General features: G+C 43.1%; 1 protein-coding gene and 2 pseudogenes across 2 annotated transcripts; all 3 read left to right on the top strand.

Moving 5' to 3' along the window:
• The first annotated feature begins 39,049 nt into the window (after nucleotides 1-39,049).
• LOC144616604 (disintegrin and metalloproteinase domain-containing protein 21-like) lies at nucleotides 39,050-41,245 on the top strand (annotated as a pseudogene).
• An 11,186-nt stretch (nucleotides 41,246-52,431) lies between these two features.
• LOC144616503 (immunoglobulin heavy variable 3-74 pseudogene) lies at nucleotides 52,432-132,448 on the top strand (annotated as a pseudogene). Its single transcript, XR_013555875.2, has 2 exons — nucleotides 52,432-52,525; nucleotides 132,060-132,448. The product of XR_013555875.2 is annotated as an immunoglobulin heavy variable 3-74 pseudogene (transcript).
• On the top strand, nucleotides 99,022-101,541 carry LOC144616605 (disintegrin and metalloproteinase domain-containing protein 21-like). Its single transcript, XM_078447740.2, has one exon. It carries the CDS (start codon nucleotides 99,116-99,118, stop codon nucleotides 101,339-101,341), a length of 2,226 nt encoding a protein of 741 aa, XP_078303866.1. The 5' UTR covers nucleotides 99,022-99,115; the 3' UTR covers nucleotides 101,342-101,541.
• Nucleotides 132,449-144,179: the final 11,731 nt, after the last annotated feature.

Below are 144,179 nucleotides of genomic sequence, written 5' to 3'. Positions count from 1 at the left end.
GGCATCACAATCCCAGACTTTAGCCTCTACTACAAAGCTGTCATCATCAAGACAGCATGGTATTGGCACAAAAACAGACACATAGACCAATGGAATAGAATAGAAACCCCAGAACTAGACCCACAAACGTATGGCCAACTCATCTTTGACAAAGCAGGAAAGAACATCCAATGGAAAAAAGACAGTCTCTTTAACAAATGGTGCTGGGAGAACTGGACAGCAACATGCAGAAGGTTGAAACTAGACCACTTTCTCACACCATTCACAAAAATAAACTCAAAATGGATAAAGGACCTGAATGTGAGACAGGAAACCATCAAAACCTTAGAGGAGAAAGCAGGAAAAGACCTCTCTGACCTCAGCCGTAGCAATCTCTTACTCGGCACATCCCCAAAGGCAAGGGAATTAAAAGCAAAAGTGAATTACTGGGACCTTATGAAGATAAAAAGCTTCTGCACAGCGAAGGAAACAACCAACAAAACTAAAAGGCAACCAATGGAATGGGAAAAGATATTTGCAAATGACACATCGGACAAAGGGCTAGTATCCAAAATCTATAAAGAGCTCATCAAACTCCACACCCGAAAAACAAATAACCCAGTGAAGAAATGGGCAGAAAACATGAATAGACACTTCTCTAAAGAAGACATCCGGATGGCCAACAGGCACATGAAAAGATGTTCAACGTCGCTCCTTATCAGGGAAATACAAATCAAAACCACACTCAGATACCACCTCACGCCAGTCAGAGTGGCCAAAATGAAGAAATCAGGAGACTATAGATGCTGGAGAGGATGTGGAGAAACAGGAACCCTCTTGCACTGTTGGTAAAATGCAAATTGGTGCAGCCGCTCTGGAAAGCAGTGTGGAGGTTCCTCAGAAAATTAAAAATAGACCTACCCTATGACCCAGCAATAGCACTGCTAGGAATTTATCCAAGGGATACAGGAGTACTGATGCATAGGGGCACCTGTACCCCAATGTTTATAGCGGCACTCTCAACAATAGCCAAATTATGGAAAGAGCCTAAATGTCCATCAACTGATGAATGGATAAAGAAATTGTGGTTTATATACACAATGGAATACTACGTGGCAATGAGAAAAAATGAAATATGGCCTTTTGTAGCAACATGGATGGAACTGGAGAGTGTGATGCTAAGTGAGATAAGCCATACAGAGAAAGACAGATACCATATGGTTTCACTCTTATGTGGATCCTGAGAAACATAACAGAAACCCATGGGGGAGGGGTAGGAAAAAAAAAAAAAAGAGGTTAGAGTGGGAGAGAGCCAAAGCATTAGAGACTGTTAAAAACTGAGAACAAACTGAGGGTTGATGGGGGGTGGGAGGGAGGGCAGGGTGGGTGATGGGTATTGAGGAGGGCACCTTTTGGGATGAGCACTGGGTGTTGTATGGAAACCAATTTGACAGTAAATTTCATATATTAAAAAAATAAATAAATAAAATTAAATTAAAAAAAAAAAAAAAAAAAAAAAAAGCCTGACCCTCTATCATTATGGAAACTACATAGTGGATCCAGGAAAGCAGTGTGACTGCGGCTCATTCAACCAGTGCTACAGCAATCTAGGCTGTATGCGTGATTGTATCTGAACCCCTGGGGGCAAATGTAATACAGGCAGATGCTATACAGACTGCACCAACTCCGCTGCTTGGACACTCTGCAGACCAATCCAAAATATACGTGATCTTCCAGAGTTCTGCCATGGGGTGACCTTGGCGTACCCTGATGACTTCCATATGCAAGATGGAACCGGGTGCACTGAAGAGGGCTGCTGCTATCATGGAAACTGCACTGACCACACTATTCACTGTCCAGAAATCTTTGGCAGAAATTCTGGGAAAGATAAAGATGTCTGCTATACCATAAATCACAAAGGCAGCCGACATGGACACCGCAGAACACCCCGGGGAATTCAACGCTGAACCTGTTCCCCTACAGGCGTGCCATGTGGAAGGCTGCAGTGTAGGAATGTCACACTTCTCCCTCAGCTGCAAGAACATGTTGGATTCCATCTGTCTGAGATCCAGGGTTCTGATGTTTGGGGCTGGATTCACAGCATAGCACAGGAACAACCCAGATTGGTCATGTGAGAACCAGTATTTCCTGTGCTTCTGGAAAGTTCTGTCGGGATACCTACTGCACTGGCAGTGGGGCTCAGCTGAATTATGACTGTATCCCAGAGAAATGCAGTCACAGACGGATGTGCAACCATAACAGGAACTGACACTGCCACACAGCCTGGGATCCTCCATGGTGCACGGACAAGGCACTGGTGGGAGCAGAGACTGTGGACCCCTCCAAGAAGAATTCAGTAAGTCAGGCAAAGTCATGAATCCATGGTATATCTCAGAGTGGGTTTTGGTCACATTTACGCCATAATAACTGCATTCCTCTTTGTTGTTTCTGGAAATGTCAGAACTATAGACACAGAGAAAGTTAAGGAAGAGATTTTTGGAGAAGACAATCCATAATTTAGCCTCCAGACCCCTGAACAACTATAGACAATGCATCTGGTGCATCTGTAAAAATACAGTATTGAGGCGGCACAGCTGACATCCACGTTTCCAAGGGTCTGCGGGAGACACAGGGGTCCTCAGGCACATCACAGCTCTGACACCAGGTCTCTCATGGGTCACCGACCAGCACTCTGAAATAAAACTTGAAAACTGCATGCTTGTGGCCTTTATGTAGTTTTTAAGCCTGTAAGAGCCCAAACTGAGCCTTAGTTTCTGGGAAGAGGAACAGAGTCAGAGCTGTGTCTTGAGCAGAAGTGTCTGGTTCCAGAATTAAGAGAAGTTGACACAAGCTCCTTTATTGGCAACTTCATGAGTTTTCTCCAAAACTACGCTGTTGTGGACTGAAAAGTTTCTCATTCTCCAGGTAATTTGTCTTCCCCCAGTCCCATGTGGGCTCAGGATAATGGAGGGCTACCACCCACCCATACTGCCTGTCCACACGGGCGTGTCTATGGGCTGTGAGAGAAGGGGACTGCCATTAGGTTCCACCTAGCGCAAGCTGTGCCTCTCTGGAGAGCAAATTTCCAAATGTGGGAGACTGAGACCATGAGGCTGAAAGGAGCACCCCATACATCAATCAGAAAGGTAGGCACAAGTGTCTATGGATGACTCTGGCATCCAGAGGGAGACCGGGAAAGGTGAATCCCTGCTCTCTTTCTCTTGCCTACTTTTCAGTGAGTTTAACCTTAGATAAGAATCTGCCTAGGGTTCCCACTTTGGTTTTCCAAGCACCTTCTAGAATAACACAGAGATGAGCCTGTGAAAGTTAGCGAATTCAGCCCCATCCACTCCCAAGAAATCCTGTACTTGTTACCCTGTTTTCTATGTCCTGATCATGGCGAATGTGGGATGGAGGCCTGCCCTTCCCTGGGTCCTTGTGCCCTCTTGTTCCGGGCTCTGTAAGTCATAAATCCTGTGCTTCCATTTCCTTTGTTGGGGGTGTACTGAAACTCCACCTTCAGTCACAAGGGGCCCGCACATCTCATGTACCCCAAAAGAGAGCTCAGATACCTAGGGAGCTGCCTGTCACCCACTGTGACTTGCTGTTGCCACTTCCTTCAGCAGGTCACAGTCTACATGTTCTTAATTCAGTCCAGAAGCTGAGGTCCCACAATACATTTATCCCCAAGGATTGGATTGGGAGCCTAGCTGATGCCCCCCTACAATGCCTTAGACCTAAGAATGGCTCACTCATTCCTCACCCTCACGTCTCAGCTGCTGTGGGAAGGAGCTGGTGCTTGCTGGTGGTCTGTAGCTTTGATTTGGGCTTATGCCAGGTGTTGCCAGAAACCCTCACCCTAAATTATCAGTGCCATAAAAGGTCAGACTCCCTGCAGAGACCAACAAGCAGGCACCAGTCTGGGGGTACAGGGGTGTGTATTTCCTATTCACCTCCAAAGGAGGTGGACACCGAGGACAGTGTTCCTAGATTAGTGTCGAAGAAGAGGCCTGCTGCTTGGTCCACTGTGTTGCGGCCAGCACCGTGGTGTTGTGCTTGATTAGCCAGGCCTAGCTAGTGATGGAGGCAAATCTACAAGGAGCATCATGGCACCCAGGGTGGAGGTCTTGGCCGAGGCAAGCTCCCCCTAGTGGCTGCAATCCTCGCTGCTGTCGCCAATGGCTCCCCACCTGTCAGGTATTGGGTGGGACACCTCAGTGTGGGAGGCCACAGAACACAACTCTGGGAAGAAATAACTTCTATCCCAGATTTTCCCTGTCACGATCCACTACACCTACATGTCCAAGGACCAGCGTGAGAGACAGAAATGGTGACAGGCACTATACCATCATGGAAATGCAAGGCTTCCTGGAATCATTTGTCCAAAGGGAGGGAGACAAGGACACTGATTGGCTTTTGTGGGTCTTCATCATTGCCTCCGAGCTGTTGCTTACAGCACTTGACATGCTGCAGGTGACTGGATTGGTCCAAGACCACCAAAGTCATCATTCACTGAAAAACTCAAAGTATCCACAGCCTGTTTACAGAGACACCCTAGAGGAGCCTCCAGACTTTTCACTCTATCAAAAGACCATGACAAGCACGCCAAGGCACAGGGCAGGAGACACAGACAAAAAAAAAGGGGGGGGGGGAAGGCTCTGAGGAAGACGCTCCCCAAGCCCCCAGAGCCCACAGAGGTAGGAAGAAAGAAGCTCTGATTCCTGGGACTTGGATTTTTATGGCATGGCAGCACAGGCCCACTGGGAGAGGTCAAGCCCAGGTGACGCCATCCACCTCTAAGATAGAATGGGGACAATTCAAGGAGTGTGGGGTTTTTGTTTTTTGTTTTTGCCTTGTGTCATGCGCCCAAGATCCTTGACCATTTCCAACCTGGAGGAGAGGCCCTTGACAACACCATCTAAGGAGCTCTTCATGAAGGACCACTCTGACCTTAAGTCTGTGCCATTACATGCACAGTGGGGGAACAGGACGACATAGGTTCCTGTCCACGTGACAAGAACCTGATCTCAGGACCCACTGTGGAGACTTCCGGCGGAGGAGGGCATGCATCCATGCTGATAAGAACCGGCTTCATCAGGACCCCATGTGGAGGATTCCAGAGGACCAGGGCCCAGGTCCACACCGAAAAGAACCCGGTTTCGTCAGAACCCGCTGTGGAGGATTCGGGAGGGCTAGGGCCCACGTCCACACCGACAAGAACCCGGTCTCCTCAGGACCTTCTGTGGAGACTTCGGGGAGACGAGGGCCCGTGTCCACACCGACAAGACCCGGTTTCGTCAGAACCCGCTGTGGAGGATTCGGGAGGACTTGGGCCTGCGTCCACACAGACAAGAACCCGGTCTCCTCAGGACCCGCAGTGGCGGATTCAGGGGGACGTGCCCCGCGTCCACACTGGGGGACGTGGCCCTGCGTCCACACAGACAAGAACCCGGTGTCCTCACGACCCGCTGTGGAGACTTCAGGTGGATGAGTGCCCGCGTCCACACTGACAAGAACCCGGTCCTCAGGACCCACTGTGGAGGATTCAGGGGGACGTGGCCCTGCGTCCACACTGGGGGACGTGGCCCTGCATCCACACTGACAAGAACCCGGTCTCCTCAGGACCCACTGTGGAGGATTCAGGGGGACGTGGCCCCGCGTCCACACTGACAACAACCCGGTCTCCTAGGGCCCACTGTGGAGGATTCAGGGGGACGTGGCCCTGCGTCCACACTGGGGGACGTGGCCCCGCATCCACACTGACAAGAACCCGGTCTCCTAGGGCCCCCTGTGGAGGATTCAGGGGGACGTGGCCCTGCGTCCACACTGGGGGACGTGGCCCCGCGTCCACACTGACAAGAACCCGGTCTCCTAGGGCCCCCTGTGGAGGATTCAGGGGGACGTGGCCCTGCGTCCACACTGGGGGACGTGGCCCCGCGTCCACACTGACAACAACCCGGTCTCCTAGGGCCCACTGTAGAGGATTCAGAGGGACGTGGCCCCGCGTCCACACTGACAACAACCCGGTCTCCTAGGGCCCACTGTGGAGGATTCAGGGGGACGTGGCCCTGCGTCCACACTGGGGGACGTGGCCCCGCATCCACACTGACAAGAACCCGGTCTCCTAGGGCCCCCTGTGGAGGATTCAGGGGGACGTGGCCCTGCGTCCACACTGGGGGACGTGGCCCCGCGTCCACACTGACAAGAACCCGGTCTCCTAGGGCCCACTGTGGAGGATTCAGGGGGACGTGGCCCCGCGTCCACACTGACAAGAACCCGGTCTCCTAGGGCCCACTGTGGAGGATTCAGGGGGACGTGGCCCGGCGTCCACTCTGACAAGAACCCGGTCTCCTAGGGCCCACTGTGGAGGATTCAGAGGGACGTGGCCCTGCGTCCACACTGGGGGACGTGGCCCCGCGTCCACACTGACAACAACCCGGTCTCCTCAGGACCCACTGTGGAGGATTCAGGGGGACGTGGCCCTGCGTCCACACTGACAACAACCCGGTCTCCTCAGGACCCACTGTGGAGGATTCAGGGGGACGTGGCCCCGCGTCCACACTGACAAGAACCCGGTCTCCTCAGGACCCACTGTGGAGGATTCAGGGGGACGTGGCCCCGCGTCCACACTGACAACAACCCGGTCTCCTAGGGCCCACTGTGGAGGATTCAGGGGGACGTGGCCCTGCGTCCACACTGACAACAACCCGGTCTCCTCAGCTCCCGCCAAGGGAGGAGCAGGCGAGGAGAAAGCCAGGCCCCGGGAAGAGGAGCTTCCGGAACCTGGAGGCTGAGGGGGGCGCTGTTCGCCAGACCCTGGGGGGAAAGGACCCCGCGCGGCTTCGTGCGCGGTGACACTGTGTCCCCCGCGGGGCTTACCTCACCGGCGCCGGGCGGCGGGGCCGCGCGGCCGTCTTCCTGCTCCGCGCCCACTCGGTTCCCGCCGCTGCCTCATGCGGTTCGCGGTCCAGGAGCGGGCTCCCCTGGCGGAGCTCGCACTCCCGCCGCTCTGGCCTCGCGGGTCCCTTCGGCCTCCGCGCGGGGCGGGGTGTCCCTCCCGAGTCTGCGAGTCTGCGACGGCGCCGTGGGGACTTCTGTGCGACACCCCGGAGCTGCAGATGGCTCCGGGCAGGACAGACGTGCTCACAGGGGCGGTTCCTCCGCGGCCAGGAGCACAGAGCAGCTCTCCGCCCCCGTGCGTCTTCCTGCGTTTCTGTCCCCAGGGCCCTGTCCTGGGACAGCAGGCCTGCCACCTCCTTGCTCAGATTTCCTCTGGGGCACGTCGTTCCTTCCGCCGCGGTTGCAAATGGCACCGTCTCTTCCTTTCTCTTTCCGACGGGTCGTCAGGAGCGTGCAGACGTGCACGTGGTGTGTGTGTGCTGCTCTCCTATCCTGCGAGTGTCCTCGTTGCTCCTTCCGTTGCCCTTGGAAATAACGCCGCCAGTTATGTTACCAGCCAAAGTGGGTTTCTTCAGGAGTAGCGGAGAATTGCCATCCGGGCCCAGCAAGCTGTGGCAAAACCGCAGCCGAGCGGGAGCACACGGAGAGGAACGCTGTTTCGCGGAGAAGAGGAAGTTGGGAGCCTGGTTTTGAGGCGAAGTCCGCAGGAGGAAAGCAGGGCTGCAGGGCGAGCAGGCGCCTCCCGGGCCCAGCTGCAGGGGCGGTGGGTTTCCTGTAGGGGCCGCAGGGCACGGCTTCCCCTGGTGGGGCCTGAGCCGGGGGCTTCTCTCCGCGGAGGGTTCTAATCTTGGGTCTGTAGCCGTGGGTTGTTCCCCAGCCTGACCCCGGGTGGTGGGCTCCGCCTTCCAGCCTCCCCTCCCCGCCTCCCGAGTCCTCTTCCGTGAAATGTCCCTTCATTGGTTTTCGCAGTTCTAACAGCTTCTTAGTGGCGTCTTGTGGAAAATCTGAATTCCAAATCCCACTGCTTCCGCTGCACCCAAGACACGTGGCCACCAATAGAACCCTCCCACGTGCCTCTGGCTCACGTGCTGCCTCCTGCAGGGCCCGTGGCCTCTCCGCCTGGGTGAGCTGGGTCTGGGCGTGGGCCTACGTCACAGTGTTTGACCCCTCTCTTGCTTCTATCATGTGGGGCTGACACTGTTGTTTGCAGGAGTACCTTACTCTGTGATTTCAGACGTGCAGTGAACGTGTCACGACAGCGCAAATACGCTTTACCTGGACGCTCGTTTCTTTACCGCGTTTGCCGCTTCACACGAGATACTTTGGTGCGTTTTACCCCAAACAGGGACACCCTCCCGAGAAACCACCACAGAACCCCAAATGAGGAAATCCCTGCGTTGCCACATTAGACCCCAGACCACAGGCCCACTTAAAGTGTCCCCACCTGCCCCACTGGGAAATGTCTTTTCCCAATCTGATCTGGCTTCTTTTGGGGAAGTGCTCCTGAGACTTTCCCCTATCTGTGTAACCTGGGGGGATTTAAAGAGCAAGGTGGTTCCTGGGGCTCCTGGGGTCTCAGTCTGCTAAAGGCTGAGTTCACATCAGGTCGTGATCTCGAAGTTGATGGGTTCGAGCACCTGCTTCTGGCTGTGTGCTAACACCTCAGAGCCTACAGATTGCTTGAGATTCTGTGTCTCCCTCTTGCTAACCCCTCCCCCTATCATGACCGGTCTCTGTCTCTCTTTTTCAACAATAAATAATAAATGTTAAAAAAAAAATAGCAAGATGGTTCCTGATTGGCCTTTTCTGGATGGCTTCTGTCACTGAGGATGTTTTCTGCATTCACCCATGTTGTGACGTGTATCAGTCCTTCCTTTTTAAATTCTGATTAAATGTATGTAACATAACACTTACCACGTAAGTCACTTTAAGCATACAGTTGTCTGGCATTAACTGCATTCACACTGTTGTACATCCATCTCCAGAACGTTGTCATGTTCCCCTAGGGAAACTCTGTATCTATTAAACCCTAAATCCCAATTCCCCTTTCGCCTCGGCCCCTACAGCCACATTCTACTTGGTGTCTCTGAGTATGACTTTTCTGGACACCTCACTTAAGTGGAACCATAGTGTATTTTCCTTCTGTCACTGGCTCATTTCACTCAGCATAATGACTGCCAAGTTCAGTCGGTGTGCAGGTGTGTGTCAGAACTCTCTTCCTTTTGAAGGCTGAATTATATTCCATTGTGTATATACTACATTTTGTTTATTTACTCACCTGTGAATAGTTACTTGGGTTGCTTCCATCTTTTGGCTGTTGTGAAGAAGCTGCTATGAATACGGGAACATGAATACCTGCTCAAGGCTTTGCTTTAAATTTCCAGATGTAAGTGCAGATGTGGAGTTCTGTGATAGCTTTCTGAGAAACCAGTATTCTCTACAGCCACGACATTTTACTTTATTTCTTTGTATGACAGAATAATATTCCTGTTTAAGGGTCTGCCCCAGGTTGTTTATCCATTCACACACCGATAGGCATTTGCATAGTTTCTATAATGTGGCTATTGTGAACAGTACTGCTATGTATGTGCACATGCACTTTGTTTAAACAACTGTTTTCAATTCTTCGAGATATACATCTAGGAGTTGTATTGTTGGGCCATATGGTAATTCTATGTTTTTATCTTTTTTTTGGGGGGGGGGAATTGCCAAACTCTTTTACACATAGTCTCCACCATTTTACATTTCGACAAGCAAGGTTGAAGGGTTCCAATTTCTCAACATCTTTACCAACATTTGTTATTTTATAGTTGTATTGATTAGAGCATTTTTAGTGCGTGTAAAAGGGTATCTCACTGTGGTTTAAATCTCCATTTCCATAAGGACTATTGATGTTTAATATCTTTTCAAGTGGTATTCACCATTTCTATGATTGCACTGGGGAAAGATATATCCAAATCCTTTGTCCATATTAAAAATTGGGTTGTGTTTTTGTTGATGAGTTGTAAAAACTCTTTATACATTCTGCATAACAGGCTCTTACCAGACAAATACTGTGCAAATATTGTCTTCCATTAGGCTTTGGCTTTTCACTTTGGGGATAGTATCTTCTGGTGTACAAAGGTTTCTAATGTTGAGAAAACTAAATTTATCTACTTTTCTTTCCTTGCTTGTGCTTTGGTGTCATCTCTAACAGCATTGCTAAACCCAATGGTCATGAAGATTTATCTCGATATATTGCTTCCAGAGGTCATAATTTTACATTTAAACTGTTGATCCATTTTGATTTGATGTTTGTATATGGTGTGAGATATGGACGCAATTTCATTCCTCTGCACATGGATAGCCAGCTGTCTAGCACCATTTATTAAAAAGACCATTTGCTCCCCAATGTCATGTTGTCTGCTCTTGTCAAAATTCAGTTGACTAAAGATGAAGGGGATTATTTCTGGGTTCCCATTAAATATCACTGACCTGTACGTATCTTTATTTTGTAATGTTTATTTATTTTTGAGACAGAGAACATGCAAGGCCCAGAGAGAAAGGGAGAGATAGGAAACTGATTGGTGTGCAAAGGAAAGGGTTTGGATAGACCTGAGAAGGATACATTTCTTTGACCTGTGGTTACTCGGTTGTCCTGTAACTTGATTATGTTCATCTAAACTCATAGAATCTTATAATAAACATGGTCATTTACCATATTTAAGTTACTTCTGTAAATATCTCATTACTTTGATTATTAGATAAAATTTTATAAAATTATTTCTTTTTTTTTTGTTTGTTATGTACACTTTTTTTTTTCTTTTATTTTTTAATATATGAAATTTACTGTCAAATTGGTTTCCATACAACACCCAGTGCTCATCCCAAAAGGTGCCCTCCTCAATACCCATCACCCACCCTGCCCTCCCTCCCACCCCCCATCAATCCTCAGTTTGTTCTCAGCGGCACTCTCAACAATAGCCAAATTATGGAAAGAGCCTAAATGTCCATCAACTGATGAATGGATAAAGAAATTGTGGTTTATATACACAATGGAATACTACGTGGCAATGAGAAAAAATGAAATATGGCCTTTGGTAGCAACATGGATGGAACTGGAGAGTGTGATGCTAAGTGAAATAAGCCATACAGAGAAAGACAGATACCATATGGTTTCACTCTTATGTGGATCCTGAGAAACATAACAGAAACCCATGGGGGAGGGGAAGGAAAAAAAAAAAAAAAAAAAGAGGTTAGAGTGGGAGAGAGCCAAAGCATTAGAGACTGTTAAAATTATTTCTATAAATACTTATGTCTTCACACTCCGTATTGTGTTCCTTCTTAGCTTGGTGGTTGTCTGATGACCATACAGAGTAGATAGATAGGACGGACCAGTTGTGTAGGGGGGACAGATTTAGTTCAGTTCATGAAGGTGACAGTTTCTAATGCAAGACTGTGGGGTCAAGGGGCTGAGATGGGGTGCAAAATAATAACATCATGGGAATGAACTCAAGGCTATTGTGGAGAGAGTCTGTCATGTTTTACCTATACAGTTCTTTCCTCAATGCGAATTATTATTAGGAGACCTGCCAACCTAACAAACTGTTGTTAAATCCACAGGAAATGAATGGAAGAGTCCAGAAGGAGGCTGGCAGGTGGTGGATGCAGGCATGGAGCCTGGTGGGCAGAAGCCTGGTGGTTGAGCAAGGGCCTGGAAGGAGCTGTAAATGTTAGGCCAGAGGGACGATGGTCCAGATCCAGGACAGAGCTCTTGTCCCTGCACATCCCAGAGCTCAGGACATCCTGGGAAGGGAGACCCTGGGAACAAATGGGAATGGAAGCCAAAGGCCCAGAGGGAGGAGGAATCTACAAGCAGGCATGTGCTACCCCATGTGGAAGCTGTATTCAGAAAAAATTGAAGTCATAATTATTTCTTTTGTATATCTCAAGTTGGTGTCAAATATTCTTTTCCATATGAAATTATGGTCTTCTAGAAAATATTGCCAATAGTGGATAATTTCATTATAATACATTCATAATGATGTGAATCCTCTATAATGACTTTAATATAACATAAAATTATCTATCTATCTATCCTCTATCTACCCTCTATCATCCATCACCTATCCTCTTATCTATTTACTATCCAGCATTCTGATCTCTATTTGAAGTGTATTCAGCTAACTCAGCATTTATCCTCTTGGCACATGCCTTCAGGACTATGAACACATTTTCTACAATTTCTTTAGGCTCCGGATATTTAGATTCCAATGATGTCCAGGTCAGCCAATCCATTTTCATTAATGTGGTTGTTTTAGTGCCATTAACTTCTTACCTCAGATACTGATGGTCTATGTCCATATCAGTGAAGAGTCCCCCACTTTTCTGTGACATCTGTGCCTCCTCCCTGAGTTAACAGCCCCTTGTGTTGGATGGGGATTTCTCAGGAGATGGAGACACCAGCCATGCATGGGAATCATATCTGCAGGTGACACAAAGGTGTCCATGTCTTGGTGTCTGTGCACTTAAAGATGTCGGCACTGCTTCCAAGCTTTGCAGATGACTGAGGAAGCAAACCCCATCAGCAGAGAACCATCAAGATCAGAAGTCTCCAGATGTGCCCATGCTTTGCAGGTGGTTGTCAGGTGAGGTTAATACATCAGTGTGGAAACTAAAAGAAATATGATCCTGGGAACAAGTGTCCTTTGCTTGTTATATTTACACCAGACTGGACATCAATATAGATTTTTCCTATGCAGTTATGTGTGGAATGACTGTTAAAATTGAATGTACTTAAAGACTTGATTTGGAAAGTTTTCTGGAGCAAATATGGATCCCTTCAAATATCTTTCGGACAGATAGAGTATAGTGAATTGTGATCCACTCATTTGTTCACTATCTGATCAGAAAGGTGAGGCCATCACTTGACCTGCCTCCAACACAATTCATAGACCAAGTGTTGTCTTGACCGAGGACCAACAAGCCTGCGGATCCACAAAGAGATGCCCACAGGTGGACCTGGAAGGACCAGGGGAGCCTGACTCAATTTTTGTCCACTTATCAGGACATGCTTCCTCCCACACACGCAAACTTCTCAAGATCTAGAGTAAACTTCATTCTCAGGTTGTGGGAGCCCACTGCTCACTCCTCAGACAGGGCTGAAGTCCCTGAGGAAGGCAGAACTGTATTCGAGAAACAGAAGAGACTGTAGGGCCTTCCTTGTGCCTGGTGAGAGGTCCCAAAGCTGAGGGTTTCAGATGTCAGATGTGGGATGATGGGAATGGTTGTGACTGCTGGTGACTGGCCCAGGCTGAGTCACCTTGTCCCCAGGGGTCCTGTCCCAGATGCAGCTGCAGGGGTTGTGCCCAACTGGTGAGTGCCTTGCACACTCTGCACCTCACTAGCAGCATCTTGGGGTTCTCCATCTCAACCAGTAATTTCTGGTGGAATTGGATCCACCGACCCCAGCAGAGTGGATGCAGTGGATGGTTCACATACTATCATATATTCTATTATCACATACTAGGGTCCAGACCACAAGAGCCACATGTCCAAGAGTTAGGCAGTTTGTTAGGCAAGAGGAAGAGGGATGAAGCAGGTGCTGGCCACCCCCTTGGAGGTTCCCCCAGGATTAACAGCCACACAATCAGAACCCCCTCTAAGGGTGAACAGGACAGAATAGGCCTAGCCACAGAGCTGGCTCAAACACCACAAAGGACTTCTGAGAGCTGAGCATCGTCCCAAAAATTGCGATTTGCCCTGAGGTTACCTAAAAGTTACGAGGGGGCATTCAGGACAACAGGGGTAAGTGAGATCTCCTGGGGTGCTCAGGTTACCAGGGGGAGCTGAGGACACCAGGGTTGCTCAGTTCTGCATGGAGCACTCAGACCTCCAGGGGGATGCTCAGGTCTCCATAGGGCATTCAGGTCACTAGCTGCCACTCAGTTCACCTGGGGGCACTCAGGTCATCAGGAACACACAGGACACCAGGAGCCATGTAGGGAACCTGGAGGTTCACAGGTCTCCAGGGGGCACCCAAGATCTCAGAATTCATATCCAGAACCAGTGTTACAGGGTCAGGTTTCCTGTGAAGCATCTTTCTCATCAGGCCCTGCAAACTTCAACCTGACCAGTAAACAGTACACACTGTTTCCTAAACCATTTACAAACACAGATGTCTTCTAACATTTAGAGTGAACAGTCATATAGTAGTGCCGACCTTGACAGAGACCAAGCTCGGGGATAAATTAACTCTCATATGATCAGACCTGTGCCTCACAAGTACACGGGCCACCATTTAAAATAGATGTAAGTGATTTTCAAACAGAGGAGACTGACTCATTCAAGTGATCTAAACTTAATATATTTGAGCAGCTCCTCTCTCCTTTTATTTTCCTTAAGGTTTTCTTTTGATGCCCATGAAGAGAGAGCATGAGTAAAGACCCTTGTAGTTGTCGCAACCCCACAGCTTCTTCATCAACTCCACGACTTTCTCTCAAGGATTCTCAGTATATACACGTTCCTGTGAGAGAAAAGAGTAGTTTCTACCCTTCACTCCTTTTGTTCTCCATCCAGTTCAGGAAGCCTGAGACAACCAGTGGGGAGGCACACTGAGTCAAGTCTTACAAAACCGTCAGCCAGGGGTCCATTCTACTGAAGTAGTTAAGGAATCATCCACTGGATCCACCTGTCTCTGCACCTGCCTCTCCACAGAACATGAGGCCCAGACCTTCCTCACACTCAGCTGGACATGAAGTCAACTGTATGGGAGCAGATTAGGAACTCAGTTTAGTGGGTTATTTCACCACAGTTTTCCATAGTAGCTACATTATGTTGCACTCCCATCAAGTGAATTCTAGGATTGCCTGTTCTCCACATCCTCAGCAACACTTGAGATGTTCTCGTTGTGTTTGCCTTATTTTATAATAGCCTTGCTATCAGTTGTGAGGTGATATCTCAGTGGATCGGGGGTGGAATTCTCTGATGATTAGTGATGATGAACAGCAAGTCATATGCTGGATGGACATTTTTTCAACCTTAATAGCAAAATGGATATTTACATGTTTGACACAAATTTTAATCAGGTGATGCGTTTATTATTATAATTGTGATTTTTGCTATTGACGTGAACGAGTCCCTCCTGTATTTTGGATATTGACTCCTTTTCAATATTTTTAATGTAATGTCTCCCATTTCATAGACTGCCTTCTCACCCTGCTACTATTTGATTTGCCCCCTTTCAAGTTTCATGCAGTCCCCCTTGTCTGCCATGGTTCTCTGTGATTTTGCTTTTGTATCAAATGAATCATTGTCAAGAGAATGTCATGATGGTTATCCTGTGTGTTTTCTTCGAAGCCATTTTGGGTCAGCTGTTCTGCTTAATCTTTAATCCATTTTGAGATTTTTTTTGTGTTGACGTATATGTATGATGCAAGAGTAAGGCCAAATGTCATTATTTTGCACGTGTATATCAACACCATTTTTTAATGTTTCTTTTATTTTTGAGGGAGAGAGACAGATCATGATCAGGGGAGGCACAGGGATAGAGGCAGACACAGAATCCAGGCTCTGAGCTGTCAGCACAGAGTCTGATGTGGGGCTCAAACCCACAAATCATGACAACAATACGTGACTGGAAGTTGGATGCTTAGCTGACTGAGCCACCCAGGCGCCCCTAGTCAACACCATGTTTAAGAGACACAATCCTTTCCCCACTGTGCATTGTTGGAAATCTCATGGAGGATTTGCTGACTGCATCTGCACAATTCTACATCTTGGCCCCGTAATGAGCTCCACTGGTCTATATGCCTCATTTCATGCCAGCAGTACACTGTTGGAGCTAATGTATCTCTGCAATATATTTAGAAGGAAGAAGTGTTCTCCTTCTTCCAGGTTCTCTCCTCTTCATGATTTTTTTTTACTTCCATGTGTTTTGTGGTTACATATGAATTAGTATATTTTTCACATTCCTTTAAAAAAAAGGCATTGGTATTTTCATTGAGATAAAAAGATAAATATAAAATTAACATAAAAAGATACAGCAGAGAAAAAAAGACTATCACAAATACAGAAAACAAATCAACTTCATTAAAATTTGAATTTGGAAAGATAAGTGAAATTTAAAAAACATAGGTAGCCTAGGGAAATAGGTAAGATTCAAACAAATGCGATCGGAACTGGAAAAGGAGACATAACTGAACTAAACACATGAAAAGGATCATAAAGGAAAAACTTAGATATTTATAGGTCAACAATTAGATCACCAAGAACAAATTTTACACATTTTCTAGCATTATATGATCCACCAATACTCTTTCATGCAAAATACAGAGGAACAAAACAAAAATTAGTAAGAAGATATCCTTAATATAAACCTTCACCCTCCAAAAAAAACCAAGGCTTTATTAAAATTCCACAATATTTAAAGAATAATTAATGCCAATACTTCTCAAACTATTACAAATTGCTGATGAAAAAGACCACTCCCAGATGCACTTTATGAGGACACTTTTACTCTCACAACAAAGCCAGAGAAACACACCACAAGAAGGGAAACTACAGGCCAGTGTCTCAGATACACATACATGCAAAATTCCTTGATTAAGTCCGAGCCTACTGAATTCAACAGCACACTGAAAGAATCACACATGATAATCCAGTGTGATGCATCCCTGAGATGCAAGTTTCCTTCAACATACACAAATGCAAAAATGTGATGTCCTCCATTAACAGAGGGAATGATTGAATCAAAGCCATCCTTAATTTATTCATAAAATCATTAGACACAGTTTTTTCATGAACAAAAAACACATGTTCATCATTTAAAAATAACTCAATTAAAAAGGAGAAGGAAATTGCCTCCACATGATCATGGCCACTATGAAAGCCCACACCTGACAGCATATTGAACATAAAATACTAAAACCATTTCTGCCATATCAGGAGCCAGGAAATGATGCTCATCCCCAACATAAGTATTCCACATGATAACGTGAAGAATAACTATGCTGCCTCAAACCATATCATCGTGTCACAGTCCTTATTTGGATGAAAGTCACGGGAGAAACAGCCAGTCCAAGGACTCTCAGACCCTCCTTTGTCCCTTGACAGCAGGATATAAATCTCCCTTGGGAAACTCCCCTTCCCTGTACCAGGAGGGGAGAACCATCCTTAGCACCAGAATAAGGAACTCAGGGACAAGAAGGTTGTGCAAACAAACCTAGTTATTTGTTGACAAATTAAATACCCGAAAACCACACCTTTGCCTTGACTCTTGCCAAATCCAATATTTCGCTGTCTGAAAGTCACAAGTGCCACCTGCTTTGTTCATTCTCTGGGTGTCATATTATTAGCAAGCCCAGGCACTTGCAAAATTAAATTTATTATTTGCTTTAGATCAGTCTTAGGTCAATTGAATCCTTACACCTGGTGAAAACCCAGAAGAAAAGAAGGGAAAGGCATTCTTCTCCTACAACTGGAAGAAGTACCCACAAACTTTGGCAATAAGAAGAAATAAAAGACATTTAACTCAGTAAGGAGGAAGGAAAATTATTTGTTTGCAGATGACATGATCTTAAACATAACAAAACCCTAGAGATACCAGAAAAAATATTAGAACCAGTTTTTTAAAATGAGGAAAAGTGCAGGATGCACAATGAGCACAATGAACAAAGAAAATGAATAAAAATAAACCACCTATGATTCTACACACCAGCATGGAAATATATGCAAAACAAATAACAAAATTATACAACTGAAAATGGCACAGAATAAAGTACTTGGGATTAAACTTCATAAATTATGTAAAATAATTGTAGAGCGAAAATGACCTTTGTTGATGAAAGACATGTAAAAATGCACGAGTTCCGCAAACATACCTGTGCTCACTGATTAGAATTATTCATATTGTCACAGCACCATCCACACAAACTAATGTAGAAGTGCATCCCTAAAGCTGCCATTCACTTTTAAAGAATCAAATCTAAGTCTGCAGTGTGATATATATGTGAGAGGACATGCAAATAGGGCCCTCTCTGTGCTGATAAAACCAGCCCAGCCCGACCGTGCAGCTCGGAGAGGAGCCCCAGCTCCAGGGGTCCCAGGTGTTCCCATTCTGTGATCAGGACAGAACACAGACACCTCACCATGGAGTATGTGCTTGGCTTGGTTTTCCTTGTTGCTTTTTTAAAAGGTAATTCATGGTGAACGAGAGACACTGAGTATGTGAGTGGATATGAGTGAGACCAGTAGATGTGTGACGGTTTCCTCACCAAGATGTCTTGCGTCTGCAGGTGGCCAGTGTGACGTGCAGCTGGTGGAGTCTGGGGGAGACCTGGTGCAGCCTGTGGGGTCCCTGAGACTCACCCTTGTAGCCTCTGGATTCACCTTCAGTAGTTCCAGCATGAACGGGGTCCGCCAGGCTCCAGGGAAGGGGCTGCAGTGGGTCTGATGGATTGATACTGATGGAAGTGGCACATACTACGCAGATTCCGTGAAGGGCCGATTCACCATCTCCAGAGACAACGCCAAGAACACCCTGTATCTGCAGATGAACCTGAGGGCCGAACATGGCCACATATTACTGTGCAAGAGACTGGGTGAGGGGACATCACTGGGAGCCCACACGCAAATCTCCCTGCAGGAGGGGATCAGCACCACCAGGGGGCACACACTATGCACAATTCTGCGTTGTGTTGCCAGGAGCAGGTGCAGATGGAGGTTACAGGCAGGTTTCCTGTCAGGGTCTGGGGCTTCCTGTCCACACAGCAGCTTCCCCAGGGAGCCTCTCTGGACACGGGATTCTGTGCGTACCTATTAACTCGCTGAATTAGATACCTGTTGTCATAGGAAAACTGCACTAACATGCACAAAAGACACAGATGTTTCCATTGCTTACTCCTGTCCCTCAACATGAGTGAATTACAGATTTCCTGAGGCACAACAGCTGAACCATTACAGGAGTCCCAAATGCACTCCCTGTGCAGCCAGGACCACAGGATCCCACAGCTCCCCATTAACTTCACCCAGCCCTTGTCCCAATCAAACAACGTGAGACTTCCCTCCTGGCACTTGCTACTCAGGACGTTAAATGAGCTACAGCTTTATTCAATTCCTCTAAACAAGAGATAAATCATCTCCATGTAGTAGTCTGGATTCTCCTGAGGAACAGAACCCAAAGCACATTGGTTTCCATGACTAAAGAGGTTGGGAAGTCCCATGATCTACTGTCACAAGCTGGAGACCCAGGAAAACCAGTGGTGTAATAGGTCTGATTCTGAACTAGGGTCTAGTCTCAGAACGTAGAGATCTGATGGTATAACTCTCATAACAAGGGCCAGAGGGGACCACTGTTCCAGTTCAAACAAGCACATGGGAAGTAAAAATGAGGGAATTCTTCCTCCCTCTGCATCAGATTCTATTCACAACCTTAATGGAATGGGTGATGCCCAGACAGAAACAATGGAAGGAAATGCCAGTCTCTTCTGGAAACACATCACAGACATCCACAGAAACAGTGGTGAATCTGGGCACCCATGACTCAGTCCAGATAACCCATAAAGTTAATCATGACAAGTCAACTTCCTGTAAACGTGGAGCTCAAAGACTGAAGACTTGAATTTAAATTAAAAATAAAACAAGAAAATTAAATACATAGATATATGAACTATTGGCACTACCTCAAAATAGCACGCTTCTGCACAGTGAGGGAAAAAATCAACAAAACTAAAAGGCAACCTATGGAATGGAAGAAGATATTTGTAAATGACATATCCTCAGGGTTAGTATTCAAACTATGCAAATGTTTTTAAATTATTTTCACATTATCAGTAGAGAGTGTGTCCATGCAGTTCAGCATACTGTCATGTGAGAAGCAAAATTCGTGTCTTCCACTTTTGTTTTGTGTTAGGATCTCACTGAACATGAGACCAACAGTCTTCACAAAATTTGAACCATACAGTACAGTACTGTTAATGACAGGGGTAATGTTGTGGAGACCCCTCTAGAACTTAATCATCTTGCATAACAGAAAATCATAGCCCTTGAGATCTACTCCTCATTGCCACATCCTGCCAGCCCCTGACAACTGCCATTCCACTCTCCATTTTATTGTTATCAAATCCCAAATTCAGCTGAGTATTTCTGGAAAGGTCAATGTTCAAAGTTTTAGTTTTGGTGGGAAAAGAAGTTGAGCTTTATTCAGGAGGCCAGCGACCTGGAGAAAAGGAAGACTCTTCTCCAAAAGCCAACTCTGAGGGTTTCTACTCAACTCAGGGGGTTTTAAAGGACTAGACGGTACTTAAACAAGGGAGTTCCATGGTGGATACCATTTTCGATCATGTGCAGCCTCCATGGTGCAAGCTGCCAAAGTAACCTCAACTCCCCTGCATCTATCTCCACCTGAGGAGAGAAACTCACAGGCATGGGAGAAGACTGCCAGAGGCCAGGAAAGAACCACAATAAGGGATTAGAGGGGAAATCCCCTGGGGCTCACACATGTACAGCAGTACTTTCTGTTCTCACGAGACGGCATAAGAAAAAACTAAAATACAACCTTGTACTTCACCAATCATGACACAGAATACTGGGAAATGTTTCCTCAGTAAACTCAGAGGAAGCTTCAAAGCAACAACCAAAAGGATCAAATGGCTTGCAAACTAATAGCCAACCAGAATAAGACATGTAAAATTACAAAGCGATGTTTTTCAGTAGGTACAAAGGTAAAATTGACAGTCTATCTCCATATCCCATGGAAGTAGGAAGCATCGGTCTCCATAATGAGGAAAAGCAGTCATCCAGAGAAAGTGAACCAGCAGTACCACAGGACATGGAATTGGTAGAGAAGTTCAGTGTGTTATAATTGCATATCCCGTATCCAAGTAGATGGAGAAAAGATGGAATGTGTTGAATAGAGCCATGTTTCTGGGTCCAAGTCCCTACCCATGTCCATGTGAGCACTGTTGACCATGGCCCACCTGACTCTCCCACATCCACCCCAGGTGAACTGATGAGCAGGGTCACCCAATGCCACACACTGTGACTGTTACCTAACCCCACAGGTGGCCCCAAGGTGTAGGGTGCTGGCCACCTGGTACATCCCTCTGTTCTGTCAGATGGTCTAGACCTGGTTTTGCTGAGGATCCTCCATTTATCCATTCTCACTGGCAGATGTCTCTGAGCAGGGGCATGAGGCTGGCAGAGGACCAGGTCACCCTGAGGGTGTCCCTCTTGCTTTTTGCACTCTGGGCAGTGCTGGCTCCTGTCCAAGGTTCTCAAAGTCATCCCTCATGTCGCTACATCTCCTCTGAGGTGGTATTTCCCAAGAAGGAGCTGAACCACAGCAAGGCGTTCAGATGCCTCTCTGGCTGTCTGATAGCCTGCGTTTGGGGCGCAAGAGACAAAACTTCATTTTTACTTTCAATTTCTATTAAAAATATTCCTATTTGGGGAGAGAGGGGAAGATGGAAGCTTAGGAGAACACCTTATCATGCTGATCGCTTAGATTCCACCCACATCTGCCTAAATAACCCAGAAAACTTCCAGAAGACTAGCAGAACGGACTCTCCAGAGCCAAGCACACACAAGAAGCCTACGGAAGCGGGTAGTAAGGGCAGAGAGGAGGTGCATGCTATACGGACGGGAGGGAGGGAGCCAGGGCAGTGGAGGGGGAGACTGCCTGGTAAGGCACAGCCCCCAAAGTCTGGCTTGAAAAAGCTGAGGGGCCGGACTCTGTGAGTTCTGACAGCCAGCAGGGCTTAACATCTGGGATGCTAAAAGTCAACAGCTCTGCTCTCAGACAGCGGGGAGAGTAAGAGGACACCTGGAGGCAGAGTTGATGAGTCCCAGGAGACAGAGCTCAGCTCAGCAGGAACAAAGGCAGAGGCCAGTGCCATCTCCCCCTCCCATCCCCCAACTGAAATCCCAAAGGGAACCAGTTCCTGTCACCAAACTTGCTTGCCTCAGGCAAACGCCCAACACTGTGCTTCTATGGATCCATCCCTCTGACGGGTCTGCCTCAATCCTGGTGCTTCAGGACCCCTACCACAGGGGACCACTGACTGCAAAGTGAGCTAAGCCTACCCCTCCCACGACTGTGCACCTTGTGGATCCACCCTGGCTAATATGCCAGATCCTATCGAAGCAGCACCCCAAGCCTGGAAGTGTGCAAGCAGCACAGTCAGGGGCCACACCACTCCACAGTGAATCTTGCCCCTGGGAAAGGGTAAGATAAGGTACACACCAGTGTGACTGTGGCCCCAGCGGTGGGCTGGCGGCAGACATTGGGTCTGACTACAGCCCCGCCCACCAACACAAGTGACACCAGACAGCACAGCGGAAGTGCCCTGCAGTTTGGAGCCACCACAGGGACTACCAAAAATGGTGAAACGGAAGAACTCGCCTCAAAAGAAACTCCAGGAAGTAGTGACACCTAACGAATTGATCAAAAACGATTTAAGCACTACAACACAACAAGAATTTAGAATAATAGTCATAAAAGTAATCACTGGGCTTGAAAAAAGCACAGAAGAAAGCAGAGAATCTATTACTACAGAGATCAAGGGACTAAGAAATAGTCATGAGGAGCTAAAAAATACTATAAATGAGGTGCAAAATAAAATGGAGGTGGCCGTAGCATGGACTGAAGAGGCAGGGGAGAGAATAGGTGAATTAGAGGATAAAATTATGGAAAAAGAGGAAGCTGAGAAAAAGAGAGAGAAAAAAATCCAGGAGTATGAGGGGAGAATTAGAGAACTAAGTGATGCAATCAAATGGAACAATATCTGTATCATAGGAATTCCAGAAGAGGAAGAGAGAGAGAAAGGGGCTGAAGGAGTACTTGAACAAATCATAGCTGAGAACTTCCCTGATCTGGGGAAGGAAAAAGGCATTGAAATCCAAGAGGCACAGAGAACTCCCTTCAGTTGTAACTTGAATCGATCTTCTGCACGATATATCATAATGAAACTGGCAAAATACAAGGATAAAGAGAATATTCTGAAAGCAGCTAGAGATAAACATGCTCTAACTTACAAAGGTAGATCCATGAGAGTAGTGGCAGACCTATCTACTGAAACTTGGCAGGCCAGAAAGGAATGGCACGAAATCTTCAATGTGAAGAACAGAAATGCAGCCAAGAATCCTTTATCCAGCAAGTCCGTCATTCAGAATAGGAAAGATAAAGGTCTTCCCAAACAAACAAAAATGGAAGGAATTCATCACCACTAAACCAGCCCTACAAGAGATCCTAAGGGGGATTCTGTAAGTGAAATGTTGCAAGGACCACAAAGAACCAGAGACATCACTACAAGCATGAAACCTACAGATATCACAATGACTCTAAACACATAACTTTCCATAATAAGACTGAATGAAAATGGACTAACTGCTCCAACCAAAAGACATAGGGTATCATAATGGATTAAAAAAAAAAAGAGCCATCTATTTGCTGTCTACAAGAGACTCATTTTAGACCTGAGGACACCTTCAGATTCAAAGTGAGGGGATGGATAGCTATCATGCTACTGGAAGTCAAAAGAAAGCTGGAGTAGCCATACGTATATCAGACAAGCTAGACTTTAAATTAAAGGCTGTAACAAGAGGTGAACAAGGGCATTATATAATAATTACAGGGTCTATCCATCAGAAAGAGCTAATAATTATAAATGTCTATGCACCGAATATGGAAGCACCCAAATATATAAAATAATTACAAACATAAGCAACCTTATTGATAAGAATGTGATCACTGCAGGGGACTTTAACACCCCACATACAACAACGGATAGATCATCTAGACACAGGATCAATAAAGAAACAAGGGCCCTGAATGATACATTGGATCAGATGGACTTAACAGATATACTTAGAACTCTGCATCCCAAGCAACAGAATATACTTTCTTCTCGAGTGCACATGGAACATTCTCCAAGATAGATCACATACTGGGTCATAAAACAGCCCTTCATAAGTACAAAAGAACTCAGATCATACCATGCACAGTTTCAGACCAAAATGCTATGAAACTTGAAATCAACCACAGGAAAAAGTCTGGAACACTTCCAAAAGCATGGAGGTTAAAGAACACCCTACTAAATAATGAATGGGCCACCTAGGAAATTAGAGAAGAAATTAAAAAATATATGGAAACAAATGAAAATGAAAATACAACACTCCAGGGGCACCTAGGTGGCTCACTCGGTTGAGATTCCAACTTCGGCTCAGGTCACAATTTCCCAGCTTGTGAGTCTGAGCCCCATGTCCGGGTCTGTGCTGACAGCTCAGAATCTGGAGCCTGCTTTAGATTGTGTGCCTCCCTCTCTCTCTGCCCCTAACCCACTCGCATTCTGTCTCTGTCTCTCTCAACAATAAATAAACATTAAAAGAAAAGAAAATACAACAATCCAAATGATTTGGGATGCAGCAAAGGCAGTCCTGAGAGGAAAATACATTGTAATCCAAGCCTATCTCAAGAAACAAGAAAAATCCCAAATACAAAATCTAACAGCACACATAAAGGAAATAGAAGCAGAATGGCAAAGACACCCTAAACCCAGCAGAAGAAGAGAAATAATAAAGACCAGAGCAGAAATAAACAATATAGAATCTAAAAAACTGAAGAGCAGATCAATGAAACCAAGAGTTGGTTTTTTGAAAAAATAAACAAAATTGATAAACCTCTAGCCAGCCCTCTCAAAAAGAAAAGGGAGATGACCCAAATAGATAAAATCATGAATGAAAATAGAATTATTACAACCAAACCCTTAGAAATACAAGCAATTATCAGGGAATACTATGAAAAATTATATGCCAACAAACTGGACAACCTGGAAGAAATGGACAAATTCCTAAGCACCCACACACGTCCAAAACTCAAACAGGAAGAAATACAAAATTTGAACAGACCCATAATCAGTGAAGAAATTGAATCAGTCATTAAAAATCTCCCAACAAACAAGAGTCCAGGACCAAATGGCTTCCCTGGGGAATTCTACCAGACATTTAAAGCAGAGATAATACCTATCCTTCTCAAGCTGTTCCAAAAAAATAGAAAGGGAAGGAAAACTTCCAGACTCATTCTATGAAGCCAGTATTACTTTGATTCCTAAACCAGACAAAGACCCTACAACAAAGACAACTACAGCCCAATATCCCTGATGAATATGGATGCAAATATTCTCAATAAGATACTAGCAAATCGAATTCAACAGCATATAAAAAGAATTATTCACCATGATCAACGGGTTCATTCCTGGGCTGCAGGCCTCGTTCAACATTCACAAATCAATCAGTGTGATACATCACATTAATAAAACAAAAGATAAGAACCATATGATCTTGTCAACTGATGCAGAGAAAGCATTTGACAAAATTCAGCATCCTTTCTTAATAAAAACCCTCAAGACACTCGGGATAGAAGGAACACAATTAAACATCATAAAAGCCATTTATGAAAACCCCACAGCTAATATCATCCTCAATGGGGAAAAATTGAGATATTTCCACCTGAGATCAGGAACACAACAGGGATGTTCACTCTGTCTGCTGTTGTTTAACATACTGTTGGAAGTTCTAGCATCAGCAATCAGACAACAAAAGGAAATCAAAGGTATCAAAATTGGCAAAGATGAAGTCAGGCTTTCACTTTTTGCAGATGACACGATACTACACATGGAAAACCCAATAGACTCCACCAAAAGTCTGCTAGAACTGATACATGAAATCAGAAAAGTCGCAAGATACAAAAGCAATGTACAGAAATCAGTTACATTCTTATACACTAACAGTGAAGCAACAGAAAGACCAATGGAGAAACTTATCCCATTCACAATTGCACCAAGATTCATAAAATACCTAAGAATAAACCTAACCAAAGATGTAAAAGATCTGTATGCTGAAAACTATAGAAAGCTTATGAATGAAACTGAAGAAGATGCAAAGAAATGAAGAAACATTCCATGCTCATGGATTGGAAGAATAAATATTGTTAAAATGTCAATACTACCCAAATCAATCTACACAATCGAAATTGCAATCCCAATCGAAATTGCACCAGCATTCTTCTCGAAGCTAGAGCAAGCAATCCTAAAACTTGTATGGAACCACAAAAGACCCAGAATAGCCAAATATTGAAGAAGAAGACCAAAGCGGGAGGCATCACAATCCCAGACTTTAGCCTCTACTACAAAGCTGTCATCGTCAAGACAGCATGGTATTGGCACAAAAACAGACACATAGACCAATGGAATAGAATAGAGACTCCAGAATTGGACCCACAAATGTATGGCCAACTAATCTTTGACAAAGCAGGAAAGAATATCCAATGGAAAAAAGACAGTCTCTTTAACAAATGGTGCTGGGAGAACTGGACAGCAACATGCAGAAGAATGAATCTAGACCACTTTCTTACACCATTCACAAAAATAAACTCAAAATGGATAAAGGACCTGAATGTGAGACAGGAAACCATCAAAACACTAGAGGAGAGAGCAGGAAAAAACCTCTCTGACTTCAGCCACAGCAAATTCTTACTTGACACATCTCCAGAGGCAAGGGAATTAAGAACAAAAATGAACTATTGGGACTTCATGAAGATAAAAAGCTGCACTGCAAAGGAAACAATCAGCCAAATTAAAAGGCAGCCAACGGAATGGGAAAAGATATTTGCAAATGACATAACAGACAAAGGGTTAGTATCCAAAATCTATAAAGAACTCATCAAATTCCACACCTGATAAACAAATAATCCAGTGACGAAATGGTCAGAAGACATGAATAGACACTTCTCTAAAGAAGACATCCAGACAGCCAACAGGCACATGAGAAGATACTCAATGTCGCTCCTCATCAGGGAAATACAAATGAAAACCACACTGAGATACCACCTCACGCCAGTCTGAGTGGCTAAAATGAACAAATCAGGAGACTATACATGCTGGAGAGGATGTGAAGAAACGGGAGCCCTCTTGCACTGTTGGTGGGAATGCAAACTGGTGCAGCCATTCTGGAAAACAGTGTGGATGTTCCTAAAAAATTAAAAATAGGTCTACCCTATGTCCCAGCAATAGCACTGTTAGGAATTCACCCAAAGGGTACAGGAGTGCTGACGCATAGGGGCACTTGTACCCCAATATTTATAGCACCACTTTGAACAATAGTCAAATTATGGAAAGGGTCTAAATGTCCATCAACTAATGAATGAATAAAGAAATTGTGGGATCTATTCACAATGGAATACTACCTGGCATTGAGAAAGAATGAAATGTGGCCTTAATAGCAACGTGGATGGATCTGGAGAGTGTTGTGCTGAGTGAAATTAGTCATATGGAGAAAGACAGATACCGTATGTTTTCACTCTTATTTGGATCCTGAGAAACTTGACAGAAGACCATGGGGACGGGGAAGAAAAAAAAAGTTAGAGAGGGAGGGAGTCAAACCGTAAAAGACTCTTAAAAACTGAATAAACTGAGGGTTGATGAGGGTTGGGAGGGAGGGGAGGGTGGGTGATGGGTATTGAGGAGGGCACCTGTTGGGATGAGCATTGGGTGTTGTATACAAACCTATTTGACCTTAAATTTCATATTTACAAAATAATCTTATTTAATTGTCATTACTATGTGTTTTTTTTAGTTTTATGTAAAATTTTTCAAATTCTATTTTATTTCCATCATTTTACTTTAGTCTACTATATTATATTCACTTTTTCAAATTATGAAATGATTTTTTTTCTTTTCGTTATCTTTATTCTCTTTTTCATTTCTTTACTTTTTTCTTAATTACAGAACAAAAAATTCATATTTATTTTTAATTTTTATTAAAAATATTTTCTTTAATCTTTTCTACTATATTCTTTACTTTTGTGTATATTATTTTCAAATTCTATTTTACTCCAATCTACCCATTTTACTCTACTTCAGTGTATTCATTTTTTCAAATTCTCAAATGATTTACTTTGCCCCCTGTTTTTCCCCTAATCTGTCAAACCACTTTCAACACCCAAACAAAACATACCTAGGATCTAGCATTAACTATTAGATTTGTGTGTGTGTGTGTTTAATTTTTAATTTTGATATTTTTGTAATTTTATTGTTTTATTTCAATATTTCTACTTCATTAATTCCTTTTGTCTCTTCAAAATGACAAAACGAAGGAATTCACCCCATAAAAAGACCATGAAGAAACGACAGCCAGGGATTTAACCACCACAGGTACAAGCAAGATGTCTGAACCAGAATTTAGAATCACGATAATAAGAATACTAGCTGGAGTCAAAAATAGATTAGAATCCCTTTCTGAAGAGATAAAAGAAGTAAAAAAATAGCCAGAATCAAATTAAAAATGCTATACCTGAACTGCAATCACAGATGAATGCAGCTGTGGTAAGGATGGATGAGGCAGAACAGAGAATCAGCGATATAGAGGAGAAACTTATAGAAAATAATGAAGCAGAAAAAAGAGGGAGATTAAGGCAAAAGAGCATGATTTAAGAATTTGAGAAATCAGTGACTCATTAAAAAGGAACATCAGAATCATAGGAGTCCCAGAAGAGGAAGAAAGAGAAATAGGGGTAGAAGGGTGATGTGAGCCAATCATAGCGGAAAACTTTCCTAATCTGGGGAAAGACACAGACATCAAAATCCAGGAAGCACAGAGGACCCCCATTAGATTCAACAAAAACTGGCCAGCAACAAGGCATATCATAGTCAAATTCACAAAATACTCAGGCAAGGAGAGAATCATGAAAGCAGCAAGGACAAAAAAGTCCCTAACATACAAGGGAAGACAGATCAAGTTTGCAGCAGACCTATCCACAGAATCTTGGCAGGCCAGAAAGGAGTGGCGGAGTCTATTCAGTGTGCTGAATCAGAAAAGTATGCAGACAAGAATTCTTTATCCAGGAAGGCTGTCATTCAAAATAGAAGGAGAGATAAAAGTTTCCCAGACAAACAAAAATTAAAAGTTTTTGACCACTAAACCAGCCCTGAAAAAAATTTTAAGGGGGACTCTCCCAGGGGACAAAAGATGGAAAAAAAAAATATATATATATATGTATGTATATCAAAAGCAAGAAAGATTAGAAAGGACCAGAGAACACCATCAGAAACTCCAGCTCTACACGCATCATCATAGCAATAAACTCATATCTTTCAACACTCACTCTAAACCTCGATGGACTCAATGCCCCAATCAAAAGACATAGGGTAACAGAATGGATAAGAAAACAAGATTCATCTACATGCTGTTCACAAGAGACCCACTTTAGACCTAAAGACACCTTCAGATTGAACATAAGGGGATGGAGAACCATCTATCATGCTAATGGTCAACAAAAGAAAGCCCGAGTAGCCATACTTATATCAGACAACCTAGACTTAAAAATACTGTATCAAGAGATGCAGAAGGGCATTATATCATGATCAAGGGGTCTATAGATGAAGAAGACCTAATAATTGTAAACATTTATGTGCCAAATGGGAGAGCACACAAATATATAAATCAATTAATCACAAACATAAAGAAACTCACCAATAGTAATACCATAATATTAGGAGACTTCAACACCCCACTCATGGCAATGGACAGATCATCTCAACAAAAAATCGACAAGGAAAGAATGGCTTTGAATGACACACTGGACCAGATGGACTTAACAGATATATTCAGAATATTTCATCCTAAAGCAGCAGAATATGCATTCTTCTCTAGCGCACATGGAAGGTTCTCCAGAATAGACCATATACTGGGACACATGCAAAATGAAATTTATTATCTTCTGTAGATCTGTCTTATGTCAATTGAATCCTTAGACCAGACAAAGAACACAGAAGCAAAGAAGGAAAAAGCTTTCTGCTCCTACAAGTTGCAGATGTACCCATAAAAATTAGGTAAGAAAATGAAATAAAGACATGTAAATCAGTAAGAAGAAAATTATTTGTTTGAGAATCACACGAACTTACATATAGTGAAACCTTAGAAACTCCACAAAAAAAGTATCAGAACTAATAAACTCAGGAAAAGTTCAGGATACAAATCAACAAACAAAAATATGTTGTATTTCCATACACCAAAAACATAGTATGTGAAAAAAAAAACAAAATCACACAATTGAAAATGGCACAAAATGGAGCACCTGTGTGGCTCAATCCGTTAAGGGCCTACTGTTGATTTTGGCTCAGGTCATGATCTCCTGGTTCCTGAGTTTAATTCTAAGGCAGGGTCTGCAATGATTGTGCAGAGCCTGCTTGGGATTCTCTGTCCCCTTCTCTCTCTCTGATCTCTCTCTCCTTCCCTCTATCTGTCACACAAAAATAAACACACATTAAAATTATATGGCACAAAATAAAGTATTTAGGATTAAATTTCACTAAAAAGTAAAATAGCATACCAAACATGACGTGCTGGGAGAAAGACATGTAAAATGGCAAACACAGATGAAAAGATCACTGTGTTCACAGATTAGAATTATTTATATTATCACCGCGCCTTCTGCAAGAAGTGATCTAGAAGTGCCTCTCAAACACTGGTTTTAAATTTGAAACAAATCTAAGTCTGGAGCCTGATATATAGTCAGAGGATATGCAAATAGGGCCTTCCCTGTGCTGATTAAACCAGTCCAGCTCCAACCCTGCAGCTGGGAGAGGAGCCCCAGCCCCGGGAGTCCCAGGTGTTCCCATTCTGTGATCAGCACAGAACACAGAAACCTCACCATGGAGTTTGTGCTGGGCTGGGTTTTCCTGGTTGCTCTTTTAAAAGGTAATTCACGGTGAATGGGAGACACTGAGTATGTGAGTGGACATGACTGAGAAAGAGTGGATGTGTGACAGTTTCCTGACCAAGATGTCTTGTGTCTGCAGGTGTCCAGTGTGACGTGCAGCTTGTGGAGTCGGGGGGAGACCTGGTGAAGCCTGGGGGGTCCCTGAGACTCACCTGTGTGGCCTCTGGATTCACCTTCAGTAGCTATAGAATGAACTGGGTCCGCCAGGCTCCAGGGAAGGGCCTGCAGTGGGTCGCATATATTTATACTGATGGAAGTAGCACATACTACGCAGACCCCGTGAAGGGCCGATTCACCATCTCCAGAGACAACGCCAAGAACACGCTGTATCTGCAGATGAATAGCCTCAAGACCGAGGACACGGCCACATATTACTGTGCAAGAGACACGGTGAGAGGACCTCACTGGGAGCCCACACGCAAACCTCCCTGCAGGAGGGGATCAGCACCACCAGGGGGCGCACACTATGCACAATTTTGCTTTGTGTTCCCAGGAGCAGGTGCAGATGGAGGTTACAGGAAGGTTTCCTGTCAGGGTCTGGGGCTTCCTCTCCACACAACAGTTTCTCTAGGGAGCCTCTCTGGTCACAGGATTCTGTGTTTATCTATTAACTCTCTGAATTAGCAACTGTGTTGTCATTGGAAAAGTACCCTAACATGCACAAAGACACAGTTGTTTGCATTGCTTACTCCTGTCACTCAGTATGAGTGAATTGCAGATTTCCTGATGCACAACGGCTGAACCTTTTTTTATAAAGTATTTTTAACGTTTATTTATTTTTGAGACAGAGAAACAGAGCGTGAACGGGGGAGTGTCGGATAGAGGGAGACACAGAATCTGAAACAGGGCTCCAGGCTCTGAGCTGTCAGCACGGAGCCTGATGCGGGGCTTGAACTCACGGACCGCGAGATCATGACCTGAGCCAAAGTCAGCTGCTTAACCGACTGAGCCACCCAGGAGCCCCAACAGGAGTCCCAGATGCACTCACTGTGCACCCAGGCCTACAGAATCCCCCAGACCCCCATTATCGTCACCCAGCACTTGTCCCAAACAACGTGACACTTCCCTCCTGGCACTTGCTACTCAGGGCTTTAAAAGAGCTACAGCTTTATTCAATTCCTCTAAACAAGAGATAATTCATCTCCATGTATTAGTCAGGATTCTCCCCAGGAACAGAAACCAAAGAACCTTGGTTTCCATGACTAAATACATTGATAAGCCCCACATTCCACTCTCACATGCTGGAGACCCAGGAAAACCAGTGGTGTAATTCTCATCTGATGCTGAACTAGTTTCTAGTCTCAGAACGTGAAGAGCTGATGATGTAACTCTCAGAACAAGGCCCAGAGGAGACCAATGTTCCAATTCAAACATGCACATGGGAAGTAAAACTGAGGGAATTCCTCCTCCCTCTGCATCAGTTGCTATACAGAACCTTAATGGAATGGGTGATGCCCAGGCAGACAGAAACCACGGATAGAAATGCCAGTCTCTTCTGGAACACATCACAGACATGCACAGAAACAGTGGGGAGTCTGGGCACCGATGATGCAGTCAAGATGACACATAAAGTAATCATGACAAGTCAACCTCCTGTAAATGTGCAGTTCAAAGACTGAAGATTTAGAAGTCCATGCCATGACTGGCATGGAGCCCGGTGGGCATAGCTGTGCTTCTGTGGAGAAGGAAGGCAGAGTTGCATAGGGGGCATTGTGGTCTGAAATCCCCTGGGGGACTTGGGGAGAGACAGTTCCCTTCTCAGGGTGCATTTCGTAAAAGGTGTATTGCCTCTCGTGGGGCAGGAGAGCTGACAGGCACCATTGCACTGCCATTGTCATTTCATAGGTGACTCTGTTGAGAGCAGCTAACTGAACGCTGCCTTCTTGTTGTTCTTCACCATGAACTCCAAGCCCCTAGTGTTCATGCAACTGCCCTTCTGGGATAACTAGCTCCAGGCACAGCACAGCAAGACCCTCTCACAGAGGATCAGTGGGGTCCCAGTCATATTGAGTTCATATAATTTGGAGTTTTGAAATCCAGCTAGAGCTCCTGAGATAAAACATAAGAGCCCTGTGCCACCAGGTGGGCCAATGGTTTGGACACAGACAGGGTGAAAGCAGGGTTCTGATGGAAGCCTGGGACCCACAGTTACAGATTGTTCTGTGTGAGGGCTTCCTGAACAGGGGAGGCTGGGAACTCCAACTCAAGGGACTAGACATGGAGCTGATGCCAATATTTCCTCCCACCAATCAGCATGGACAGAATTCAGTGAGCAGCACAGAACCTCCCAGTAGAAGCTGAGCCACTGACACCAAGCTATACCCCCCCTTGCCTTCCTCAGGTGCTTCCTTACTAGAGAAAGAGGGCCTGGAAACCAGATCAGCACTGCACCCCTCCTTCAAAAGATGGCATATACCCCAAAGGCACCAAGTCTACTGACCATATAGTGAGGCATAGCTTCACTTCTAGGGGAAATAGGAATTAGCCTCTTTTAACAGGCAGAACAAACTCACCTAGTTAAAACTCACAACAGTGTGGACAATGTCTAAACACTCATCACTGGAGACAAAGAGAAACTCTGCAGAGGACTTAGCTGAGGGACAGAGCAGCCAATACACGACAGTGCACACAGAATATGCAACAAATGCTTCCTAAAGTGTCAAGCCCTCAACAGCAATTGAACTTCTCAATAAAGACACTACTCTAGAAGCAGAAAACAAAACAGGATTTTCTAAAACACTTAAGAAAGCAGAGTCATAGACATACACCATGATGGTGGAATTCATCCCAAAAGAAAAAACGATAAAAGGTCATTGCCAGGGATATTATTAAAGCACGTATAACTAATATGCCTCAAACAGAATTTCTAAAAACTCTCACAAGGAAATAGAATTTTTAAAAACTATCATAAGGATACTTGCTGTGCTTTAGGAAAGCATAGGAGACATGAAAGTAACCCTTACTGCAGATAGAAATGACCTAAAACCTAGTCATGTTGAAATTTTAAATGTTGTAACCAAGATGTTTCAACTCTCCACAGACTAAACCCTACAAATTCGGACCCCTCTGAATGGAGAGTTGTTGAGGCCATAATCTCACATGTGTTCTGACAGGAGCTGTTCCCTCCACTGTCCCTGGCTCTGGCTCTCTCCTGCAGGTGAGGAGGAGTAGGTTAGGAATCCTCCGCTGAAACCATCTGTCTCCTGCACCTGACTCTCCCACAACATGAGGCCCAGACCTTCCCACACTCAGCAGGAAATGAAGTCAGTTGTGCCAGAACAGATCTGCACCTTGGTTTAGGGAATTGCTCCAGCTCCCCCCTGCCCTGGGCAAAACTCTGCAGCTGCAGGTGGGGACAAAATAAGGGCTCAGTTTAGGGGTGAGTGGCAGCTGCACTTCTTTGAGGCTTGCTTGTCCTGGTGGCATGAGACCCCTGCTGTACAAGTCAGGTCTGGGGCGACCAGGCTCCCAGCATCCCTAGTGGACTGTGCCCAGAGCAGAGCTTCCTTCCTGGGAGTGGGGCTGCAAACAATGAGTGAGTCCCACATCTCAGTGGCACCTGCTGGGGCTTGGCCTCAACAGCAAACAGCTTAGGGCCACTGACATCCTGTCCCTCTGGGAAAGAGTCCTCTGAACAGGAGCTGGTCACCAGGAACCCTGGTATTGGTTGCAACAGTCTGGAGGGGAGGTTGCAGCCAGGCTCAGTGGCACATGCCTATAGTCCCAGCTCCTTGCACTGGAGTTTCCATTTGCTGAGCTGGGGTGGGGAAGGAAAGGCACATACCTTAGCTCAAAATTCTAGCTTTGCCGTCTGTCAGTATTTTTTCTGGAATAAATGTTTCTTCATGGGCTGAATGCCAACAAGGCCATTTGCAGACACTGTAAATACATCATTTGAGATTTTATTCATATTCCACATAGTAAACATTCAATGTAGTATTATTTTCAGGTGTAAAATATAGTGATTCAACATTTCCATACAACACCCAGTGCTCATTATTAGTGCGGCCCTCCAACCCCATCACCTACTTCCCCAAACCTCCTCCCACTTTCTTCTGGTAACCATAAGTTTGTTTTGTATAGGTAAGAATCTGTTTTGTTGGGTTTATATGTTCCATGGGTTAAGCCTAAGACTCTTGATTTGGGTTCATGTCTTGATATCATGGATTCTGAAATCAAGCCCCATTTTGGTTTCTGCACTGACAGCAAAGAGACTGCTTGGGATTCTCCTTCCCGCTTCCTCTGCCCCTCCCCCCATTCTATCTCAACATAAATTTTAAAACATTGAAAAACGTTTATTTCTTGGTGTAGCTCTTCTCTCTTCTTTGTCCCATTTCCCATTTGAAGTTTCTTAAATTCTACATATGAATGAAAGCATATATTTGTCTTTCTCTCACTTGTTTCAGTTAGCATAATACTCTCTAACTCCATCCATATCATTGCAAATAGCAAATGTCATTCCTTTCAGGGCTGAGAAACATTCCAGTGTATGAGTATGAGTGTGTGTGTGTGTGTGTGTGTGTGTGTGTGTGTGTGTGTAGATATACCACATACACTTTACCCATTTATGAGTCAATGCTTACTTGGACTGTTTCCATAGCTGGGCTGTTTTTGATAGGGCTGCTACAAACATAGAGTTGCAATCCCCTTTAAATTAGTATTTTTGTATCCTTTGGGTAAATACCTAGCAGTTCAATTGATCAATCATAAGGTAGTTATATTTTTAGCATTTTGAGGAATGCCCATGCTGTTTTCCAGACAAGCTGCACCAGTTTCCATTCCCACAAGCAGTGCAAAAGTGTTCCTCTTTCTCTGTATCCTCACAAACACCTGTTGTTCCTTGTGTAGTTGAGTTTAGTCATTCTGACAGGAGTGAGTTGATATTTCATTGTAGTTTTGATTTATATTTCCCTGATGATGAGTGATGTTGAGCATCATTTCATGTGTTTATTGGCCATCTGTATGTTGCATTTTGGAAAGTCTATTCATGCCTTCTGCTCATTTTTTAATAGGATTATTCAGTTTTGGAGTTGGATTTTATACTATATATAGAAAACCTAAAAAACTCCACCAAAAAAAAAAAAAAACCCACTAGAACTGATACAATAAACCAGTAAAGCTGCAGCATACAAAATCAACATACAGAAATTTGTGCATTTCGATACAACAATAATGAAGCAGGAGAAAGAGAAATCAAGGAATTTATCCCATTTACAATTACACCAAAAACCATAAGATACCTAGAAATAACCCTCCCTAAAGAGTTACAAGAGCTTTACTCTGAAAAACCTGGGACATTTATGGTACCAATTGAAGAAGACACAAAGAAATGGAAAAATATTCCATGCACATGGATTAAAACAAAAAACATTGTTAAAATGTTGATACTACCCAAAGCAATCTAGACATTCAATGCAAATAATTCAATGCAAATATCCCTGTCAAATAATACAAGCATTCCTCACAGACCTAAAACAAATAATTCTAAAATTATCATGGAACCACAAAAGACCTTGAACACCCAAAGCGAGCCTAAAAAAGGAAAAAATGGAGGCATCACAATTCTGGATTTCAAGCTATGTTACAATGCTGTAGTCATCAAGACAGTATGCTCCTGGCACAAAAAGAGACACATAGATTAATGGAACAGAGTAGAAAACCCATAAATGGTCAACTAATCTTCAACAAAACAGGAAACAGTATCAAATGGAAAAATGACAGTCCCTTCAACAAATGGTGTTGGGAAAACTGGACAGTAACAGGAAACTCTAATGGAACCAGACCACTTTCTTACAATATACACAAAAACAAATTCAAAATGGATGAAAGACCTGAATGTGAGACAGGAAACCATCAAAATCCTAGAGGAAAACACAGGCACCAAACTCTTTGAGCACGGTCAGAACAACTTCTTACTGGACATGTCCCAGATGCAAGGGAAACAAAAGCAAAAATGAACTATTGGGACCTCAAGATAAACAGCTTCTGTACAGCAAAGACACAATCAACAAAACTAAAAGGCAACTGACAAAATAGAAGATATTTGCAAAAGGCATATCAGATAAAGGCTTAGTATCCAAAATCTATAAAGAACTTCTCAAACTCGACACTGAAAAAAACAAATAATCTGGTGAAGAAATGGTCAGAAGACATGAATAGACATTTTTCAAAGAAGACTTCCAGATGGCGAAAAGACACGTGTAATGAAGCTCATTGTCACTCCTCGGCAGGGACATACATCAAAACCACAATGAGATAGCACCTACACCTGTCAGGATGGCTAAAATTAACATGGTGGGAATGCAAACTGGTGCAGCAATTCTGGAAAATAGTGTGGAGATTCCAGAAAAAAATTAAAAATAGAACTATCCTGTGATCGAGCAATTGTTTTACTAGGATTTATCCAAAGGATACCAAAATGCTGATTCGAAGGGGCACATGGACCCCAATGTTTACAGCAGCCCTATCAACAATAAGCAAATTGTGGGAGAGCCCAAATATCCATCAGAAGATGAATGCATAAAGAAGAGGTGGTAAATATATACAATGGAATATTACTCAGCCATCAAAAAGAATGAAATCTTGTCATTTACAACAATGTGGGTGGAACAACAACGTATTAACCTAAGCGAAATAAGTCACTAAGAAAAAGTCAAATATCATATGATTTCATTCATATGTGGAATATAAGAAACACAACATAGGGGAAGGCAACATAAGATAAAAACAGAGAATAGGAAACTGGAAGAGACTCTTAAATACAGAGAACAAACCAAGGGGAGGGGGGTAAGGTGGGCTAAAAGGGAGGTGGGATTAAGAAGGGCACTTGTTGAAATGAGAACTGTGTGTTATATGTACGTGATGAATCACTAAATTCTACACCTGAAATCAATACTACACTGTAGGTTAACACACTTAAATTTAAATTAAAAATATTACAAGAAAATTAAATACATACATATATGAACTCTTGGGAGTACCTCAAAATAGCAAGCTTCTGCACAGTGAAGGAAACAATAAACAAAACTAAAAGGCAACCTATGGAATGGAAGAACATATTTATAAATGGCATATACTCAGGGTTAGGATCCAAAGTATGTAAATTTTTTAAAATTATTTTCACTTATCAGTAAAGAGTGTGTGTCCATGCATACTTTGTGTGAGAAGCAAAACTCGTGTATTGCGGTAAGATCTCACTGAAACTGAGATCCACCCTCTTCACTAAATTTTAACTGTACAGTACAATATTGTTAACTACACATGTAATGTTGTGGAGAAGACCTCTAGAAATTAGTCGTCTTGCATAACAGAAAATCACACCCCTTGATATCTAACCCTCATTGCGCCTCGCTGCCAGCCCCTGGCAACTGCCACTCCACTCTCTGTTTTATTGTTATCAAAACCCAAATTCAGCTGCCTGTTGCTGGAAAGGTCAACGTTCAAAGTTTTAGTTTTGGTAGGAAAGGAATTTGAGCCTTATGCACAAGGCCAGCCACTGGTGAGAATGCAGACTCCTGTCCAAAAGCCAACTCTGAGGTTTCTCCCTGACGCAGGGGGTTTTAAAGGAGGAGAGCATATTTAATCAAACAAGGGGGTTCCATGGTTGATAACGTGTTTTGATCATGTGCAGACTCCATGGTGCAAGCTGCCAAAGTTGCCTCCACTCCCTGGCATCTCCAGCTGAGGAGGGAACCACACATGCATGGGAGGAGACTGCCAGAGGCCAGGAAAGAACCCCAATAAGGGATTAGAGCGGAAAACCCCGGGGACTCACACATGGTCAGCAGTACTTTCTGTTCTCCCAAGCTGGCATAAAAAAATACTAAAATACAACCTTGTACTTCACCAATCATGACACAGAATACTGGGAAATGTTTCCTCAGTAAACTCAGAGGAAGCTTCAAACCAAAAACCAAAGGATCAAATGGCTTGAAAACTAAAGTCTAACCAGAATGAGACATGAAAAACGACAAAGCTATTTTTTTAGTCACCTATAAAGGTAAAATTGACAATGTCCACCTCCACATCCCAAGGAAGTAGGAAGCATTGGTCTCCATAATGAGGAAAAGCAGTCGTCCATAGAAAGTGACCCAGCAGTACCACAGGACATGGAATTGGTAGAGAAGTTCAGGGTGTTAAAATTTCATATCCCATATTCACTAGCTGGAGGAAAGATGGAATGTGTTGAATACAGCCATGTCTCTGGGTCCAAGTCCTTACTACGTCCATGTGAGCACGGCTTGAACTGGCTCACCTGCTTCTCCCACATCCACCCCAGCTGAACTGTTGTGCAGGGTCACACAATGCCACACCCTGGGACTGTTACCTAAACCCACAAGTGGATCCCAGGTGCAGGGGACTGGCCACCCGGTACAGCCCTCTGTTCTGTCAGATGGCCTAGACCTCACTTTGCTGAGGATCCTCCACTTATACACTCTCACTGGCAGATGTCCCTGAGCAGGGGCATGAGGGTGGCAGAGGGCCAGGTCACCTTGAGGGCATCCCTCTTGCAGTTTGCATTCTGGGCAGTGCTGGCTCCTGTCCAGGGTTCTCAAGGTCGTCCCTCATGGCGCTACATCTCCTTGAGGTGGTAATTACAAAGAAGGAGCTGCACAATGGCAAGGGCATTCAGATGACTGGTTGGCTGTCCTGTAGCCTGTGTTTTGGGACAAAAGACACGTTATCCACATGTGGCCAAGGAAACCCTTTAGGTCCAGACATCTGCTGATGATCACTCAGGATGATCAGGGAGACTTGCAAATGGACTACCCCTCCATGCCTCCAGACTGTTACTACCTTGGCTACCTGGAGGACATTCCTCTTTCCATGGTCACCATGGACACGTGCTATCAGGGCCTTGAAGGTATCATGAAGTTGGATGACCTTGCCTATGAAATCAGACACATCAGCGATTCCCAACATTTGAACACATTGTTTCTCAGAGAGTGGCAGACACCAATGCAATGGGACCTACTTATAACCTGGGATATAAGGAGCATAGGGACCCTTGTTCCTCAAGCAAATGTCAGTACAGTCCTCAGGATCTCTAGTAAGTTGTAGTCATCCCATCACGGAATTTTGCTCTCAGTTCCAAAACAATATATAGTGTGTTCAACCACGGGTCAAAAGGTGCCCAATTCCTAATAAGGCTAGTTAGCTTAATTGACTCATTGTTTCATGGGATTCATGTAAGTTACTATATTGGTTTCATGATAATTTATAATGAGAGAGATCCAGCTAACATGGGCAAATATGTGTTGCATCAGAGTCCTTTTTTTTCGATAGTATGAGTCCAAGGGTTTTCGAATTCTTAAACCACATTCATCCTTAGTTGCGATTCGAAATGGATCCCATGAAGTTAATTTCAATCCAGTTGTATGTAGTATATGCCATCCACAAAGCCCCATCGTGATGGGTTATTTAGGCAGATATTATTTACTCTTGTCTGTCATAGCAACACATCAGATTGCAAAAAATATTGGTTTGTGGGTTGACACTGATGAATATGCTTGCCAGAAAAGGTCCAACTGCATTAGGACCCAATTCCCTTGTATACCTGAAGCTTTCGGGAAGTGTTTCTTCATTCACATACAGCACAAAATGAGTGGCAGATTAGGCAAGTGCCTCTTCACATCTAAATGGTGCATTGAAATAAAAGTCTGACTCACAATCATTTCGGAAACTACTTAGCTGACCCAGGCAAGCATTGTGACTGCAGCTCCTTAGAGCAGTGCTATAGCAATCTATGCTGTATGAGTGATAGTATTTTAACCTCTGGGGACAAATGTAATACAGGCAGATGCTATACAAACTGCACCGATTTCGATGCTGGGACACTTGGCAGGCCAATCCAAAATATATGTGATCTTCCAGAGTCCTGCCGTGGGGTGTCCTTGTCGGGCCCTGATGACTTCCATATGCAAGATGGAACCCCGTGCACTGAAGAGGGCTGCTGCTATCATGGGAACTGCACTCACTGCATTATGCACTGTCAAGAAATCTTTGCAAAAATTCTGGAAAGGTGAAGATGTCTGCTAGACCATAAATCAAAAAAGCAGCCGACATGGACACTGCAGAAGACCCCGGGGAATTCAACACTGAACCCTGTTCCCACACAGACGTGCCGTGTGGAAGGCTGCAGTGTAGCAATATCACACATCTCCCTCAGCTGCAAGAGCATGTTGGATTCCATCCGTCCGAGATCTCAGGGTTCTGGTGTTTGCGGCTGGGTTCATTTCATAGCACAACTGATATTGGTCATGTGAGAACTGGTATCCCCTATGCTTCTGGAAAGCTCTGTCAGGACACCTACTGCACTGGCAGTGTGGCTCAGCTGAATTATGACTGTATCCCGGAGAAATGCAGTCACAGAAAGTCGTGTGACAATAACAGGAACTGCCATTGCCACATAAGCCGGGATCCTCCATGGTGCACTGGACGAGGCACTGGTGGGAGCACAGGCAGTGGACCCCTCCAACAAGAAGGCGGCCAGTGAGGAAAAGTCATGAATCCCTGTTATATCTCAGAGCGGTTTTTGGTCCCATTTAAGCCATAATAGCTGCATTCCTTGTGGTGTCGCCACAAATGTCAAATTATCAACCCCGAGAAAGTTAAGGGACTGATTGTTGCTGACGACAATCCATAATTAGCCTCCTGACTGCTGAACAACTATAGGCAATCCAACTGGCACATGTGTGAAAATACAGTAATGAGGCTGCAGAGCTGACATCCACGTTTCGGGGGTCTGCAGGAGACACAGGGGTCCACAGGCACATCACGGCTCTGACACACATCTCTCATGGCTCACTGACCAGAACGCTGAATTAAAACTTAAAAACTGCATGCTTGTGGCCTCTACGTACATATCTAAGCTTCCAAGAGCCCAAACTGAGCCCGAGATTATGTGCAGAGGATCTGAGTCAGCATCTGGGTCTTGAACTGAGGTATATGCTTCCAGAATTAAGAGACGTTCACACAAGCTCTTTCCGGGACAAATTAATTAGTTGTCTCCAAAACTGTGCTGTTGCAAACTGAACATTTTCTCATTCTCAGGTAATCTGTCTTCCCCCAGTCCCAATGTGGGTTCAGGATAATGGAGGGCTACCACCCACCCACACTGCCTGTTCCACACTGGGGTGTCTGTGGGCTGTGAGGGAATGGGACTGGCATTAGGTTCCACCTGGCACAACCTGTGCCTCCCTGGAGAGCAAATTTCCAAATGTGGGAGACTGAGACCATGAGATTTAAAGGAGCACCAAATGAAATGAATCAGAAAGGCAGGCACAAGTGCCTATGGATGACCTGGCATCCAGTTGGAGCCCGATAAATGTGAATCCCTGCTCTCTTTCTCTTGCCCACCTTTCAGTGAGTTTAAACTTAGATAAGGATCTGCCTAGGATTCCCACTGGTTTTCTGAGAGCCTTCTCGAATAACCACACAGAGGTGAGCCTGTGAAAAGTTAGGGACTTCAGCCCCATCCATTCTTAGGAAATCAGGTACTTGCTACCCTGTTTTCTGTGCCCTGATCACTGGGACTGTGGGAAGGAGGCCTGCCCTTCCCAAGGTCCTTGTGTACCCTTGCTTCTGGGCCCTGTGAGTCATAAATCCTGTGCCTCCATTTCCTTTGTTGGGGGTGCACTGAAATGCCACCTTGAGTCAGGAGGGCCCCATGCATCTCAGGTATCCAAAGCCAGAGCTCAGATGCCTAGGGAGCCACCTGTCCACCCCCTGAGCAATGGCTCTTGCCTAATCCTTCAGCAGGACACAGTCTACATGTTCTTAATTCTGTACAACAGCTGGGGTCCCCAACACATTTGTCCCCAGGGATGGGATTGGGGGCCTAGGTGGTGCCCTCCAACAATGTGTTAGCACTGAGAATGGCTCACTCGTTCCTCACCCCCACATCTCAGCTGCTCTGGGAAGGAGCTGGAGCTTGCTGGTGGTCTGTAGCTTTGCTTTGGGCTGATGCCACGTGTTGCCAGAAACCCCCACCCTAAGTTACCAGTGCCATAAAAGGTCAGACTCCCTGCAGAGACCAACAATCAGGCACCATCCTGGGGTTCTAGAGGTGTGTATTTCCTACTCATCTCCAAGTGAGATATTGCTGGACACCGAAGACCATATGCCTAGATTAGTGTCGAAGAAGACGCCAGCTGCTGGGTCCACTGTGTTGCAGCCAGTACCCTGGTGTTGTGTTTGCTTAGCCATGCCTACCTAGTGACAGAGGCAACTCGACCAGGAGCATCATGTCTCCCTGGGTGGAGGACATGGTCAAGGCAACCTCCCCCTACTGGCTGTATTCCTCACTGCTGTTGACAATCGCTCCCTATTTGACAGGTGTTGTGGGGGACACCTCAGTGTGGGGGGCCTCAGCACACGTGTCTGGGAAGAGCTAACTTCTATCCCAGGTCCTCCCTGTTAAGACCACTACACCAACATATCCTCGGACCAGTGTGAAAGAGAGAAATGGTGACAGGCACTACACCATCATGAAAATGCAAGGTCTCCTGGAATCATTTGTCCAAAGGGAGGGAGACAAGGATATTGATTGGCTCTACTGGGTCTTCACAATTGGCTCCAAGCTGTTGCTTGAAACACTTGACATACTACAGCTGTCTGGATTGGTCCTAGTGCCCCAGATTCATAAATCACTGAAAAGATCAAGGTATCAACGGACTGTTTACTTAGAGAAAAACTACGGACCCTCCAGTCTTTTCACTGTATCAAAAGGCTCTGACAATCACCCCAAGGCACATGGCAAGAGACACACACCAAGGAAAAAGGGGAGGGCTCTGAGGAAGAGGCTCCCTAGGGCCCCAGAGTCCACAGAGGTAGGAAGAAAGAAGCTCTGATTCTCCGGACTTGGATTTTTATGGCACGACAGCACAGGCCCACTGGGAGAGGTCAAGCCCAGGTGATGCAATCCAACTCTAAGATCGAATGGGGACAATTCAATGGGTGTGGGATTTGGGTTTTGTTTTGCTTTGTTTTGTTTTTGCCTTATGTCATGCGCCCATGAGCCCTTGTCCATTTCCACCTGGAGGAGAGGCACTTGACAACAGAATCTAAGGAGTTCTTCTTGAAGGACCACTCTGATCTTAAGCCTTGTGCCAATACAATTCATGGAAATACCAGCTTTAGTGTAGCAGGCATTAGCATGCATGCCATAGTCATATGTGAAAAGGAGAATTTTCAAGAAGCCCAAGACTTCTTTGCTGCAAATGCTGATGGGATCACCACCTCCATAGATAGGAGCCTACAGGAGGGTCCCAGCAGTGCCCCACCAAGGGGTGGAACTTCAACCCAGATCTCTTGCTCTAGAGATGATGCCCACACTTCTCTTTATGCACAGCTCTGAGAAGAGGGGTCCCTAGTGACTTAATCTCAGGACAGCCTGAACACAAGTCAGAAACTTTGATCAGACTCTTTGGGATCTTCGAGAGAATGCTGTTCCTACCCTTCGGGTGGGTGCCATCACTTCTCTGGACATGACAGCCCTGATAGTGGGGTGCTGGGATCCCAGTGGGTGGGGAGATGCCAAGGCCCCTGCCTAGGGACCCGGAGGTTTGTGGTGTATGTCCTTCCTCCTGGGACAATTGCCTATATACTTCTATAATTACCGTGTAGGACACAGACACAGACAACACTTTATTTCTCTCATTGACCCTGAAGCCAAGGTACAGTGCTTCCCAGGAACCCCTCCAAATATAAGTGTGGTGCCCTTTAGCTTACAAGTTATAAAGGGAGGGATAGTAGAAGGGTCTCAACATCCCTTTAATGTCACTATTGGAAGAATCTTTACTGAATCCCTTTTAGCAATGATGGCCCCTTTGACCCTGCATTGTCTTGTTAATGATGTGGATGCCCTCACATGCCATCAAGGCCAGTGGGAACAAACCCAGTGCCTGGCTTTCCTGGGGGGAACTACATATCAGGAGTCTGTAGGACTGCAAATTGCACCCCCCTACATCCAATTAAGACAGTATATGCACATCAATATTGTGCGCAATAGAGGACTGAGTAATTGCACCCCATAATTCAAGATTTGCTGAAGGAGGGGGGACATTAAACACACCATTTCTCCTTTCAGTCTGCCCACTTGACGGGCATTAAAGCCCCTCCTAACAGGTGGTGCTTTACAGTTGACCACTGAAATGTAAATGCCCAGCTGTCCATAAGATGCCTCACATTCCCAAGACTCTCTAGGCATTTGAGGGTATCTCAAGGGCCACAGGGGAGACTCTGTCATGACTGAGCTAGCCAGTATGTCCCATTCAGCATCGATGACCAAGGAGTCCCAGCCACAGTCTGCTCTCAACCTGTACATCTCTACCCTGCTGCCTTGGGAATTCCTAACAGGCCAAAGAGTGCCAAGATGTTAGCCTGACCAGCTCATGTAGAGCCTGTCATGAGTTCCCACTGGTCTGGGCAATTGATGGTCACTGTCACTGGTCAATTATCATACATTCCTGAAAGTTTGTGAGACATGGGAGGCCTGCAGTCCTTCAGCAGCTATAAGGTGGGTTTTGTCACCTGACTGAGCTACTCCAGATTTTCGGTCTACTTTCATATGACTTGTGCTGTTAGGCAGCCTTACCTGGAAATGGCTGAGCTATTCCACTTGATGCACAGGTAGTCTGAGTGCCAATGAAACATTTTGGGATCTGGAAAGTGTTTGTGCCATGGGGGTTATGCTGGAGTACCTAGTGACCATCTGGCACCAGATTGCCTTGCTATGTCACCGAGAGAGAGAACCCAGCACCATGACTGTCTTCATACAAAGGGAAATATTCTCTCCCAATACTTCACCTGAGCAAAGGACCATCCTGAAGCTTCCATCAAAGTTGTGGTCCCAATCAATGCAGTGGAAGGAAAGGCAGAGAGACATTGTCGTTCTGGTTGTGGATACCACACCCTTCCATTTGTCCATCCACATGGTGCATTCACCTGCTTGCATTGGCAGGAAATAACACTACTTTGGGTGCTTACTTGCTATCCCGATGACAAAACAATTGACAATCAGACTGATTACTTACTGTAGACGGGACTTGGAAAACTGGTGTAAGGGTCTGTGTCTGACCTGCTGAGATAACTACGCAGGTGAATGGGGCAGATGCAGTCTGAAGACAGACAGTCATAGAGGTTCAGAGGGAGAGCAGGAAATGTAGTCAGTCTTTTAATAGTGGGGGAAAGGGTAGGCTCCATTTTAAAAAGGTTTTTTTTTTTTTTTTCCTGACAGGAAAGAGCCAGAAAATAAAACTAGGTGGAAATGCAGTTTTTTGATCTGTGACCTACTATGTGATGCCATGTGCTTCTGAAGCCTGGGAATTGGCTCTGGGAATCCTTACCAATGGTCATCATGGGGATGGTCATCCACGGTCTTGACAATGGCGATCTGGAACTATTTTGTGCAGCTTGCGTGAATCCAGAAGAATCTTTCCCTAATTCTCATGGCAGTGTAGTCGGTTAGCAGTCCGTCATAAGGTCCTTCTCAGCAAGGTGGCACTGGGTGCTCTCTGAAGACCTGATGAGTGTCCCATATTCTGTAGAAAGGGTGGCAAGGCTAGTCAGTGGCAGAGGCCATGTTCTTATTGTCTGTGGATGATATGACCCAAGTGCGCCTGTTAGTTCTTGGACATGGCTATGCATGGCATCAACTTGGTCATATGAGTTATCATAAAGTTCACTCAATCAGTAGAGAAGGGGTTAAGGATTCCTTTCGAAAATACTGTTGCAAAGGGGGGTCAGTCCCTGCCTGCTATTTGGAGCATTCCAAATCTCATTAAGGGCCAAGGACAATGATTCTGGATGTTCCAGGCCAGTTTCCAGGCAGATTTTCCCTGAAGGAATTTTGTGTCTAGTTTTTCATGTTCCATATCTGTTCCCCTAATCCACATATCCTCATCGTCCTCTTCTGTGATGATTAAGGATGATGTGGGGTATGAAATTCTAATTATCACCCCCAAGTTTGCAAGTACGTAGTTTGTCTATGTGCTGAAGTGAGTTCCTTGGTCTGGCTAAATCCATAATGGAATGGCAAATGCAGGAAATGTTTCAGGCATTCCATTCTTTACCACAGTCGTGGCAATGGCATGTCCAGTCAGGCAGCATCAGTCCATCCACCAAACAAGCAGCCATTAACCAAAGAGGAAGCCAATTTCTCAAATCCATCTGGAGAGCCCCAGGGGGTAGGGAGGGGCTAGAGGGACTCCCTGGGGCCTGCTGATATTATCCAAAACTTGGAGAGATTTACAAGTAGTGCCCTGGGAAATAATTTAGTCAGAGGTTTAGTGGATGCCTGGGAAGAACCTGCTGTCTCTCAGTTTCTTAATTATCCCATCTGATGGGGTTGGTGCAAGACCAAAGGAGAGAAGAAAGGGGCCTCAGGAGGCCCACTCAACCCCGATGTACACCCCATCTGATCATTATCTGTCCACCTGTCTTTTCCCATTGTGAGGAACTTACATGATAAACAATAGTCCAAGTCAAGGAAAAAGGCAGGCTTCTAAAATGAAGGAAAGGACAGGGGCCTCTGATCTTGGCTGTGTATTTGACAGCCTTGTGAGCTCTGTCAGTCGCTGGAGAGATAGTGACAGTCTCCTCACGGTTTGGGAAGGAGAGTGACTGTTAGCAATTTTAGCAGAAAGATCAGTTGCGTATAATAGGGCAGCAATTATAGGCCTGCTGGCAAAATGTCCTCTGTCCTCTGGTACTCATGGCGGTTAGGACCTGTGGGATTTCCAGAGGGTGCCAACAGCCCTGAAGACTCCAGGGCATGTCTGGAATGGCTGTGAATAGTGGCGGTCTTTCCCTTTGCAGATGTGCAAGCTTGGGAAAACCTGGGAGTGCAGTGGCTTAGACTGATTTCACAGCAGGCAGAGAGGACGCCTGGAGTACTTCTAGTAGGGACACTGGCCTGAGTGGTTCCTATGTTTCCCCACATACAGAAGCTGTCACAAAATAGAAGTCAGGGAGGGGCACCTGGGTGGCCCAGTTGGTTAAGCTATGGACCTCAGCTCAGGTCATGATCTCGCAGTTTGTGAGCTCAAGCCCCACATCGGGCTCTGGACTGACAGCTCAGAGCCTGGAGCCTACTTCAGATTCTATGTCTCCCCCTCTCTCTACCCCTCCCCTGCTCACGCTCTGTGTCTCTCTGTCTCTCAATAAGAAATAAATGTTAACGAAAAAAAAATTTTTTTTAAATAGAACTCAGGGTTGACCACCAGATGTCCCGGAAACCATTCCTGTAGCTGAGGGCAATCGTGTGGAATGAAGTAGGGTCTCCCCTTTTAAATGTTTTTAATGTTTATTTATTTTTGAGAGAAAGAGTGTGAGTTGGGAGGAGCAGAGAGAGAGGGGGACACAGAATCTGAAGCAGGCTCCAGGCTCTCAGCTGACAGCACAGACCCGATGCAGGGCTCAAACTCACAAACCACGAAATCATGACCTGAGCTGATGTAGGATTCCCACCAACTGAGCCACCCAGGTGTCCTGGGTCTCCCTTTTTAGGGAGGGGAGAGGGATAGCCCAACTTAAACTGTTAACATGACACAAGATGATGGAGGGGTTGGTCAGTGGCCTGCTGGTAGGTAGGTGGTGGGCCTGGAAATTACAAACTTGTCGGAGAGGAATACAGAGGTGAGTGGGGATCCAAATGTATCCAGACCCCAAGCATGCAGTGGGGCCTGATGGCCCAAGGTCTAATTTTCATGGGAAGAAAGTTATAGGACATATCCGAGAGGCACAGGTTGTCACAGAATACCTGCAGCCACTCCATTTCCATGGAATGAAAGGTGAAACATGTTGTTGATATACAGTTGAGAGTTTGGGGTGTGCACAGAGCTAATATTAACACTTTAAAGTAGGTCAATGACTCTGAAAGCCACGAAAAGAAATCTGTGGCAGCATCAGGTAGGGGTGAGGGGCTCACAGAGACAAAGGCAGTGAAGTTAGGGGTCCTTGGGAAGCAGTAGCCAGGTTTCCTTAGAAGCTTATGCAACTGCATTTTTGTACCGGTGAGAGGGATGTGAAAAACTGACAAGACACTTTGTGGTGATTTTCGAAGCACTGTGACATAGTCCTTGTTGGCAGTAGCTGTTTGCAACCATGGACATTAAGAAGACAAGAGGGTGTATGGCCCTGACCGGCTGGTGCTTTAGGAGGGTGCGGGAGTCTGCAAGGGCTCTCTGACTCCTTTGGTAATAGAGTGACAAGTCACAGACATACGAAACAAGAGTGCAGCCTTGTGTGAAGGCACAGAATGTAAGTTGGCTTCAAGAACTTGGAGTACTATTGAGCCCAACTTAGTTGCCTTCCCCAAGCATACATGAAAAGAGAACTTGTGAATCAGAGTGCAATGGCATTGACAAGAAAGTTGAGCAGATGTTCATCCCAGGAATGCATCTTCATCACCAGGAATTGAGGCATGAGCGGCAGCCTGGTTAGGGACAAAAGATGGGGGGGGGGGGTAATAGATGACAAAAGACTTTATGGTTCCTACATTGTACAAATCAGTAGCTTTGATTTCCATCTGAATCAAATTCTGTTCTTTCTTTACTCACAAGATCGGGGTGTTACACGGTGAGGAGGTAAAGCAATAACATCCTGCGGTAACAGAGTCTATTACAGGGTCAGGTCCTCCCTCTGCTGCAAGACAGGGCATCTGGCTACTGATGGGTGGGGGCAGTTCCTTTCTCAGGCCCCCTGAGTACAGGCTCTGCACTGGGGGCAATCCATCCTCTTGTGCATGTGAGGCCCAGACACCAGTGGGCACATCTTTAAGACTCATCCTCTGAGGAGCACTTTGAATGGAGGTGGGTCTCCAATAGGGAAAGGGGGAAGCTTGAGGTATGGTCTGATGGCAGGGAAATGAGAACACCTTATTGTCCCTCCTGCATTTTGGATATTAACTCCTTTTCAACATTTTTTATTGTAATGTCTACCCTCCCATAGACTGCCTTCTAGCTCTGCAAATATTTGCTTGCCCCTTTTCTGGTATGATGTAGTCCCCCTTGCCTGCTTTGTTCTCTGTGACTTTGCTTTTATATCAAATCAACCATTCTCAAGTGAATGTGATATTTATCTTTCATGTTTTCTTTGAAGGCATTTAGGTTCAAGTGTTCTTCTTAATCCTTCATCCATTTTGAGATTTTTTTTGTGTCGACGTATATGTATGAAGCAAGATTATGGCCAAATGTTATTATTTTGCATGTATATATCAATACTATTTTTTAATTTTTACTTTGTTTTTGAGGGAGAGAGACAGATCATGAGTAGGGAGGCACAGAGATAGAGGCAGAAACAGAATCCAGGCCCCGAGCTGTCAGCAGGAGCCTGATGTGAGGCTCGAACCCACAAACCGTGAGATCATGACCTGAGTGGAAGTGGGACGCTTAACTTACGGAGCCACACAGGAGCCCCTAGTCAACACCATGTTGGGAGACACTATCCTCCCCCCACTGTGCATTGTTGGAAATCTCGTGCAGGATTTGCTCACTGCATCTGCAAACTTCTACTTCTGGGCTCCGTAACGAGCTCCACTGGTCTAAATGTCTCATTTGATGCCAGCAGCACACTGTTGTGGTTAATGTACCTCTGCAATATCTTTAGAAAGAGAGAAGTGTGATGTCTCCAGGTTCTCTCGACGTCATGATTGTTTTGTTGCTTCCATGTGTTGTGTGCTTTCATATGAATTGTATATTTTTCAGGTTCCTTAAAAAAGTCATTGGCATTTTTACTGACATAACAAGATAAACATAAAAATAACATAAAAATATAAAGCAGACAGAAAATAGAGACTATCACAAATACAGAAAACAAATCAATTACATAAAAATTTGTATTTGGAAAAGTATATAAAATTTGAAACAAATAAGTAGCCTGGGGAAATAGGGAAGACTCAAACAAATGCCATCAGAATTGAAAGAGGAGACATAACTGAACTAAAGACATGAAAAGGATCATTAAAGAAAAACTTAGGTATTTATAGGCCAACAATTAGATCACCAGGAACAAATTACACATTTTATGCCATAATGTAGTCCACCAACACTGTTCATGGAAAAATACAAAATGAACGAAAGAAAAATTAATAAGATTTCTCTATCTAAAGCCTCGCCCTCCAAGAAATCTGCATAGGAGTCCATGGCTTTATTAAAACTTCTACTAAGTATTTAAAGAGAAATTAATGCCAATATTTCTCAAACTATTACAAACCCCTGATAAAAAAACAGCACTCCAAATGAAATTTGTGAGGATAGCATTGTTTTCACACCAAAACCAAAGAAAGACACCACAAGAAGGGAAACTACAGGTCACTATCTCAAATGAACATACATGCAAAATTCCTTCACAAAATCTGAGCATACTGAATTCAACAGAACATTGAGAGGATCATACAACATAATCCAGTGTGATTCATCCAGGGATGCAAGGATCCTTTAACATACACAGATGCATAAATGTGATGTCCTCCATTACCAGAGGGAATGAGTGAATCAAAGCCATCATTAATTGATTCAAAAAAAACATTAGACAAAATTCAACACATGTTCATCATTTAAAAAGAACCCAATTAAAAAGGGACCGAAGGAAATTACCTCCACATGATCATGGCCACTATGAAAAGCCCACACCTGACAGCATATTGAACGGTAAAATGCTGAAGGCTTTCCTGTCAAATCAGGAGCCAGGTAATGATGGTCACCCCTAACATAAGTATTCCCCATGATAACGTGAAGAATACATATGCCACCTCAAACTATGTCATCTTGTCACACGGCTTATTTAGGTGAAAGTCACTTGAGAAAGAGTACAAGTACCCACAGACTCTCCATCGTCCCTTGACAGCAGGATATAAATCTCCCTCCCGTGTACCAAGAGGGAAGAACCATCGTTAGCACCAGAATAAGGAACACAGGGACAAGAAGGCTATGCAAACAAACCTACTTACTTGGTGACTAACATAATACCCCAAACTTAACTCTTGCCAAACCCAATGTTTTTTTTGTCTGAAAGACACAAGTGCCACCTGCTTTGTCCTTTCTCTGGGTGTCATATCATTAGGAAGGCCATGCACTTACAAAATGAAATTTATTCTCTCCTGTAGATAGGTCTTATGTAAATTGAATCCTTACACTGGCTAAATCCCAGAAGAAAAAAGGGAAAAGCTTTCTTCTCCTACCACTGGAAGACATAACCAGAAAAAAATAGGGAATAAAAAAAATAAAAGACATTTAAATCAGTAAGGAGGAAGGAAAATTACTTGTTTGCAGGTGACATTGATCTTAAACATAACAAAACCCTAGAGATACCACAAAAAAATATTAGAACCAGTTTTTTTAAATGAGGAAAAGAGCAGGATGCAAAATGAACAAAGAAAATAAATAAAAATAAACGACCTGTGATTCTACACACCAGCATGAAAATACATGCAAAATAAATAACAAAATTATACAAGTGAAAATGGCACAGAATAAAGTATTTTGGGTTAAACTTCAAAAAGTATGTAAAACACTTGTAGAGTGAAAATGAACTATGTTGATGAAAGACCTATAAAAATGCACACAGGACTGCAAATACACCTGTACTCACTGAATACAATTATTCAAATTGTCACAGCACCATCTACACAAACTAAACTACAAGTGCGTCCCTAACCCTGTAGTTCACTTTTAAAGAATCAAATCTAGGACTGGAGCTTGATATATATGTCAGAGCACATGCAAATGGGGTCCTCTCTGTGCTGATAAAACCAGCCCATCCCAGACTCTGCAGCTGGGAGAGGAGCCCCAGCCCCTGGAGTCCCAGGTGTTCCCATTCTCTGATCAGGACAGAACAGACACCTCACCATGGAGTTTGTGCTTGGCTGGGTGTTCCTGGTTGGTCTTTTAAAAGGTAATTCATGGTGAACGAGAGACACTGAGTATGTGAGTGGGTATGAGTGAGAACAGGTAAATGTGTGACAGTTTCCTGACCAAGATGTCTTGTGTCTGCAGGTGTCCAGTGTGACGTGCAGCTGGTGGAGTCTGGACGAGACCTGGTGCAACCTGGGGGGTCCCTGAGACTCACCTGTGTAGCCTCTGGATTCACCTGCAGTAGATATGCAATGAGCTGGGTTCGCCAGGCTCCAGGGAAGGGGTGTAGTGGCTCACATATATTTATGATGATGGAAGTAGCACGTACTACACAGACTCAGTAAAGGGCCGACTCCCCATCTCCAGAGACAACTCCAAGAACACGCTGTATCTGCAGATGAACAACCTGCAGGCCGAGGACACAAACCTCCCTGCAGGAGGGGATCACCACCACCAGGGGGCGCACACTATGCACAATTCTGCTTAGTGTTGCCAGGAGCAGGTGAAGATGGAGGTTACAGGCAGGTTTCTTGTCAGGGTCTGGGGCTTCCTCTCCACACAGCAGTTTCTCCAGGGAGCCTCTCTGGACACAGGATTCTGTGTTTACCTATTAACTGTGTGAATTAGATCATTGTTTTCATAGGAAAACTACCCTAACATGCACAAAGACACAGTTGTTTGCATTCCTTACTCCTGTCCTTCAACATGAGTGAACTACAGATTTCCTGAGGCACAATAGCTGAACATTTACATGAGTCCCAGATGCACTCCCTGTGCAGCCAGGACCACAAGCTCCCACAGCTCCCCATTATCTTCACCAGCCCGTGTCCCAATCCAACAACGTGACACTTCCTTCATGGCACTTTGCTACTCAGGACTTTAAATGAGCTACAACTTTATTCAATTCCTCTAAACAAGAGATAAATCATCTGCATGTATTAGGATTCCCTCGAGCAACAGAAGCCAAAGCACATTGGGTTCCATGACAAAATATGTTGAGAAGTACCATGATCTACTGTCACAAGTTGGGGAGCCAGGAAAACCAGTGGTATAATTCTCGCCTGATTCTGAACTAGTGTCTAGTCTCAGAACCTGCAGAGCCTATGATGTAACTCTAAGAACAAGGGCAGCAGGAGACCAATGTTCCAGTTCAAACAAGCACATGGGAAGTAAAAATGAGGGAATTCTTCCTCCCTCTGCGTCGGATTCTACTCAGAACTGTGATGGAATGGGTGATGCCCAGGCAGAAAGAAACAACAGATGGAAATGTCAATCTCTTCTGGAAACTCATCACAGACATACACAGAAACAGTTGTGAATCTGGACACCCCCATAACGCAGTCAAGATGACACATAAAGGTAATCATGACACGTCAACATGCTGTAAATGTCGAGTTCAAAAACTGAAGATTTAGAAGTCCATGGCATCACTGGGGTGGACCCTGGTGGGCATAGCAGTGCTCCTGTGGAGAAGGAGCCGCGAGGCCCATAGGGACTGCTGCGGTTTGAGGATCCCCTGGGTCATATCGGGTGGGACAGTTACCTTCTTGGAGTGCATTTGGGAGACAGGGCATTGCCTCTCATGGGGCAGGAGAGCTGACAGGCACCATTGCACTGCCCTGGTCATTAGCATAGGAGCCTCTGCCGAGAGCAGCTAACTGAACGCTCCCTTCTTGTTCTTCCTCACCATGAACTCCAAACTCCTAGTGTTCATGCAACTGCCCTTCTGGGATAACCAGCTCCAACCACATCACAGCAACACACTGTCCCAGAGGATCAGTGGGGTCCCTGTCACATTGAGTTCAACAATTTGGTGTATTCAAACCCAGCTAGAGCTCCTGAGATAAAACATAAGAGCCCTAAGCTGCCAGGTGTGCCAATGGATTGGACAAAGGCAGGGTGAAGGCCGGGTTCTGAAGGAAGCCTGGGACCCATGAGTACAGATTGTTCTCTCTATGTGAGGGCTTCCTGAACAGGGGTGGCTGGAAACTCCAACTGCAGGGACTAGAGAAGGAGTTGATGCCAATATTTCCTCCCACCAATTATCATGGACAGAATTCAGTGGGCAGCAAAACACCCCCCAGTAGATACTGAGCCACTGACACCAAGCCATACCCACCTTTCCTTCCTCAGGTGCTTCCTTACTAGGGAAAGAGTGCCTACAACCCAGACCACCATCGCACCCCTCCCTCCAAAGACCACCATATACCCCCACAGGCACCAAGTCTACTGACCATAGAGTGAGGCATAGCTTCACCTCTAGGGGAAATAGGAATTAGCCTCTTTTAATAAGGAGACCAAACTCACCTAGTTAAACCTCACAACACTATGGACAAAGTTGAAAAACTCTCCCCTGGAGGCAAGGAGAACTCTGCAGAGGACTGACCTCAGGGACAGAGCAGCCAATACAAGACAGCACAGTGCACACAGCACATGCAAGAAATGCTTCCAGAATGTCAGGTTGTCAACAGTATGTAAACATTTCTCAAAAAAGACACTACTCTAGAAGCAGAAAACATAACAGGATTTTACTAAAACACTTAAGAAAGAGGAGACATGGACATACAGAGTGATAGAGGAATTCATGCCAAAAGAAAAAACCATAAAAGGACATTGCCAGGGATATAATTAAAACACATATAAATAATAAGACTCAAACAGAATTTAATACCTATCATAAGGAAACAGTACTTTTGAAAACTATCATAAGGATACTACCTGTGCTTGAGAAAGCCTAGAAGACATGAGGATACCCTGAGTACAGATGGAAAAGACCTAAAACCAGGTCAGGCTGAAACTTTTAAAATGCTGTAACCACGATGTGAACCTGATTGGATATAATGAACTCATGGCAGAAAGAAGCAGACGAATGAGTAAGTGCCATGGAAGATAAAATTTTGTGAGAAATGAAGCAGGAAAGAAGAGGAAAATTAAAGTATTGCATCACAAACGTATACTTAGGGAATCAGCAACTCCATAAAGTGTAATAAAATTCTTTTCAAAGGAGTCCCAGAAGAAGAAGACAGGGAGAAAAAAGGGGAGAAGTTTTGTCTGAGCGCATTGGAGTGGAAAATTTCCACTAAATGGTGAAGGAAACAGACGTCCACATCTATGAGCCACAGAGAATTCCCATTAAAATTAAAAAAAAAAAAGCAGGCCAACTCTGAGACATAACATAGTAAAATTCACAAAATACACAGATTAAAAAAACCCTATAAGCATGAAGACAGAAGAGTTTGCTAACGAATACGGGAAGATAAAAAAAGATTATGGCAGAAGTGTCCACAGAAACCTGCAGGAAAGAAGGGAGTGGCATAATATCCTCAAATGTTCAATTGAAAATCAGGCAGTCAATGGGGGAGGAGACAAGATGGCGGAACAACGTGGAAGATTTTTGTGTGTCTCGCGTCCATGAAATACAGCCAGACCAACACTAAACCATCCTACACACCTAGAAAACTGATTGAGGATTAACACAACAATCTGCACAACCTGAACCACAGAATTCAACAAGTACGTGGCGTGGAGAGGGGACCTTGGGGAGCAAGAAGCTGCAGGAAGGGAGGTGCTTTTGCAGGCGGAGAGAGGACGGAGACTGGGGAGTGGGGGAGAATAAAGGAAAAGCACCCCTCCCCAAAAGCAGCTGGAGAGAAAGTGGAAAATTGGAAACAGCCACAGGGACTCAACTAAAAAGGGAGAAAGGAGAAAGGAGAGTATGTAAATTCCACTAAGACTGTAAACAAGGGGAGTGCAAAGGCTGCAACTCCACAGCTCGATACCTGGAGGTGCTCTGGTGGGAAGGGAGAATCCCAGGAACAGAGTGGGGTCCGGGATGTTCTCAGGCCACACGGGGAGAGGCAGTTGCACTGCTGGAAGGACATTTGGAGGAGACTGCCAAAGCCCTCTGGTCCCAGCAGACCCCGGAAAACGGCCACATTCGCTGCTGCTGGAACAAGGTCGTTTAGGGTGAAGCCTGGTGCCAGACGTGTGTTGTGATTTTCCATAATCCATGAAACGCTGCTGCTACACTCTCTCGCGAACTCTTTCTGGGGCGGGCTGGCACCTGGCCAAAGTCTCGGGGCACCGACAACAACAGGGTCCAGCAAGCATTCCTAGGTGCTGCTGATATTCGGCCATTGCTCATTGGGCCATTGCTTGGTGAGACCCTCCCACAGAGGGGCAGAACAGGTCAAAGCTGCGGTCCTTTGGATGTAAGGGTCCGGGGAAAACAGCTGCGTCTGTGACAAAACTTGGGAGAGAGGTGCGGCCTCGGGCCTGGTCACGGAGAGTGAAGGAGCAGGGAGTGGACAAGGGCTGAAGACAGAGGATGGGTGCACAATTGCTGATCCAGGAGAACAGACTGGGTAGCTGGGTGGTGCCATTTTCACCTCTCCCGAGCATGTGCATTCGCACCTACAAGCACCACAACAATCCACCCCAGGAGCCTAAAATCGCCATCTAGTGGAGAGCGGAGCCATTACACTGAGCCCCACCCAACTGGGCCAACAGGGCTCTTCAGGAACACAAGTCTCACTGCCGCTTACTTTATAGACTATAAAGAGCTACATAGACTGACATCTAGGGGATAACGAAGTAATTTCAGTCCTACTTCAATCTGTTAGCAGGTTCACCTAGTCAATTTTCTTTCTTTTTTTTCTTTTTCTCTTTTACACTTCTTTTCTTTATCTTCAAGGCAGAAACAGAAAAAATTATTTTTCTTATCAATTATTATTAAAAATATTTTTCTTTAATTTTTATTACTATATTTTTTACATTTCTGTACTTTTTTTCAAATTCTATTTTACTTCCAACATTTTTTTTACTCTACTTCAGTGTATTCCCGTTTTCAAACTTCCAGTTTCCCTTTTATTTTTTCTTTCTTTTTTTTCTCTTCTACGTTTCTGTAGTTTTTCTTGAATGCAGAATGAGAAAAACTTCATTTTACTTTCAATTTCTATTAACAATATTTTTCTTTAATTTTTTTACTATATTGATTGCTTTTACGTAAATTTTTTTCAAATTCTATTTTACTTCCATCATTTTATTTTAGTCTACGACGGTGTATTCACTTTTTGAATTTTCAAATAATTTCCTTTTTTTCCTTTTTGTGTCTTTTTTCTCTTTTTTGTTTCCTCTCTTTTTTCTAGAATGCAGAAAAAGAAAAAAATCACATTTATTTTAATTTTTATTAAAAATATTGTTCTTTATTTTTTCTACTATATTCCTTACTTTTCTGTATATTTTTTCAAACTCTATTTTACTCCCATCCTCTCATTTTAGTCTACTTCATTGTATTTATTTTTTCAAATTCTCAAATTATTTCCTTTTTTTTCTCCCCCTCCCATTTTTATCTCTAATCTGTCAATCCACTTTCCACACCTAGAACAAAACATACCTAGGATATAGCATATTCCATTCAATTTGTGTGTGTGTGATTAATTTTTAATTTTAATATTTCTGTAATTTTATCTTTTAATTTCAATTTTGTGACCTCATTAATTCCTTTTCTCCCTTCAAAATGACAAAACGAAGGAATTCACCCCAAAAGAAAGACCACAAAGAAACGACAGCCAGGGATTTAACCAACACAGATACAAGCAAGATGTCTGAACCAGAATTTAGAATCACAATAATAAGAATACTAGCTGCAGTCAAAAATAGATTAGAATCCTCTTCTGCAGAGATAGAAGTAAAAAATAGCCAGAATGAAATTTAAAATGCTATAACTGAGCTGCAATCACAGTTGGATGCAGCGTTGGCACGGATGGATGAGGCAGAACAGAGAATCAGTGTTATAGAGGACAACCTTATAGAGAATAATGAAGCAGAAAAAAAGAGGAGATTAAGGCAAAAGAGCAAGATTTAAGAATTACAGAAATCAGTGACTCATTAAAAAGGAAAAACATGAGAATCATAGGGGTCCCAGAAGTGGAAGAGAGAAATAGGGGCGGAAGGGTTATGTGAGCAAATCATAGCGGAAATCTTTCCTACCTTGGGCAAAGACACAGACATCAAAATCCAGGAAGCACGAGGACTCCCATTAGATTCAACCAAAACCGACCATCAACAAGGCACATCATAGTCAAACTGACAAAGTACTCAGGCAAGGAGAGAATCATAAAACCAACAGGGAAACAAAGTCCATAACTTACAAGGGAAGACAGATCAGGTTTAGCAGACCTATCCACAGAAACTTGGCAGGCCACAAAGGAGTGGCGGGATGTATTCAGTGTGCTAAATCAGAAAAATATGCAGCCAAGAATTCTGTATCCAGCAAGGCTGTCATTCAAAATAGAAGGCGAGATAAAAAGATTCCCGTAAAACAAAAATTAAATGGGTTTGTGACCACTAAACCAGCCCTGCAAGAAATTTTAAGTGGGAATCTCTGAGGGGAGAAAAGATGAAAATATATCTGTATAAATAAATAAATACCAAAATCAACAAAGGTTAGAAAGACCAAAGAACACCACCATAAACTCCAACTCTACAAGCATCATAATAGCAATAAACTCCTATCTTTCAGTACTCACTCTAAACGTCAATGGACTCAATGCCCCAATCAAAAGACATAGGGTAACAGAATGGAGAAGAAAACAAGATCCGTCTATATGCTTTTTACAAGAGACCCACTTTAGACCGAAAGACGCCTCCAGATTGAAAATAAGGGGAAGGAGAACCATCTATCATGCTAATGTTCAACAAAAGAAAGCCGGAGTAGCCATATTGATATCAATCTAGACTTTAAAATAAAGGGGCGCCTGGGTGGCGCAGTCGGTTAAGCGTCCGACTTCAGCCAGGTCACGATCTCGCGGTCCCTGAGTTTGACCCCGCGTCAGGCTCTGGGCTGATGGCTCGGAGCCTGGAGCCTGTTTCCGATTCTGTGTCTCCCTCTCTCTCTGCCCCTCCCCCGTTCATGCTCTGTCTCTCTCTGTCCCAAAAATAAATAAAAAACGTTGAAAATAAAATAAAGACCGCATCACGAGATGCAGAATGGCATTATATCATTCATAATCAAAGGGTCTATCCACCAAGAAGACCTAACAATTGTAAACATTTATGCGCCAATTGTGAGAGCACCCAAATATAGAAATCAATTAATCACAAACATAAAGAAACTCATCGATAAGAATATCATAATAGTAGGAGACTTCAACACCCCATTGACAACAATAAACAGATCAGCTGATCAAAAAATCAACAAGAAAACAATGGCTTTGAATGACACACTGGACCAGAAGTACTTAACAAATATATTCAGAACCTTTCATCCTAAAGCAACACAATATGCACTCTTCTCCAGTGCACATGGAAATTTCTACAGAATAGACCATACACTGGGACACAAATCAGCCCTAAGTAAGTACACAAAGATCGAGATCATACCATGCATATTTTCTGACCACAATGTCATGAACTCAAAATCAACCCCAAGAAAAAATTTAGGAAAGGTAACAAATAATTAGAGACTGAAGAAACTACCAAAGAATGAATGAATGGGCTAACCAAGCAGTTAAAGAAGAAATTAAAAAGTATATGGAAGTCAATGAAAATGAAAACACCACAACACAAACCTCTAGGATGCAACAAAGGCGGTCATAAGAGGAAAGTATATAGCAATCCAGGCCTTCCTAAAGAAGGAAGAAAGATCTCAGATACACAACCTAACCTTATGACTAAAGAGCTGGAAAAGGAACAGCAAATAAAACCCAAAACCAGCAGAAGGCAGGAAATACTAAAGATTAGAGCACAAATTAGTGCTATCGAAACCAAAACACAGTAGAACACATCAATGAAACTAAAAGCTGGTTCTTTGAAAGAATTAACAAAATCGATAAACCACTATCCAGTTTGATCAAAAAGAAAAAGGAAAGGACCCAAATAAATAAAATCAAGAATGACAGAGGAGAGATCACAACCAACACAACAGAAATAAAAACAGTAATAAGAGAATGTTATGAGCAATTATATGCCAATAAAATGGGCAATCTGGAAGAAATGGACAAATTCCTAGAAACATATACACTACCAAAACTGAAACAGGAAGAAATAGAAAATTTGAACCGACCCTTAACAGGTAAGGAAATAGAATTAGTAATCGAAAATCTGCCAAAAGACAACAGTCCAGAACCAGATGGCTTTCCAGGGGAATTCTACCAAGCATTTAAGGGAGAGTTAACACCTAGTCTCTTGAAACTGTTCAAAAAATTAGAAATGGAAGGAAAACTTCCAAACTCTTTCTATGAAGCCAGCATTACCTCGATTCCAAAAACAGACACAGACAACACTTAAAAAGAGAACTATACACCAATTTCCCTGATGAACATGGATGCAAAAATCCTCAACAAGATATTATCCAACCAGAAACAATAATACATTAAAAAATTATTCACCACAACCAAGCGGGATTTATACCTGGGATGCAGGGCTGGCTCAATATCTGTAAAACAATTCACGTGATTCATCACATCGATAAAAGAAAGGACAGGAAACATATGATCCTCTCCATAGGTGCAGAGAAAGCATTTGACAAAATACAACATCCTTTCTTGATAAAAACCCTCAAGAAAGTAGGGATAGAAGGACCATACCTCGAGATCATAAAAGCCATCTATGAACGACCCAATGCTAATATCATCCTCAATGGGGAAAAACTGAGAGCTTTCTCCCTAAGGTCAGGAACAAGACAGGGATGTCCACTCTCACCACTGTTATTAAACATAGTATTGGAAGTCTTAGCCTCTGCACTCAGACAACACAAAGAAATAAAAGGCATCCATATTGCCAGGAGACGGTCAAACTTTCACTCTTCACAGATGACATGATACTCTATATGGAAAACCCAAAAGACCCCACCAAAAAACTGCTAGAATTGATTCATGAATTCAGCAAAGTGGCAGGATATAAAACACACACAGAGATATCGGTTGCATTCCTATACACCAACAATGAAGCAACAGAAATAGAAATCAAGGAATCTATCCCATTTACAGTAGCACCAAAAACCATAAAATACTCAGGAATAAATCTAACCAAAGAGGTGAAAAATCTTTATACTGAAAACTATAGAAAGCTTATGAAAGAAATTGAAGAAGACAAAATATGGGAAAAGATTCCACGCTCCTGAATAGGAAGAACAAATATTGCTAAAATGCTGATAGTACCCAAAGTAACCTACATATTCAATGCAATCCCGATCAAAGTGACACCAGCATTCTTCACAGACCTAGAAAAAATAATCCTAAAATTTGTATGGAACCAGAAAAGCCGCCGAATAGTCAAAGAAATCTTGAAAAAGAAAACCAAAGCAGGAGGCATCACAATCCCAGACTTCAAGCTATACTTCAAAGCTGTATTCATCAAGACAGTATGGTACTGGCACAAGAACAGACACTCAGGGGCATCTGAGTGGACCAGTCTGTTAAGCATCCGACTTTGACTCAGGTCACGATCTGGCAGTTCGTGAGTTAGATCCCACATCAGGCTGTGTGCCGACAGCTCAGAGCCTGAAGCCTGCTTGGAATTCTGTGTCTTCCTCTCTCTCTGACACTCCCCCGCTCATGCTCTGTCTCTGTCTCTGAAAAGTAATAAATAAATGCCAAAAAATATTAAAAAAAAAAAAAGAACAGACACTCAGATCAATGGAACAGAATACAAAATCCAGACATGGAACCACAAATGTATGGCCAACTAATCTTTGACAAAGCAGGAAAGATTATCCAATGGAATAAAGACACTGTCTTCAGCAAGTGGTGCTGGGAAAACTGAACAGCGACATGCAGAAGAATGAACCAGGACCACTTTCTTACACCATACACAAAAATAAACTCAAAATGGATGAAAGACCTCAATGTAAGTCAGGAAGCCATCAAAATCCTCGAGCAGAAAGCAGGCAAAAACATCTTTGATCTTGGCCACAGCAACTTCCTACTCAACACGTCCCCAGAGGCAAGGGGAAAAAAAGCAAAAATGAACTACTGGGACCTCATCAAAATCAAAAGTTTCTGCATAGTGAAGGCAACAATCAGCAAAACTAAAATTCAACTGACAGAATGGGAGAAGATATTTGCCAATGACATCTCAGATACAGAGTTAGTATCCAAAATCTATAAAGAATTTATCAAACTCAACACTCAAAACACAATCCAGTGAAGAAATGGGAAAAAGACATGAATAGACACTTCTCCAAGGAAGACATCCTGATGGCCAACCGACACATGAAAAAATGCTCCACATCACTCATCATCACGGAAATGCAAATCAAATCCCTAATGAGATACCACTTGACACCTGTCAGAATGGCTAACATTAACAACTCAGTCAACAACAGATGTTGGCAAGGATGCAGAGAGAAGATCTCTTTTGCATTTTGGGGGCAATGCAAGTTGGTGCAGCCACTCTGGAAAACTGTATGGAGATTCCTCAAAAAACTAAAAATAGAACTCCCCTATGACCCAGCAATTGCACTACTAGGCATTTCTCCACGGGACACAGGTGTTCTGTTTCAAAGGGACACATGCACCCCCATGTTCATAGCAGCACTATCAACAATAGCCAAAGTATGGAAAGAGCCAAATGTCCATTGATGGATGAATGGATAAAGAAGAAGGGGTAAATATATACAATGGAGTATTAATCGGCAATCAAAAAGAGTGAAATCTTGCCATTTGCAACTATGTGGATGGAACTGGAGGGTATTATGCGAAGTGAAATGAGTCAGTCAGAGAAAGACAAAATTCATATGACTTCACTCATATGAGGACTTTAAGAGACAAAACAGATGAACATAAGGGAAGGGAAACAAAAATAATATGAAAACATGGAGGGGACAGAGCACAAGAGACTCATATATATGGAGAACAAACAGAGGGCTACTGGAGGGGTTGTGGGAGGGGGGATGCGCTAAACTGGTAAGGGACACTAAGGAATCTACTCCTGAAATCATTGTTGCACTATATAATAACTAATTTGGATGTTAATTTTTAAAACTAAAAATAAATACTAATTAATAATTTTAAAAATTAAAATATTTTAAGAGAAAATAATGTGTGATCATGCTGTTGAGGTAAATATTTCTTAAAGGTTATGCCGAAGCCTCCATTAATTAAGGTAAAAATCCAAAACTGAAAAAAAAAAAGAATTCTTCATATTGTCACACTGCCATCCACACAAACTAATGTAGAAGTACGTCCCTAACCATGTCATTCACTTTTACAAAATCAAACCTAAGTCTGGAGCTTGATATATATGTCAGAGGACATGCAAATGGGGCCCTTTCTGTGCTGATAAAACCAACCCAGCCCGACCATGCAGCTGGGAGACGAGCCCCAGCCCCAGGAGTCCCAGGTGTTCCCATTCTGTGATCAGCACAGAACACACACACCTCACCATGGAGTTTGTGCTGGGCTGGGTGTTCCTGGTTGCTCTTTTTAAAGGTAATTCATGGTGAACGAGGGACACTGAGTCTGTGAATGGATATGAGTGAAACAGTGGATGTGTGACAGTTTCCTGACCAAGATGTCTTGTGTCTGCAGGTGTCCAGTGTGACGTGCAGCTGGTGGAGTCTGGGGGAGACCTGGTGAAGCCTGGCGGGTCCCTGAGACTCACCTGTGTGGCCTCTGGATTCACCTTCAGTGGCTACGACATGAACTGGGTCCGCCAGGCTCCAGGGAAGGGGCTGCAGTGGGTCGCGTATATTAGTAGTAGTGGAAGTAGCACAGGCTACGCAGACTCCGTGAAGGGCCGATTCACCATCTCCAGAGACAACGCCAAGAACACGCTGTATCTGCAGATGAACAACCTCAAGACCGAGGACACGGCCACATATTACTGTGTAGGAGACACGGTGACGGGACCTCACTGGGAGCCCACACACAAACCTCCCTGCTGGAGGGGATCAGCACCACCAGGGGGCGCACACTATGCACAATTCTCCTTTGTGTTCCCAGGCGCAGGTGAAGATGGAGGTTACAGGCAGGTTTCCTCTCAGGGTCTGGGGCTTCCTGTCCACACAGCAGTTTCTCCAGGGAGTCTCTCTGGACACAGGATTCTGTGTTTACCTATTAACTGTGTGAATTAGATCATTGTTTTCATAGGAAAACTACCCTAACGTGTACAAAGACACAGTTGTTTGCATTGCTTACTCCTGTCCCTCAACATGAGTGAATTACAGATTTCCTGAGGCACAATAGCTGAACATTTACATGAGTCCCAGATGCACTCCCTGTGCAGCCAGGACCACAGGATCCCACAGACCCTCCTTATCCTCACCCAGCCCTTGTCCCACTCAAACAACGTGACACTTTCTTCATAGACCTTTACTACTCAGGACTTTAAATGAGCTACATCTTTATTCAATTACTCTAAAGGAGAGACAAACAATCTCCATGTATTAGTCAAGATTCCCCTGAGGAACACAACCCAAATGTCATTGGTTTCCATAACTAAATATGTTGAGAAGACCCATGATCTACTGTCACAAGCTGAAGACCCAGGAAAACCCGTGATGTAATTCTTGTCTGATTCTGACTAGTGTCTAGTCTCAGAACGTGGAGAGATGACGATGTAACTCTCAGAAAAAGGGCCAGAGGAGACCAATATTCCAGTTCAAACAAGCACATGGGAAGTAAAAATGAGGGAATTCGTCCTCCATCTGCATCAGATTCTATTCACAAACTTAATGGAATGGGTGGTGCCCAGGCAGAAAGAAACCATGGATGGAAATGCCAATCTCTTCTGGAACACATCACAGACATCCACAGAAACAGTGGTGAATCTGGGCACCCATGACGCAGTCAAGATAACCTATAAAGTTAATCATGACAAGTCAACCCCCTGTAAACATGGAGCTCGAAGAATGAAGATTGAAAAGTCAATCCCATCATTGGGGCGGAGTCTGGTGGGCACAGCAGTGCTCCTGTGGAGGAGGGCAGAGGCCCATAAGGGGAACTGTGGTCTGAGTATCCCCTGGGTCATGGGGAGAGACAATTCCCTTCGTGGAGTGCATTTGGGAGACGGGGCATTGCCTCTCATAGGACAGGAGAGCTGACAGGCACCATAAAATTCCCTGATCATTAGCAGAGGAGCCTCTTCTGAGAGCAGCTAGCTGGACGCTGCCTTCTGGTTGTTCTTCACCATGTACTCCAAGCCCCTAGTGTTCATGCAACTGCCCATCTGGGGTAAGCCAGCTCCAGGCACAGCACATCAAGACCCTCTCCCAGAGGATCAGTGGGGTCCCTGTCATATTGAGTTCACACAATTTGGAGTTTTCAAACCCAGCTAGAGCTCCTGAGATAAAACATAAGAGCCCTGTGCCACCAGATGGGCCAATGGCTTGGACGCAGACAGGGTGAAAGCAATTCTGACGGAAGCCTGGGACCCACAAGTGTTCTCGCTGTGTGAGGGCTTCCTGAACAGGGGAGGCTGGGAACTCCAACTCCAGGGACTAGAGAGGGAGCTGATGCCAATATTTCCTCCCACCAATCAGCATGGACAGATTTCACTCAGCAGCACAGCATCCCCAGTGCAAGCTGAGCCACTAACACCAAGCTCCACCTACTCCAGCACCCATCAAGTGCTTGCTTACTAGGAAAGAGTGCCTGGCAACCAGACCACCACTGCACCCCTTCCTCCAAAGACCACCGTAAACCCCCACACGCACCAAGTCAGCTGATCATACAGTGACGCATATCCTCACCTCTAGGGGAGATAGGAATTAGCCTCTTTTAACAAGCAGACCAAACTCACCTAGTTAAAACTCACAACACTGGGGACAAGGTCCAACACTCCCCACTGGAGGCAAGGAGAAAATCCGCAGAGGACTGTCCTGAGGGACAGAGCAGCGAAAACACGACAGCACAGTGCCACGGAACATAAAACAAATGCTTCATGAAGTGTCAGGCCGTGGACAGTATGTGAACACTGCTCAATAAAGATACTACCCTAGAAGCAGAAAAGATAACAGGATTTTCTAAAACATTTAAGAAGGCAGAGACATAGACAACAACATGATGGAGGAACTCATCCTAAAAGAAAACATGATAAAAGGTCATTGTGAGGGATATAATTAAAACACATAAACTAATGTGCCTCAAACAGAATTTCTGAAAACTCTCATAATGAAACAGGATTTTCAAAAAGTATCATAAGGATGCTAGCTGTGCTTGAGGAAAATATATGAGACATGAGGGATACCCTTACTGCAAACCGAAGAGACCTAAAAACTAGTCAGGAGGAAATTTTAAATGTTGTAACCGAGATGTGAAACTGATTGGATATAATGACCTCAAGGCGGAAAGAAGCAGATGAATGAGGAAGGGACATAGAAGATAAAAGTATGGGGGAGATGAAGCTGAAAAGAAGAGGAAAAGTAAAATATTGCATCACAAACATACACTTAGGGAAATCAGCAACTCCATAAACTGTAATAACATTCTTTTGAAAGGAGTCCCAAAAGAATAAGAGGGAGAAAAAGGGGGATACATTTTAGCTGAGGGAATATAGTGAAAATTTCCACAAGCTGGGGAAGGAAACAGACATCCACATCTAGAAGGCAGAGAGAACACCCATTAAAATAAAAAAAAAAAAGCAGGCCAACACTGAGACATATCATAGGAAAATGGCAAAATATCCAGATAAAGAAAAACCATAAAAGCATCAACACAAAAGAAGTTGCTAACTAACAAGGGAAGGTTAAAAAAAAAACTATGGCAGATATCCCTACAGAAACCTTCATGCAAGTAGGGAGTAGCATCATATCCTCAACATGCACAATTGAAAATTATGCAGCTAAGAATACTTTCTCCAGTAAGGCAGTCATTCAGATACAAGGAGTGATAGAATTTCCCAAACAAAAACCAAAGGAATTCATGGCCTCTAAATCAGCCCTGCAAGAAATTAAAGGGGACCCTTTGGGTAGGAAAGGAAGACTAAAAGTAACAAAGACTAGAAATAAACAGAGAAAATCTCCAGAAACAATGACTTTGGAGGTAACACTATGGCACTAAGTTTATATCTATCAATAATTACTGTGAATGTAAATGGACAAAATGCCCAATCAAAAGACATAGGTGTTTCAACCTAAAACACCTGTAGATTCAAAGTGAGGGTAGGGTGAACAATTCATCATGCTAATGGACATCAAAAGAAAGTTGTAGTACCACACTCATATCACACTAACTACTTTTCAAACCAAAGTTTGTTACAAGAGATCAGGAAGGCAGTATATCATCATAAAGGGGTCTATCCAACAAGAAGATCTGAAGCTTTAAATATTTATACACCAGAAATGTAAGCACTGAAATATATAACTCAATTAATAAGAAACATAAAGAAACTCATTGATAATAGAAAATAGTAATAATAGAGAATGTTAACACTCCACTTACAACAATGGAAAGACAATCTAAGCTGAAAATCAATAAGAAAACAATGGCTTTGAAAGACACATGGACTGAATGGACTTAACAGATATATTCACAACATTCTATCCTAAAGCACTAGAATACACATTCTTTTTGAGTGGGCATGGAACATTCTCCAGAACAGATCACATACTATGTCACAAATCAGCCCTCTACAAGTACAAAAAGACTGAGATCATTCCATGTGTATTTTCAAACCACAACACTATGAAACTTGAAGTCGACCACAAGAAAAATTTGAACAACACTGCCAATACATTCGGTTAAAGAACATTGTAGTAAAAGCTCAATGAGATTTTCAGGAAATTACAGAAGCAATAAAAAATACATGGAAGCAAATGAAAATGAAAACATGCCAGTTCCAAACCATCTGGATGCAGCAAAGTTGATGGAAGAGTGAAATATATACCAGTACAGGCCAAACTCAAGAAAGAAGAAAGGTCTCAAACACACAACCACTTTACAACTAAAGGAGCTAGAAAAAGAACAACAAATGAACCCTAAAGCCAGCAGGAACAGGTAAACAAAAAAGATTAGAGCAGAAATAAAGGATATAGAAACAAAGAAAAACAGTAGAACAGATGAATGAAACTGTAAGTTGGTTTTTGTAAGAATAAATAAAAATGATAAACCCATGGGCAGACTTGGCAAAAACAAAAGAGAAGGGACGAAAGTAAATATAATCAGAATTTGAGAGGAGACATTGCGACTGACACCACAGAAATACAACTATGAGAGAATAGTTTGGAGATTTATATGCCAACAAATTGGGCAATCTGGAAGAAATGGATAAATTCCCAGAATAATGTAAACTACCTAAACTGAAAAAGGAAAAAATAGAAAACAGGAACAGACTGATAATGAGCAAAGAAATTGAATCATTAATCAAAAATCTACTGACACACAAAAATCCAGGGCTAGATAGGTTCACAGGTGAATTCTACCAGATATTTAAGAAGAGTGTAAAATATTCTATTTAAGTAGAATAGAAAATTCTTGTCTTCACAAACTGTTCCAAATAATAGAAATGGAAAGAAAACTTCCAAATTCATTCTATAAGATGAGTATGATCACGGTTCGAAACCAGATTAAACCCCACTAAAAATGAGACTTACAGGCCAGTAGCCCTAATGAACAAGAATGCAACAATTGTCAAGAAAATACTTGCAGGGGTACCTGGGTGGCTCAGTCGGTTAAGCGTCCGACTTTGGCTCAGGCCGTAATCTTGTGGTCCATGAGTTCGAGCCCCGTGTCAGCTCTGTGATGACAGCTCAGAGCCTGGAGCCTGTTTCAGATTCTGTGTCTCCCTCTCTCTGACCCTCCCCCATTCATGCTCTGTCCCTCTCTGTCTCAAATATAAATAACGTTAAAAAAAAGAAAGAAAATACTTTCAAATTGAATCCAACAAGACATTAAAAGGATCCTTTAACGTGACCAGGTGGGATTTATTCCTTGGCTGTAAGGGTGGTTCAATAGTCACAAATAAATCAATGTAATACATACCATCAATCAGAGAAAGGATATGAATGATATGACCCTCTCAATAGATGCAAAAAAAAATTGACATAGTACAGCATCCTTTCTTGAAAAAAACCCTCAACAAGGGGTAGAGGAAACACACCTCAACATCATAAAGTCCGTACATGAAAACCCCACAGCTAATACCCTCAGTGGGGAAAAAAACCTTTTCCTCTACTGTCAGGAACACAAGAGGGATGTCCACTCCCATCATTCCACTTAACACAGCAGTGGAAGTCTTATCCTCAAAAACAGACAACAACAAAAAATAAACGCATTCAAGTTGGAAAAGAAGAAGTCAAACATTCCCTCTTCACAGATGACATGACCCTCTATATAAAAAACTCAAGACTCCACCAAAATATTGCAAGAACTGATTCACAAATTCAGCAAAGTCACAAGATACAGTATCAACATACTGAAATCTGCTGCATTTCGACACAGCAATAAAGAAACAGAAATAAAAATAAAAAAAACTATCCATCCCGTTTACAACTGCACAAATATAATAGGATACCTAAAGAGTTAAAATATCTATGCTCTGCTTTCTCTTCCCCTCTCCTATCTGCTTGGTGTTAATAAAATAGCCTTATGAATGCCAAATAAGCAAAAAAAATATATCTATACTCTGAAGACTCTAAAAACGGTGAAAGAAACTGAGGATGACATAAAGAAATGGAAACACCTTCAATGTTCATGGATTTAAGGAGCAAGTAGTGTTGAAATGTCTCTGCTACACAAAGAAACAGGAGACTTCATGATTATGGATTTCATGCTATATTACAAAGCTGTACTTATCAAGACAGTAAGCTACAAGCACAGAGAGACACATAGGTCAAAAGAACAGAAGAGTAAACCCAGATATGGACTCACAAATGTATGGCCACCTCATCTTGGATGAAGTAGGAAAGACTACGTAATGGGAAAAAAAGACAGCCATATCAACAAAGGGTGTTGGCAAAACTGGACCAGAACATGCAGAAGAATGAAACTGAACCACTTTCTTACTCCATACACAAAAATAAATCCAAATGGGTGAAAGACCTAAATGTGAGACAGGACACCATCAAATCCTAGAGGAGAACAGGCAGCAACCTCCTGGACTTGGGACATAGCAACTTCTTACTAGACGTGTCTAGAGAGGCAAGGGAAACAACAGCAAACTTGAACTACTGGGACCTCATCAAAATGAAAACCTTCTGCACAGCTAAAGAAACAATCAAGTAATCTAAAAGGCATTCTACAGAAATTAAAAAGGTATTTGCAAGCCACATATCTGAAGAAGGCTTACTATCCAAAATCTATAAAAAAAAATTCTCAAACTCAACACCCAAAATACAAAGACTCCAGTGGATAAATGGGCAGAAGACATGAGGAGATACTTTTCCAAACAAAGCATTCAGATGGCTAACCAACACACGAACATACGCTCAACATCACTCATCATCAGGGAATTACAAATGAAAACTACAATGAGAGATGACCGCACACCTGTCAGAATGGCTACAATTAACAACTCAGGAAACAACAGATATTGATGAGGATGAGGAGAGAAGTGAATCCTTTTATACTCTTGGTGGGAAAGCAAAGTGCCCGGACCTTTCCAGAAAACAGTTTAAAAACTAAAAATTAAACAACCTTACACTCCAGCAATTGCTCTACTAGGAATTCATCCAAAGCATACAAAACTTCTGATTTGAGGAAGTACATGCACCCCAATGTTTACAGCAGCATTAACTATGACAGCCAAACTGAGGAAAGGGACCAAAAGTCCACCAAGTAATTAATTTGCTATCTGTATACAATGGTATATTACTCAGTCATAAAAAAGAATGAAATCTTGCCATTTGCAAAGATGTTGATGCAGCTACAGGGTATCATGCTAAGCAAAGTAAGTCAAAGATGACAAACACCATATGATTTCCTCCTATGGGGAATTTAGATCTAGGGGAAGGGGAAAAAGAGCAAGAAATCATTAAAAAACTCTAAGGTTAGAGACCAAACTGAGGGTTGCTGGAGGGCAGGTGTGTGGGGGATGGGATAATGGGTGTTGGGGATTAAGGAGGCCACGTGTTGTGATGAGTACTGGGTGTTAAAGTAAGTGATGAACCAATAAATTCTACTACTGACATTAATATTACACAATATGTTAACTAACAAATATTTAAACACAAACTTAAAAAAATTTAAAAAGTGCAAAAAAGGAAGGGAGAATTGTTGCCACAAATTGTCATGAACATGGAATCTAAGGTAGTGACTCTAACGTCTTGCATTTACTCATTATGTCCCTAACTGATGGTGGACATAAATTAACATACTCATAAATTTTCACAGCAGTGCCAGGTGGGCTGGAATTCAAACCACAGCTGCCCTTCCCAATTCCCCTGTGCCCACACATCATGGGCAGCTTGTACAGACACCTGCACAAGAACCCAGGTTGGGCCTCAGTAGGGACCCACATCTGCAGAACTGGAAAGTGTGGACAGTTGACGCTTCCTGAGAAGCTCTGGGGTTCCTTCCCCGACTTGCTGTCTCAGCTCACTTGTCTTCCTTTCCTGTCTCTTGAAGAGAACCATGTCCCCTGTTAGTAGTTTATGAAAGTGAGGGGCTATATGTTCTATAAACATTCAATATGAAAGATAACATACAAGGGGACAAAAAAAAAAAAAAGCCCATATGATGCATACTGTCTCGCGGCTCCTATCACCCAATGTGGTAGAGTACAAACAAACCTAAGTATTCCTTTGGTCAAAAACTGCACAGCACATTGGAAATTATTAAGAGATGAGAAGCCTGGAAGAATTCCACAAATGCAGATATGAGCTCCCCTTGGAAGGAAGAAGAAAAATTATAGTCCCAAACATGGAGGAGTAAAATAAATTTAGGAAATGATACAAGAGATTCAATGTGTTCTATTCATGAAGTGTCTAAAATTGGCAATGCAAAATATGGATTTTGAGGGTTTCACATAGAATTGCGAAGGAAAAATTGTGTCAAGAACTCAGTTGTGTGCACAGAGCTCAACGGCTCCTGAGACATATAGAAAGCCCGCCACCTGAAAAGGTAAACGTGTTTTTGGACCCCAGGAGCATATCTATCCAATCTGATGAGCAGTCTGGCCAAAGAGACACAGAATGGCAACTCTTGTGAAATTTGAACCTCAATTTCCTATATTTCCACTTAATTTCCATATATTAGGAAAAACCATGCCACGAAAATGTTTTGCTAGAGTCTATAAATTTAAAAACAAACAACAAAACTCTAAGTCACCAGAGACCAAATAGGGAACACGTCAACATTGAGAAAAACCAGAAAAAAAACAAGACTTTTGGTTACATTGTAAGTCAAGAAATCAGTGGGGTGTCTGGGTGGTTCAGTCGGTTAAGTGTCTCACTTCAGCTCAGGTCTCGATGTCACAATTTGAGGGTTTGAGCCCCGTTGTCAGGCCCTATGCTGACAGCTCAGAACCTGGAGCCTCCTTCAGATTCTGTGTCTCCCTCTCTCTGCTTTTCCCCGCTCACGTTCTGTCTCTCTCTATATATCAAGAATAAACAGTTTAAAAAAATATTAGTCACAAGCAATCAATCATCAAGAAAATGAAAACTATAGCTAAGAACACAAGACGCATAAAAAGAAATAGTATAAATAGACTTTGTGAAAATCAAATACGCTTATCTGCCCACATGAATACCAATAGTAAGATAAGTTACAGAGTAAGAGACAACATTCACAAACTGCATAACCACCAAGGGACCTGCATCTTGAATATGCTAAGAACCCTCAACAGTCAATAGGAAGAAAGGAAACAAACCTCCATCAAACAAGCACAGCCTTGTGTAGTAGACATCCTATCCTTGAGGTTATAGACACATTAGTTACTGACTGGAGAAGACTCTTCACACCATCGACTGTCAGGGAAATTCAAATCAAGAACGCAACAGATGCCCTATACACACATCCCAAGGGCTCCGGAATGAAGACAACACTGACAACAACATCCAGGTGAGCATCCAGCATACGTGGGGCCTCAAACAATGCAGGAAGGATTGACAAACAAACACCAGCTCTGGAAAACCGTTGGCTGTTGCTTATGAAATTATACATGGATGACATAAAAAGGAACCTGGAAATACCACTCCCGAGTATTTGTCCCTGAAGAATGAAATCCCATGCTCAGAAAATAAATGGTGTGTAAATATTTACAGCATCTTTCTTAGTGTTAGGAGCTCAGAATAAGGCAAAAGTCTTTCTAAATATAAAGGAATAAACCAAGTACGAAACTTCCATCAATGGGATGCTTTCCCAGAGAAATGTGACACTACTGATGCGCACCTGAAACCAGGTGAAACTCAAAGACATGATGTGGAGGGAAGGGTGGTAGTCCCATAATTACAGAGGTGGTGTGACCTGGGACATTCACAAAGCCAGACCATGGTGACAGTGGTTTGGTTGGGCATTCCTTATCTCTTTCTTTCCCAAACCACATGATGAGATACTCTGCTTCATTTGACAGCACTCCTATGTTCAACCACCCTCTGATGTATGGAGTCTCCACAGACTGAACCCTACAACCTCGCACTCCTCTGAATGGAGAGTTGTTGAGATCATAGTCTGATATGTGTTCTGACAGGAGCTGTTCCCTCCACTGTCCCTGCCCCTGGCTCTCTCCTGCAGGTGAGGGGGAGTAGGTTAGGAATCCTCCACTGAAACCATCTGTCTCCTGCACCTGACTCTCCCACAACATGAGGCCCAGACCTTCTTCCTCACACTTAGCTGGAAATGAAGTCAGTTCTATAGGAACAGATCTGCACCTTGATTTAGTGGATTGCTGCAGCTCCCCCTTTCCCTGGGCAATATTCTGGGCAAAGGTCTGCAGCTTCAGAGGGTGTAGGGGACAAACAAGATTCCAAAAAGTTTGGAAACTGAGGGCTCTGTTTATGGGTGGCTGGCAGCTTCACTGACTTGTGGCCTGCTTGTCCTGGTGGCATGAGGCTCCTGCCATACAAGTCAGGTCTGGGGTGATCAGGTTCCCAGCATCCCTAGTGGACTGTGCCCGGGACAGAGCTTCCTTCCTGGGAGTGGGGCTGCCACCAATGAGTGAGTCGCACATCTCAGCCACCTGCTGGGGCTTGGCCTCAACAGCAAACAGCTTAGGGTCACTGACATCCTGTCTCTCTGGGAAAGAGTCCTCTGAACAGGAGCTGGTCACCGGGAACCCTGTATATTGGCTACAACAGTCTGGAGGGGAGGTTGCAGTCAGGCTCAGTGGTACATGCCTATAGTCCCAGTTACTTGCACTGGAGTTTCTACTTTCTGATCTGGGGTGGGAAAAGAAAAGAACATACCTTAGTTCAAATATTCCAGGTATTCTTTCTGGTAGTATATTTTCTGCAATAAATGCTTCTTCATGGGCTGTATGCCAACATGGCCATTTGCAGGCACTATAAATACATTATTTGAGTTTTTCTTCAAATTCCAGTTAGTTAACATGCAATGTACTATTACTTTCAGGTGTAAAATATAGTGATTCAACATTGCAATACAGCACCCAGTGTTCGTGATGAGCGCTCCCCTTAATCCCCATCAACTACCTCCCCATCCCTCCACCCACCCTCCCCAGGGTAACCATCAGTTTTTCCCCTATAGTTAAGTATCTGTTTCGTGGGGCTTACGTGGTTCCATGGGTTAGGCCCACGACTCTTGATCTGGCCTCTTGTCTTGATCTCATCATTCCTGAGACCGAGCCCCACTTTGGTTTCTGCACTGACAGCACGACGTTTCCTTGGGATTCTCTTCCCATCTGCCTCTGCCCCACCTCCCATTCTCTCTCTAAATAAATAAGTGAACATTGAAAAAATCGCCCATTTCTTGGTTTGCCTCTTCTCTCTTATTTGTCCCTTTGCCCATTTGTTGTTTCTTAAATTCTACATATGGATGAAATCATATATTTGTCTTGTTCTGACTTATTTCAGTAAATATAATACTGTCTAGGCCCATCCCTGTCCTTACAAATGGCAAATGTCATTCATTTTGTGGCTGAGAAATATTCCAGTGTGCGGGGGGTGGGGGAGGGGGGGTGTAGATATACCACATATTCTATACCCATTCATCAATCAATGCATACTTGGGCTGGGCTGTTTCCACAGCTGGGCTCTTTGTGAAATAGCTGCTATAAACATAGAGGTACAATTCCCTTAAATTAGTATTTTTGTATCCTTTGGATAAATACCTAGTAGTGCATTTGTTCTATCGTAACGTAGTTGTATTTTTAGCTTTCTAAGGAACCTCCATGCTGTTTTCCATAGTGGCTGTGCCAGTGTGCATTCCCACCAGCACCTCCAAAAGGATCCTCTTTCTCTGCATCCTCACCAACACCTGTTGTTTCTTGTGCTGTTGAGTTCAGCCTTTCTGACCAGTGTGAGTTGATATTTCATTGTAGTTTGGATTTACATTTCCCAGATGAGGAGTGATGTTGACCATCTTTTCATGTGTTTATTGACAATCTGTAGGTCGCATTTGGAAAAATGCTTATTCATATTTTCTGGCCATTTTTTAATGGGATTATTCACTTCTGGAGTTGAATTTTATACCATATATAGAAAACCTGAAAGACTCCACCAAAAAAAAAAAACAAACCCGCTAGAACTGTTACAAAAAAACCAGTAAATTTGCAGCATACAAAATCAACATATAGAAATTTGTTACTTTTCTATACACCAATAATGAAGCAGGAGAAAGAGAAATCAAGGAATCAATCCCATTTAAAATTACACCAAAAACCATAATACATTAGAAATAAACCTAAGTAAAGAGGTAAAAGATCTGTACTCTGAAAAATCTGGGACATTTATGGAAGAAATTGAAGAAAACACAAAAAAATGGAAAAATATTCCATGCACATGGATCAAAAGAAAAATCATTGTTAAAATGACAATACTATCCAAAGCAATCTAGACATTCAATGCAAGTAATTCAATTTCCTGTCAAATAATACCAGCATTTTTCACAGAGCTAGAACAAATAACTCTAAAATTATCATGGAACCACAAAAGACCCCAAATAACCAAAGATCTTAAAAAAGAAAAAAACCTGGAGGCATCACAATTCTGCATATCAAGCTATATTACACTGCTGTAGTCGTCAAGACAGGATGATACTGGCAAAAAAAGACACATAGATTAATGGAAAAGATTATAAAACCCTGAAATGGACACATAAGTATATGATCAACTAATATTTGACAAAGCAGGAAAGACTATCAAATGGAAAAAGTCCCTTCAACAACTGGTGTTGGGAAAACTGGACAGCATCGTGAACTTGTAAGGAACCTGGACCACTTTCTTACGGTACACACAAAAATAAATACAAAATGAATGAAAGACCTAAATGGGAGACAGGAAACCATCAAAATCCTAGAGGAGAACACAGGCACCAACCTTTTTGACCTTGGCCAGAACAACTTCTTACTAGACGTGTCCCCAGAAGTAAGGGAAACAATAGCAAAAATAAAGTATTGGAATCTCCTCAAGATAAAAAGCTCTGCACAGCAAAGAACAAATCAACCAAACTAAAAGGCCACTGACAAAATGGGGGAAGATATTTGCAAATGACATCTCAGATAAAGGGTTAGTATCCAAAATCTATAAAGAACTTACCAAACTCAACATTCAAAAAGCAAATAATCCAGTAAAGAAATGGGCAGAAGACATGAATACATATTTTTCCAAAGAAGATATCCAGATGGCAAAAAGACACGAATAAAGATGCTCAACAACACTCTTCATCGGTGAAATATAAATCAAAGACACAATGAGATACCAACTCACACCTGTCACAATGACTAAAATTAACAATTCAGAACACACAAAATGTCAGCAAGGATGCAGAGAAAGCGAAACCCTTTCGCACTGTTGATGGTAATGCAAACTGGCGCAGCCACTCTGGAAAACAGTGTCGAGATTCCTCAAAAAATTAAAAAAGGAACTATCCTGTGATCAAGCAATTGCATTTATCCAAGGATACCAAAGGTATCCAAAGGATGCCAAAATGCTGATTCGAAAGGGCACGTGCATCCCAATCTTTATGGTAGCCTTATCAACAAAAAACAAATTGTGGAACAGCCCAAATATTCATCAACACATGAATGCATAAAGAAGAGGTGGTAAATATATACAATGGAATACTACTTAGCCATGAAAAAGAATGACATCTTGCCAATTACAATAATATGGATGGAACTACAGTGTATTATGCTAAGTGGAACAAGTCAGTCAGAAAAAGTCAAATATCCTATGATTTCACACATTAGTGGAATAGAAGAAACACAACATATGGAAAGGAAAAATAAAATAAATCAAAACAGAGAGGGAGGAATCCAGAAGACACTCTTAAATACAGAGAACAAACTGAGGGGAAGTGGGGGAGGTGGGCTAAATGGCATGTGGCCATTAAGGAGGGCACTGGGTGAAATGAGAACTGGGTGTTATATGTATGTGATGGTTCCCTAAATTCTACCATAAAATCAGTACTACACGGTATGTTAACAGACTTGAATTTACATTAATATAATACAAGAAAATTATATATAGAGAAAGACTACCTCAAAATAGCAAGCTTCTGCACAGTGAAGGAAACAATCAACAAAACAAAAAAGCAACCTAGGGAATGGAAGAAGATATCTGTAAATGACATATCCTCAGGGTTAGTTTTCAAAACATATAAGTTTTTTTTAATTGTTTTCAAATTATCAGTAGAGAGTGTGTCCATGCAGGTCAGCACACTGTTGTGTGAGAAGCAAAACTCGTGTCTTCCACTTTTATATTGTGGTAAGATCTCACTGAACGTGAGACCCAGACTCTTCACAAAATTTTAACCATACATTACAGTATTGTTAATTACAGGGGTAATGATGTGGAGACCCCTCTAGAACTTAATCATCTTGCATAACACAAAATCATAGCCCTTGAGATCTACTCCTCATTGACCCCCCTTCCAGGCCCTGGAAACTGCCATTGCACTCTCCATTTCATTGTTATCAAAACCCAAATTCAGCTGCCTGTTGCTGGAAAGGTCAATGTTCAAAGTTTTAGTTTTGGTGGGAAAGAAATTTGAGCTATATTCAGAAGGCCAGCCACTGGGGAGAAGGCAAACTCTTGTCCAAATGCCACCTCTTGGGGCGCCTGGGTGGCGCAGTCGGTTAAGCGTCCGACTTCAGCCAGGTCACGATCTCGCGGACCGTGAGTTCGAGCCCCGCGTCAGGCTCTGGGCTGATGGCTCGGAGCCTGGAGCCTGTTTCCAATTCTGTGTCTCCCTCTCTCTCTGCCCCTCCCCCGTTCATGCTCTGTCTCTCTCTGTCCCAAAAATAAATAAAAAAAAACGTTGAAAAAAAAATTAAAAAAAAAAAAAAAAAAAAAAAAAAACAAATGCCACCTCTGAGGTTTCTCCCTGACCCAGGGCATTTTAAAGCAGTAGAGGGTACTTAATCAACCAAGGCAGTGCCATGGTCAAAACCATCTTTTGATCATGGGCAGACTCCATGGTGCAAGCTGCCAAAGTAACCTCAACTTCCCTGCATCTCCAGCTGAAGAGGGAACCAAACTACATGGGAGGAGACTGCCAGAGGCCAGGAAAGAACCACCATAAGGGATTAGAGGAGAAAACCCCTGGGGCTCACACATGGTCAGCAGTACTTTCTGTTCTCCCCAGCTGGCATAAGAAAATACTAAAATACAACCTTGTAGTTCACAAATCATCACTCAGAATACTGAGAAATGTTTTCCTCAGTGAACTCAGAGGAACCTTCAAAGCAAAAACCAAAAGGACCAAATGGCTTGCAAACTAATAGCCAAGGAGAATAAGACACAGAAAACTACAAAGCGATTTTTTGCATCACCCATAAAGGTAAAATTGACAGTGTTTACCTCCGCATCACAAGGAAGCAAAAGCAGTGGTCTCTGTAATGAGGAAAAGTAGTCATCCAAAGAAAGTGACCCAGCAGTACCACAGGACATGGATTTGATAGAGAAGTTAAGGGTGATATAACTGCATAGCCCATATGCAAGTAGCTGGAGGAAAGATTGAAGGTGTTGACTAGAGCCATGCCTCTGGGTCCAAATCCCTACCCATGTCCATGTGACCACTCTTGACCATGGCCCACCTGCCCCTCCCACATGCACCCCAGCCGAACTGATGTTCAGGGTCACCCAATGCCACACCCTGGGACTGTTGCCTAACCCCACAGGTGGCCCCCACGTGCAGGGTGCTGGCCACCTGGCACAGCCCTCTGTTCTCTCTGATGGTCTAGACCTGGCTTTGCTGAGGATCCTCCATTTATCCATTCTCACTGGCAGATGTCTCTGAGCAGGGGCATGAGGCTGGCAGAGGGCCAGGTCACCCTGAGGGCGCCCCTCTTGCTCTTTGCACTCTGGGCGGTGCTGGCTCCTGTGCAGGGTTCTCCAGGGCATCCCTCATGGCGCTACATCTCCTCTGAGGTGGTAATTCCCAAGAAGGAGCCGCACCACAGCAAAGGCATTCAGATGCCTGGCTGTCTGTCCTATAGCCTGTGTTTTGGGGCAAGAGACATGTTATGTACATGTGGCACAAGAAACTCTTTTGGTCCAGACTGTGCTGATGATGACTCAGGATGCTCAGGGAGCCTTGCAGGTGGACTAACCCTTCATGCCTCCAGACTGTTACTACCTCAGCTACCTGGAGGAGATTACTTTTTCCATGGTCACAATTGACACAGGCTATGGCAGCCTTGAAGATATCATGAAGTTGGATGAACTTGCCTATGAAATGAGACCCCTCGGTGATTTCCAATCATTTGAACACTTTGTTTCTCAGATAGTCGAGGACATCTGTGCAATGGGACCTACTTATAACCGGGGATATAAGGAGGACAGGGGACCCCCTGTTCCTCAAGGAAATGCCAGTGCAGCCCCAAGGATCTCTAGTAAGTTCTGTTCATCCCATCACAGAATTTTCAAAGGACTTGCTTTCAGTTTCAAAACAATGTATAGTGTGTTAACCACGTCGAAAAAAGTGCCCAATTCCTAGTAAGGCTAGTTAGCTTAATTGAGTCAATATTCCATGCTATTGATGTAAGTTATTGGTTTCATGGTCACTTATATTGAGAGACATCAAGCTCACACAGGCAATTATTTGTTCATCAGAGCCCCTTTTTTTTCTCTTCAATAGTATGAGTCAAAGTATTTTCAATTTCTTAAAACACATTCACCCTTAATGTGATTTGAGATGGGCCCCATGAGGTTCATTGCACTCCAGTTGTATATTTTATATGCCATCCACCAATGGTATGCCATCATTCTGAGTTATTTAGGCAGACATTATTTACTTTTGTCTGTCATAGCAACACATCAGATGGCAAGAAATTGTGGCTCGTGCATTGACACTGATGAATGCGCTTGCCAAAAAAGGTCCAGCTGCCTTAGGACCCAACTAACTGGTATAATGGAAGCTTTCAGTAACTGTTCCTTCATTCATATGCAGCACATAATGAATTGTGGAACAGGCAAGTGCATGTTCAACACTGAAATGGTACATTTAAATAAAAGCCTGACCCACTATCATTATGGAAACTACATAGTGGATCCAGGAAAGCAGTGTGACTGCGGCTCATTCAACCAGTGCTACAGCAATCTAGGCTGTATGCGTGATTGTATATGAACCCCTGGGGGCAAATGTAATACAGGCAGATGCTATACAGACTGCCCCAACTCCGCTGCTTGGACACCCTGCAGACCAATTCAAAATATACGTGATCTTCCAGAGTTCTGCCATGGGGTGACCTTGGCATACCCTGATGACTTCCATATGCAAGATGGAACCGGGTGCACTGAAGAGGGCTGCTGCTATCATGGAAACTGCACTGACCGCACTATTCACTGCCAAGAAAGCTTTGACAGAAATTCTGGGAAAGGTGAAGATGTCTGCTATACCATAAATCACGAAGGCAGCCGACATGGACACTGCAGAAGACCCCGGGGAATTCAACGCTGAACCTGTTCCCATACAGGCGTGTGGAAGGCTGCAGTGTAGGAATGTCACACATCTCCCTCAGCTGCAAGAACATGTTGGATTCCATCTGTCGGAGATCCAGGGTTTTGATGTTTGGGGCTGGATTCACATCGTAGCACAGGAACAACCCAGATTGGTCATGTGAGAACTGGTACTTCCTGTGCTTCTGGATAGTTCTGTCGGGATACCTACTGCACTGGCAGTGGGGCTCAGCTGAATTATGACTGTATCCCAGAGAAATGCAGTCACAGAGGGATGTGCAACCATAACAGGAACTGCCACTGCCACACAGGCTGGGATCCTCCATGGTGCACGGACAAGGCACTGGTGGGAGCACAGACTGTGGACCCCTCCCAGAAGAATTCAGCCAGTCAGGCAAAGTCATCAATCCATGGTATATCTCAGAGTGGGTTTTGGTCACATTTATGCCATAATAGCTGCATTCCTCTTTGTTGTTTCTGGAAATGTCAGAACTATAAACACAGAGAAAGTTAAGGAAGAGATTTTTGGAGAAGACAATCCATAATTTAGCCTCCAGACCCCTGAACAACTATAGACAATGCATCTGGTGCATCTGTAAAAATACAGTATTGAGGCGGCACAGCTGACATCCACGTTTCCAAGGGTCTGCGGGAGACACAGGGGTCCTCAGGCACATCACAGCTCTGACACCAGGTCTCTCATGGGTCACCGACCAGCACACTGAAATAAAACTTGAAAACTGCATGCTTGTGGCCTTTATGTAGTTTTTAAGCCTGTAAGAGCCCAAACTGAGCCTTAGTTTCTGGGAAGAGAACCTGAGTCAGAGCTGTGTCTTGAGTGGAAGTGTCTGGTTCCAGAATTAAGAGAAGTTGACACAAGCTCCTTTATTGGCAACTTCATGAGTTTTCTCCAAAACTACGCTGTTGTGGACTGAAAAGTTTCTCATTCTCCGGTAATCTGTCTTCCCCCAGTCCCATGTGGGCTCAGGATAATGGAGGGCTACCACCCACCCATACTGCCTGTCCACACGGGGGTGTCTGCGGGCTGTGAGGGAAGGGGACTGCCATTAGGTTCCACCTAGCGCAAGCTGTGCCTCTCTGGAGAGCAAATTTCCAAATGTGGGAGACTGAGACCATGAGGCTGAAAGGAGCACCCCATAAGTCAATCAGAAGGGTAGGCACAAGCGTCTATGGATGACTCTGGCATCCAGAGGGAGACCGGGAAAGGTGAATCCCTGCTCTCTTTCTCTTGCCTACTTTTCAGTGAGTTTAACCTTAGATAAGAATCTGCCTAGGGTTCCCACTTTGGTTTTCCAAGCACCTTCTAGAATAACACAGAGGTGAGCCTGTGAAAGTTAGCGAATTCAGCCCCATCCGCTCCCAAGAAATCCTGTACTTGCTACCCTGTTTTCTATGTCCTGATCATTGCGAATGTGGGATGGAGGCCTGCCCTTCCCTGGGTCCTTGTGCCCTCTTGTTCTGGGCTCTGTAAGTCATAAATCCTGTGCTTCCATTTCCTTTGTTGGGGGTGTACTGAAACCCTACCTTCAGTCACAAGGGGCCCACACATCTCATGTACCCCAAGCAAGAGCTCAGATGCCTAGGGAGCTGCCTGTCACCCACTGTGACTTGCTGTTGCCACTTCCTTCAGCAGGTCACAGTCTACATGACTTAATTCAGTCCAGAAGCTGAGGTCCCACAATACATTTATCCCCAAGGATGGGATTGGGAGCCTAGCTGATGCCCCCCTACAATGCCTTAGACCTAAGAATGCCTCACTCATTCCTCACCCTCACGTCTCAGCTGCTGTGGGAAGGAGCTGGTGCTTGCTGGTGGTCTGTAGCTTTGATTTGGGCTTATGCCAGGTGTTGCCAGAAACCCTCACCCTAAATTATCAGTGCCATAAAAAGTCAGACTCCCTGAAGAGACCAACAAGCAGGCACCAGTCTGGGGGTACAGGGGTGTGTACTTCCTATTCACCTCCAAAGGAGGTGGACACCGAGAACAGTGTTCCTAGATTAGTGTCGAAGAAGACGCCAGCTGCTTGGTCCACTGTTGCGGCCAGCACCGTGGTGTTGTGCTTGATTAGCCAGGCCTAGCTAGTGATGGAGGCAAATCTACAAGGAGCATCATGGCACCCAGGGTGGAGGTCTTGGCCAAGGCAAGCTCCCCCTAGTGGCTGCAATCCTCGCTGCTGTCGCCAAAGGCTCCCCACCTGTCAGGTATTGGGTGGGACACCTCAGTGTGGGAGGCCACAGAACACAACTCTGGGAAGAAATAACTTCTATCCCAGATTTTCCCTGTCACGATCCACTACACCTACATGTCCAAGGACCAGCGTGAGAGACAGAAATGGTGACAGGCACTATACCATCAAGGAAATGCAAGGTTTCCTAGAATCATTTGTCAAAAGGCAGGGAGACAAGGACACTGATTGGCTTTTGTGGGTCTTCGTCATTGGCTCCGAGCTGTTGCTTACAACGCTTGACATGCTGCAGGTGACTGGATTGGTCCAAGACCGCCAAAGTCATCATTCACTGAAAAACTCAAAGTATCCACAGCCTGTTTACAGAGACACCCTAGAGGAGCCTCCAGACTTTTCACTCTATCAAAAGACCATGACAAGCACCTCAAGGCACAGGGCAGGAGACACAGACAAAAAAGGGGGAAGGCTCTGAGGAAGACGCTCCCCAAGCCCCCAGAGCCCACAGAGGTAGGAAGAAAGAAGCTCTGATTCCTGGGACTTGGATTTTTATGGCATGGCAGCACAGGCCCACTGGGAGAGGTCAAGCCCAGGTGACGCCATCCACCTCTAAGATAGAATGGGGACAATTCAAGGAGTGTGGGGTTTTTGTTTTTTGTTTTTGCCTTGTGTCATGTGCCCAGATCCTTGACCATTTCCAACCTGGAGGAGAGGCCCTTGACAACACCATCTAAGGAGCTCTTCATGAAGGACCACTCTGACCTTAAGTCTGTGCCATTACATGCACAGTGGGGGAACAGGACGACATAGGTTCCTGTCCACGTGACAAGAACCTGATCTCCTCAGGACCCACTGTGGAGACTTCCGGCGGAGGAGGGCATGCATCCATGCTGATAAGAACCGGTTTCATCAGGACCCCCTGTGGAGGATTCAGGGGGACGTGGCCCTGCGTCCACACCAACAATAACCCGGTTTCGTCAGGACCCGCTGTGGAGGATTCAGAGGGACGTGGCCCCGCGTCCACACTGACAAGAACCCGGTCTCCTAGGGCCCACTGTGGAGGATTCAGGGGGACGTGGCCCTGCGTCCACACTGACAAGAACCCGGTCTCCCAGGGCCCACTGTGGAGGATTCAGGGGGACGTGGCCCAGCGTCCACACTGGGGGACGTGGCCCCGCGTCCACACTGACAAGAACCCGGTCTCCTCAGGACCCACTGTGGAGGATTCAGGGGGACGTGGCCCCGCGTCCACACTGACAAGAACCCGGTCCCCTCAGGACCCACTGTGGAGGATTCAGGGGGACGTGGCCCCGCGTCCACACTGACAAGAACCCGGTCCCCTCAGGATCCACTGTGGAGGATTCAGGGGGACGTGGCCCCGCGTCCACACTGACAAGAACCCGGTCTCCTCAGGACCCACTGTGGAGAATTCGAGAGGACGAGGGCCAACATCCAAACCTATAAGAACCCGGTCCCCTCAGGACCGGTGGCAGAGGATTCGGGAGTATGAGGGCCCGTGTCCACGCTGACAAGAACCAGTTTCATCAGGACCCGCTGTGGAGACTCTGTGTGGACCAGGGCCCACGTCCACACCGACAAGAACCCGGTCTCCTCAGGATTCGTTGTGGAGACTTCGGGCGGACAAGGTCCCGTGTCCACACCTACAAGAATCCGGCTTTTCAGGACCCGCTATGGAGGATTCGGGAGGACCTGGACCTGCATCCACACGGACAAGAACCCGGTCTCCTCAGGACCCGCTGAGGAGGATTCAGGGGGACGTGGCCCCACGTCCACACTGACAAGAACCCGGTCTCCACAGGACCTTCTGTGGAGACTTCGGGGGGATGAGGGCCCGTGTCCACACCGACAAGAACCCAGCATTTCAGGACCCGCTGGGGAGACTTCGGGGAGACAAGGGCCCGTGCCCACCCCGACAAGAACCCGGTGTCGTCAGGACCCACTGTGGAGGATTCAGGGGGACGTGGCCCTGCGTCCACACAGACAAGGACCCGGGGTCCTCACGAGCCGCTGTGGAGACATCGGGTGGATGAGTGCCCACGTCCACACTGAGAAGAACCCGGTCTCCTCACGACCCGCAGTGGCGGATTCAGAGGTACATGGCCCCGCGTCCACACTGACAAGAACCCGGTCTCCACAGGACCTTCTGTGGAGACATCGGGGGGGAGGGGGGGGGGGATGAGGGCCCGTGTCCACACCGACAAGAACCCGGTTTCTTCAGGACCCTTTGTGGAGGATTCAGGGGGACGTGGCCCTGCGTCCACACTGACAAGAACCCGGTCTCCTAGGGCCCACTGTGGAGCATTCAGGGGGACGTGGCCCCGAGTCCACACTGACAAGGACCCGGTCTCCACAGGAACTTCTGTGGAGACTTCGGGGGGATGAGGGCCCGTGTCCACACCGACAAGAACCCGGTTACGTCAGGACCCGCTGTGGAGGATTCAGGGGGACGTGGCCCTGCGTCCACACTGACAACAACCCGGTCTCCTCAGCTCCCGCCAAGGGAGGAGCAGGCGAGGAGAAAGCCAGGCCCCGGGAAGAGGAGCTTCCGGAACCTGGAGGCTGAGGGGGGCGCTGTTCGCCAGACCCTGGGGGGAAAGGACCCTGCGCGGCTTCGTGCGCGGTGACACTGTGTCCCCCGCGGGGCTTACCTCACCGGCGCCCGGCGGCGGGGCCGCGCGGCCGTCTTCCTGCTCCGCGCCCACTCGGTTCCCGCCGCTGCCTCATGCGGTTCGCGGTCCAGGAGCGGGCTCCCCTGGCGGAGCTCGCACTCCCGCCGCTCTGGCCTCGCGGGTCCCTTCGGCCTCCGCGCGGGGCGGGGTGTCCCTCCCGAGTCTGCGAGTCTGCGACGGCGCCGTGGGGACTTCTGGGCGACACCCCGGAGCTGCAGATGGCTCCGGGCAGGACAGACGTGCTCACAGGGGCGGTTCCTCCGCGGCCAGGAGCACAGAGCAGCTCTCCGCCCCCGTGCGTCTTCCTCCCTTTCTGTCCCCAGTGCCCTGTCCTGGGACAGCAGGCCTGCCACCTCCTTACTGAGATTTCCTCTGGGGCACGTCGTTCCTTCTGCCTCGGTTGCAAATGGCACCGTCTCTTCCTTTCTCTTTCCGACGGGTCGTCAGGAGCGTGCAGACGTGCACGTGGTGTGTGTGTGCTGCTCTCCTATCCTGCGAGTGTCCTCGTTGCTCCTTCCGTTGCCCTTGGAAATAACCCGCCACTTATGTTACCAGCCAAAGTGGGTTTCTTCAGGAGTAGCGGAGAATTGCCATCCGGGCCCAGCAAGCTGTGGCAAAACCGCGGCCGAGCGGGGAGCACACGGAGAGGAACGCTGTTTCGCGGATTTAAAGAGGGATTTAAAGAGGGGGATTTAAAGAGCAAGGTGGTTCCTGGGGCGCCTGGGGTCTCAGTCTGCTAAAGGCCGAGTTCACTTCAGGTCATGATCTCCAAGTTGATGGGTTAGAGCACCTGCTTCTGGCTGTGTGCCAGCAGCTCAGAGCCTACAGATTGCTTGAGATTCTGTGTCTCCCTCTTGCTAACCCCTCCCCCTATCATGACCTGTCTCTTTCTCTCTTTTTCAACAATAAATAATAAATGTTAAAAAAAAAAAAGAGCAAGATGATTCCTGATTGGCCTTTTCTGGATGGCTTCTGTCACTGAGGATGTTTTCTGCATTCACCCATGTTGTGACGTGTATCAGTCCTTCCTTTTTAAATTCTGATTAAATGTGTGTAACATAACACTTACCACGTAAGTCACTTTAAGCATAGAGTTGTCTGGCATTAACTGCATTCACACTGTTGTACATCCGTCTCCAGAACGTTGTCATGTTCCCCTAGGGAAACTCTGTATCTATTAAACCCTATCCCAATTCCCCTTTCCCCTCGGCCCCTACAGCCATATTCTACTTGGTGTCTCTGAGTATGACTTTTCTGGACACCTCACTTAAGTGGAACCATAGTGTATTTTCCTTCTGTCACTGGCTCATTTCACTCAGCATAATGACTGCCAAGTTCAGTCGGTGTGCAGGTGTGTGTCAGAACTCTCTTCCTTTTGAAGGCTGAATTATATTCTATTGTGTATATACTACATTTTGTTTATTTACTCACCTGTGAATACTTACTTGGGTTGCTTCCAACTTTTGGCTGTTGTGAAGAAGCTGCTATGGATACGGGAACATGAATAACTGCTCAAGGCTTTGCTTTAAATTTCCAGATGTAAGTGCAGATGTGGAGTTCTGTGATAGCTTTCTGAGAAACCAGTATTCTCTACAGCCACAACATTTTACTTTATTTCTTTGTATGACAGAATAATATTCCTGTTTAAGGGTCTGCCCCAGGTTGTTTATCCATTCACACACCGATAGGCATTTGCATAGTTTCTACAATGTGGCTATTGTGAACAGTACTGCTATGTATGTGCACATGCACTTTGTTTAAACAACTGTTTTCAATTCTTCGAGATATACATCTAGGAGTAGTATTGTTGGGCCATATGGTAATTCTATGTTTTTATCTTTTTTTTTGGGGGGGGGGGGAATTGCCAAACTCTTTTACACATAGTCTCCACCATTTTACATTTCCACAAGCAAGGTTGAAGGGTTCCAATTTCTCAACATCTTTACCAACATTTGTTATTTTATAGTTGTATTGATTAGAGCATTTTTAGTGCGTGTAAAAGGGTATCTCACTGTGGTTTAAATCTCCATTTCCATAAGGACTATTGATGTTTAATATCTTTTCAAGTGGTATTCACCATTTGTATGATTGCACTGGGGAAAGATATATCCAAATCCTTTGTCCATATTAAAAATTGGGTTGTCTTTTTGTTGATGAGTTGTAAAAACTCTTTATACATTCTGCATATCAGGCTCTTACCAGACAAATACTGTGCAAATATTGTCTTCCATTAGGCTTTGGCTTTTCACTTTGGGGATAGCATCTTCTGGTGTACAAAGGTTTCTAATGTTGAGAAAACTAAATTTATCTACTTTTCTTTCCTTGCTTGTGCTTTGGTGTCATCTCTAACAGCATTGCTAAACCCAATGGTCATGAAGATTTATCTCGATATATTGCTTCCAGAGGTCATAATTTTACATTTAAACTGTTGATCCATTTTGATTTGATGTTTGTATATGGTGTGAGATATGGACGCAATTTCATTCCTCTGCACATGGATAGCCAGCTGTCTAGCACCATTTATTAAAAAGACCATTTGCTCCCCAATGTCATGTTGTCTGCTCTTGTCAAAATTCAGTTGACTAAAGATGAAGGGGATTATTTCTGGGTTCTCCATTAAATATCACTGACCTGTACGTATCTTTATTTTGTAATGTTTATTTGTTTTTGAGACAGAGAACACGCGAGGCCCATAGAGAAAGGGAGAGATAGGAAACTGATTGGTGTGCAAAGGAAAGGGTTTGGATAGACCTGAGAATGATACATTTCTTTGACCTGTGGTTACTCGGTTGTCCTGTAACTTGATTATGTTCATCTCAACTCATAGAATCTTATAATAAACATGGTCATTTACCATATTCAAGTTACTTCTGTAAATATCTCATTACTTTATTAGATACAATTTTATAAAATTATTTCTATAAATACTTATGTCTTCACACTCTGTATTGTGTTCCTTCTTAGCTTGGTGGTTGTCTGATGACCATATAGAGTAGATAGATAGGATGGACCAGTTGTGTAGGGGGGACAGATTTAGTTCCGTTCATGAAAGTGACAGTTTCTAATGCAAGACTGTGGGGTCAAGGGGCTGAGATGGGGTGCAAAATAATAACATCATGGGAATGAACTCAAGGCTATTGTGGAGAGAGTCTGTCATGTTTTACGTATACAGTTCTTTCCTCAATGCGAATTATTATTAGGAGACCTGCCAACCTAATAAACTGTTGTTAAATCCACAGGAAATGAATGGAAGAGTCCAGAAGGAGGCTGGCAGGTGGTGGATGCAGGGATGGAGCCTGGTGGGCAGAAGCCTGGTGGTTGAGCAAGGGCCTGGAAGGAGCTGTAAATGTTAGGCCAGAGGGACGATGGTCCAGATCCAGGACAGAGCTCTTGTCCCTGCACATCCCAGAGCTCAGGACATCCTGGGAAGGGAGACCCTGGGAACAAATGGGAATGGAAGCCAAAGCCCCAGAGGGAGGAGGAATCTACAAGCAGGCATGTGCTACCCCATGTGGAAGCTGTATTCAAAAAAAATTGAAGTCATAATTATTTCTTTTGTATATCTCAAGTTGGTGTCAAATATTCTTTTCCATATGAAATTATGGTCTTTTAGAAAATATTGCCAATAGTGGATAATTTCATTATAATACATTCATAATGATGTGAATCCTCTATAATGACTTTAATATAACATAAAATTATCTATCTATCATCTATCTACCCTCTATCATCCATCACCTATCCTCTTATCTATTTACTATCTAGCATTCTGATCTCTATTTGAGGTCTATTCAGCTAACTCAGCATTTATCCTCTTGGCACATGCCTTCAGGACTATGAACACATTTTCTACAATTTCTTTAGGCTCCAGATATTTAGATTCCAATGATGTCCAGGTCAGCCAATCCATTTTCATTAATGTGGTTGTTTTAGTGCCATTAACTTCTTACCTCAGATACTGATGGTCTCTGTCCATATCAGTGAAGAGTCCCCCACTTTTCTGTGACATCTGTGCCTCCTCCCTGAGTTAACAGCCCCTTGTGTTGGATGGGGATTTCTCAGGAGATGGAGACAACAGCCATTCATGGGAATCATATCTGCAGGTGACAGAAAGGTGTCCATGTCTTGGTGTCTGTGCACTTAAAGATGTCGGCACTGCTTCCAAGCTTTGCAGATGACTGAGGAAGCAAACCCCCTCAGCAGAGAACCATCAAGATCAGAAGTCTCCAGGTGTGCCCATGCTTTGTAGGTGGTTGTCAGGTGAGGTTAATACATCAGTGTGGAAACTAAAAGAAATATGATCCTGGGAACAAGTGTCCTTTGCTTGTTATATTTACACCAGACTGGACATCAATATAGATTTTTCCTATACAGTTATGTGTGGAATGACTGTTAAAATTTAATGTACTTAAAGTCTTGATTTGGAAAGTTTTCTGGAGAAAATATGGATCCCTTCAAATATCTTTCGGACAGATAGAGTATAGTGAATTGTGATCCACTCATTTGTTCACTATCTGATCCGAAAGGTGAGGCCATCACTTGACCTGCCTCCAACACAATTCATAGACCAAGTGTTGTCTTGACCGAGGACCAACAGGCCTGCGGATCAACAAAGAGATGCCCACAGGTGGACCTGGAAGGACCAAGGGAGCCTGACTCAATTTTTGTCCACTTATCAGGACATGCTTCCTCCCACACAGGCAAACTTCTCAAGATCTAGAGTAAACTTCATTCTCAGGTTGTGGGAGCCCACCGCTCACTCCTCAGACAGGGCTGAAGTCCCTGAGGAAGGCAGAACTGTATTCGAGAAACAGAAGAGACTGCAGGGCCTTCCTTGTGCCTGGTGAGAGGTCCCAAAGGTGAGGGTTTCAGATGTCAGATGTGGGATGATGGGAATGGTTGTGACTGCTGGTGACTGGCCCAGGATGAGTCTGCTTGAGCCCAGGGGTCCTGCCCCAGGTGCAGCTGCAGGGGTTGTGCCCACTGGTGAGTGCCTTGCACACTCTGCACCTCACTAGCAGCATCTTGGGGTTCTCCATCTCAACCAGTAATTTCTGGTGGAATTGGATCCACCGACCCCAGCAGAGTGGATGCAGTGGATGGTTCACATAATATCATATATTCTATATCACATACTAGGGTCCAGACCACAAGAGCCACATGTCCAAGAGTTAGGCAGTTTGTTAGGCAAGAGGAAGAGGGATGAAGCAGGTGCTGGCCACCCCCTTGGAAGTTCCCCCAGGATTAACAGCCACACAATCGGAACCCCCTCTAAGTGTGAACAGGACAGAATAGGCCTAGCCACAGAGCTGGCTCAAACACCACAAAGGACTTCTGAGAGCTGAGCATCGGCCCAAAAATTGCGATTTGCCCTGAGGTTACCTAAAAGTTACGAGGGGGCATTCAGGACAACAGGGGTAACTGAGATCTCCTGGGGTGCTCAGGTTACCAGGGGGAGCTGAGGACACCAGGGTCGCTCAGTTCTGCATGGAGCACTCAGACCTCCAGGGGTATGCTCAGGTCTCCATAGGGCATTGAGGTCACTAGCTGCCACTCAGTTCACCTGGGGGCACTCAGGTCATCAGGAACACACAGGACACCAGGAGCCATGTAGGGAACCTGGAGGTTCACAGGTCTCCAGGGGGCACCCAAGATCTCAGAATTCATATCCGGAACCAGTGTTACAGGGTCAGGTTTCCTGTGAAGCATCTTTCTCATCAGGCCCTGCAAACTTCAACCTGACCAGCAAACAGTACACACTGTTTCCTAAACCATTTACAAACACAGATGTCTTCTAACATTTAGAGTGAACAGTCATATAGTAGTGCCGACCTTGACAGAGACCAAGCTCGGGGATAAATTAACTCTCATATGATCAGACCTGTGCCTCACAAGTACACGGGCCACCATTTAAAATAGATGTAAGTGATTTTCTAACAGAGGAGACTGACTCATTCAAGTGATCTAAACTTAATATATTTGAGCAGCTCCTCTCTCCTTTTATTTTCCTTAAGGTTTTCCTTTGATGCCCATGAAGAGAGAGCATGAGTAAAGACTCTTGTAGTTGTCGCAACCCCACAGCTTCTTCATCAACTCCACGACTTTCTCTCAAGGATTCTCAGTATATACACGTTCCTGTGAGAGAAAAGAGTAGTTTCTACCCTTCACTCCTTTTGTTCTCCATCCAGTTCAGGAAGCCTGAGACAACCAGTGGGGAGGCACACTGAGTCAAGTCTTACAAAACGGTCAGCCAGGGGTCCATTCTACTGAAGTAGTTAAGGAATCATCCACTGGATCCACCTGTCTCTGCACCTGCCTCTCCACAGAACATGAGGCCCAGACCTTCCTCACACTCAGCTGGACATGAAGTCAACTGTATGGGAGCAGATTAGGAACTCAGTTTAGTGGGTTATTTCACCACAGTTTTCCATAGTAGCTACACGATGTTGCACTCCCATCAAGTGAATTCTAGGATTGCCTGTTCTCCATATCCTCAGCAACACTTGAGATGTTCTCGTTGTGTTTGCCTTATTTTATAATAGCCTTGCTATCAGTTGTGAGGTGATATCTCAGTGGATCGGGGGTGGAATTCTCTGATGATTAGTGATGATGAACAGCAAGTCATATGCTGGATGGACATTTTTTCAACCTTAATAGCAAAATGGATATTTACATGTTTGACCCAAATTTTAATCAGGTGATGCGTTCATTATTATAATTGTGATTTTTGCTATTGATGTGAACGAGTCCCTCCTGTATTTTGGATATTGACTCCTTTTCAATATTTTTAATGTAATGTCTCCCATTTCATAGACTGCCTTCTCACCCTGCTACTGTTTGATTTGCCCCCTTTCTAGTTTGATGCAGTCCCCCTTGTCTGCCATGGTTCTCTGTGATTTTGCTTTTGTATCAAATAAATCATTGTCAAGAGAATGTCATGATGGTTATCCTGTGTGTTTTCTTCGAAGGCATTTTGGGTCAGCTGTTCTGCTTAATCCTTAATCCATTTTGAGATTTTTTTGTGCTGACGTATATGTATGATGCAAGAGTACGGCCAAATGTCATTATTTTGCACGTGTATATCAACACCATTTTTTAATGTTTCTTTTATTTTTGAGGGAGAGAGACAGATCATGATCAGGGGAGGCACAGGGATAGAGGCAGACACAGAATCCAGGCTCTGAGCTGTCAGCACAGAGCCTGATGTGGGGCTCAAACCCACAAATCATGACAACAATACGTGACTGGAAGTTGGATGCTTAGCTGACTGAGCCACCCAGGCGCCCCTAGTCAACACCATGTTTAAGAGACACAATCCTTTCCCCACTGTGCATTGTTGGAAACCTCATGGAGGATTTGCTGACTGCATCTGCACAATTCTACTTCTGGTCTCCGTAATGAGCTCCACTGGTCTATATGCCTCATTTCATGCCAGCAGTACACTGTTGGAGTTAATGTACCTCTGCAATATATTTAGAAGGAAGAAGTGTTCTCCTTCTTCCAGGTTCTCTCCTCTTCATGATTTTTTTTTACTTCCATGTGTTTTGTGGTTACATATGAATTAGTATATTTTTCACATTCCTTTAAAAAAAGGCATTGGTATTTTCATTGAGATAAAAAGATGAATATAAAATTAACATAAAAAGATACAGCAGAGAAAAAAAGACTATCACAAATACAGAAAACAAATCAACTTCATTAAAATTTGAATTTGGAAAGATAAGTGAAATTTAAAAAACATAGGTAGCCTAGGGAAATAGGTAAGATTCAAACAAATGCGATCGGAACTGAAAAAGGAGACATAACTGAACTAAACACATGAAAAGGATCATAAAGGAAAAACTTAGATATTTATAGGTCAACAATTAGATCACCAAGAACAAATTACACATTTTCTAGCATTATATGATCCACCAATACTCTTTCATGCAAAATACAGAGGAACAAAACAAAAATTAGTAAGAAGATATCCTTAATATAAACCTTCACCCTCAAAAAAAAAAAAACAAGGCTTTATTAAAATTCCACAATATTTAAAGAATAATTAATGCCAATACTTCTCAAACTATTACAAATTGCTGATGAAAAAGACCACTCCCAGATGCACTTTATGAGGACACTTTTACTCTCACAACAAAGCCAGAGAAACACACCACAAGAAGGGAAACTACAGGCCAGTGTCTCAGATACACATACATGCAAAATTCCTTGATTAAGTCCGAGCCTACTGAATTCAACAGCACACTGAAAGGATCACACATGATAATCCAGTGTGATGCATCCCTGAGATGCAAGTTTCCTTCAACATACACAAATGCAAAAATGTGATGTCCTCCATTAACAGAGGGAATGATTGCATCAAAGCCATCCTTAATTTATTCATAAAATCATTAGACACAGTTTTTTCATGAACAAAAAACACATGTTCATCATTTAAAAATAACTCAATTAAAAAGGAGAAGGAAGTTACCTCCACATGATCATGGCCACTATGAAAGTCCACACCTGACAGCATATTGAACATAAAATACTAAAACCATTTCTGCCATATCAGGAGCCAGGAAATGATGCTCATCCCCAACATAAGTATTCCACATGATAGCGTGAAGAATAACTATGCTGCCTCAAACCATATCATCGTGTCACAGTCCTTATTTGGATGAAAGTCACGGGAGAAACAGCCAGTCCAAGGACTCTCAGACCCTCCTTTGTCCCTTGACAGCAGGATATAAATCTCCCTTGGGAAACTCCCCTTCCCTGTACCAGGAGGGGAGAACCATCCTCAGCACCAGAATAAGGAACACAGGGACAAGAAGGGTGTGCAAACAAACCTAGTTATTTGTTGACGAATTAAATACCCGAAAACCACACCTTTGCCTTGACTCTTGACAAATCCAATATTTCGCTGTCTGAAAGTCACAAGTGCCACCTGCTTTGTTCATTCTCTGGGTGTCATATTATTAGCAAGCCCAGGCACTTGCAAAATTAAATTTATTATTTGCTTTAGATCAGTCTTAGGTCAATTGAATCCTTACACCTGGTGAAAACCCAGAAGAAAAGAAGGGAAAGGCATTCTTCTCCTACAACTGGAAGAAGTACCCACAAACTTTGGCAATAAGAAGAAATAAAAGACATTTAACTCAGTAAGGAGGAAGGAAAATTATTTGTTTGCAGATGACATGATCTTAAACATAACAAAACCCTAGAGATACCAGAAAAAATATTAGAACCAGTTTTTTAAAATGAGGAAAAGTGCAGGATGCACAATGAGCACAATGAACAAAGAAAATGAATAAAAATAAACCACCTATGATTCTACACACCAGCATGGAAATATATGCAAAACAAATAACAAAATTATACAACTGAAAATGGCACAGAATAAAGTACTTGGGATTAAACTTCATAAATTATGTAAAATAATTGTAGAGCAAAAATGACCTTGGTTGATGAAAGACATGTAAAAATGCACGAGTTCCGCAAACATACCTGTGCTCACTGATTAGAATCATTCATATTGTCACAGCACCATCCACACAAACTAATGTATAAGTGCATCCCTAAACCTGCCATTCACTTTGAAAGAATCAAATCTAAGTCTGCAGTGTGATATATATGTAAGAGGACATGCAAATAGGGCGCTCTGTGTGCTGATAAAACCAGCCCAGCCCGACCGTGCAGCTGGGAGAGGAGCCCCAGCTCCAGGGGTCCCAGGTGTTCCCATTCTGTGATCAGAACAGAACACAGACACCTCACCATGGAGTATGTGCTTGGCTTGGTTTTCCTTGTTGCTTTTTTAAAAGGTAATTCATGGTGAACGAGAGACACTGAGTATGTGAGTGGATATGAGTGAGACCAGTAGATGTGTGACGGTTTCCTCACCAAGATGTCTTGCGTCTGCAGGTGGCCAGTGTGACGTGCAGCTGGTGGAGTCTGGGGGAGACCTGGTGCAGCCTGTGGGGTCCCTGAGACTCACCGTTGTAGCCTCTGGATTCACCTTCAGTAGTTCCAGCATGAACGGGGTCCGCCAGGCTCCAGGGAAGGGGCTGCAGTGGGTCTGATGGATTGATACTGATGGAAGTGGCACATACTACGCAGATTCCGTGAAGGGCCGATTCACCATCTCCAGAGACAATGCCAAGAACACGCTGTATCTGCAGATGAACCTGAGGGCCGAAGACATGGCCACATATTACTGTGCAAGAGACTGGGTGAGGGGACATCACTGGGAGCCCACACGCAAACCTCCCTGCAGGAGGGGATCAGCACCACCAGGGGGCGCACACTATGCACAATTCTGCGTTGTGTTGCCAGGAGCAGGTGCAGATGGAGGTTACAGGCAGGTTTCCTGTCAGGGTCTGGGGCTTCCTATCCACACAGCAGCTTCCCCAGGGAGCCTCTCTGGACACAGGATTCTGTGCGTACCTATTAACTCGCTGAATTAGATACCTGTTGTCATAGGAACACTGCACTAACATGCACAAAAGACACAGATGTTTCCATTGCTTACTCCTGTCCCTCAACATGAGTGAATTACAGATTTCCTGAGGCACAACAGCTGAACCATTAGAGGAGTCCCAGATGCACTCCCTGTGCAGCCAGGACCACAGGATCCCACAGCTCCCCATTAACTTCACCCAGCCCTTGTCCCAATCAAACAACGTGAGACTTCCCTCCTGGCACTTGCTACTCAGGACGTTAAATGAGCTACAGCTTTATTCAATTCCTCTAAACAAGAGATAAATCATCCCCATGTATTAGTCTGGATTCTGCTGAGGAACAGAACCCAAAGCACATTGGTTTCCATGACTAAAGAGGTTGGGAAGACCCATGATCTACTGTCACAAGCTGGAGACCCAGGAAAACCAGTGGTGTAATAGGTCTGATTCTGAACTAGGGTCTAGTCTCAGAACGTAGAGATCTGATGGTATAACTCTCATAACAAGGGCCAGAGGGGACCACTGTTCCAGTTCAAACAAGCACATGGGAAGTAAAAATGAGGGAATTCTTCCTCCCTCTGCATCAGATTCTATTCACAACCTTAATGGAATGGGTGATGCCCAGACAGAAACCATGGAAGGAAATGCCACTCCCTTCTGGAAACACATCACAGACATCCACAGAAACAGTGGTGAATCTGGGCACCCATGACTCAGTCAAGATAACCCATAAAGTTAATCATGACAAGACAACTTCCCGTAAATGTGGAGCTCAAAGACTGAAGACTTGAATTTAAATTAAAAATAAAACAAGAAAATTAAATACATACATATATGAACTATTGGGACTACCTCAAAATAGCACGCTTCTGCACAGTGAGGGAAAAAATCAACAAAAGTAAAAGGCAACCTATGGAATGGAAGAAGATATTTGTAAATGACATATCCTCAGGGTTAGTATTCAAACTATGTAAATGTTTTTAAATTATTTTCACATTATCAGTAGAGAGTGTGTCCATGCAGTTCAGCATACTGTCATGTGAGAAGCAAAATTCGTGTCTTCCACTTGTGTTTTGTGTTAGGATCTCACTGAACATGAGACCAACACTCTTCACAAAATTTGAACCGTACAGTACAGTACTGTTAATTACAGGGGTAATGTTGTGGAGACCCCTCTAGAACCTAATCATCTTGCATAACAGAAAATCATAGCCCTTGAGATCTACTCCTCATTGCCCCACCCTGCCAGCCCCAGACAACTGCCATTCCACTCTCCATTTTATTGTTATCAAATCCCAAATTCAGCTGAGTATTTCTGGAAAGGTCAATGTTCAAAGTTTTAGTTTTGGTGGGAAAAGAAGTTGAGCTTTATTTAGGAGGCCAGCCACCCAGAGAAAAGGCAGACTCTTCTCCAAAAGCCAACTCTGAGGGTTTCTACCCAACTCAGGGGGTTTTAAAGGACTAGACGGTACTTAAACAAGGGAGTTCCATGGTGGATACCATTTTCGATCATGTGCAGCCTCCATGGTGCAAGCTGCCAAAGTAACCTCAACTCCCCTGCATCTATCTCCACCTGAGGAGAGAAACTCACAGGCATGGGAGAAGACTGCCAGAGGCCAGGAAAGAACCACAATAAGGGATTAGAGGGGAAATCACCTGGGGCTCACACATGTTCAGCAGTACTTTCTGTTCTCACCAGATGGCATAAGAAAATACTAAAATACAACCTTGCACTTCACCAATCATGACACAGAATACTGGGAAATGTTTCCTCAGTAAACTCAGAGGAAGCTTCAAAGCAACAACCAAAAGGATCAAATGGCTTGCAAACTAATAGCCAACCAGAAAAAGACATGTAACATTACAAAGCGATGTTTTTCAATACGTACAAAGGTAAAATTGACAGTCTACCTCCATATCCCATGGAAGTAGGAAGCATTGGTCTCCATAATGAGGAAAAGCAGTCATCCAGAGAAAGTGACCCAGCAGTACCACAGGACATGGAATTGGTAGAGAAGTTCAGTGTGTTATAATTGCATATCCCGTATCCAAGTAGAAGGAGAAAAGATGGAATGTGTTGATTAGAGCCGTGTTTCTGGGTCCAAGTCCCTACCCATGTCCATGTGAGCACTGTTGACCATGGCCCACCTGACTCTCCCACATCCACCCCAGGTGAACTGATGAGCGGGGTCACCCAATGCCACACCCTGTGACTGTTACCTAACCCCACAGGTGGCCCCGAGGTGTAGGGTGCTGGCCACCTGGTACAGCCCTCTGTTCTGTCTGATGGTCTAGACCTGGTTTTGCTGAGGATCCTCCATTTATCCATTCTCACTGGCAGATGTCCCTGAGCAGGGGCATGAGGCTGGCAGAGGACCAGGTCACCCTGAGGGCACCCCTCTTGCTGTTTGCGCTCTGGGCATTGCTGGCTCCTGTCCAAGGTTCTCAAGGTCGTCCCTCATGGCGCTACATCTCTTCTGAGGTGGTAATTCCCAAGAAGGAGTTGCACCACGGCAAGGGCGTTCAGATGCCTGGCTGGCTGTCCTATAGCCTGCATTTTGGGGGCAAGAGCCATGTTATCCACATGAGGCACAAGAAACTCTTTTGGTCCAGACATTTGCTGATGATGACTCAGGATGATCAGGGAGCCTTGCAGATGGACTACCCCTTCATCCCTCCAGACTGTTACTACCTCGGCTACCTGGAGGAGATTCCTCTTTCCATGGTCACCATGGACACGTGCTATGGGGGCCTTGAAGGTATCATGAAGTTGGATGACCTTGCCTATGAAATCAGACCCCTCAGCCATTCCCAACGGTTTGAACACGTTGTTTCTCAGATAGTGGCAGACACCAATGCAACGGGACCTACTTATAACCTGGGATATGAGGAGGATAGGAACCCCCTGTTCTCTCAAGCAAATATCAGTGCAGTCCCCAGGATCTCTAGTAAGTTGTATTCATCCCATCATGGGATTTTGAAAGGACTTGTTCTCGGTTCCAAAACAATGTATAGTGTGTTCAACAACGTGTCAAAATGTGCCCGATTCCTCATAAGGCTTGTTAGTTTGACTGACTCAATGCTTCAAGGGATTGATGTAAGGCACTATATTTCCTCCATGGTCATTTATAATCTGGAAGATCCAGTTGTCTTGAACAATTTTCGGGTGCCAGGGAGTCCGATTCATATCTACTTTCAGAGACACTTATTTGTTGCTTTTAAACCACATACAGCTTTACTTATGAACAAAGATGCACCACATGAACTTCAGTTTCAGCCAGCCCCATACGCGGTATGCGGATCAAAATCCATCATCTCGCTTGCTTCTCTAGGCAGACATTTTTTATTGTTGTCTGTGTTAGTAGCCCAAAAAATTGCATTATCTATTGGTATTTTTTATGACAATCAGTTTTGTGCATGCCAGAGGAGGTCTACCTGCATTATGAATCAATACCCTGTTATGACAGATTCGTTCAGTAACTGTTCCTTCATTCATATGCAGCATGTAGTGGTGAATAATTTTTGTGAGTGCATATTTGACTCAGGACTTTCCTATTTCAATAAAAGCCTGACTCACGATCGTTGTGGAAACTATGTAGAGGAGCCAGGTGAGCAGTGTGACTGTGGCTCCTTCAAGCAGTGCTACAACAATCCCTGCTGTACGACTGATTGCATTCTAACCCCTGGCAGCAAATGTAATACAGGCAGATGCTGTACAAACTGCACCTATTCCGATGCTGGGACACTCTGCAGGCCCATCCAAAATATATGTGATCTTCCAGAATACTGCCGTGGGGTGTCCGTGGAGTGCCCTGATGACTTCTATATGCAAGATGGAACCCCGTGCACTGAAGAGGGCTACTGCTATCATGGAAACTGCACTGACCGCACTATGCACTGCCAAGAAATCTTTGGCAGAAATGCTGTGAAGGGTGAAAATGTCTGCTATACCATAAATCAAAAAGGCAGCCGATATGGGCACTGCAGAAGAGACCCAGGGGTATTCAAATCTAAACCCTGTTCCCCCACAGACATGCAGTGTGGAAGGCTGCAGTGTAGTAACGTCACGCATCTCCCTCAGCTGCAAGAGCATGTCGGATTTCATCAGTCTGAGATCTCAGGGTTCTGGTGTTTTGGGCTGGATTCGCATCATAGCACAGGAACAACCGATATTGGTCATGTGAGAACTGGTACCCCCTGTGCTCCTGGAAAGTTCTGTCAGGATACCTACTGCAATGGCAGTGTGGCTCAGCTGAACTATGACTGTATCCCGGAGAAATGCAGTCACAGAGGGATATGCAACAATAACAGGAACTGCCATTGCCACGTAGGCTGGGATCCTCCACGGTGCACTGAACGAGGCACTGGTGGGAGCACAGACAGTGGACCCCCTCCAAGAAGAATGCGGTCAGTCAGGCAAAGTCGTGAATCCGTGGTGTATCTCAGAGTGATCTTTGCTAGAATCTATGTCTTAATTGCTGCATTCCTCTTTGGTGTTGCCGGAAACGTCAGAACTATCAACAGACAGAAGGTTACGGAAGAGACTGTTGATCAAGACAATGCATAATTCAGCCTCCAGACCCCTAAACAACTATAGACAATCCACGTGGCTCATCTGTGAAAATACAGTAATGAGGCGGCACAGCTAACATCCACGTTTCCGGGGGTCTGCGGGAGACACAGGGGTCCACAGGCACATCATGGACCTGACACCAGGTCTCTGATGCGTCACTGAGCAGAACTCTGAAATAAAACTTGAAAACTGCATGCTTGTGGCCTCTATGTATTTGTGTAAGCCTGTAAGAGCCCAAACGGTGCCTAAGACTCTGTGCAGAAGACCTGAGTCAGCAGCTGTGTCTTGGGCAGAGGTTTCTGGTTCCAGAAATAAGAGAAGTTGCCACAAGCTCCTTGAGGGGCAAATTCATGAATTTTCTCCAAAACTGTGCTCTTGCACACTGAGCTTTGTCTCATTCTTCAGGTAATCTCTCATTTCCTGGTCCCAATATGGGTTCAGGGTGATGGAGGGCTCCCACCCACCCATACTGCCTGTCCCACACTGGGGTGTCTGTGGGCTGTCAGGGAAAGGGACATGGATTCGATCCCAGCCAGTGCAAGCTGTGCCTCCCTGGAGAGCAAATTTCCGAATGTGGGAGACTGAGACTATGAGGCTGAAAGTAGCCCCCAGTGAAATGAATCAGAAAGGTCGGCACAAGTGCCTATGGATGTCTCTGGCATTCTGAGGGAGCCCGATGAATATGAACCCCTTTTCTCCTTCTTTTCTCTATTTTTCAGTGAGTTCATCCTTAGATGAGGGTCTGCCTAGGATTTCCACTTTGGTTCTCCCAAGAACCTCCTAGAAGTCCTGCAGAGTTGAGCCTGTGGAAAGTTAGGGACCCTTTTTCTAAATATTTTTTACTATTTTTACAGTTGTCTAGCATACATTTCAAATCATAATAGTGATATTAAAGTCTGTTTATTTTCTTCTGGATTGAAAATATACAACTTTTTAATAGTAATTGATTAGGAAATTTTCAGAACTAAACAGTAACTGTTTCAGAAATTACTTTGGAATAAGAATGTATCCCATAATTCACCAATAGATGTAAAACACATGAAGCACATAACAGGATTTTCACTTCAGTTCATACCTAGAATCCTTGTTGGTGCAGATACTCTTGTAAGTCGTACCAATGTGTCCCCATGCATGCACTTTGTCTCAAAGACACATGGTTACACAAAGTATTAGACTGCCATGTGTACACATATTCTCCACGTTCCAGGGCAACCAGGTAATCATACTTTCCCAGCACCTCCTGAAATTCCCATGCAGCCACACTGCATGTTCCCAGCAAGAATGCGTCCAGGAATGTTTGGGAAGGAGGGCCAAACAGGTGCCCCGGCCACCTGCTCAGTAAACTACAGAAGGATGCTAAGTGAACTGTGGAGTAACATCAGCCCTTCTGCCTGTTTGGACACACGTGTTACAGATGCAGACCTATTCAGTTAACACCATACCTGTGCTGGAAACGTGAGTTTACCTTCAGGATAAAGTAAGAATGGGTCCTGTGGAGGATCTAGCACCCACAGGCCACACCCACTAATTGATGGGAGTCTACACACCAGCACACAGCGATGTGGGCTTCAAGTATAGTGCTGGGTCTGAGCTGACAAGCAGAATGTGGCTGAACCTAGAGCCTAGAAAAGTGAAGGGGAGGAAGAAATTCTCCACCAAATGTTCTTGTGGACCAAGAACTAAGTTCACAGAACCTGGTTTAACAGGGGAAAGAAACAAAAGTTCATTGTGTGTGCACAGAGGTCCCCTTAGATACACATTAACTAGATCAGAGAAGTGAGGGCCCCCTAAACTGACATTAATGAGCTAAGCAAATTGAGTGCCCCCTAGAGTAATATTAACTAGATAAGTGAACTGTAGTGTGCCCCCTAGATTTACTAACTAGATAAAGTGAGTGCCCCCTCAGATATACACAAATCAGATAAGCTAAGCAGGTGCCCATTAGATTTATATTGACTAAATAAGTAAAGTGTAGTGTGCCCCCTAGATTTACATTAACTAGATAAGCTAAGTGAGTGTCCCCTAAATTTACATTAACTGTATAAGCAAGGTGAGTGCCCTTAGATTTATGTTACTTAGGTAAGTGAAGTGTAGCTTGCCCCCTACATATACATTAACTCCATAAACTGAGTGCCCCCTAGATATACATTAACTAAATAAGCAAAGTGGAGTACCCCCTAGATACCCATTAACTAGACTGGCAAAGTGACGGCCCTCTAGATGTATGTTAACAAGAGAAGCAAAATGAGTGCCCCCTAGATGAATAACTAGATAAGTGAAGTTAGTGACCTCTAGATTTACATAACTAGATAAGCAAAGTTTAACCTGCCCCCTAGATTTATATTAACTACAAAAGTGAAGTGAGTGCCACCTACATATACATTAACTCCTTAAGGGAAGGGAGTGCCCCCTATATATACATGAAGGAGGTAAGTGAGGTGAGTGCCCCTAGAATTATATTAACTAGGTAAGGAAGAGAGTGCCCATAGATGTACATATACTGGATAAGCAAAGTGAGGTTTCCCTAGATTTACATTAACTATCTAGGCGAAGTGTAGCTTGCCCCCTAGATTTACATTCACTACATAACAAAGTGAATGTGTCCCCTAGATTGACATTAACTAGATATGGAAAGGGGAGCTTGCCCCCGAGATTTGCATTTACTAGATAAGCAAAGTGAGTGCCCCCTAAACATACATTAACCGGATAATTAAAGTGAGTTCCCCCTATGCTGACATTAACTAGATAAGCAAATTGAATGCGCCCTAGATATACATTAATTAGATAAGCAAAGTGTGCTTACCTAATGTGTCCCATAGATTTTCATTAACAAGAAAAGGAAATGAGTGCCCCCTAGATTTACATTAACTAGATAAGTGAAACGAGTGCCCCATCAACTCACATTAACTAGGTGAGTTAAATGAGTGCCCACTACATAAAAATTTACTGGATAAGTGAATGATCCCTAGATTTACATTAACTACATAAGGGAACTGAGTGCCCCCTAGATTTACATTAACTAGATAATCACAGTGAGTTCCCCTACATTTATTTCAACTAAATCAGTGCAGTGCCCCCTAGATTTATATTAACTAGCTGCACTAGATCAATATTAACTAAATAAGTGAACTTTAGTGTTCCCACTAGACTTACGTTAACTACATAAGGGAACTGAGTGTCCCCTAGATTTACATTAAATCAATAAGCAAAGCGAGTGTCCCCTAGGTCTATATGAACTAGATAAGGGTGATGAGTGCTCCCTAGATATTCGTTAATGAGATAAGGGAAGTTAGTAACTCCTAGATACACATTAACCACACAAGCAAAGCATTGCCTGCTGTTTTCAGCAAAGCCAGAAAGCAGTGTTCTGCTTTGCAATGTGTTCCCTGTAATGTCCTACACCAGGACATACCTATTTGATTTCCCACATGTCTGACTTACTTCACTTATCCTGATGCCCTCAGGATCCACCCATGTTGTCGCAAAGGGCAAATTTTCATTCTTTCTTATGGACGAATCATAGAATTCCACTGTACATACAGGCCACACTTCTTTTTACCCATTCTTCTGTCTGCGGACACATAGGGTGTTTTGGTTCTTGTAAATAATGCTACAATGCACAAGGATGGGGGGAATGAAGATACCATTTAAAGTTAGAGTTTTCACTCTCTTTGGAAAGTTGGACTTCCACAAAGACTCCAGTCCATGTGTGATCAACTAAGACTGTTTCCCAGAACCTCGGAGACCACAGACAAGAAAGGTGGAGCAGGTTCAGGGGTCACTGTAGAGTCCAAAGCCACACTCAGGTATGTTCACCTATGCATGTGTAGGGAAGACTATTCAGGGGTTCTTTGACATATGGAGCTGGATCCCACAGGGCCCAAAAATGCACATTTGTTTGTGGATGGATGCCAAGTTTTGGAGGGGTGTGAGAGACAACACAGGGACATCTTAGGCTGCTATGAGGCTGACATTACCCCTCTACTACACTTCCAATTCTTTTGTGAGATTCAAAAGACAAAAGCATCAAGTGTGACTATAAATCAATGCTCATGGGTACACAATACATACAGATGTGGCCTGTGACATCAGTAGAGTGGGGAGTGGTGTGGAGCCGATAAAGTGTACTTGTCCGTGGGATTGAATTTAAGTAGTTATCAGTTGACAATAGACTGTTACGGCTTTAGAGTGTTTTGTATAAGGGCATGGTAAACCCAAAGGATCTATCTAAAGAATGTGCACAAAGGAACAAAGAAGCAAATGAAAATGTGTCACTGCAAAATATCAACTAAGCACAAAGGAAGCCATTCATATGGGAAATGGAGTACAAAAGCTGTGAGATGTGGAAAGAAAACACAGACCTTATGTTATGTTCCAATCACAATAAGGAAAAGTGTTCACCCTTCTTTTTTTGTTTTGTTTTGTTTTGTTTTGTTTTCTTTTGTTTTGTTTTGTTTTGTTTTGTTTTGTTTTGTTTTGTTTTGTTTTACATCCCAAATTGCTCATGATCTATCCCCTGGCCATAATGTCTTTAATTTTCTTCAAAAACGCCACGATCTCTACTTAGCACCAGTGTCCTAACACCTGTTGTTATGGCTGTTGTTTCTATGAGTGTACAGAATCACATGAAATTATTCCCACCAACACAGACACATGCACACTTGTATGAAATCTTCTCTGTGCATAAACATCTTTAGGGTTAATATCACATATTGTATGATTTGCAGTCATGTCCATGCATAAATTATTACTAGCCAAATGTGTATAGGAATGTCTTCTAGGAATACCTTTTTTTTTTGGCCCCAGATTTATTGAGATACAATCGACATACAACACTATGTAAGTTTAAGGTGTACAATGTGATGCCTTGATACATGTATATAATGTGAAATGTTTACCAAGTTGAAGTTAGTCAATACATTCTTCAGCTAATTATGGTAAGAACATAAAGCAACTTTCAATATACAATATGTATATTAATTATTGTCATCTTACTATACATTAGACCCATGGAAGCTTTTTGTCTATCTTCTAACTGGAAGTTTGGACACACTGAGCAATGCCCCCCCCCCCCCCCATTTTCCCTGCCCCTCAGTCCCTGGAACCTACCATTGCACACTCTGTTTCTGGGAAATTGATGTTTCTAGACTCCACATGTAAGTGTGATTATACAGAATGTGTCTTTCTCTGTGTGACTAATTTAACTTAGCATAATGTCTTCAAGCTTCATCCATGTAGTCACAAATGGCACGATTAACTTTTATATGGATGAAATCTATCTATCTATCTATCTATCTATCTATCTATCTATCTATCTATCTATCTATCTCTGTATCCATCCATCCATCTATCTAATCTCACATCTTCTTTATCTATTAATCCCTTGATGAGCAGTTAGGTCTCTTTAGTGCCTCAGCTATGGAGAATAAGACTGCAATGAACATGGGGTGCACATATCTCTGATGTAGTGCCTTCATCCCCTGTATATATCACTCAGAAATGGGATCGCTGGGTACAACCATACTTTTGTTACTAATTTTTTGAGAATTCTCCATACTGCTTTCAGTAGTAACCTCACCAGTTTACATTCCTAGGGACAGTGTACCAGGTTTGCTTATTTCCACATGCTCACAAGCATTTGTTATCTCTTGTCTGATGGTAACAGCCATAATAACAGGTGTGAAGTGTCATGGGATTGTGGCTTTGATTTGCATGTCTCTGGTGATGAGTGATGTTGAGCACCTTTTAATGCACTTGCTGGACGTTTGTACATGGACTTTGGAAACATGCCCTTTCAAGTCCTCTACTCCCCCATTTTTTAAAAATTGGGTTGCTTGTTATAATATTCAGCAAAATAAGCTTTTTTTAAATTTTGGATATGAACCTCATATCACACGTTTTACAATTTTTTTCCATCCCTGTAAAATGTCTTTTCCTTTGGTGAATGTGTCTTTTCCTAAGCAGAAGATTTTTAGTTTGATGTGTTCTCACTCACTGATTTCTGTCTTCATTGACTGTGCATTTGGAGTCATATCCGAAACATCATTTCCAAGACCAAGGTCAAGGAGATTTTTGCCCATGTAGTTTTTAGGTGTGTTATGGTATCCCTATCTGGTTTTTGTGTAAAAGGAAGGCGGGCATTTTAAAACTAGTGGGGACATTCACTCTTCCTCTCAAGTTGGGCACCAGCAGACAGCCCCTTTGTGTCTCCAGCTGAGGAGGGAACCCCACATGCATAGGAGGAGACTGCCAGAAGCCGGGAAAGAATCACAATAAAGGATTAGAGGGAAAAAATCCTGGAGCTCACACGTGGTCACCAGTACTTTCTGTTCTCACCAGCTGGCATAAGAAAATACTAAAATGCAACCTTACACTTCACCAGTCATGACACAGAATACTGGGAAATGTTTCCTCAGTAAACTCAGAGGAAGCTTCAAAGTAACAACCAAAAGGATCAAATGGCTTGCAAACTAATAGCCAACCAGAATAAGACATGTAAAATTACAAAGCAATGTTTTTCAACACGTACAAAGGCAAAATTGATGTCTACCTCCACATGCCAAGGAAGTAGGAAGCAGTGGTCTCCATAATGAGGAAAAGTAGTCATCCATAGAAAGTGAACCAGCAGTACCACAGAACATGGAAGTGGTAGAGAAGTTCAGGGTGTTAAAATCGTATATTCTGTATTCAAGTAGCTAAGGGAAAGATGGAATGTGTTGAATAGAGCCATGTCTCTGGGTCCAAGTCCCTACTATGTCCATGTGAGCATGCTTGGACAGGGCCTGCCTGCCTCTGCCACATGTGCCCCAGCTAAACTGATGTGCAGGGTCACCCAATGCCACACCCTGTAACTGTTACCTAACCCCACAGGTGGCCCCCAGGTGTAAGGTGCTGACTGCTCAGCACAGCCCTCTGTTCTGCCAGATGGTCTAGATCTGGCTTTGCTGACGATCCTCCATTTATCCATTCTCCCTGGCAGATGTCCCTGAGCAGAGGCATGAGGCTGGCAGAGGGCCAGGTCACCCTAAGTGTGTCCCTCTTGCTGTGTGCATTCTGGGCAGTGCTGGCTCCTGTCAAAGGTTCTCAAGATCATCCCTCATGGTGCTACATCTCCTCTGAGGTGGTATTTCCCAAGAAGGATCTGAACCACACCAAGGGCATTCAGATGCCTCGCTGGCTGTCTGATAGCCTGCGTTTGGGGGGCAAGAGACAAAACTTCATTTTTACTTTCAATTTCTATTAAAAATATTCCTATTTGGGGAGAGAGGGGAAGATGGAGGCTTAGGAGAACACCTTATCACGCTGATCGCTTAGATTCCACCCACATCTGCCTAAATAACCCAGAAAACTTCCAGAAGACTAGCAGAACGGACTCTCCAGAGCCAAGCACACACAAGAAGCCTATGGAAGAGGGTAGGAAGGGCAGAGAGGTGGTGCATGCTATACGGACAGTTGGGAGGGAGCCAGAGTGGTGGAGGGGGAGACCGCCCGGGAAGGCACAAACCCCAAAGTCTGGCTTGCAAAAGTGGAGGGGCTGGACTCTGTAAGTTCTGACAGCCAGCGGGGCTTAACATCTGGGTGCTAAAAGTCAACATCTCTGCTCTCAGAGAGAGGGGAGAGTAAGAGGACACCTGGAGGCAGAGTTGATGAGTCCCGGAAGACAGAGCTCAACTCGGCAGAAACAAAGGCAGTGGCCAGCGCCATCTCCCTCTCCCATCCGCCAGCCGAAATCCCAAAGGGAACCAGTTCCTGTCACCAAACTTGCTTGCCTCACGCAAACACCCAACACTGTGCTTCTGTGGATCCATCCCTCCGACGGGTCTGCCTCCCTCCCGGTGCTTCAGGGCCCCTACCACAGGGAACCACTGATGGCAAAGCGAGCTAAGCCTACCCCTCCCACCACTGTGCACCTTGCGGATCCACCCTGGCTAATATGCCAGATGCTATGGAAGCAGCACCCCAAGCCTGGAAGTGTGCAAGCAGCACAGACAGGGGCCACACCACTCCACAGTGAATCTTGCCCCTGGGAGAGGGTAAGATAAGGTACACACCAGTGTGACTGTGGCCCCAGCGGTGGGCTGGGGGCAGACATTGGGTCTGACTGCAGCCCCGCCCACCAACACAAGTGACACCAGACAGCACAGGGGAAGTGCCCTGCAGTTTGGAGCCACCACAGGGACTACCAAAAATGATGAAATGGAAGAACTCGCCTCAAAAGAAACTCCAGGAAGTAGTGACACCTAACGAATTGATCAAAAACGATTTAAGCACTATAACACAACAAGAATTTAGAATAATAGTCATAAAAGTAATCACTGGGCTTGAAAAAAGCACAGAAGAAAGCAGAGAATCTATTACTACAGAGATCAAGGGACTAAGAAATAGTCATGAGGAGCTAAAAAATACTATAAATGAGGTGCAAAATAAAATGGAGGTGGCCGTAGCATGGTCTGAAGAGGCAGGGGAGAGAATAGGTGAATTAAAGGATAAAATTATGGAAAAAGAGGAAGCTGAGAAAAAGAGAGAGAAAAAAATCCAGGAGTATGAGGGGAGAATTAGAGAACTAAGTGATGCAATCAAATGGAACAATATCTGTATCATAGGAATTCCAGAAGAGGAAGAGAGAGAGAAAGGGACTGAAGGTGTACTTGAACAAATCATAGCTGAGAACTTCCCTGATCTGGGGAAGGAAAAAGGCATTGAAATCCAAGAGGCACAGAGAACTCCCTTCAGATGTAACTTGAATCGATCTTCTGCACGATATAACATAATGAGACTGGCAAAATACAAGGATAAAGAGAAAATTCTGAAAGCAGCTAGAGCTAAACATGCTCTAACTTACAAAGTGAGATCCATAAGAGTAGTGGCAGACCTATCTACTGAAACTTGGCAGGCCAGAGAGGAATGGCAGGAAATCTTCAATGTGAGGACCAGAAATGCAGCCAAGAATCCTTTATCCAGCAAGTCCGTCATTCAGAATAGGAAAGATAAAGGTCTTCCCAAACAAACAAAAATGGAAGGAATTCATCACCACTAAACCAGCCCTACAAGAGATCCTAAGGGGGATTCTGTAAGTGAAATGTTGCAAGGACCACAAAGTACCAGAGACATCACTACAAGCATGAAACCTACAGATATCCCAATGACTCTAAACCCATAACTTTCGATAAGACTGATGTAAATGGACTAAATGCTCCAACCAAAAGACACAGGGTATCAGAATGGATAAAAAAACAAAACCCATCGATTTTCTGTCTACAAGAGAATCATTTTAGACCTGAGGACACCTTCAGATTGAAATTGAGGGAATGGATAGCTATCATGCTACTGGAAGTCAAAAGAAAGCTGGAGTAGCCATACGTATATCAGACAAACTAGACTTAAATTAAAGGCTGTAACAAGAGTTGAACAAGGGCATTATATAATAATTACATGGTCTATCCATCAGGAAGAGCTAACAATTATAAATGTCTATGCACCAAATATGGTAGCACCAAAATATATAAAATAATTACAAACATAAGCAACCTTATTGATAAGAATGTGATCACTGCAGGGGACTTTAACACCCACATACAACAATGGATAGATCATCTAGACACAGGATCAATACAGAAACAAGGGCCCTGAATGATACATTGGATCAGATGGACTTAACAGATATATTTAGAACTCTGCATCCCAAAGCAACAGAATATCCTTTCTTCTCAAGTGCACATGGAACATTCTCCAAGATAGATTACATACTGGGTCATAAAACAGCCCTTCATAAGTACAAAAGAACTCAGATCATACCATTCACAGTTTCAGACCAAAGTGCTATGAAACCTGAAATCAACCACAGGAAAAAGTCTGGAACACTTCCAAAAGCATGGAGGTTAAAGAACACCATACTAAAGAATGAACGGGTCACCCAGGCAATTAGAGAAGAAATTTAAAAATATATGGAAACAAATGAAAATGAAAATACAACACTCCAGGGGGGCCCAAGGTGGCTCAGTCGGTTGAGATTCCAACTTCGGCTCAGGTCACAATTTCCCAGCTTGTGTCTCCGAGCCCCACGTCCGGGTCTGTGCTGACAGCTCAGAGTCTGGAGCCTGCTTTAGATTGTGTGCCTCCCTCTCTCTCTGCCCCTAACCCACTCGCATTCTGCCTCTGTCTCTATCAAAAATAAAAAAAAAAAAAACATTAAAAAAAGAAAATACAACAATCCAAATGCTTTGAGATGCAGCAAAGGCAGTCCTGAGAGGAAAATACATTGTAATCCAAGCCTATCTCAAGAAACAAGAAAAATCCCAAATACAAAATCTAACAGCACACATAAAGGAAATAGAAGCAGAACAGCAAAGGCACCCTAAACCCAGCAAAAGAAGAGACATAATAAAGATCAGAGCGGAAATAAACAATATAGAATCTAAAAAACTGAAGAGCAGATCAATGAAACCAAGAATTGTTTTTTTGAAAAAATAAACAAAATTGATAAACCTCTAGCCAGCCTTCTCAAAAAGAAAAGGGAGATGACACCAATAGATAAAATCATGAATGAAAATGGAATTATTACAACCAAACCCTTAGAAATACAAGCAATTATCAGGGAATACTATGAAAAATTATATGCCAACAAACTGGACAACTTGGAAGAAATGGACAAATTCCTAAGCACCCATGCACTTCCAAAACTCAAACAGGAAGAAATAGAAAAATTTGAACAGACCCATAACCAGTGAAGAAATTGAATCAGTCATTAAAGATCTCCCAACAAACAAGAGTCCAGGACCAGATGGCTTCCCTGGGGAATTCTACCAGACATTTAAAGCAGAGATAATACCTCTAGTTCTCAAGCTGTTCCAAAAAAATAGAAAGGGAAGGAAAACATCCAGACTCATTCTATGAAGCCAGCATTACTTCGATTCCTAAACCAGACAGAGACCCAGCAACAAACACAACTACAGCCCAATATCCCTGATGAATATGGATGCAAATATTCTCAATAAGATACTAACAAATCGAATTCAACAGCATATAAAAAGAATTATTCACCATGATCAACGGGATTCATTCCTGGGCTGCAGGCCTGGTTCAACATTCGCAAATCAATCAGTGTGATACATCACATTAATAAAAGAAAAGATAAGAACCATATGATCTTGTCAACCGATGCATAGAAAGAATTTGACAAAATTCAGCATCCTTTCTTAATAAAAACCCTCAAGACACTCGGGATAGAAGGAAAACACTTGAACATCATAAAAGCCATTTATGAAAAGCTCACAGCTAATATCATCCTCAATGGGGAAAAATTGAGATATTTCACTGCTGTTGTTTAACATAGTGTTGCAAGTGCTAGCATCAGCAATCAGACAACAAAAGGAAATCAAAGGTATCAAAATTGGCAAAGATGAAGTCAGGCTTTCACTTTTTGCAGATGACATGATACTACACATGGAAAACCCAATAGACTCCACCAAGAGTCTGCTAGAACTGATACATGAAATCAGAAAAGTCGCAAGATACAAACGCAATGTACAGAAATCAGTTGCATTCTTATACACTAACAGTGAAGCAACAGAAATGCCAATAAAGAAACTGATCCCATTCACAATTGCACCAAGATTCATAAAATACCTAGGAATAAACCTAACCAAAGATGTAAAAGATCTGTATGCTGAAAACTATAGAAAGCTTATGAAGGAAACTGAAGAAGATGCAAAGAAATGGAGAAACATTCCATGCTCATGGATTGGAAGAATACATATTGTTAAAATGTCAAAACTACCCAAATCAATCTACACAATCAAAATTGCAATCCCAATCGAAATTGCACCAGCATTCTTCTCGAAGCTAGAGCAAGCAATCCGAAAACTTGTATGGAACCACAAAAGACCCAGAATAGCCAAATATTGAAGAAGAAGACCAAAGCGGGAGGCATCACAATCCCAGACTTTAGCCTCTACTACAAAGCTGTCATCGTCAAGACAGCATGGTATTGGCACAAAAACAGACACATAGACCAATGGAATAGAATAGAGACTCCAGAATTGGACCCACAAATGTATGGCCAACTAATCTTTGACAAAGCAGGAAAGAATATCCAATGGAAAAAAGACAGTCTCTTTAACAAATGGTGCTGGGAGAACTGGACAGCAACATGCAGAAGAATGAATCTAGACCACTTTCTTACACCATTCACAAAAATAAACTCAAAACAGATAAAGGACCTGAATGTGAGACAGGAAACCATCAAAACCCTAGAGGAGAGAGCAGGAAAAAACCTCTCTGACCTCAGCCACAGCAAATTCTTACTTGACACTTCTCCAGAGGCAAGGGAATTAAGAACAAAAATGAACTATTGGGACTTCATGAAGATAAAAAGCTGTACTGCAAAGGAAACAATCAGCCAAATTAAAAGACAGCCAACGGAATGGGAAAAGATATTTGCAAATGACATATCAGACAAAGGGCTAGTATCCAAAATCTATAAAGAACTCATCAAATTCCACACCTCATAACAAATAATCCAGTGAAGAAAGGGGCAGAAGACATGAATAGACACTTCTCTAAAGAACACATCCAGATGGCCAACAGGCACATGGTTAGAACTCAACGTCACGCCTCATCAGGGAAATACAAATGAAAACCACACTGAGATACCACCTCATGCCAGTCAGAGTGGCTAAAATGAACAAATCAGGAGACTATAGATGCTGGAGAGGATGTGGAGAAATGGGAGCCCTCTTGCACTGTTGGTGGGAATGCAAACTGGTGCAGCCATTCTGGAAAATAGCGTGGATGGTCCTAAAAAATTAAAAATAGGGGGGCGCCTGGGTAGCTTGGTTGGTTAAGCGTCCGACTTCGGCTCATGTCATGGTCTCATGGTCCGTGGGTTCGAGTCCCATGTCGGTCTCTGTGCCGACAGCTCAAAGCCTGGAGCCTGATTCGGATTCTGTGTCTCCCTCTCTCTCTGCCCCTCCCCCGTTCATACTCTGTCTCTCTCTGTCTCAAAAATAAATAAACGTTAAATTTTTTTTAATTAAAAAAAAAATTAAAAATAGGTCTACCCTATGACCCAGCAATAGCACTGCTAGGAATTTACCCAAAGGATACAGGAGTGCTGATGCATAGGGGCACTTGTACCCCAATGTTTATAGCAGCACTTTGTTTTTTTTTTTTTTTTTTTTTTGTTTTTATTTTATTTTTTAATATATGAAATTTTCTGTCAAATTGGTTTCCATACAACACCCAGTGCTCATCCCAAAAGGTGCCCTCCTCAATACCCATCACCCACCCTGCCCTCCCTCCCACCCCCCATCAACCCTCAGTTTGTTCTCAGTTTTTAACAGTCTCTAATGCTTTGGCTCTCTCCCACTCTAACCTCTTTTTTTTTTTTTTTTTTTTTTTTTCTTCCCCTCCCCCATGGGTTTCTGTTATGTTTCTCAGGATCCACATAAGAGTGAAACCATATGGTATCTGTCTTTCTCTGTAAGGCTTATTTCACTTAGCATCACACTCTCCAGTTCCATCCATGTTGCTACAAAAGGCCATATTTCATTTTTTCTCATTGCCACGTAGTATTCCATTGTGTATATAAACCACAATTTCTTTATCCATTCATCAGTTGATGGACATTTAGGCTCTTTCCATAATTTGGCTATTGTTGAGAGTGCCGTATAGCAGCACTTTGAACAATAGGGAATTATGGAAAGAGTCTAAATGTCCATCAACTAATGAATGGATAAAGAAATTGCGGTATCTATTCAAAATGGAATACTACCTGACATTGTGAAAGAATGAAATGTGGCCTTTTGTAGCAACATGGATGGATCTGGAGAGTGTTGTGCTGAGTGAAATTAGTCATATGGAGAAAGACAGATACTGTATGTTTTCACTCTTATTTGGACCTTGAGAAACTTGACAGAAGACCATGGGGACGGGGAAGAAAAAAAAAAGTTAGAGAGGGAGGGAGTCAAACCATAACAGACTCTTAAAAACTGAATAAACTGAGGGTTGATGGGGGGTGGGAGGGAGGGGAGGGTGGGTGATGGGTATTGAGGAGGACATCTGTTGGGATGAGCATTGGGTGTTGTATAGAAACCTATTTGACAACAAATTTCATATTTACAAAATAATCTTATTTAACTGTCATTACTATGTTTTTTTAGTTTTATGTAAATTTTTTCAAATTCTATTTTATTTCCATCATTTTACTTTAGTCTACTACAGTATATTCACATTTTCAAATTATCAAATGATTTCTTTTTTTCTTTTCTTTATCTTTATTGTCTTTTTCATTTCTTTACTTTTTTCTTAAATACAGAACAAAAAAATCATAATTTTTATTAAAAATATTTTTATTTAATTTTTTCTACTATATGCTTTACTTTTGTCTATATTATTTTCAAATTCTATTTTACTCCCATCTACCCATTTTACTCAACATCAGTGTATGCATTTTTTCAAATTCTCAAATGATTTACTTTGCACCCTTTTTTTTCCCTAACCTCTCAAACCACTTTCAACACCTCAACAAAACACACCTAGGATCAAGCATTAACTATTAGATGTGTGTGTGTGTGTGTGTGTGTGTGTGTGTGTGTGAGTGTGTTTAATTTTTAATTTTAATATTTTTGAAATTTTATTTATTTTATTTCAATATTTCTACTTCATTAATTCCTTTTCTCTCTTCAAAATGACAAAAAAAAGGAATTCACCCCTAAAGAAAGACCACGAAGAAACAACAGCCAGGGATTTAACCAACACAGGTACAAGCAAGATGTCTGAACCAGAATTTAGAATCACGATAATAAGAATACTAGCCGGAGTAAAAAATAGATTAGAATCCCTTTCTGAAGAGATAAGAGAAGTAAAAAAAACAATAGCCAAAATGAAATTAAGAATGTTATACCTGAACTGCAATCACGGATGGATGCAGCTGTGGTAAGGATGGATGAGGCAGAACAGAGAATCAGCGATACAGAGGAGAAACTAATAGGAAATAATGAAGCAGAAAAAAAAGAGGGAGATTAAGGCAAAAGGGCATGAATTAAGAATTAGAGAAATCAGTGACTCATTCAAAAGGAACATCAGAATCATAGGGGTCCGAGAAGAGGAAGAAAGAGAAATAGGGGTAGAAGGGTTATGTGAGCTGATCATAGTGGAATACTTCCTAACCTGGGGAAAGACACAGACATCAAAATCCAGGAAGCACAGAGGACCCCCATTAGATTCAACACAAACTGCCCAGCAACAAGGCATACCATAGTCAAATGCACAAAATACTCAGGCAAGGAGAGAATCATGAAAGCAGAAAGGAAAAAAAAGTCCCTAACATACAAGGGAAGACAGATCAGGTTTGCAGCAGACCTATCCACAGAATCTTGGCAGGCCAGAAAGGAGTGGCGGAGTCTATTCAGTGTGCTGAATCAGAAATGTATGCAGACAAGAATTCTTTATCCAAGAAGGCTGTCATTCAAAATAGAAGGAGAGATAAAAGTTTCCCAGACAAACAAAAATTAAAAGAGTTTTTGACCACTAAACCAGCCCTGCAAAAAATTTTAAGGGGGAGTCTCTGAGGGGACAAAAGATGAAAAAATATGTGTGTGTGTGTGTGTGTGTGTGTGTGTGTGTGTGTGTGTATCAAAAGCAAGGAAGGTTAGAAAGGACCAGAGAACACCATCAGAAATTCCAGCTCTACAAGCATCATCATGGCAATAAACTAATATCTTTCAGTACTCACTCTAAACCTCAGTGGACTCAATGCCCCAATCAAAAGATATAGGGTAACGGAATGGATAAGAAAACAAGATCCATCTATATGCTGTTCACAAGAGACCCACTTTAGACCTAAAGACACCTTCAGATTGAACATAAGGGGATGGAGAACCATCTATCATGCTAATGGTCAACAAAAGAAAGCCCAAGTAGCCATACTTATATAAGACAATCTACACTTAAAAATACTGTATCAAGAGATGCAGAAGGGCATTATATCATGATCAAGGGGTCTATAGACGAAGAAGACCTAATAATTGTAAACATTTATGCGCCAAATGGGAGAGCACACAAATATATAAATCAATTAATCACAAACATAAAAAACTCACCGATAGTAATACCATAATATTAGGAGGCTTCAACACCCCACTCACAGCAATGGACAGATCATCTCAACAAAAAATCGACAAGGAAAGAATGGCTTTGAATGACACACTGGACCAGATGGACTTAACAGATATATTCAGAATATTTCATCCTAAAGCATCAGAATATGCATTCTTCTCCAGCGCACATGGAACGTTCTCCAGAATAGACCATATACCGGGACACAAATCAGCCCTAAGTAAGTACAAAAAGATTGAGATCATACTGTGCATAGTTTCAGACCACAATGCTGTGAAACTCAAAAACAACCACAAGAAAAAATTTCGAAAGGTAAAAAATACTTGGAGACTAAAGAACATCCTACTAAAGAATGAATGAGCTAACACAATTCATCAGGAAGTTAAAAAGTATATGGAGGAAGTTAAAAAGGAAGGAAGTTAAAAAGTATATGGAAGTCCATTAAAATGATAACACCACAACCCAAAACCTCTGGGTCGCAGCAAAGGTGGTCATAAGATGAAAGTATATAGCATTCCAGGCCTTCCTAAAGAAGGAAGAAAAGATCTCAGATACACAACCTAACCTTACACCTTAAGGAGCTGGAAGAAGAACAGCAAATAGAACCCAAAACCAGCAGAAGACAGGAAATAATAAAGATTACAAAAGAAATTAATGCTATTGAAACCAAAAAAAACAAAAACAAAAACAAAAAACAAAAAAAACAGTAGACCAAATCAATGGAACCAGAAGCAGGTTCTTTGAAAAATGAACAAAACTGATAAACCACTAGCCAGTTTGATCCAAAAGAAAAAGGAAAGGATGCAAATAAGTAAAATCAAGAATGACAGAGGAAAGATCACAACCAACACAACAGAAATAAAAACAATAATAAGAGAATATTATGAGCAATTATATGCCAATAAAATGGGCAATCTGGAAGAAATGGACAAATTCCTAGAAACATAATACACTACCAAACTGAAACAGGAAGAAATATAAAAATTTGAACAGACCGATAACCAGTAAGGAAATAGTATTAGTAATCAAAAATCCTTCAAAAACAAGAGTCCAGGGCCAGATGGCTTTCCAGCGGATTCTACCAAACATATCCCTACTAAGAAAGTAGGGATAGAAGAAGCATAACTCGATATCATAAAAGCCATATATGAATGACCCAACACTAATATCATCCTCAATGGGGAAAAAGTGAGAGCTTCAATGTGCTTAGTGTTACTACAATAGTGAAGAACTAAGGTTTCTCTGCACAGCATTCTAGAGCCTAAATTCCTTTTTCTGGTGCTAAGGACAGTTCTCCCCTCCTGGTACAAAAAGGGTGTATTTCACATAGGAGATTTATATTCTGTTTAGGGAACAAAGGATGTTCAGTGCGTCTCTGCACTGGCTGTTTCTCAAGCATGTTTCATTCCAGCGGCATATTTGGGGTGGCATATTCTGCTCCCCTCCACCATGTAATGCTGGAGTAGAGACACGGGAATAAATGTCCTGTGAGTCTTGACAGGAACCTCCCTGCAGGGCCGGGCCTAGACTGCAGGGAGCTTTCAGTACTACCCAGCACCAGGCTGCTACCCCAGGTGAGTAGGTGCACAAGGGGTGAGGAAGGCTTTCCTGTCAGAAGCCAGTGTTTCCTTTTCCAGAAAGCAATCTAAAATATGAGTAGATGAGGGATGCTAAAGGGTGTTTAAATATCCTGTTCCATCAGAGCATTTAATGAACTCAGGTAGTGAGAAGACACTTGACGCTGCTACTCCAGGGCTTTTAGATATCTTCATCTAAGAGATGGAAGCCAGGACGCATTTATTATCCCATTTTGTGCAGCAGTTCGGAGACACGCCTCTCCAGGAATAAGACGTTCAGATATCAGAGCCAACAACAGGTTCAGGTGGTCTCTGCCTCATTCAATACTGGTCCACAATGGGGAGAATTTCCTGTAAGGTCTTATCACTCAGTGGCAGGAGCTCAGTCTGCACACAGTTCAGGAACCTGGCCAAGGGCCCATGTCCTCAAACAAGGATTAGACTGGTGCTCTCTGAGTCCCAATGTACATGGTCTCTGGGACCGTCTCCAGATGGTTCTTGTCTTGTGTATGAAATACTCTGTCTCATGACTAGGCAAATAGTCCTAAGAGCACTAGGTTAAGTATGGGTGTGTCTGTGCCCTGAGAGCATCACTGTACAATGCCATCCTCTACCGGAGACCCTGAGACGCATCCCCTCACAATGGACTGGAGCTGGAGAATCCTCTACCTGGTGGCAGTGGCGACAGCTAAGGGTCAGCCAAGTCCCTGGACACAGGAGAGGACCAGGACCGGTCAACATTGATTTCATCCACTCTTGTCCCCTCTCTACAGGTGTGCACTCCCAGGTTTTGCTGGTGCAGTCTGGGGCTGAAGTGAGGAAGCCTGGGGCATCAGTGAAGATCTTCTGCAAAGCATCTTGACACAGCTTCACTGATTACTATATGCACTGGGTGCTACAGGCTCCTGCACAAGGGCTTGAGTGGATGGGAAGCATTGACCCTGAAGATGGTGCTACAAGCTATGCACAGAAATTCCAGGGCAGACTCACTCTGACGGCAGACACATCCACAAACACAGCCTACATGGAGCTAAGCAGTCTGAGGTCTGCAGAAACGGCCATGTATTACTGTGCAAGGACACAGTGAGGGGTTGTCAGTGTGAGCCCAGACACAAACCGCCCTGTAGAAGATCAGGACCGCCAGGGGGTGCACACTATGCACCATTCTGTTTGTGTTCCCAGGAGCAGGTGCAGGTAGGGGTTGTTAGAAGGTTTTGTGCCATGGCCTGGGGCTTCCTCTCCATACAGCAGTTTCCCCCAGGAAGCCTCTCTGGACACATGATTCTGTGCTTACCTACTCGGGTCTGGTTTACAAAGTTTGTTTTACCAGGAACACTATACTTACATGAACAAGAGATAGAGTCTCTTACAATTGCTTACCCTTGTACTAAATATCAATGGTTTACACGTATCCTGATGCACATCAACTGAACATTTACAGGAGTCCCAGGTGCGCTCACTTTGCATCTAGGACCACAGGATCCCATAGCTCCTCGTTATCCTCACCCTGCTCTTGTCCTAGTCAAACACCATGACACTTCATTCATGTCACTTAGGTTCTCAGAACTTTATAGGTGTTACAGTTTTCTTCAAATACTTGAAACTACAAGAGAAAAAGCATCTACATGTATTAGTCAGGATAATCCTGAGGAACAGAACACAAAGCACATTGGCTTACATGACTAAATAGGCTGAGAAGTCCCATGATATACTATCACATGTTGGATACCCAGTAAAGTCAAAGGTGTAATTCTCATCTGATTCCAAACTAGTGTCAAGTCTGAGAACATGGGGACCTGAGGGTTTAACTTTCACTCCAAGGGCAAGAGGAAGCCAATGTTACAGCTCAAGCAGGCACACAAGAAGTAAAAATGAGAGAATTTGCTTCACTTTTATTTTTATTCTATTCATAACCGTAATGGATTGGGTGATGCCCACTTACCAAGACACCAAAACGCAAGAACACAGTGCACACAGCACTCACCACAAACCCTTCCTGAAGCGCCAGTCTCCGTACAGCATATGAACTCTTCTTAATGTAGCCATGACTCTCAGAAGCAGAAAACATAACAGGTTTTCTAAAACACAGAAGAACACAGAGACCTAGACAATATGAGAATATGGAGGAATTCATCCCCAAAGAGAGAACAAGAAAGGATCATATCCAGGGATCTAATCAAAACAGATATAAGGAATAGGCCTAAAACAGAACTGAAAACAACAATAGTAAGGATAATGGATGGGCTTGAGAACAGCATAGAAGACATCAAGGATATGCATACCACAGAGATAAAAGACATAAAAACTGGTCAACGGTGAAATTTAAAAATTCTATGAAAGAGACATGATGCTTATGGCACATAATGGGTGGAAGCAGCAGAGGGATGACTAAGTGATATAGAAGATAAAATTATGGAGAATAAGGAATCAGAAAAGAGAGGGTAAACTAACTTCTTGGGTTATGGATGTAGACTTAGAGAACTCAGCCACTCTGTACAGTGTAGTAAAATTCCTTTCATAGGAGTCCCAAAAGAAGAGAGGGAAAAAGCGACAGAAAGTTTATCTGTGCAAATTGTAGCTGAAAGTTGCCCTAACCCAAGGAAGGAAATGAACATCCAAATCCAGAAGGCACAGAGAACTCCTATCAAAATCAACAAAAGTAGGCCATTACCAAGAGAAATCAGAAAATTGACATAATATAGAGATAAAGGAAAAATCCTAAAAGCAGCAAGAGAAAAGAAGTCCCTAACAAGGCAAGGCAAATAAGGTTAGTTCCCTTCACAGAAACTTACCAAGAGAGAAGGGAGTGTCATCATACATTCAATGTGCTGAATGGGAAAAAAATGGGCAGGGAAGAATACTTTATCCAGGAAGTTACTCATTGAGAAGAAGTAGAGATAAAGAGCTTCCCAGACAAACAAAATCTAAAGGAGTCTCTGACCCCTAACCCAACCCTGCAAGAAATACTAAAGGGGACTCTTTGAGTGGGAAAGAAAGACCAAAAGCAACAAACATTAGAAAGGAATAGAATAAATCTCCAGAAAAAAAATTACTTTACAGAAACATTGTGATAACACAATTACACTAATATCATATCTTTCAGTAATCACTGTGAATGTAAATGAACTAAAAAGTCCAGTCAAAAGACACAGAGTATCACAATGGATTAAAAAAACAAGATCCATGTATATTCTGCCTATAAAAGACTCCTTTGAGACCTAGAGATACCTGTTGATTGAAAGTGAGGGGTTGCAGAACAATTTATCATGCTACTGGACAAAAAAAGAAAGCTGTAGTACCATATTCATATCAGGCAACCTGGATTTAAAATACAAAGACTGCAAAAAGAGATGAAGAAGGGCATTATATCCTAAAGTGGTCTATCCAACAAGAAGCACTAACAAGTGTAAATATTTATGACCACAAATTGGGGCACTGAAATATGTAAAGCAATTAATGACATAAAAAAACTCATTGATAATAATACACTAGTAGTAGGGGACTTTCACTTGTAAGTAGGGGACACCCCACTTACAACAATGAACAGATAGTGTAAGAAGAAAATCAAGAAGGAAACTATGGCTTTGAATGACACAGGTGCAGATGGACTTAACAGATATATTCAAAACATTCCATCTTAAAGCAGCAGAATACATTCTTGTCGAGTGCACATGGAACATTCTCCAGAATAGATCACACACTGGGTCATAAATCAGCCCCTACAAGTACAAAAAGATTGAGACTATGGCATGCATATTTTCAGATCAGAACACTATGAAACTTGGAGTCAACCACAAGGAAAAATTTGGAAACACCACTAATAGTTGGAGTAAAAGACCATTGCACTGAAGAATAAAGCGGTTGACCAGGAAATTAAAGAAGAAATAAAAATACATGGAAGCAAATGAAAATGTTAGCGTTGACGGTCCAAATCCTGTGGGATGCAGCAAAAGCAGGTTTAAGATGGAAGTACATAGCAGTACAGGCCTAACATGATAAAAATAAAATTTTAAACACACAACCACTTTACACCTAAAGAAGCTAGAAAAGGAAGAGCAAATGAAACCTAAAGTCAGACGAGGAGGGTAAACAATCATAGAGTACCTATAAATGGCATAGAAAGAAACAAAAACAGTAGAACAGATCAATAAAACTTTTAGGTTGCTTTCTGAAAGAATAAATAAAATTGAACTTCCTGGACCAGATTATTCAAACAGAAAAGAAAAAGGACCCAAAGAGACAAAATCGTGAATTTCATGGGACAGATCACAACCAACACCAGAAATACAATCAATTATAAGAGAATATTATGAAAAACTATATACCAACCAATTAGGCCATCTGGAAGAAATGAATAAATTCCCAGAAACATGTAAACTACCAAAATTTCAACAGGAAGAATTACAGACCAATTGCCCAGATGAACATGGATGCAAAAATTATCAACAACATACTTACAAATTGAATCCAACAGTACATTAAAAGAATCATTTACCAGGATGAAGTCGGATTTATTCCTGGGGTGCAAGGATGGATCAATATTAACAATCAATCAAAGTTATACACCATATCAATAATAGGATAAGACCCAAATGATCCTTTCAATAAATGCAGAGAAGCATTTGATAAACTACACTATCTTTTCTTGATAAAAACCATCGAGCAAGTAAAGATAGATGGAAAATTCTTCAACGACATAAAGGCCATATACAAAACACGCACTGTTAACATCATCCTCAATGGGGAAACACTGAGTGCTCTCCACATATGGTCAGGAACATGACAGGGATATCCACTGTCACTAATTTTGTTCAACGTAGTACTAGAACGCTTAGCCTCTGCAATCAAACAATGAAAAGAAATAAAAGGCATAGACATTTGAAAGGAGTAAGTCAAACTTTCACTCTTTGCAGATTACATGATACTCTATGTGGAAAATCCAAAAGATTCCACCAAAAGACTTCTAGGACGGAGACAAAACTCAGAAAAGTTGTAGGATACAAAGACAACATCAAGTTATTGGCACTATATACATACACCAAAAATGAAGCAGAAAAGAGAGACATTAAGGAATCAGACCCATTTACAATTGCACCAAAAATCATAACATACCTAGGAATAAACCTAACCAAAGATGTTAGAGATCTGTATGCTAAAAACTATAGAAAGCATATGAAGCAAATTACACAAGACACAAAGGAAGAGCATTCCATGGTCATGGATTGGGAAACAAATATTGGTAAAATATCAATACTACCCAAAGCAATCTACACATTCAATGTGATCCTTACCAAAATAACACCAACATTCTTCACAGAAAAAGAACAAAGAATTTTAAAATTTGTATAAAACCAGAAAACACCGAATAGGCAGAGCAATGTTGAAAAAGAAATGCAAACCTGGAGGCATCACAATTCTAGACTTCAAGCTGTATTACGAAGCTGTAATCATCAAGAAACTATGGTACTGGCACAAAAATAGACACATACATGAATGGGACAGAATAGAGAACCAGATTTGCTGAACAGTCTGTTCAGCAAATGGTGCTGGGAAAACTGGAGAGTAACATGCAGAAGAATGAATCTGGCACACTTTCCTACAGCAAACACAAAAATATATTCAAAATGGATGAAAAACCTAAATGTAAGACCAAAAAGCATCAACATCTATAAGAGAAAACAGGCAGAAACCTCTTTGACCTCGACCTCAGCAACTTCTTAATACACAAGCCTCTAGAGGCAAGGAAAACAAAAGCAAAAAATGAACTATTGGGACCTCATCAACATAAAAAGCTTCTGCACAGTGGAGGAAACAGTCAACAACACTAAGTGGCAACTGACAGAGGAGTGAAGATATTTGAAAATGACATACATGGTAAGAGTTAGTATCCAAAATCTATAAGAACTTAACAAACACAGAAGAACAAATAAATATCCAGTGAATGGTCAAAAGACATGAGCAGACACTTTTCCAAAGAAAACATCTGGATGGCTAAGAGACACATGAAAAGATGCTCAACATCACTCATCATTGGGGAAAATCAATTCAAAATCATGATAAGATACCACCTCACACCTGTCAGAATGGCTAAAATGAACAATTCAGGAAACAACAGATATGGGCAAGGATGTGGAGACAGAGGAACCTTCCTATACTCTTGGTGGAAATGCAAAGTGGTGTGACCACACTGGAGAAGAGTTTAAAAAGTTAAAATAGAATTACCTTATGTCCCACCAATTTCTCTACAAGGTAGTTACACAAAGGACACAAAAATTCTGATTCAAATAGCTAAACGGGTGATGGAGATTATGTAGGTCACTTGTGATGCGCACTGGGTGTTAATGTATGTGACGAATCACTAAATTTTATTCCCAAAACTAAAACTACACTACATGTTAACTAACAAAGATGTAAATAAATAAAACCTTCAGACATTAAAAAACAGGGGAAAAAAAGAAGGGGACAAATTTTGTTAAAAAAGGTCATAACCAATGGGATCTAGGGCAGTGAGTCTAAAAACTTGCATTTACCCATTTTATCCCTAACTGGTAGTGGACATTAATTAACAAACATACTCAGGATTCCCAATGTTGGTGCCACGTGAGTGGGAATTCAAACCCCAGCTACCCTTCCCTGCTTCTCTGTGACCACATCTCATGGGCAGTCTGTCTAGACAGCTGGCATCTATGTATTGCCTGTGTGTAGACGTCCTTGCTCCTGGACCAGGCTCATTCACCCAGGTCTGCTGGGTACTCAGAAAGCACAGACTAGTGTCACCCGGCATTCCTTGTACTTCCCATTCCTCACTAGGGAACAAGCTCAGCCTTGAGGATGCATGGTTACCATGTGCTGTTCCACTGGTCTACACCACCTGACACCACCCATGTATTCCAGTACTTGCTTCTGAAGGGAATCTCCAAACAGATGACAATTTCACTAGTGATTTACACCAAAAAATAATTGGATCCAAGTGAGGGCACAATATTGGATTTTAGCTGCATGTTAAGGGGAACTTTGCTTTCATTCTTAGAAGACAGAGAAGAGGTTTATACCAGAGACAAGGTCACAAGGATGGATCCTCCCAGAACCAGCAGTGGACCATCGCCTTACTGAGAGAGGGTACATTTCACATACAATAGAAGCCGTGAATGTATAAGATTTGGAGGGAGTGACCTCAGAGGGTGGGGGGGCCACAGGGTGGCCAGAACATCCCTTTACCCTCAGGTGAGGGACCTCCCGAGTCATGTCACTTGTCCACAATACAGTCAGCTTAGGGTGGCTATGGTTCTGGTCTTACATCCCAGAGCCCAGTTTGTAGGGCTGCCCCCGACCTCCACTGGCTAGTGTCCAACAACGTCCAATCAAGGCTGCAGAAAACAGGATGCATGTCATCCCCAGAAGTCCTCTCTCAATAGCAATGACACCTTTATGTGTCTTTCCTTGTTGTTATCTGTCTTTCTTCATGTTTCTTTCCTTACCGTTTCTCTTCACCTCAGAGCATTTGGGGGACATCCATGCATATCCACCTGGGTTCGGTTAGACACTCAGATCCAGAGGGAGACATGGACTTCATGCAAGAAAGTGTCTGTGCCTGGTGATGAGGGGTTTCATCCCACAATTCTCAAGGTATTCCCTCCCACAGATGTGCTGTCTTCAGGACCCACTCATCTTCAGTTCCGAGACGGACATTTGGTGACTGCCCATCTGTGTCCTGAACGCCATCCCCAGACTCATACATACGGCAGTAATATCAATGTGTCAAAATTAATCTCATGTGACAAGTCCCTTTGGCCACATAAGTTATTCTACACAGGTTCAAGAATGACAGAGATGACCACAGTCCACACTGATGTCAGGGAAAGTTCACCTCCATCCCACGTGACACTCACATTACCACACCCCCAAATCCTGCAACATGTCAAATCATTACATATTAAGTCAAGTCCAAAACGTTCCTAAATTTCACTACCTCTAAAACCCCAAATCTAACCATGTAGCTTGGGTAGGGTGAGACTGTGGTACCTTCCATCCTGGGGTGAAACCCTCTCCATCAGCCGACCTGCATTTCTAGAAAACCATTTTTGTTTTCTGAATGCTTCTGCATGGTAACCATAACATAACAGGTACTGACATTCCTATCCCAGAAGAAATACAGTGTAATTTAGAAGTGCATCACCAACAAGAAACAATTTGATTATCAATCTGGGGAAACCCGTTACGTTCAAACACAGAATGCTCTGAATCTCAGACTCCAACTTGTCTCTGGGATTGACACTTCCTTTTTTCTTGAAGGTGGTACATGTCTGAAGCTGAGCACATTTATCCCAGTTTCATGAAGGTAGAATTTCTGAGCCCAAAAATCTTTCTTTTGTTCTCTCTATTATCAAATGAAAAGTTCTTCTGACTCTTGCCAGCTGATAAGGATAACTATTCAAAATTGTTCCTCACCAATGATTAAAGGAAATATAACTGTATATTTATAGGCAAGAAGCAGAGTGAAGGGTTGAAAGATGGAAAATATGTAGGAGGAGACATCCTGTGAACAGAAGGGTCTGCAGTGCTCATGATGGAAGGGTCTCACCCTTGCTTGTTGCATAAATGGGGAGGGGAATAAAGGAGTCACTGTAACTCTGCAGGGGTCTGTGAAACAATAGGAGCACGGGGACCACCGGGGGCAATCACAACCACCAGGGGGAACTCAGAGACCAGGGAGCTCATGATCCAGGACAAGAGATTGGTTGAGGACTGGTCTCCTCTCAAGGGCTTTCAGATCCAGACTCTGCACACTTATTCTGATATGAATACAGCAAAGAGTTTGTAAAGCTGTGGAAACACACAAGTGTCCTCCCTGTTTAAATAAACCATGATAATGGGAATACACAAATTTTCCCAGGGTCAGACACTGGGATAAATACATCTTTGATCATTCTCACATTAACAAGAGTTTAGAAGAATAATGTTCTCCATTTCATAGATGAAGAAATATTTTTAATTAACATCATCCTTCCTGATCTCAGGTGTTTTGCCTTCAACATATTTTAATAAAATTCAACCATTTTAACGTTATTGAGGCTTTCTTTTTTTAATGTTTATTTGTTTTTATGGGAGAGAGAGACAGACTACGAGCGGGCAAGGGGAAGAGAGAGAGAGGAGACACAATATCTGAATATGAAGCAGTCTCCAGGCTCTGAGCTGTCAGTACAGAGCCCGACACAAGGCTCAGACTCATAAACTGTGAGACCATGACCTGAGTCAAAATCGGACACTTAACCAACTGAGCCACCTAGAGGCCCATTATTGAGGGTTTCCATTGATGTCCACATAGAGTTCATGTGTAAATGACCCCTTGTGTTTTTAGAAAACCCCTGGCATCTCCATTAGCTCTGTGAGTCTGTGTTGAGGCTTCTCACTCTCTCCAATATCTGTGACAGAATAGAACTGGCTTCCACCCATCACTCTCCTGGGACTTCTAGAAAGTCAGGAACCTGCAAACCTCACTGGGATGTCCAGCCTTGTCCTGCATGTGGTTCAGGAGGCAGATGGGTCCTCCGATGGGGAGCACAGGTCCAGATACTGGGACTACTCTCACCTCATACGTGATCTTGGACATTCACACACTCTGTCTCTGCTGCAGTGTATCTATTAACCTGTACAATGGTGGTATACTGATTCTTACCTCAAGTGTTTGGGTTCATATGTGAAAATAAGGATTATCATGGATACTTATAATCACTGCAGCAAAATCACAAATTAATAAATCACAATGTCCTGAAAGATATTGTGACACCAAACACTGCCCTATCCCTTACACCTGCCAAAGGTCACTGGCTTCTTGAGGATTCTATTGCAAAATTTACTATATTGTCAAAGGACATCTGTATGCTGATTAAACCCTCCCATCCCTGAAACTGTAGCTGGGAGAAGAGCCCCAGCCCCTAAGTGTTCACATTCAGTGATCAGAACAGAACACAGACATCTCACCATGGAGTTTGGGTTCACTTTGGTTTTCCGTGGTTCTATTTTAAACAGTAATTCATGATGAACAAGAAACACTGACTATGTTAGTGGATATGAGTGAGAGAAACAGTGGATGTGTGACATTTTCCTGACTTGTGTCTGTAGATGTCTTGTGTGACGTACAGCTGGTGGAGTCTTGGGGAGACCTGATGATGCCTGGCAGGGGAGGGGGTCCCTGAGACTCTCCTGTGCAGTCTCTAGATTCACCTTCAGTAGCTAATTGATGAGGTGGGTCTGCCAGACTCCAGGGAAGTGGCTGAATGGGAGTCTACATATCTGTATGGTATAAGATAAGGACCAAATGTCATTATTTTACTCACTGGAATTCAAAACCACTTGTGAAAGAGGCCATTTTTTTCCCTAATTTTAATTCTATGAAATCTCATGGAGGATATGCTGACTGCATCCAGACACATTTCATTCTGGTCTCTGTAACCTGCTCCACTGGTCTGTCTGACTGTATGCCAGCAGCACAGTGTTATAGACAATGTACCTATGCAATTTACTTAGAAAGAAGGACGTGTGCTGTCTCCAGGTTTCTTCTTCTTTCTCAGGATTGTTTTCTCACTTCCGTGTGCTTTGTGTTACCATATAAATAAGAATTTCCCAGATACATTCATTGGCATTTTTATTAACTCAACTAACATTAGAAATTATTAGAACAGATAAAAGGAATAAGGAGTGTAATAATACAAAAAATTAACAAATTGAAATTGATATCTGGAAAGCTAAATGCAATTGAAAAAGCATCTCTACTAGGAAATAAGTAAAACTCAAACAGATACAATCAGAATTAAGGAGGGGACATAACTGATACCAAAGAAGTGAAGAACAATAACAGAAAATCCCTAGATAATTATAGACCCATTATTAGATAACTAAGGGGCAACTAGGCAGTTTCTAGAGTTATACAATCCACAAGACTGTACATGAAGAAATAGAAAATTAACAGAATTAAAGCAAGTAAGATTGAATCTATAATCTAATCATATCCCACCCCTAAAGAAAAAAATTCAGCTTGGTAACAGAGGACTTTATCTATGAACTCTTTCAAAATATAAAGGATATTTAATGCCAATACCTCTCAGACTCTTACCAAAAACTGAAAAGAAAGGAATATGCCCCAACTCATCTACAAGACCAACCTTACTATGATGTGAAATCAAAAGACACCTTAAGAGAAACTAAAGGCCAATATCTCAGATGGACATACATGCAAAACTCCTAGCATAGTGAATGCAACAGCACAATGAAAGGGTCATATGTGACAATGCAGTCACATCTATTGATCACCTATATCATCATCCATTGATATATATAAAACTAGACAAAATTCAACAAATTGTCATTATTTAAAAATCTCAGCAACTGAGGGAAAGAAAGAAATTACCTCCACAAAATTGTGGCCGTAGATGAAAAGGCCACACCTGACAGCATATTTAACAGTGAAAAACTGACGCTTTTCCTGTCATATTAGGAGCCGGGCAAGGATTCTCATTCCCTACATAGGTATTCCGCATGGTAACATGAAGACCAGTAAAATATGGCACCCAATGTATGTCATCTTGTCACATGGCTTATTTGGAGGAAAGTCACTAGAGTACAGCTAGTCTAAGCAATCTGTGACCCTTCTTTGTCCCCCTGAGAGCAGGACATAAATCTCTCCTGGGAAACTTCCTTTCCCTCTACCAGAATGGGAGAACCATCCTTACACCAGAAATGGGAACTTTAGCACCAAGAAGGCTGTGCAAACAAGCCTTGTTAATTCCTCACTAATTGACTTGCCCAAACCCAAATCTCTGTCTTGTTAACTCTTCGCAAATCCATTTTTTTTTTCTAAAAGGCACAAGGGCCACCTACTTTCTTCATTCTCTGGGTGTCATATTATTAGGAAGCTTGTGCACATGCAAAATGAAATTTATTCTCTTCTGTAGATCTGTCTTATGTCAATTGAATCCTTAGACCATACAAAGAACACAGAAGCAAAGAAGGAAAAAGCTTGCTGCTCCTATAAGTTGCAGATGTACCCATAAAAATTTGGTAAGAAAATGAAATAAAGACATGTAAATCAGTAAGAAGAAAATTATTTGTTTGAGAATCACATGAACTTATAGTGAAATCTTAGAAACTCCATTAAAAAAGTATTAGAACTAATAAACTCAGGAAAAGTTCAGGGTACAAATCAACATAAAAAAATATGTTGTATTTCCACACACCTAAAACATAGTATATGAAAAAAATAACAAAATCACACAATTGAAAATGGCACAAAATGGAGCATCTGTGTGGCTCAATCCGTTAAGGGCCTACTGTTGATTTTGGCTCAGGTCATGATCTCATGGTTCCTGAGTTTAATTCTAAGGCAGGGTTTGCAATGATTGTGCAGAGCCTGCTTGGGATTCTCTGTACCCTTCTCTCTCTCTGATCTCTCTCTCCTTCCCTCTATCTGTCACACAAAAATAAACACACATTAAAATATATGGCACAAAATAAAGTATTTAGGATTAAATTTCACTAAAAAGTAAAATAACATACCAAACATGACGTGCTAGGAGAAAGACATGTAAAATGGCAAACACAGATGAAAAGATCACTGTGTTCACAGATTAGAATTATTTATACTGTCACAGTCCCTTCTGCAAGAAGAGATCTAGAAGTGCCTTTCAAACACTGGTTTTAAATTTGAAACAAATCTAAGTCTGGAGCCTGATATATAGTCAGAGGATATGCAAATAGGGCCCTCCCTGTGCTGATTAAACCAGTCCAGCTCCAACCCTGCAGCTGGGAGAGGAGCCCCAGCCCCGGGAGTCCCAGGTGTTCCCATTCTGTGATCAGCACAGAACACACACACCTCACCATGGAGTTTGTGCTGGGCTGGGTTTTCCTGGTTGCTCTTTTAAAAGGTAATTCATGGTGAACGAGGGACACTGAGTCTGTGAGTGGATATGAGTGAGACAGTGGATGTGTGACACTTTCCTGACCAACATGTCTTGTGTCTGCAGGTGTCCAGTGTGACGAGCAGCTGGTGGAGTCTGGGGGAGACCTGGTGAAGCCTGGGGGGTCCCTGAGACTCACCTGTGTGGCCTCTGGATTCACCTTCAGTAGCTACTACATGCACTGGGTCCGCCAGGCTCCAGGGAAGGGGCTGCAGTGGGTCGCATATATTTATACTGATGGAAGTAGTACAAACTACGCAGACTCCGTGAAGGGCCGATTCACCATCTCCATAGACAAGGCCAAGAACACGCTGTATCTGCAGATGAACAGCCTCAAGACCGAGGACACGGCCACATATTACTGTGCAAGAGACACGGTGAGGGGACCTCACTGGGAGCCCAGACACAAACCTCCCTGCAGGAGGGGATCAGCACCACCAGGGGGCGCACACTAGGCACAATTCTCCTTTGTGTTCCCATGAGCAGGTGCAGATGGAGGTTACAGGCAGGTTTCCTGTCAGGGTCTGGGGTTTCCTCTCAACACAGCAGTTCCTGGACACAGGATTCTGTGCTTACCTATTAACTTTCTGAATTAGCAACTGTGTTGTCATAGGAAAACTGCACTAACACCACAAAGACACAGTTGTTTGCATTGCTTACTCCTGTCCCTCAACATGAGTGAATTACAGATTTCCTGAGGCACAACAGCTGAACCTTAAAGCAGTCCTAGATGAACTCCAAGCCCCTAATGTTCATGCAACTGCCCTTCTGGGATAACCAGCTCCAGCCACAGCACAGAAAAACCCTCTCCCAGAGGATCGGTGGGGTCCCTATAATACTGAGTTCATACAGTTTGGACTTTTGAAACCCAGCTAGAGCTCCTGATATAAAATATAAGAGCTCTGTGCCACCAGGTGGGCCAATGGCTTGGACACAGACAGGGTGAAGGCAGGGTTCTGACTGGGACCAACGAGTACAGATTTTTCTCTCTGTGGGAGGGCTTCCTGAACAGGGGCGGCTGGGAACTCCAACTGCAGGGACTAGAGGGGTTGCTGATGCCAATATTTCCCCCCGCCAATCAGCATGGACAGAGTTCAGTGAGCAGCACAGCACCCCCCAGTAGAAGCTGAGCCACTGGCACCAAGATCCACCCCCCTTGTCTTACTCAGATGCTTCCTTACTACGAAAAGACTGCCTGGAACCCAGACCAGCACCACGCCCCTCCCTCCAAAGACCACCATATACCCCCACAGGCACCAAGTCTACTGACCATATAGTGAGGCAAAGCTTCACTTCTAGGGGAGATAGGAATTAGCCTCTTTTAACAGTCAGAACAAACTCACTTAGTTAAAACACAACACTGGACAAAGTTGAAAAACTCCCTACTGGAGGCAAGGAGAAACCTGCAGAGGACTGACTTGAGGGACACAGCAGCCAATACATGACAGCACAGTGCACACAGCACATGCAAGAAATGCTTCCAGAATATCAGGTCCTCAACAGTATGTAAACACTTCTCATGAAGACACTACTCTAGAAGCAGAAAACCTAACAGGATTTTCCGGAAAACTTAAGAAAGCAGAGACAGACATACAGACTGATGGAGGAATGCATTCCAAAAGAATAAACGATAAAAGGTCATTGTAAGGGATATAATTAAAACACATATAACAAATATGCCTCAAACAGAATTTTTAAAAACTATAATAAGTAAAAAGAATTTTTAAAAACTATCATACGGACACTAGCTGTGCTTCAAGAAAGCAAACAAGACAGGAGGATACCCTGTCTACATATAGAAAAGACCTAAAAACTTGTCAGTCTGAAACGTTACAAATGCTATAAACGGGATGTGAAACTGATTGTATATAATGACCTCAGGTGGAAAGAAGCAGATGAGTGAGTAAGTGACATAGAAGATAAAATTATGGGGGAAATGAAGCAGCAAAGAAGAGGAAAACTAAATATTGCATCTCAAACGTATACTTCGGGAACTCAGCAACTCCATAAAGTGAAATAAAATTCTTTTCAAAGGAGTCCCTGAGAAATTGTGGTTTATATACACAAAGGATTACTACGTGGCAATGAGAAAGAATGAAATATGGCCCTTTGTAGCAACATGGATGGAACTGGAGAGTGTTATGCTAAGTGAAATAAGCCATACAGAAAAAGACAGATACCATATGTTTCACTCTTATGTGGATCCTGAAAAACTTAACAGAAACCCATGGGGGAGGGGAAGGAAAAAAAAGGAGGTGAGAGTGGGAGAGAGCCAAAGTGTAAGAGACTCTTAAAAACAGAACACACTGAGGGTTGATGGGGGGTGGGAGGGAGGGGAGGGTGGGTGATGGGTATTGAGGAGGGCACCTTTTGGGATGAGCACTGGGTGTTGTATGGAAACCAATCTGACAATAAACTTCATATATTGAAAAAAAAAAGGAGTCCCTGAGCAAAATGAGAGGGAGAAAAAAAAGGAAAAGTTTTATCTGAGTGCATTATAGTGGAAAATGTCCACAAACTGGGGAAAGAAACAGTCGTCCACATCTATGAGTCACAGAGAACTCCCATTAAAATAAAAAACAAGCAGGCAACAGAGAGACATATAACAGTAAAATTAGCAAAATACACATAGAAAGAAAAACACTAAAAGCAGCAAGTCAAAAGAAGTCGCTAACTAAAAAGGGAAGACATAAAAGATTATGGCAGATGTCTCCACAGAAACCTGCAGGCAAAAAAGGAGTGGCATGATATCCTCAACATGCCCAATTCAAAAATATGCAGCCAAGAATCCTTACCCATCAAGGCTGTCATTCAGATACAAGGAGAGAGAGAATTTCCCAAACAAAAACCAAAGGAGTTCGTGGCATCTAAACCAACCCTTTGAGAAATATTAAATGGGACTCTTTGAGTGGGTAAGGAAGACTAAAAGAAACAAAGACTAGAAATAAGCAGAGAAAATCTCCATAAATAGTGACTTGAGAGGTAACACAATGGCACTAAGTTTATATCTATCAATAACCACTGTGAATGTAAAAGGGCAACATGCTCCAATCAAAAGGCATAGGAAAACAGAATGGATAAAAAAATACAAGACCTTCTATACACTGCATACAATAGACTCATCTTCAACCCAAACACCTGTAGATTGAAAGTGAGGGGAGGGATAGCAATTTATCATGCTAACGGACGTCGAAAGAAGGTTGTAGTACCATACACGTATGACACTAACTAGATTTTAACCAAAATCTGTTACAAGAGATGAGGAAGGCAGTATATCATCATAAACTGGTCTATCCAATGAGAAGATACAAAGCTTTAAATCTTTATATGCTAAAATTGTAACCACTGATATATATAAATCAGTTAATAAGAAACATAAAGAAACTAATTGATAATAATACAATAATAATAATAATAATAGAGAACTTTAACGCTCCACTTACAACAATGGACACATCATCTAAGCTGAAAATCAATAAGGAAACAATGGCTAAGGAAGACACACTGGACCAAATGGACTTAACAGATATATTCAGAACATTCCATTCTAAACAGCAGAATACACATTCCTTTTGAGTGCACATAGATCATTCCCCAGAACAGATCACATACTATGTCACAAATCAGCCCTCTACAAGTACAAAAAGATTGACATAATACCAAGCATATTTTCAGACCAGGACACTATGAAACTTGAAGTCAACCACAAGAAACCTTTGGCAACACCACTAATACATGAAGTTAAAGACTGCAGTAAAGATTGTATGAGATTTTCAGGAAATTAAGGAAACAGTAAAAAATACATGGAAGCAAATGAAAACGGAAACATGCCAGTGCCAAACCATCTGGATGCAGCAAAACTGGTTGGAAGAGGGAAATATACAGCAATACAGGCCAAACTCAAGAAAGAAGAAAAATCGCAAACACGCAACCATGTTACACCTAAACAAGCTAGGAAATGAACAGAAAATGAACGCTGAAGCCAGCAGGAGAAGGTAAATAAAGAGCACTAGACCAGAAATAAATGATAAAGAAACAAACAAAAACAGTAGAACAGATCAATGAAACTATAAGCTGGGTTTTGGAAGCATAACTAAAAATGATAAACCGAGGCCATACTTAGCAAAAACAAAAGAGAAAGGACTAAGCAAATTTTTTTTTAATATGAAATTTATTTTCAAATTTGTTTCCATACAACACCCAGTGCTCATCCCAACAGGTGCCCTCCTCAGTGGCCATCACCCACCCTCCCCTCGTCCCACCCCCCATATACCCTCAGTTTGTTCTCAGTTTTGAGGAGTCTCTTCTGTTTTGGCTCCCTCCCTCTCCAACCATTATTTGCCTTCCCCACACCCATGGTCGTCTGTTAAGTTTCTCAGGATCCACATAGAAGTGAAAACATATGTCCTTATCTGTATGACTTATTTCACTTAGCATAACACTGTCCAGTTCCATCCATGTTGCTACAAAAGGCCATATTTCATTCTTTCTCATTGCCACGTAGTATTCCATTGTGTATATAAACCACAATTTCTTTATCCATTTGTCAGTTGATGGACATTTAGGCTCTTTCCATAATTTAGCTATTGTTGAGAGTGCTGCTATAAACGTTGGGGGACAAGTGCCCCTATGCATCAGCACTCCTGTACCCCTTCGGTAAATTCCTAGCAGTGCTACTGCTGGGTCATAGGGTAGGTCTATTTTTAATTTTTTGAGGAACCTCCACACTGTTTTCCAGAGAGGCTGCACCAGTTTGCATTCCCACCAACAGTGCAAGAGGGTTCCCGTTTCTCCACATCCTCTCCAGCATCTATAGTCTCCTGTTTTGTTCATTTTGACCACTTTGACTGGCATGAGGTGATATCTGAGTGTGGTTTTGATTTGTATTTCCCTGATGAGGAGCGACTTTGAGCATCTTTTCATGTGCCTGATGCCCATCTGGATGTCTTCTTTAGAGAAGTGTCTATTCATGTTTTCTGCCCATTTCTTCACTGGATTATTTGTTTTTCAGGTGGGGAGTTTGGTGAGCTCTTTATACATTTTGGATACTAGCCCTTTGTCCAATATGTCTCTTGAAAATATCTTTTCCCATTCCATTGGTTTCCTTTTAGTTTTGTTGATTGTTTACTTTGTGGTGCAGAAGCTTTTTATCTTCATGAGGTCCCAATAGTTCCTTTTTGCTTTTTTTTTTTTTTTTTTTTTTTTTTTTTTTTTTTTTTAAATGTTTATTGATTTTTGAGACAGAGAGACACAGAGCATGAACAGGGGTGAGTCAGAGAGAGAGAGGAGACACAGAATATGAAACAGGCTCCAGGCTCTGAGCTGTCAGCACAGAGCCTGATGCGGGGCTCAAACCCACGAACTGTGAGATCATGACCCGAGCTGAAGTCAGACGCTTAACCGACGGAGCCACCCAGGCGCCCCTGTTCCTTTTTGCTTTTAATTCCCTTGCCTTTGGGGTTGGGTCAAGTAAGAAATTGCTGCAGCTGAGGTCAGAGTTTTTCCCTGCTTTCTCCTCTAGGAGAAAGTCTGAGTCTCCTGTCTCAGACTCAGGTTCTTTATCCATTGTTAGTTTGTTTTTGTGAATGGTGTAAGAAAGTGGTCTAGTTTCATCCTTATGCATGTTGCTGCTCAGTTCTTCCAGCATCATTTGTTAAAGAGACTCTCTTTTTTTTCCATTGGATATTGTATCCTGCTTTGTCAAAGATTAGTTCGCAGGTCTAGATTAGTTTTGTGGGTCTATCTTTGGGGTTTCTATTCTATTCCATTGGTCTATGTGTCTCTTTTTGTGCCAATACCATGCTGTCTTGATGATTATAGCTTTGTGGTAGAGGGTAAAGTCTGGGACTGTGATACCCGCTTTGGTATTCTTCAAAATTACTTTGGCTATTTGGGGCCTTTCGTGGTTCCATACAAATTTTAGGATTGCTGGTTCTACCTTTGAGAAGAATGCTGGTGCGGTTTTGATTGGGATTGCATTGAATGTGTAGTTAGCTTTGGGTAGTATTGACATTTTAACAATATTTATTCTTCCAATCCATGAGCACGGAATGTTTTTCCATTTCTTTATATCTTCTTCAATTTCCTTCATAAACTTTCTATAGTTTTCAGCATACAGATCTTTTACATCTTTGGTTAGGTTTATTCCAAGGTATTTTATGATTCTTGGTGCAATTGTGAATGGGGTCAGTTTCTTTATTTGTCTTTCTGTTGCTTCATTATTAGTGTATGAGAATGCAACTGATTTCTGTACACTGATTTTGTATCCTGAGATTTTACTGAACTCATGTATCAGTTCTAGCAGACTTTTGGTGGAGTCATCAGGTTTTCCATATATAATATCATGTCATCTGCAAAATGCGAAACCTTAACTCCATCTTTGCCAATTTTGATGCCTTGATTTTCTTTTCTTGTCTGGTTGCTGATGCTAGAACTTCCAACACTATGTTAAACAACAGCGGTGAGAGTGGACATCCCTGTCGTGTTGCTGATCTCAGGGAGAAAGCTCTCAGTTTTTCCCCATTGAGGATGATATCAGCTGTGGGATTTTCATAAATGCCTTTTATGATGCTTAAGTAGGTTCTTTCTATCCCGAGTGTCTTGAGGGTTTTTTTTAAGAAACGATGTTGAATTTTGTCAAATGCTCTTTCTACATCGATTGACAGCATCATATGGTTCTTATCTTTTCTTTTATTAATGTGATGTATCACATTGATTGATTTGCGAATGTTGAACCACCGCTGCAGCCCAGTGATGAATCCCACTTGATCATGGTAAATAATTATTTTTATATGCTGTTGAATTCGATTTGCTAGTATCTTATTGAGAACTTTTGCATCCGTATTCATCAGGGATATTGGCCTGTACTCTTTTTTTCCTGGGTCTCTGTCTGGTTTAGGAATCAAAGTAATGCTGATTTCATAGAATGAGTCTGGAAGTTTTCCTTCCCTTTCTATTTATTGGAATAGATTGAGAAGGATAGGTATTATCTCTGCTTTAATGTCTGGTAGAATTCCCCTGGGAAGCCATCTGGTCCTGAACTCTTATTTGTTGGGAGATTTTTGATAACTGATTCAGTTTCTTCGCTGGTTTTGGGTCTGTTCAAGCTTTCTATTTTTTCCTGTTTGAGTTTTGGAAGTGTGTGGCTGCTTAGGAATTTGTCCATTTCTTCCAGGTTGTCCAGTTTGTTGGCATATAATTTTTCATAGTATTCCCTGATAATTGCTTGTGTTTCTGAGGGAGTGGTTGTAATAATTCCATTTTCATTCATGATTTTATCTATTTGGGTCATCTCCCTTTCTTTTAGAGAAGACTGGCTCCAGGGGTATCAATTTTGTTTATTTTTTCAAAAAAAAACCCACAACTCTTGGTTTCATTGATTAGCTCTACAGTTTTTTTAGATTCTGTATTGTTTATTTCTGCTCTGATCTTTATTATTTCTCTCCTTCTGCTGGGTTTGGGGTGTCTTTGTTGTTCTGCTTCTTTTCCTTTAGATGTGCTGTTAGATTTTGTATTTGGGATTTTTGTTGTTTCTTGAGATGGGCCTGGATTGCAATGTATTTTCCTCTCAGGACTGCCCTTGCTGCATCACAAAGCGTTTGGTTTGTTGAATTTTCATTTTCATTTGTTTCCATATATTTTTAAATTTCTTCTCTAATTGCCTGGTTGATCCATTCATTCTTTAGTAGGGTGTTCTTTAACCTCCATGCTTTTGGAGGCTTTCCAGACTTTTTCTTGTGGTTGATTTCAAGTTTCATCACATTGTGGTCTGAAAGTATGCATGGTATGATCTCAATTCTTGTATACTTATGAAGGGCTCTTTTATGACCCAGTAATGATCTATCTTGGAGAAGGTTCCATGTGCACTCAAGAAGAAGGTATATTCCGTTGCTTTGGGGTGCAGAGTTCTACATATATCTGTCAAGTCCATCTGATCCAGTGTATCGTTCAGGGCCCTTGTTTCTTTATTGATCCTGTGTCTAGATGATCTATGCTCTGTTGTAAGTGGAGTATTAAAGTCCCCTGCAATTACCACATTCTTATCAATAAGGTTGCTTATGTTTGTGATTGTTTTATATATTTGGGGGCTCCCGTATTTGGTTCATAGACATTTATAATTGTTAGCTCTTCCTGATGGATAGACCCTGTGATTATTATATAATGCCCTTCTTCATCTCCTGTTACAGCCTTTAAAGTCTAGTTTGTCTGTTATAAGTATGGCTACTCCAGCTTTCTTTTGACTTCCAATAGCATGATAGTTGGTTCTCTATCCCCTCACTTTCAATCTGAAGGTATCCTCAGGTATAAAATGAGTCTACTGTAGACAGCAAATAGATGGGTCTTGTTTTTTTATCCATTCTGATACCCTATGTCTTTTGGTTGGAGCATTTAGTCCATTTACATTCAGTGTTATTATAGAAAGATACAGGTTTAGAGTCATTGTGATATCTGTAGGTTTCATACTTGTAGTGATGTCTCTGGTACTTTGTCTCACATGATCCCCCCTAGGATCTCTTTAGAGCTGGTTTAGTGGTGATGAATTCCTTCAGTTTTTCTTTGTTTGGGAAGACCTCTTTCTCTTCTATTCTACATGACAGACTTGCTGGATAAAGGATTCTCAGCTGCATTATTTTTCTGTTCATCACACTGAAGATTTCTTGCCATTCCTTTCTGGCCTGCCACGTTTCAGTAGAGAGATCCGTCACTAGTCTTTTGGTCTCCCTTTATATGTTAGAGCATGTTTATCTCTAGCTGCTTTCAGAATCCTCTCTTTATCCTTGTATTTTGCCAGTTTCACTATGATATGTCATGAAGAAGATCGATTCAAGTTACATCTGAAGGGAGTTTCCTGTGCCTCTTGGATTTCAATGCCTTTTTCCTTCCCCACATAAAGGAAGTTCTCAGCTATAATTCCTTCAAGTACACCTTCAGCACCTTTGCCTCTTCCTCCTCTAGAATCCCAATTATGCATATATTATTTCATTTAATTATGTCACATAGTTCTCTAAGTCTCCCCTCATACTCCTGGATTTTTTGATCTCTCTTTCTCAGCTTCTTCTTTGTCTATAATTTTATCTTCTAATTCACCTATTCTCTCCTCTGCCTCTTCAATCTGAGCTGTGGTCACCTCCATTTTGTTTTGCAGCTCATTTATAGCATTTCTAGCTCCTCCTGACTGTTTCTTAGTCCCTTGATCTCTGTATTAGTAGATTCTCTACTGTCCTCTATACTTTTTTCAAGACCAGCGATTAATTTTATGACTATTATTTTAAATTCATTTTCTACTATACTGCTTAAATTGTTTTTGATCAGTTCATTAGTTGTCGCTATTTCCTGTAGTTTCTGATGGGTAGAATTCTTCCGATTCATCATTTTGGAGAGTCCCTGGAGTGGCGCGGAACTGCAGGGTTCTTCTCCTGTGCTGTCTGGAGTAACTTCCATTGGTGGGCGGGGCTGCAGTCAGACCGGATATCTGCCCCCAGCCCACCGCTGGGGTCACAGGCAGACTACTGTGTACCTTATCTTCCCCTTTCCCAGGGGCAGGACTCACTGTGGAGTGGTGTGGCCTCTGGGCTACTTGCATACTTCCAGGCTTGGGCGCTGCTTTGATGGGATCTGACATATTAGCCTGGATGGATCCACAAGATGCACAGGGGCGGGAGGGGTAGGTTCAGCTCGCTTTTCCTTTGGTGGTCCACTTCAGGAGGAGCCCTGTGGCACTGGGAGGGAGGCAGACCCATTGGAGGGATGGATCCGCAGAAGCACAGCGTTGGGTATTTGTGCAGTGCAAGCAAGTTCGTGCCAGGAACTGGTTCCCTTTGGGATTTTGGCTGGGGGATGGGCAAGGGAAATGGCTCTTCCCTGTGCCTTTGTTCCCCGCCAAGCTGAGCTCTATCCTGTGGGGCTCAACAACTCTCTCTCCCATTGTCCTTTAGCCCTCCCGCTCTCTGAGCAGCGCGGTTGAATTATAACATTCCAGATGTTAATTCCCACTGGCTGTCAGAACACACTCCATCCAGCCCCTCTGCTTTTGCAAGCCAGATTCGGGGGCTCTGCCTTGCTGGGTGGGCTGGCTGCACCTCCACTGCCTTTTTCCCTCCACCCAGTCCATGTAGCGTGGACCGCCTCTCCAACCTTCCTATCCACTTCTGTGGGCCTCTCGTCTATGCTTGGCTCCAGAGAGTCCATTATGCTAGTCTTCTGGTGGTTTCCTGGGTAAATTAGGCAGATGTGAGTGGAATCTAAGTGATCAGCAGGACCCGGTGAGTCCAACGTCCTCCTACACTGCCATCCTCCTCCAGGACTAAGTAAATGTAATCACAAATTTGAGAGGAGAGATCACAACTAACTCCAGAGAAATACAATTATAAAAAAATATTTTGGAATTTATATGCCAAAAAATTGGTCAATCTGAAAGACATGGATAAATTACCAGAATGATATAAACTAACTAAACTTAAATGTGAAGAAATAGGAAACCTGAACAGACTGAAAGGAGCAAATAAATTGAATCAGTAATCAAAAACCTACTGACACACAAAGTCGAGGGCTTCATGGCTTCACAGGTGATCTACCGGATAATTAGAGTGTAAATATTCTATTTAAGTAGAATAGAATATTCTAGTCTTCTCAAACTCTTCCAAATAATAGAAACGGAAAGAAAACTTCCAAACTCATTCTATAAGGTCAGTATGACCATGGTTCCAAACCAGATTAAACCCCACTAAAAACGAGACTTACAGGCCGTTAGCCCTAATGAGCATGGATGCAACAATTCTCAAGAAAATACTTTCCAATCGAATCCAACAATACATTAAAATATCATTTACCATGATAGGGTGGGATTTACTCCTTGGCTGTAAGGGTGGTTCAATATTCACAAATAAATCACTGTAATACATCACAGTAATAAGAGAAAGGATAACAACTAGATGACCCTCTCAATCGAGGCAAAAATAATAATAACTTTTGACAAAGTTAAACATCCTTTCTTGATAAAAACCCTCAACAAGGGATAGAGGAAAAATACCTCGACACCATAAAGTCCATCTATGAAAGCCCCACAGCTAATATCCTCACTGGGAAAACAAATTTCCTCTAATTTCACGAACACAAGAATGCCCACTCTCATAATTCTACCTAACATATTCCTGGAAGCTTTATCCACACAAACAGACAACAAAAAGAAACAAGGACATTCAAATTGGAAAGGAAGAAGTCAAACTTCCACTCTTCACAGATGACATGACACTCTACATAGAAAACCCAAGACTCCACCAAAACATTGCAAGAACTGATACACCAATTCAGCAAAGTCACAAGATAAAAAATCAACATACAGAATTCTATTGCATTTCTATACAGCAATCGTGAAGAAACAGAAAGACAAATCAAAAGAAAAAAAAAGAAATCAATTCCGTTTACTATTGTATGAAAAATAATAGGATACCTAAAGAGTTCAACGATCTATACTCTGAAAACTATATAACATGATGAAAGAAACTGAGGATGACAGAAAGAAATGGAAACACAGTCAATGTTAAGGATTGAAGGAGCAAATATTATTGACATGTCTATGCTACACAAAGAAACAGGAGACTTCGTGATTGAAGACTTCATGCTACATTACAAAGCTGTAGTCATCAAGACAGTATGCTACAAGCACAAAAGAGACACACAGGTCAATAGAACAGAAAGTTAAACCCAGATATGGACTCTCAAATGTATGGTCCCCTCATCTTGGCTGAAACAGGAAAGAGTATGTAATGGAAAAAAGACAATTTTGTCAACAAATGGTGTTGGGCACACCGGACCAGAAGATGCAGAAGAATGAAACCGAGTCACTTTCTTACCCCATACACAAAAATAAATTCAAAATGGGTGAAAGACCTAAACGTGAGACAAGAGACCATCAAAATCCTACAGGAGAACTCAGGCAGCAAATTCTTTGACACTGGACATCGCCACTTCTTAGTAGACGCATCTCAGAAGGCAAAGGAAACAATAGCAAACATTCAACACTGGGGCTCCATCAAAATAAAAAGCTTCTGCGCTAAAGAAACAAACAACTATACTAAAAGGCAACCTACAGAATTGAGAAAGGTATTTGCAAATGACAAATCTCATAAAGGCTTACTATCCAAAATCTATAAATAATGTATCAAACTCAACACCAAAAATACAACT

This window comes from Panthera onca, chromosome B3, assembly GCF_046562875.1.
Source record: "Panthera onca isolate mPanOnc1 chromosome B3, mPanOnc1 haplotype 2, whole genome shotgun sequence".
NCBI lineage: Eukaryota > Metazoa > Chordata > Mammalia > Carnivora > Felidae > Panthera > Panthera onca.
The sequence above is the reverse complement of the archived record's forward strand: the minus strand, read 5'-3'. Positions and strand labels throughout refer to the sequence as shown.

Coding starts and splice junctions, on each gene's coding strand:
- LOC144616605 (XM_078447740.2), top strand. CDS start 99,116: ATGTCCCTGAGCAGGGGCATGAGGCTGGCAGAGGACCAGGTCACCCTG.